The following is a 144,179-nucleotide window of genomic DNA, read 5'->3' as shown; positions in this document are numbered from 1 at the left end:
TACTGGCCAGTGAATGGTGCTTGAAGAGAATTTAACTGTGAGGATATAGAAACATAAACTTGTCTTTCTTTGTTCAATAAAGCACCCATCTCATACAAATTAGATTTTTCGTAGAAAAGTTACTTTTGTTCTCATAATTAATTCAAGATGGACCTTTGTATGTAGAATTGTTGTTTTAGTTTTTGTTTACCTTATGTAAGTGCACCAATAACTTGAATAAATGTTGGATTGAAGAGCAGTACCTTTGCACGGTGCCTTTTCATCTAGGAGACATTTAGATCTGGCTAAGACTATTGGGGAGTGTTCACACTTCTGCAGTAAAAATTCTGCGTGAAAGAGCTCCAGTTCCTAATTGGCACAGGCCCACAGCATGAAACTGGCAGTGTTTAGCAGTTTAATTCACAGAGCTTTTGTGCAAAAGAATTCTAGATGTTGGGAGTTGTTTTTCTGAGATTGATAGTGAAACATGCCATCAGTCCCACTCCTCTGGTGCCATTTTGGGGTAGGATGGTAGCGGTGTAGGATACTGGAGTCCGATCCGACTAGGATTAGCTGTTACTGCTATCTCAAAACAGTCGTCACAATACTTCAAAACAAGCAAAGCTCAATCTTTCACATACAGCTCACTTGGAAACTACCTTTGGGTGTCTTATAACATAGAATGGTATAGCATCGTGTTATTATGCACAGACATTTTAAAATAAAGCTAGATTTAGAATTTATGATTGAAATTATTGTTAACAAGTACTGTATACACCATGTGACTTTACCTTGGTTACTGAAGTGGTGAAATGATTCAGCATAATGGCTGACTACATCATGTCATAGGAGGTGGTTTGATGTTACTAGAATCTGTTTTGCTTCATGCATGTATTTAAAGTTCGACTCAATAAGATGTTCATGAGAAAGGATTCTATAATAATACTAACAATTCTTGCATTTGATATAGTGCCTTTATAGTGATATAGATATCGTTGAGACGTCTCAAAGCGCTTCACAGAATATACTGTAAAGTGAATTGACTGCATATTTTGTGGGCAAAACGTGGCAGCCAATTGCACACAGCAGTGTCCCACAAAGTGTCTTAGATTGACTGATTTTAAAAAAAATTCTGATTCTGATGATTCCCTTTGTTTCTTCCAGGCAGGCAAAGTGAGAAAGCATGTGTCTGAACAGGAAAAGACCGAAGAAGGATTGGGCCCAAATATCAAGAGTATTGTTACCATGCTGATGCTAATGTTACTGATGATGTTTGCTGTTCACTGCACCTGGGTGACGAGCAATGCCTACTCCAGCCCTAGCGTGGTCCTAGCTTCTTACAATCATGATGGGTAGGGAATTGCGTTGTACTTATTCTCTGCTTTCTCTCTTCAGATTTTTGTTGCCTGTAATGTTTCAGTTGTCATTTTGGTGGGGGGAGAGGGAGTAGAAAGTAGGAAAGATATGATTGAATCAATTACAGCTTTGCTCACTTTCACAGGCAGTGCTTTTTATTTTGTATGATTTTGAAATGGGAAAATTTCCTATTTGATTCATGAAGTTCCTTTTTAAATTCAGATTGTTACAAATAATTTTTATTGGGAAGGTTTGTGCGCAAGTTTATTTCTAGGACTACTCTAGGAAAAGCTTACGTCATTTGCTCAGCATTGATACGTAATGAACGGAGGTAGAATTGTGTTTCAGACATTTGGGTATTGTTAGAATCATAGAATGTTACAGCACAGACGGAGGCCATTCAGCCCATTGAGCCTGTGCCGGCTCTTTGAAAGAGCTGTCCAACTAGTCCCACTCCCCCGTTCTTACCCCATAACTCTGCAAACCTTTTCCTTTTGAATATAATAATAATAATAATCCTTGCATTTGCTATAGCACCTTATCGCATCTTCGAGATGTCTCAAAGCGCTTCACAGAGTATACTATAAAGTGAATTGACTGTATATTTTGTGGGCAAATTTGTTCAATTCCCTTTTGAAAGCTACTATCGATTCTGCTTCCACCACCCTTTCAGGCAGTGAGTTCCATATTAAAAAAANTATTGGTTAGCCACATGTCTGACACATGAGGAAGCTCATCACTTTAAGAGTACCCAAACCAGACAAGTTTCACATCTATGCCACTTATACATGAAAATACTCCTGTATCTGGAATGAAATGTTCCCTCTCTCTGAGGGGATGCGTTGTGTGCGTTGGGGTACTGCTGGAATGTAACCAGCTAAAACTCCCATCGCTGGCTACCGGGAGCACTGCCTGGCAAGCTTTCCTGCTGCTTGTCCAGCTCGAGCCGCTGCCCATTGGGGCTTTTGGCTTGTCGGCTGGAAGAGTCCCTATCCCCCAATTGGTCTGTCAAAACCAAGTCCTGCTGATGAGTCAGCCTGGCTGCTCTGGCTCAGGAAGCAGATCAGTGAGGGTTGTTTCAATTCTGATATTCTGTGACCATGTCACTTTTGGAGCCAGTTCCGATCCAAGAAGACTCTAATCCCCCCCACCCTCTCGAGGATAATTTTATTGATCAATAGCATTTGAATTAAATCTGCTAACTTGGTCTGCCAGTCTTAAGTAGCAGTAAATTGCTTATTATTCTGTGATTGTCGTGTTATTATACACAGACCATTATTTTTCTGCTTAGTGCGTCATTTCAGGAGTCCTGTAGCTCAGTGGTTAGAGCACTCGCTTTGCAAGCGAGACACCTGGGTTCAATTCCAGGCAGAGGGCGAAACCTTGGGCAAGTTTCCTTACTCCACACAGAGCCTAATAATAATCCCTCCAAAACCAAACAATAATAGATTGGTCATTTTCAATCCACGACTGTTTGTGGGACATTGCTGTGCACAATTGGCTGCCGCGTTCGCCCACAAATATACAGTCAATTCACTTTACAGTATATTCTGTGAAGCGCTGTGAGACGTCTAAAAAACGTGAAAAGCGCTATATCAGATGCAAGGATTATTATTATATATTATTATTTCAGAAAACGCTTAGAAATGTAGGATTTTGTATAAACTGCTGCTATTTCGTTGTACCAAATATAGACTTCAGAATCCATTTTGCTATTTGTAGTTTATATAAAATTTGTTTTACAGCACACGTAATATCCTGGATGACTTCCGTGAAGCCTATTACTGGCTGCGACAGAACACTGATCAACATGCTCGAGTGATGTCTTGGTGGGATTATGGATATCAAATTGCTGGAATGGCCAATAGGACCACTTTGGTAGACAACAATACGTGGAATAATAGCCACATTGCACTGGTAAGAACACTAAATGAGAACAAAGTTTTATTTATGTTTTTAAAAAACTAGTCTTGCAGATGACGGTTTATTCAATTCCGACATTCTGTTGCCAAGCACGTCAGCTTGGAGACCTGTAGCTCAGTGGTTAGAGCACTCGCCTTGCAAGCGAGAGATGTGGGTTCAATTCCCGGCAAGTCAAAACCTTGGGCAAGTTTTGTTACTCCACATGCCTGATAATAATCCCTCAAGAAAAAAAAATAAAGTAATAATTTGGTCACTCAATCCACGGCTGTTTGTAGGACACTGCTGTGCGTAATTGGCTATTGCGTTTCGCCCACAAATATACAGTCAATTCACTTTACAGTATATTCTGTGAATTATATTCAGTATATTGAGACGTCTCGAAGACGTGAAAAGTGCTTTATCAAATGCAAGGATTATTATTATTTATTATCTTGGAGCCAGGTCAGCTGGTAACCACGCTTTCAGAAGGAGATAAAGCAATCTTATGGCCCAGCCTGATTTGCCTCATGTTGATTTCACAAGTGGGTGAAAGTAATTAGATATCACTTGCTAACAGAATCTTTGCTACTCCCAAGTGCAAGCACCTAACAGTATGCATTTGTTTTCAAGTCGATATATTTTAGAGTGTAACATTCTCAGGTATAGCTACGAAAAGCACAGTGCACTTTAATTTTGACAGTGGTATGATTGACAATAGAATTGCTCGTGCTCCATTATGCTTCTACACGAAGCAGCCGCAAGATGGTTTCGGTTTGTCACGATGTTAGCACAGGATCTTAAATTAATGGCAGAGCAGATTAACTGCAAAGTGTTATTTCTGACCTTCAATCGGCAATCAAAATTTGTCTAATATGTTTCTTTTGTTCAAAAAGATATTTGACGTTTCTAATATGTTTCTTTTATTCAAATCTTTCATACTGTGATGTAGGCAATCCATTAATTTATACATCTGTTCTCTTAGGTCGAGATCTGTGTCTGAGTCGGCCAGTTAATTGAATAGCTGTGCTTATTGATACCTCTGTCTGTCTCTGAAGCATTTACTTAAATTAAGTTATGCTATTAAAATTGGCAACTTGACACCACAGTTATGTCCCAAGTGCTTTCCTGAAGTGGTATATTGTCATCCCAAGCTTCTTTCTCACAATATGCGATGTTAGCCTAACTTATGTGGTAACACTGTCGCCTCTGGGTCAGTGATTTGTGGGTTCAAGTCCTGCATTGGTGACTTGAAACTCAGGGTGTACCTTTATGAGTGGCCAACAAAATAAATTTGCTTGATTGAATATTTCTTGATTTATGCCACAGGTTGGCCATCACTGCATTAAACCAATGACCTGTCTGTCTGCCTGTTCATGGTGGATGTTAAAGAGTCCATGATACTATTTGAAAGGAGGAGTTTCTTGTGGTGTCCTTGCTAACGATCTTCCAGTTAAATTGGTCATTCACCTCCTGGCTAGTTGTGGGACGTTGCTATGCATAAATTGGCTGCCGTGTTCACCACTTTAAGACCTTTTGACATGATAAATCACTATATCAAGGCTGGACTATGGGACTCTCTCCTCGCCGGCCTTCCCGGCACCTCCCTCCACAAGCTGCAGGTCATTCAGAACTCTGCAGCTCGTGTGCTGTCCCGCACCAGACTTCGGGACCACATCACTCCCACCCTCGCTCGCCTCCACTGGCTCCCCATCCCCCAGAGGATCGAATTCAAGATCCTCATCCTCACCTACAAGGCCATTCACGGCCTTGCTCCCTCCGACCTCTCCGATCTACTATCCCCCTACTTACCTGCCCGTACCCTCCATTCCTCTGGCTCCGGTCTGCTCCACATCCCCCGCCCCAACCGCCCTACCATCGGTGGCCGGGCCTTCAGCCTCTCAGCCCCGAGGCTCTGGAACTCCATCCCCCAGTGCCTTCGCCGCTTCCTCCCTTTCCTCCTTCAAGGCCGCTCTCAAGACCTTTCTCTTTGACCGTGCCTTCAGCTCCCCTCTCGACTCTCTACCCCCTCCTCGCTCCCTCCCTTCCCTCCCCTCACTCTGACCATTTCCCCCCTGCTCCGGTCCTGACCCAACTGTACAGTGCCTTGGGACGTCCTCTCCGACGTGAAAGGCGCTCAATAAATGGAATCTTGTTGTTGTTGTATATCTGGTTATTGCCTCATGGTAACCAATTGTGCATCAGCTCTGATTGAGAGGCAAACCTCTCACTAGTGATAGTGTTTGCATCGAGATAAACCTTGTAATATGTGTTCCTGTATTTTTCTTTACTGTTCAGAATCCTACAACTGAGCTGTTTAAAACTGAGTGTATTCATCTTTCAGGTTGGAAAGGCAATGTCATCTAATGAGAGTGCAGCCTATCAGATAATGCAGAGTCTGGATGTGGACTATGTGCTCATTATCTTTGGGGGAGTGATTGGCTATTCTGGCGATGACATTAACAAGTTTCTCTGGATGGTCCGCATAGCCGAAGGAGAGCATCCAAAGGATATCCGGGTAAGGTGACCCTTTAACAAGATAAAGTCTCCCCTCACAGCTTTGTTGGAAACTTGCTAGTGTAATTGAAATCAAAATAGGCAGCTGAGATTTTAAATCAAATTTTATAACTTTCAGGAAAGTGACTACTTCACACCACAAGGAGAGTTCCGTGTGGACAAGGCTGGCTCTCCAACCTTACTGAATTGTCTTATGTACAAGATGTCCTACTACAGATTTGGAGAGATGCAGGTAACAACAATAACTTGCAAACGTTTTGAAGCACGATACAGTGGCGGAGTTGAGCACTGAACAATGGGGGAGAAGGGAGGTGACTGTAGACCCAGGCGAGTAGGTAAGTCTTTAAGGTGGGAATTAAGGAAGGGTGAGATGGAGAGTTCCAATTTGCCCCACAAACAGCCATAAAATAAAGTAAATGATCATTTTTTATGTGGAGGATTGTTGGCCAAGCCACTGAGAGAAACTTTTCTTTTCGAATAGTAGTACGGGATATTTAATGTCCACCTGAATAGGTAGATGGAACAATGGTATGACATCTGATCTGAAGGATAGCATGACTGACAATGCAGCACTCCCCAGCATTAACTAAATGGAATATTAATGTAGACCTTGAGCCCAAAGTACCTGAGGTGGAGCTTGAACCCAGAATCTTTTGGTTTAGAGGCGAGAGTACAACTGAGCCAGGCAAATAGTGTCAGCAATGTCCCATAAATAATAGTGAAATGAATGACAACTTTATTCTTTCGTCGTAAATTGGATGAAGAAGGAATATTGACTAAGACATTGGAAGAGTTCCCTCGCTTTGCCAAATATATTGAGGCTAACCATTTTCTCCAGGAAAGGTAATATTGATCACAAAGCTAGCTGTTTTCAGAAAGTTGCAGTCATCAAAATTTTTTTTATGAAAAACATAAAGATGGTAACTTCTGTCAGCTGAGCTCTGCTCTCGAGCTGCCGTGCGGTAAGTACTGATGAAAGATGTTCTGTTTTACAGCTGGATTTCAGAACACCCCCGGGATTTGATCGTACCAGAAATGCTGAAATCGGTAACAAGGACATCAAGTTCAAACACCTGGAGGAAGCCTTCACTTCTGAGCACTGGCTTGTTAGGATTTACAAAGTCAAGAGACCGGACAACCGAATGAAACTTACCCATAAACCAAGAGTAACTAACATTGTGCCCAAACAGAAGTATTTATCAAAAAAGGTGGGGAAGCCTTTGGAGAACCGAACTTTATATTTATTTAACTGATATTTTGCAAAAATTAAAATGTGTTGTGGAATGTTATTGAGCAACATGAATCAACTTAAATTTGAAGGGATTGAGCCCTCGAAGTTCCCTGAGGTCATATTCCCAATGATGCTCAAGAGAGTGGTCTGATAACCAGCTCCGGGACCAGCCGCAAGCGCATGATGTAATCCACAGATGATGTTTCGTCCAGTTACTGTTGTATCCCTGCATTCTTTATTGCTGCAACTTCACTGTAGCTTCAGTGTAATTTAATTTGTACTCTTGTTGCTTACAGAAATATTGAGCGTGAAACTAGCTGTTTTGAGAAAGTAGAAAAAAANGATGGTGTCATTTTAAAAATGACATTTAAATGTCAAATTTAAAATTCAATTTAATTCAATAATTAAAGTGGACGCATCAGTACACCATTGTGCTTAGAATCCATTTCTCATGCTGTTCCACCTGTTGCGGTAGTAGTAACAAGCACTAACTTAACAATTAACTGACCCCCGTGGTAATGTTTGGAATAATATAATGTGAATTAGGTAGATGTATTGCACTGCTGTTGTGCAAAGCACTATACATTTTACCAGAATGTCTCCCAAGTTTATAGTAGCTCAGAGGATCAAACTATTTGACATGTTTCAAAACATTTCTCAGCAATAGATTTTTGCTCCTTTGACACGACTCCACTTGGAAAAAAATATTTCTCTCTCAAACATCTTTGTGTGGATTCCTGAAAAGATCAACTTTCTGCAAATATTGTCATTCTGTGTGTTGAACTGTAACATCTGCAGATCATTAATGATGTTCCATCGTTGTACCCTAGACCTCTAAACGAAAGCGTGGGTACGTGAAGAACAAACTGGCACTGAAGAAAGGCAAGAGAACCAACAGGAAGACAAACTAAAAACATCTACGATCCCTGACAACAGGCAGTTGTCCTTATGACAAACAGCCTTTGCCTTTAGCTACGAACGGTATCTACTGCAACATAAGGTTGCACGCCATTGCTCCAGAGATTGACTGTAAAACTATTGGTTTTAAAGTAACACCTGTTTTATAGAGCCATACATAATTGTGTTGGCTAGGCAGAGAGCTGCTGTCCAGAGGTAGCAGCAACATTGTTATTGGTACATATTATCCTTAAAAAAATAAAAATGTTTTAAAATGAAATTGGACTAATTGCACCAAAGAACCCTCTTCTTTATGATCACTGGCACATGTATGCTTGGCAACCTTCTGGAGGGCCAGTCAGAACGGTTTCATGATTTATTTTTTCCTTGGGTGGGGGAATGTTAGATGATGGGCACTGATAAGGGTAAATATATAGCACAGAGAACACCGCAGATTTCTGATTGTTCTGTTATGTCGGAATAATGAAATGTGTCTCAATAGTTTTACTATCTGAAAGGATGATTACTTGGTTGGCAGTTCCATTATGCTTTATGTTTCCCCTTCTGAATATTAGTACTGGTAGACAAGGGGAAATATTCTGTTTCATTTTGGTGTGGGGTGGAATTGGGCAAGAAGAAGATATTAGCTAGTTTAGCGCAATGACAGGTTAGCAATTATACATGTGCTCTTTGCTGTCTATTAGAGAAAGACAGAGAGGGTTTCCTCCCTTGCCTCAGAAGTGACTATTTTGTTTTCAGCATCATACTTTTTTTTAAAAAGTTGATGGATCTTTCTTTTTTTCCATAATCCTGCCTTTTCTCTTTGTTTAAAGAAATGCAAAATTTGCAAACATTTCTTTCAGAGGCTTCTGTCAGCTTTGAGTTATTGCTTTTTAAAAGAAAAAATGTAATATATTAATTTGTGAACAGTTCTACAGAAGTTCAATGCACTATTGGTAACCTAAGGCAAAAAATTCTCCTTTTCATTGATTTTCATTTTCTGTAGTACAATTCATGTCTTAATATAAATTTTGAAATGTTCCTTTATGCACTGGGCATAATGAAGGCTGTTGAACTATACAGATCTTACAAATTTAGTTAATGTCCCCTTGTCACAAGATGTAAAATTGTAATTTTCTATGTAAGCAGCTGTTTAATACAAAAATATATAAACGTAATTTTAGCTGCAGAAACTATTGGTGTAAAAATTAAAGAATAGTATGTACCGTATTTTCAAAAACATTTGTAAATTAAACAGTGCAGTACATGCCTTATTGCTGCTTCCAGATTGTAACATTTTTTAAAAAAAAGTTTGATTGAAAAATTGTGCATCTCCCACCCCAGGATTTACTTTTCTTTCAGACTTGTAGTTTGTATGACTCCTGGATTGTGTGATCCAAAGTGAATTATGGCTGAATTTAATTCTTATGGGAGAGGAGTGGGGGGGGGGAAGTGGAAGTCATTTTTACATTATCGCTTATGGATTTCAGTTTAGACATGTTGTTCAACTGTAGCCAAAATAAACGTTAAATTGAAATTTGTGTTAAAAAAAAATACACTTTGCCTTTTTTTAAGAACAAGACCGTAGGACCCAAAGTAAACCATTCAGAGCATGACCTGGGCCAATAGAGTGCGGAAATATTTCCCCAAAATTGCAATGAAATTTAGCAAAGTTTGCAGAAAATTGTGGGGGGGGGCAGGGGAAGTTGATTGATGCTATTGAGGTACATTTACATTTACTGCCAACCTACATTTTTTCACTATTGATAAAACAATTAATCGTAAGGAAATAACATTAGATTGTTGCAAAGAAAAATTATTAGGATAACAAAAACTGGATGTCCCCAGTTTCCAGTGTCCTGGTTGCAGGGCTGCAGGAGCTCATCACCCCCTGACTCCCAGGGCCCAGCACACGGACACACTCACACAGAGACATTCATTAAACATAGGAAATAAAAGACAGCGGGGCCTCCGAGTAGAGTGAAGCCCATTTCCTGCTTGTGCCGCACTGCTCTGTCCACAACAACATCAGATAAACAGCCCGAGAGGCCCAGGCCCCAGAAACTTAATTTTTTAGCCGTTTTATAGCGGAGGGTGTTTATAGCAGATCCCGTAGAAAAATTGCAGCCACACTTTTCCATTGGCCCAGGTCATGACTGATCTCCAATACATTTTCATGCCAGTTCAGCATTTCCATTGACACCTGCTTGTTAAATTATCATCTACCTCCCTCTTAAATAGTTCATTGTCAGCCTGGCTCAGTTGACAGCAACCTCACCTCTGAGTCAGGGGGTTCAAGCCCTACGTTGGGAAAATGTCATTAACATTACCCCAAAGTAGGGAATCTCCAGGTATATAACACTTCCTTAGTGCTACATTGAAATGTCATCCTAGACGACAAGGTGAAAACTCCCACGTGGATGCAAGAGTGATACTAACTGAGCCAGGCTGATGCACAGTTTGCCAAGATTCATGACAGCATTTGTAAATCTCAAATCCTGCTGCACAAACCTCAGATATTACTTACATCTCTGCCAGGTCGCTGGCCAAAGGAAACAATCCATAGCTAAGTGGCTTTTCCAGCAGCCCGGAGAGACTCGCATGCAATCATCAACAAGTTCAGCGTTGAATATAACTCATGAATTACCACAAATAGTGGGTTGGCCTGGCTCAGTTGTAGGGTGAAATGTTGGGCAAGTTTCCTTACTCCACATGCCTCTGTTTACCAAAGGGGACAATAATTATAATAATTTGGTCACTTCAATCCACGACTGTTTGTGGGATCCTGCTGTGCGCAATTGGCTGCTGCATTTTGCCCACAAAATATACAGTCAATTCACTTTACAGTATATTGTAAGTGCTTTTGAGACATCTAGAAGACATGATGACACTATATCAAATGCAAGGATTATTATTATTATATTATTTGCAACTCCCTGTAACAAACATCAGAGGAAGGCACAGGAAGATGTATAGAAAATAAACTTTTTTAAAAATGTGTTGGATCAATTAATTTTAGATTAGCAATACAATTCTGGTTATTTATGAGCTTGAGAACAAAGTTGAAACTAACCCAAACTCTTCCCACCAGCCCCAAGAGAGAGATGTTTATCCCATTAAGTGAGAGCTGGATTCAATTCCAACTCTAATTGTTTCTAATTTACCATTTGCAATCAGATCCTGGGTATTAACAGCACACAAATAGCTATAACACTCTTGGTCTGAGAGCCTGTAATAATGAGAACTGATGCAAAACTCACACGTTGAGAGGAATCATTTCAATGAAAGAATCAATCTGTAGCTGAAGTAAGAAAATGTACTGAAGAGGCAGATTATTAATGTATAAAGTGATTTTTTTGAAAAAAAGATATTTGTGAACGGCAACTTACTCCCAGTTTCAGGAAGGAGTCGGATGGAGTTCTTTTTTTCTTTGTACCAGAGATCTTGTTTATCTCTCTTCCCCCATCATTCCCACACAGAGGTAAACTCGTTAAACGGTTCTCAGGAAACATTGAGTTACCTTTCAGTAGCTGACCACGGTCCTGTCCATTTCTATTATTTTATATGGATTTCCAGCAATAACATTTCATTTTATTCCCCGCATAAACACAGAGTTTGACAGCTAATGGTTTGATGTTTTACTGAAGAGGGAAATCCTTGGTTCAGAAAACAATGCTGAGAATGACCTGTAAACATCCCAAGACTTGTACTATGTGCCAGTGGATTGTCAGTGGTAGAGTAATGGTGCCAACTACAGGACATAAGGGAAAGCACATACTACTGTTTTGATGGCGTTGAACCATTAGGTGGATGGTGAATACTTTTCAGTAACATTCCATCTAACTTAGTTACAGAGGAAGAACAGTGCAACTGCACAAACCAACTCAGATGAACAACTTTAGGAATGTGACGGCCGAGCCTTGTGACATAAGGGTGAAAAATGCAATATGTGACACATTATGTGGCATGTGTGTTGTCCCAGTCGATTGACTGCAGGTGAACAAGACCTTTTATCATGAATATAACTTTTCTTCCCAAACCGTCGCACCAAACATTGTTAACATGATACAACATGTAGGAGCAGGAGTAGGCCATTCGGCCCTTCGAGCCTGCCCCGCCATTCAATCATGGCTGATCTTCTACTCTAACTCCAGCTAATAAACTGACCCTGTCTTATCCCCATATCCCTTTTGCAATAAGAAATCTATCTCTCAGTCTTGAATATGTTCAAGGACTGAGCGTCAACAGCCCTATGGGGTAGTGAGTTCCATACATTCACCACCCTTTGAGTGAAGAAGTTCTTCCTCAACTCAGTGCAAATTGTTCACTGAATTCAGCTGAAGCTGCCGCTGAGCAGATCCCAGTATATGAGTGCCAGTCATGGAGTAACTTACAGAACTCAACTTTCCATTTCAACAACAACTTGCACTTATGTAGCGGCCTCCGTGCAGGGTAGCATCTCAGAGCGCTTAACAGTAGCGGAGCCTGACTCCGAGCCGGGGGGGTGGGTGGCTGTAAGCACGGTCGAAGAGGAAGGTTTTCAGGCAGGACTTGAAAAAGGGGAGAGGGGGGCAAGGTGGAGGATTGAAGGAGAGTGTTCCAGAGTACAGGACCTGTATCTCTAGCAGTGGGGAGGTTGCCAGGCAGTGCTCTCAGTGGCAAGCTATGCTGTTTTAACTAGTTGAACTCCAGCAGGAGCTCAATGGACACTCAGGGGTTCCAAGCCTTGGCTCTTGCCAATCCTCACTTAATGTGTCAGCTTGGCTCAGCGGTAGCATTGAGACTCTCGTCTCTGAGTCAGAAAGTTGTGGGTTCCAAGTCCCACATTGGGATTTGGAATCATACACTCTTAAGATGACACCAATGCAATGCTGCGGGTGTGCAGCATTGTCGGAGGTGGCGTCCTTCAGATGAGAGGTTAAACCGAGTTCCCGTTTGCTTGTTCAGGTGGATGTTAAAGATCCCATGGCATTATTCGAAAAGAGAAGAGAGTTTCTCAAATAAAATCGGTCACTCACTGCATGGCTGTTTATGGCCATTGCCATGTACAAATGGCTGATGCATTTCAAATGCCAGTACTGTATTATTATATTCTGGAGTGGTTAAGCAGATTCCGGCATTTCAAGGTAGACTGGGAATCATTTTTAAAGTAAGCTTGGACTAATCTGTTTATCGAGACCAATATCTCAACCTGGCAAATGCTGCCCTTATATTATAAGTGAGCCAACAATTTGTTGACTAGTTTCCAAACAAGATACCCTGGGTATTAGAATTAAATGGCACAGATACGAACAGAAATAAATCTTTCATGCCTCTAAGCTTCTGTTGAGAGGCCTGTATGACTGAGATGACAGTAGGATTCTCAAGCCTTTCATGCTTGAATAATTCAGACATTTTTACTGGGAATTGGCTTCAGTCGGATTGACACGCACATTCCTCAAGGATTTCAAATGTAAATAAACATGAATGAACACTACATTTACCCGAGTGATCAGTGATGCCGACTGAGCAGGTGTTGAACCTATCTGCTGGAGTCTGTCCACTAGATGGAGCAGAAACCCACTACATCGCCAACAGAAGATAAGGCAATACCTTCCTCAATTTCCAGAGAAATTCAGTAAAACAATATGGAAGTGCTATAATTGCAGCTCCAAGCCTCAAGGCAGGATTTGGAGCTTATAGTCTCGGCTGACACTCCAAACACAGTGGTGGAGGAGCTCGAAATTGTAAGACGTTAAACTGAGGCCTCACCTGCTTGTTCAGGTGCACGTTAAAGATCCCATGGCACTATTCGAAGAGAAAGGAACTTCTCCAGTGCCTTGGCCAATGATTAAAACAAAATTATAATATAATAATCCTTCCATTTGATATAGCACCTTATCATGTCTTTGAGGCATCTCAAAGCACTTCACAGAATATACTGTAAAGTGAATTGACTGTATATTTTGTGGGCGAAACAGGGCAGCCAATTGCACACAGCAGTGTCCACAAGCAGTTGTGTATTGAAGTGACCAATTTATTTAATTTTTTTCAAGGAATTATTTCCCCTGGAAAAACGATCTGCCAATCGACTAAAAACCAGTTTTCTGCTGGGTAAACAAAGGTGTTTGGAGTAAAGAAACCTGCTCAACATTTCACCTGCCGATAAATCAAACCCAGGTCTCTCGTTTGCGAGACGAGTGCTCTAACCACTGAGCTACAGGACTCCATTAGGCCACTTATATTATTATAAGTGGCCTATTTCACATCTATTGATAAGAGATTTTCCCCGAGGTGAGCAGAGCCATCTATTCATTCAAATGCACATGCACAGAATTGTGCTTTCTCGAACCCATTCAAGATCCTGAGGCATTTAATGTTATCTCAAAATTAAAAGCTTTCTGAAAAAGGCAAATTGGAAGAAGCATGTTAAGGGGCAGTAATGGTTGGGAGGGAGAGAGGGGTTCAAATTCTTTTACACACAAGCTTTTATTCAGCTGTCTGCTTCAATATATCATTGATACTAACCATCTGTTACAAGCTATTTTCCAATGATCACTAAATTTACTGGTGGCATGTCCTTGTAATCTCACATTGGGGTCATGGTTTGTAATCTGAAGTACATCACGATTTGCAATCAGAAATACGTCACGGTGTGTAATCCGGAGTACGTACATACTTTTAATCACAAGTACGTCACAGCTAATTTGTAGGAACCCCTCGATCTACTGCCAGTGCTTCGCAGTGGGGATCCTGTGAGCTGGTTGGGTACTGGCAGTTACCAGCAGACAACAAAGCAGTAGAATAAGAGAACATAGGTTTAGAGTTGAAAAGGGCAATTTCAAGACATACACCAGGATGATCTTCTTTAAGCAGAAGGTAATTAATGACTGGAACAGTTTGCCAGGATGGAGTGGATGGGGCCGGGACGCTAGGTTCATTTAAAAAGCAGCTTGATGTGTGGGGCGCGGAGGGATAGGATACATCACATAGAGTGGGTGTTCTGGAGGAATACGATCAGATGGATCAAAGTTCCAGACCAATCTTGTGATTCTCCATTAACCCCCGAATCAAATCGCCATTAGGGAATTGTCTTTGCAAAGTGCCACTTTTTAGACCGATATCAAAGTCACTACATTTAACAGGTTCCAGTTGGAATCTCTCTTTGGAAGAGAAAGCAACTGCATCCTCAATTCAGCCCACGTTCCAGTGGTACGCTTCCTGCCGTTAATCGTGAGCACTTTGCTTTCTGAAGCAGAAGAGGTCTTCTAAACTCAGAGATAATGAGAGACTCTACAATCTGATCATCACGCTGCACACGACCTCTAAATACCACTAAAGAAATTTGATTTGCATCACTTTAACCAGGTTTGACCGTATGATTATTTCTAGAGTTTAAGAGTTTCCAAATGAAGCAGCCTGCAATTAATATTGATTAAAGCAGATGGCAAGACCCAGCTGCCCTAATGCAACATAGCCTACAAAGATAGCTTAAACATTTCTGACAGATTCATACATTGTTTTATAACTCGGAACCTAATTCCTCTGGTAGATTGAGAAATACAGTATATTCTGCTGTATACCCTGTGGTTTTGATTTAATAAATGTCCTGTCACACCTTTAATCCAGTATTGGAAATGAGGAAAAAAGCTATTTTTAAATATTAAAAATTATTCCTTCAATCGGGAGGAGTTTATTCCCAACAGGGGCAGACACGATTTATTGTTTTACCTGGTAGAAACTTTGTCCAGAAATCTTCAGAATAACTCAGTTCCATATCCATAATTGTTTGGGTTTTCCTCTTGAACAGTGTTGATAACAGAGCTTTTTGCTTTCAGGCTGCATCTCAACTGAGAAAAGTCTTGAAATCTCTGACAAGAGTCAGAAAGCAAAACAGCTTTAGGATTGGGATTTCTTCACATTTCATAGGAAAGCAATTGACACTTAGATGTCATGAGAAATACCCCTGAGCCCACAGAAGGGGTGATTTTGGAATGAACAAAGAGTTCAGCAGTTGTACATCACAGCAAAATACTAATATGGCGCAAACTGACTGACTCTTCTCATTTTAAACTTTCGAACAAACGACTTGCAAAAAACATCAGAGAAATACAATCATAGAATGATAAAGCACTGAAACTAATGCACCCCAGTGTTTATACTCCTCGTGAATTCCCACCACTCCGCTATACCTCTCTATTCCCTTCGCTCGCTCATATCAAACCAATACAAAAAAGGACCACTGGTGTGAAATATAGGGAGAAAAATCCCCAAACAGCAAAGGCAGATAATCTCACACTCAACAACAACTACTTTCATTTATATAGCGTCCTCCACACAGGGTAGTGTCTCAAGAGTGCATAACAGTTGTGGAGCCTGACTCCGAGCCCAGGTGGGTGGCAGTGGGGGGCGGGGAGGAGGTGGCCGTAAGCACGGTCGAAGAGGAAGGTTTTCAGGCGGGATTTGAAAAACGGGAGGGGGCAAGGCGGAGGGATTGAGGGAGAGTGTTCCAGAGTTTCAGGGTGTAGTGGCTGAAAGCGCGACCTCCGATGGTGGGGTGGAGGGTGCGAGGGATGAGCAGGAGGCTGGTGCCAGTCGAGCGGAGGCACCGGTTGGTGCTTTGGGGAGTGAGGAGGTCGGAGAGGTAGGGAGGTGCCAGGCAGTGAAGGGATTTGAACACGAGTGTGAGGATCTTGAAGTCAACACTCATTCAGTCAACAGCAACAACTACTTGCATTTATATAGCACCCCACATGCAGGGTTGGTCCCAGGGCAGAGTCATTCACAATTCATAAAGGTTTCATACTTCGCAAGCCAGGTTGGTTGAATGCCGCATAGACCTCCAGTCTCTAGAATTGTAGAATGCGATGAAAAATAAAGCCCCACTTACACTGGCTCTTAAATGTTCTATGATTTAATGTGGGGAGGGATGGAGAAAACTACCACATGAAAAACAGCACCGCGATTTACGGCTACAATAAGTGATCTAGGAACCTGCTGTGCTGGAGTCAAACAACCCCAGTACATTGATGCTTAAGTACACTGACTAGATATCTGTATGATTTTGCTTTGGGACCCTATGGACATCATGATTTGCTCTTGTATCCAAACGTTGTAGACATTTTTTTAAAAAAATCACTTTTTACTCTGAAATTCTGCAATGAACAATGAACAAAATGGAGAAAGTTTAAATTTGGAGATCTTTGAGGTCTTTCATCACTTTGATTAGACAGACAAGTAACTGCTAAATTGCACAATAAATATGATCCTTACCTGGTCCTTAGATTTTACAGCATCCAAGACTGTATGACACAGTGTCCTAACCTTATTGTATTCTCAGTGGCCGAATGCCCTCCTATGTAGAAAATGTCATTTCTTAAGCTATCATTTCAACTCTCTTAGCTCTGGCTTTATTACTATCCATTTGGAGGAGGAAAGGAGAGTTGGCGAAGTTGGGAGCAAGGCATTTCAATTATTTCATTGATTATTCATTTATTGATAACTACGGAAGTAAAGCACAAGACAGAATATCCGCCGTGGCATATTTATTACTTAACCAAAAACAGAATTATAAATCTTCACATCGCTGTGAATTATTTTGTGTGATATAACAGAGTGTTGCATAGATTCTAAGCATGTGGAATAAATACAGTTTGGTTTAAAGCTACTGAGAGACTACAAAGCTGTACAACTTGATCAGAATATATACCCACATTTGAAAGGAAATACCAGCTCAGTTCAAGCTAATTCATTGTCAAAGTGAAATCAATGATTTAACCTGTGTGGGACTAGTCAAGGGTCTACAGATACTAAAGTATTGAGACAAAGCATAATGTACTGCACTAAAATAAATTCTGGAAAAAAAATCATATTTGAACAGTTTAATCATAGAAAATGTTGTGTGGTTACTCAATAGCACCCAAAAATGTCACATTCCACAACACACCATCATGAATGATTGTTAAGATGGGGGTTAAGAAGTGGCGATACATTAATAGAATAAGCATACATGTAGTCAAAAATATAGTGTTACACAATAGCTTTATGTATTGCAATTTCCATTAGTTTAGTGGTTTCCACACAAATAAATTACAATATGCATTTTCAACTGAAAGAGTCAAGTAGTTCATCCTCAGTACTCCATCCTTTATGAGAAAGCAGTGTTTTCTGTGCAGAGCTTCCGTGTAGCAAGACTGAATCTCTCAACCAGCCATTCGATCTCCAGGCATTCCAGTTAATCATTGCAGATATCTAGACCTCACTCCCAGCTTAATATGGGGTCTATACCTTTTAAGAAGCAACAGAGTCGTGTGGAGTCCTGTAACTCAGTGCTTGGGAGCGTAAATATGCAGTCAATTCACTTTACAGTCTATTCTGTGAAGTGCTTTGAGACTTCTAGAAGACGTGAAAAGCGCTATATCAAATGCAAGGATTATTAATATTATTACAGCCAACAACTGTAATTTATTTTCCCTTTCAAAACACTTTAGAATTTCCCCAGCAATCAAAGGCACACTCTGTGCGCACATACAAACATATTTGAATCATAGAACTGTACTCACTGATGAATGCAGCATTTTAGCATAAGAGACAAGAGTGTTAAATTATAGATCATAAAACTGGTGACATGTTTGTTCTCTCTATGTGAATTTACATTAATTAAACAGTTCTCATAAGTCTCGCTACAGAAAGGGATTTTGTGAGAAATTAATCTCATGGATATCAAAAGTTAATTCTGTTGCCAACCTTTAGCTATGTAAGAATTACATTTCCTGCGTAAATGGCGGTTGTATCGAACACCATTATAGAACATGATGCTTTTCTACTTTGCATCTAATAACTAGTACAAGGTTAAGAAATTAAGTCAGAAGCAATGGTAGGCAGGGATTCTCCAATGCCTCGATTACACGCTCATTTACAATCTCATCACATTAACATGAAGTGGGTGTTCAGAAATAAAAAGTACCATTGGATGCTGAACACACAACTACTCAGCCATCAGCTAAAATCAGCAAGAAATTCCCCATCATTGGCAAAAAATGGATCTAATAAACAATGATTTACAATGGGATTCCTTATTAAGGAAACTGGAAGTATAACCTGCTTACACACGTTCTCTATCTCGGGAAAAATCCACTCCAAAACTATCTACTTTCAGAGCAGTTCCCACTGGTCAATGTGATGTATTTCTGGTTACCCTCTCTTTGGGACGTCCTCCCGACGTGAAAGGTGCTACATAAATGTGATCTTTTGTTGTTATAACCTTCTCGATTTGTTTCAGGAATCTCATTAGAAATCTCTGCGTATTAGTGTTTAATATCAAAATCTCTACACTTAGTGGAAAGATGTCCCCGAGATGTCCAGAATAAAATGACTAGACAAAGCTTCCAAACCAAAGGCTTAAACATCTATTAAAATTCTTCACTCTATGGCTGTGCAAGCACAGAAACATCTTTCACTGAACGTTTTTTTTTAAAGCTAATAGAAGAATCTGTGTCTGAAATTTACTTACACAAAGTGATGACAAAAGCATTCTCGCAACACTCGTCAGCGTATACAATTTCAACAGTTAACTCAAAACAAATTTATTTTGTTCTGAGCATTGCTTTTCAAAATTAATTTAAAAATAAATGACTAAATACTTGCTCCGGTTTTCAATTGAGATGATAACTCACAAGTGTGAATATTTAGTTTCATTCTCAACTGGCGTGTGATTGTCTGGAATTGAAGTGGACCAAATAGGCTCCAGATTCCCGTTTCACTTATTTTTTAGAATAGGTCACTGAAGCAATCTCTTTGCAAACATCAGTGCACAAGATCTCCATCATTAAGCCTTTGCCTTTGCTAACCTTTGTCAGCAGACTGAGAAGTAGGTTCATTATCTTACGATTGCTCCCACCCTGAATGTACATTGCCAAACCTTTACAATAGTCCTGATGGTTTGAATGTTAACAAGGAGATGCATTCAGCTTTCAGGGTTCAAAGCAGGATTCCGGAGTGGGAAGAGAGGGTCAGACTCAGAATTTGTATTTGCATTCCGGCCAAATGGAATACCATTCCCAAGGGCAAATTCTCTCAGCTTTGCAAATTTATCAAAAAGCTACAAATGAAGCAGAATTAGCAGTTCTGAAGCTTCCCATAAATTTCATAACAGTAGCAAAATCCTACAATAGCATGTCAGTAAATGATCTCATTTACCACTTTCCTAATTAATTATTGCACATTTTGTTTCTGTTCGATATCATTCATTTTACATCAATGTCATGCAGCAAATAACCACCAATTTGACCATTTGGTACTGACAAAAAATAACAATGTGCCCTGCACATTTATCCAATTTGGTGCAGTATAGAACTAACTTTCCTATCGCAGCTACAAACACAGTTTGGCACAGATCTCTTTGCTCTAGGGTGACATTACTGTAGCTGTACAGTGTGGATATGGGCTATAAGAAGGGAGTATATTTTGGCAGTCTAGAAAGTGAGTTAAAATTATACTGACGATCCATCACATTATTTAGACTCATTATTCATTCCTAGATACTAAAAATGGTTCATACAGGTCACCATTCACTAAGCTCAATCTGTTCTGCACATATTCACCCAGATACTGCTCACAAAATTATTTAGCATTAGCGAGATCATAGATTATTTTAAGGCCTCTTGCACCGAAACAACTGACCCAATGTTAGGATTACGCACAAGAAAAGCATGGAGTCCTCTGCAACTGTCGACTTCATTGCCACTCTATAGATCATCAAATGGCAATTCTGCTGGGGATGAATGAGGTTAAAAATGTCTAGCTATCCAGTTCTTTCCTGGGACTTGGGACTCCTACATGGGAGCAGGGTGAACTCAATGTATTGCGGTATGAGGATTGGCAATAACTCAAAACAATGAACCTTGGAGTCCTAACATTTCAGAGGTTAAGCAGCTCTGTACGATCTAATAATAGGTTCATATTCATAAAGAGCTAAAATTACATTGTTTTTCTAAGCTTACTATTTCACTATCAAATAGATGGGAGTTACAAAATAATGTATGTTTGCTGAAAAAGTTCATCGCATTTGCTCAATTTCATCATCACTTACGTGATAACCACTCAAAAAGTGGCCATTAAATATTAATTATTTATAATGCCAGTAATTGGATCAGCATTTAGAATAAAGATTTATATAATTCTTGCCACATCATTGTCCCCAAATCATACCATCGTCTTATGTTGGGAGCAAAGAACAGCCCAACCCACAGATACTGCCACTGTCGCTCCTTTGGTTACTCACTTCAGTGATACAAGAATAAATTTCCCTCCTTTCTCCCTCCCACACCCGACTGAGACAGGAAGATTCACCATCTGGGAAAGGAAAGCCAAGGCTGTTTGGAACTTAAGACTTTATTCCTAGGTTCCTATGGTCACAAATCCTTAGGTCAATGGCAACAAAACTGCCCTATTAATTAGTACTTCAAGACACTACCCATGTGCAAGTTATTGTTGTTATTCAATTAAAAGCTTTTAATTCCCTTGAAACCTAGTTAAGCGATTTCTGAAATCAAGTTTGATTTTGCTGCTCATATTTGCATACACTCTGAATTACTTTGGGATATTAAGACAGTCCTGAACAACATTATTAATGGATGTTGCTAGTGTTTCATTGAAGTTTATAAGTTTAAGATGCAAATTGCACATGTATTAACTGCAGGTACCATCTGTGTGATCTAGATTTGTTCATGGTGCAGCTTTGAAGCCTTTGATGTAAATGAACATTTTCTTTTTATGCTCTGAAGGCAGATCACTGTAACAGGAATACAGACTTCATCCGTGGAAAGGATATTTTATCCCTTCAGCACTTTCAGGCACAGGAGAGGAATATGGTGGCAATAAATCTTTTCAGACATCATTAAAGAGTATGAATTACATTAGATGTGTTGCAGTTAATGACACTTGAATTTGATTTGGTGCCTTACCACTTCGTTAAAACATCCCAAATCGCTTCACAGGATTTATTGTAAGGTGCAGTGACTGTGTATTTGTAGGCAGTTAACATTCTTACTTGTAAAAATGGGCCAATCCAAATGATTTCAAATTAACCCTTCAAAGACTGAAGGACTTTTATTTAAATGTAATTAAAATTATTTTGTACAAAAGCATAATATGCACAGCGAGATATAGAGCATTGGTTTTCCATCAAACAAATGTGAGTGCATCAAACATCTCAACGTGCCAGTTCACCGTGGAGCATTTAGTTACGTAAGACACCACCTACAAGGTTTGTATGGGAACTACGTCTGGTTACCTGGTTTCTTCAGTTGAATAGTATCAATATTTCTAGACTGTAATGCATGTCACATGCAAACTAATGGATACAAGGAACGAATATAGGTGATATCTAATCTAAGAATTTAGATGATTTTGTAAAGAATAATAGATATGTGGAAACGATTATAATGCATGAATGCAATCAAGAAATCGGGATAGTATCTTTAGAGAATGATGATTGCTTTGGAGCAATAACTGTGAAGTATTTGTTGCATTTCAATGACTAAGAAATATTTTCCAATCTAGAGGTTTTACAAATAAAACAATCGATTCCTGAGATTAATGACAAGCAATCTAGGGGTTCAGATAACAGTAAACTGCACAAGGGCAACTCAAACAGTTTAACACCAAGTGCAGCCTCAACTAGCTCCCAAGGGTACCAGCTTTGTTACAATGAGAGAAATGCAGACTGCAAGTTTTGGGGTGGTTTGATTAGTTTGAATGTCAATGCTGGATCGCTCTGACATTGCTGTTCTGGAAGTCTTGTGAAGTCATTATTGCAAGTTTCACTTACTAAAAAATACGTTGTAGTCTGTGTCGGAAATCCTTTAGCCCGTACAATTCCAGTTGAAATTATTGTGAAAACAGCCAGCTGTCCATAACACAATAACCAATCCTAAACTTCAAGATGCCACTGCTTATAATCTGTAGCCCAATGTGTTGATAAGTGAACAGAATATTCAAACATAGTTCTACCATATCTCAACCCAAATGTGCTTAAGATGTTCCTCTCCCACCCACCACCCTCCCACCCACACCACCACAAACCTGAAAATGGTGGCTCACATTGGAGTTTGGTTCCATAGATAATAATAGGTGCTCAGTATTGCTCAAATGGCCATTTGTGCAGAAAAGCTATGTCGATAAGGGAATCACTGCTAAGCCTGATTCTACTCTCCACACCAGACATCTAAACATGGGAACTTTACACAACAAACAGCGGCAGAATTTGCCCTCACTGACCTTGGGACCCTGAACCCAATTGTTGTACTCCCATATTTGTTACCTTGGCTGAAATCCAAACAATTTAATACAACATTGCTGTGGCTTTTCACTCTTGACAATCACTGTGGCATAGAAACCAACCTTCCCTTCCTCCTACAAGTTCAGTAGAAAGCAATTCCATTTAGCATTACGAAAGGTCACCTCTATAATTGTTTTTCAAAAGAGACTATAATTATTTTAGCTTTGAGAAAAATCAGATTTAGAATATTACTCATGCTGCCTCTTCCATTCCATCTGCCTCTAATCTCCACTGTAGCACTTTGAGGGATTGGAATGATGATACACTTAGATTTAAGTAATTATTTTCTCATATTATTCTGCGATTTTCAACATGACTTCTCGACTACTGCAATACTCTCTATGAAAAAATCAACTGAAGGCAATTTCTACTTCTGTGGTTTTCTCCAAGTTTGAAAACTGAATTGAATCATTGGAAACAATACATAAGCACAATTACATTTTCCAGGCGCTGCCATGGGGAAATATTTCAAATGGTGATCCAATTCAATCCAAAGTGTACACTTTTAACCCCAAACTTAAAGGAAACCTGCCTTAGAATAAGAACATCTGCTCTACACCTTATCTTGGTTATGGCTTGGATATTTTCGCGTGATTCCACTGTTAATATTCACAGTGCATGTTGTGAATCAAACATTAATGTTGGCAAAAAGACAAAGTACACAGAAGAATACATGTTCTACTCAAAGTGCATACAGTGATCAGGCAATAGGTTGGCACTGGTTACCACTAAAATCATTACTGTGCTTGTTGCGTGGGTGGGAGCACGTGGAGTTCAATCTGTGCATATACTGGTGAGGTGAGGAGTGCGCAGAACCCAAGTGGGTAGAATGCCTACTTTTGGAAACAGAAAGAAGAATCTTTCATTGTACAGGTGTCATCTGTTAAAAGTGTTTATGAATACCAAACTATAAACAATACTTAATCCACAAAAGCCAAATAAGCCATGTTAACATTTGACTGTTTTAATTTCAGATAATTTTTTTTTCATTTTTTCAAAAAATCAAAAACATCCCCTTTAATTCTCCTTTTCCCTCCTCCTCTCCTCTCAATATCTCAGGGTGAGCCTTGCCAGTTATTGTTGGCAGGCTATTCATCACAGTTAACCTAATCCTGTCCTTTACCCAACAATCATATTTTATAGCAGCACTATTTGGATAGCGATCAAGAATGAGAAACCTGCCTGATATTCCACCTCCTTAGCCCAGGGTTTGAGGTGAATTTGTAGTGTTCTAACTACTACCCAGACTGAGATCAGCGACTAATCTTCATGGTCTAGTACTACACTGAACAATGCCTTTATACAGCACAACAATGGAGGAGCTTTTAAAATGTTAAAATACAAAGTTAAACAGTCCAGTTATGTATAGTAGTGTTTTTCTCAGGTTGAAAGAATTTAATGATAAAGATTTGAGGAAATAAATCAATGCCAAAATTTTATAAAGTTTGTTTTCTATTGTTCATATCTTAGTGAATCTATGTGATGCTGATTATACACATCGGTTACACAAAACCTTTTCACTTAGCTAATGTGTACTGTTTTCATGTAATATCGTTATGAACACTTGGTATAAATGTATTTGTTTCTCAGAAGATACACAGTAGAGTTTTGAAACCACTATTATTTAAAATAGTTCATGAAACAAACGACATCTAACAACATTAAGTGTGCAAATGAAGAAGGTCACTTCAGTAAATGGTCCACACATTCTGTAAAGGGGTGGGGGGCAAGAAAATTGTCTGTAGTGTTGCCATTGCAGGAAATATTTTTAGCTCAACTGTTTTGCAAAATGTGTTGCCCACCACCCTTCGTTAAAACACTTTGACAATGCCTTACAATGCCTGACAATGCCTTGTGTGCCATGCACACAAATCCTACAATGTATAGAAGACCACACTGACATTTGCCAGCGGCCACATTTCTTTATCTAGGTGCAAAAAGAGTCCTCACCAGTGAAAAATATAAAATCTTAAAACATTAAAATAACATTTTTTTCATCCATCATTAACATTTCAATGCAGGGTTCACATATATACAGGCAGACAGATTCCTGAATAAACTTTGCAATCAAATTTCTTTTTGTGAACCCGCAACTATTTTATGTCCCTTTAACAATATAGTTTCTTATTCTGTACAACCTCTTGTTTATTTTATACAAGAGAAGTCACTTTCCAGATTCAGTATTTGTTGTTTCAACATCACCTCAGAATTATTTGCAGATGACACTTGTAAAACGGATGAAATCTGAGGTAGGTGGCAAAAGGTAAACTCAGCTTGCCATCACTGTATCTTCCAGAGAGGATTATAGTATATCCAACCATCTCCCTATTACAGAAATTGAAAAGAAATTATATCAGCAACACAACTGGGTGCAGTAGGAACAACAATAGAGACTTTACAGCATTCAATAAAACATTCTCACAAGTGAAGATCAAATAAATGACATCGCAATTGAAAATTTATTTTACCATTTTTTTAAGGCCGCAGAATCACATGCAGTAAAAAGTTTCAGTTTCCCACAAAAAGGCTTTATGATATTTTCTGTGACAAAGTATGAAATACCCCAACCTTTCCTATTCTGTGTCCAATGTTAGCTTTACAGTTGAGTTAGAGGAAAGATTTCATGAACACAACCCACGTTAGCAAAACAGAACCTCTGTGCCGGGAAAGGAGATGTTGACAGTATTCATTAATAATGGTTACTGGGAAAAAATGATGATCATTTCTTTAAAGATATTGTAGCATTGATGGAGAAGTTCATAGAAAAGTAATTGGTCCCTTGCAGAGAGTAAGTAGATTTTAATGACTAAAAAAATACAACAAAAACAACATTTTTGTTAAAGGATAAACTTTAAATTGTAACGAATCGATTCTGGAACCCAGAAGGGAGGATCTTAGGAATCCTCATAAAGTCCACTGCACCACATCCATGAACAATGTTTGGAAAACACTGCACTTTCCCCACCCAAATTCTGGATTTGATTTGTTGCATTTGCTCGTACTGTAAGTGTGGCTTATGCAGAATATACTATCAGAAATATTAAGTTAAAGGGACTTTTTTCTTTTACCTCTTTTAGAAAATACTTTGCTTTCCAAACAGTACTTGAAGCTGCTCGCTGCCTCTCCTCTGCCCTCTGTCGCTCCTCAAGAAGGTGCTTGTTCTCAGTTGCTGCATCGATATTGCCAGCTTTCAGTGCATTTGTCACATGCTGCCATAAGCGTCTGGAGAGGAAAATAATTATTCTGATCAGGAATTCAGTGACCAGTATTTCAGATCAAATAAAAAACAAATGTTAAGTTTGCCTTCCGCCACCCAAAAACATATTTCACTCCATTTTAAGTTTCACTTCAAATCAGTCTTCTGTGGAATAGCCCAGAGGCACAACATTATTGTCGTTCCAAAACATTTATAAGGGCAACAAGTCAAGATCTATGAAAAACTAGAAAAATACTGTGTTATGGGAAGAGAGGTGCTACGAGTGCAATATTAGTGAATGTCATAGCTGATGTCATACCTATACATGCATAGAAAACACTACATGTCGATTGCATAATGTTGATTGTATAATGTAATCCTTGGGTCAGAATTAAGAATTAAGAAGCAGTATTTCAAGAGCATCAATGAAAATAGGACAAATCCAGATAGTTTGATCTGGAGGGAAGTTTGGAATAGCTTAAGAACATGATATTCTCATAGTTGCGAATTTTAGTGAAAGATCGAGATGTGTGTAAATAGGGGTAGAATACTGAGAAGGTTTGCCAACAGGTAAATGCCTCCATTGCATTGCTCCACCCTCCATCTGCAATCTTCTCTCCTGGCCACTTCCTCTATTCTGCCAACACTGATTTGCTTCACACCCCCGCCTTCTCCAAATCATCACCTTACAGCTACTTTATCCCAACCCTCTGGAACTCCCCGACGAACAAGTTAATAACTTCTTTGATTGTGCATTCAGACTCTTCCCCTTACCTCCACCTCACTCTTAGCTCAGACTCCCACTCCATCTGTGTAAAACGCTTTGAGACGTTCTCCCTACTCGAAAGGTATTACATAAGTACAAATTATTGTTACCTGAAACGCCTGATGGAGCTCAGCAACACTGATGTGTTTATCAAAATAGAACGAGTGCCAGCACTCACCTAGACTCCAATGGCCCTTGTTTTTCAACGGGCCGTATTTTCTTTCTTATTATTGGCAGTTTGGTAGTCTCAATCACTTTGGTTTCCCCATTACTATATGTGAATTCAAGGGTTCCATTCCACTCACCCTGCGCCTTACATACAATAGTATTTGTGGGGTTATGCTTCACTTCGGCTGTAACTCTGCAAGTTAAGGACAAGTTAAGAAGGACAAGTTAAGAAGTACCGAGTAGTAACCAAAATTTTTCACTGGTGGAAACAGATTGAAAGAGGACATCATTCAGATCACGACAAAGATTGCTGTAGAGCATACATAATGTAGATAGACGCCAGCAGTTTATTTAACTTTCAACTCACGTCCTGGCACTTCCTGCACAGACTGTCTGGCTTCCCCCAATAAAAAATAGCCGACATCCAGTCATCAGACTGCCACCAAGGTCTCTTCCTCCAAAGCTGCACGTACAAGTGACATCAGTGACACAGCGAGTGTCTGTGGTGGCACTTCTATGCGCAAGTTACTGATATCACTTCATGAAAGATGTGACAACAACAACTTGCATTTATATAGCACCCTTTAGCAGGTTAGCAACACAGAACCCTTGACAGTGGCGGAAGCTGCGTGGTGAGGGGAGGTGACTGTAGGCACGGTCGAATAGGAAGGTCTTCAGGCGCAACCTGAAGACAGGGAAGGAAGGGACAAGGGGGAGGGATAGAGGAAGAGCGTTCCAGAGTTTCGGTACGTAGTGGTGGAACGGAGCTCACGAGGGACATGCAGAAGGCCGGAGCCAGCCCAGCGGAGGTTGTGGGTGACGTCAGCCGTGCTTTCTGCATGTACAGTATCCTGCACAAGAAGTAAAGGCAGCTGCAACCGAACAACCTGGAAATCAGGCTATTAATCAGGCTTTGTTTAAATACAGGGGTCTGAGTGAATGGTTTGCCCTTTTTCTGCTAGAGTTGGGTATGTCCTTAAAAATAAATTTTCCGTTAAAGGAAGCTTTCAAACATAGTTCCACCACTACGTACCGAAACTCCCAGCTCTCTTTTTCCATTTTACCCCAACCTAAATTTGAATCAATCTAAATATAAGCGGAATCCTTTTCCAAGATCTATAATGGACACTTTAGTTTACGGCACTACCTCTAATGGTTGCAATATGAACAAGATGGTGTTACTGCACACCATGTTGGCTGTGCTTTGCTATCCTGCTTGACCAGACTTCCTCCAAAGCCCAGGCAAGGTCTGCTAGAAAACAGGTTACAAGTTATAACAAACTGCTCAGGTGTGGGTTCATGCATAGGCAAGTGGTTCCCTGTTGCTGCCAGTGCCCAGGACTCAATGTTAGAAAGTAAACAGGGATGTCTAACTAAGAACAGGTCCTTAACTATTTAAGCTAAGTTCAGCAAAAAATAAGTGTTGAACAGATATGTCAATGTAATGTTAGAAACTGGCACAAAATAATACAATCTTACATTTGCATAACATCTATCATATCAGGAGGAAGTCACAAGGCTCTTAAAAATACTGGTTTACCACATGAGCTGGGAGTGGGAGCCGAGGGGTTGTGGAGAGGAAAGATGACTGAAAGAGCGGACAAAGAGGAAGAAGTTGAGACTGTCCTTGAATCCTATCCCAGAACAAACTCAATGGGAAATAGCATTAATACGTACAATGCAATACCATTTTATTCCCCGGTGCCATTTCTCCTTTCACTATCACAATCCTATCGTGAATCACAAGATGCTCGTTGAAAATCACACCTACTTTTATGGTCATCGGCAGCAAACGGATAAAGCAAACACCAAGCAAACTCCAATTTCCTTAGATGTATAAATGGTAGCCCTGCTTTACTTCCACTGACTCGAGTTACTCTAACGGAATCTTTTTCATGAATCATATTTTGAATTAGTCAACATTTTCCTCCCGACATGAAAGGCACTCTATAAATGTAATTTTGTTGTTGTTGTTTTCTTCAGTTTCCCCTCCCCTTGCTGTAAACAAAAAAAATGCCCCTTTTTTGATCTTTCTAAGTCTAAGCTGGAAGGAGAGCAGATCTATTAGCCACCAGATGATTTCAGAGCAAAGAGCAGCACGTCTCTTTGGTGTAAGTACCTGGCTTCACCTTTATACCTCAACTGTATAGGATGATGAAGACTTATTGAACTCCCTATCTGAAACACAGGATTAGTTTTTTTTTAATAAAAGTAAACATTAATTCAGAGACCTCAGTGTTGATTCTCTAGTTACCACAAAGTATGTACAATTTGAACTACTTCATTAGTGGTGGAGTCCTGTAGCTCAGTGGTTAGAGCATTTGCCTCGCAAGCGAAAGGACCTGGGTTTGATTCCCAGCAGGGCGAAACATAGGGCAAGTTTCCTTACTCCACATGCCTCTGTTTACCTAGCAGTGAGTAGGAACCTGGTTGTGAGCAGATTGGCCGATCGCTTTTCCAAGGTTAATAATTCCTTTTTTTAAAAAAAAATTTGGTCACTTAATCCACGACTGTTTGTGGGACACTGCTGTGCACAATTGGCTGCTGCATTTCACCCACAAAACTAAGAGTCAATTCACTTCACAGTATATTCTGTGAAACGCTTTGAGACATCTAGAAGATGTGATAAGGCGCTCTATCAAATTCAAGGATTATTATTTTTGATCTCTGAATCTGGCACGTCTTTGTGAGTTTCTGATCTTTATAGCATTAAGGTTCAATTGTACAAGCATCTCATTGGAAAACATGTTTGCTGCGAGACACTGCTCTTTCGCCAGGAGAATGAGAGTGCCTGGCAATGTATCAGCTTGTCTCAGTGGGTAGCACTCCAGCATCCAAGTCAAAAGCTTGTGGAATCAAGCCCCATAATAGAACTTTGAATTCATATAGTCTAGGTCTCTAGACTGACACATCAAATGCAGTGCTGGGGTCCTGTAGCTCAGTGGTTAGAGCGCTCGCTTTGCAATTTAGAGACCTGGGTTCAATTACAGGCAGAGGGCGAAACCTTGGGCAAGTTTCCTTACTCCACACAGAGCCTAATAATAATCCCTCCAAAAAACAAAACAATAATAAATTGGTCATTTTCAATCCACGACTGTTTGTGGGACATTGCTGTGTGCAATTGGCTGCCGCGTTCGCCCACAAATATACAGTCAATTCACTTTACAGCATATTCTGTGAAGCGCTTTGAGACGTCTAGAAGATGTGAAAAGCGCTATATCAAATGCAAGGATTATTATTATTATTACTCCTGATGCAAAAGGTGCTATGTCAAATGTAAGTATTATTATGATCCAAAAAAGCATGCAAAACAGCATCATTATTTACACTAAACCTGAAAATTACGTGAAGTGCTGGATTAGTAAATTATATTCCCATAAAAATTGGCAACTACAATTCAATAAGCACCTCAAATATGCAAAGGTTAGCATTATTTACAACAAGGATCGTTTTTCCAACCCAAACAAAATGCATTTGCTTCAGTGGAGAGTAAACATTTTTTTTATTACCTGTGTACCTTCCCTCCATAGAATGGTTTGGTGTGGAATGTGACAGTAGCAGAATAGCCAGTCTTGACGCAGTTAATACTGACTTTACCCCCCAGTTCAACCCAGGGCACTGTTAAAATGGATCGTGCATAAGCACAAGGCAGTGTGAAAACATATTCTTCTTCGTGTTCACCAAGGAAAAGGACACCTGGATAAACCAAGAAAAGATTAATGAAAGTGGGTAGTGACAAGGTTTGGTGCAAAACGTATCATCGAGTCACGTGAAACAGAAATAGTAATAATAGTTATCCTTGCATTTGATATAGCATCTTATCACATCGTTGCGATCTCTCAAAGCGTTTCACAGAATATACTGTGAAGTGAATTGACTGTATATTTTTGTGGGTGAAAGGCGGCAGCCAATTGTGGACAGCAAACAGTCGTGGATTGAGTGCCCAAATTATTATTATTATTTTTGAAGGGATTATTTCCCCCAGAAAGCAATCTGCCAATCGACAAACAATTGGGTTCCTACTTACTGGTAGATAAGCAGAAGCATGTGGAGTAAGGAAACTTGCCTAAGGTTTTGCCCTCCCAGGGAATCGAACCCGGGTCCTTTCGTTTGCAACCTGAGTAGTCTGACCAATACGATACATAACTCTACTAGTACTTCTCTCGTTACCCCAAGAAATGAAAAGGACAAATTATCCAGTATATTTACACTGTACTTGTTTTTTTTTACACACACCTTTCTGTACACATCTTTCTTTTGTGTAAAAAAAAGCAAACCCAAGAAATATTAACTTTTTTTTGTTCAATTGTGTGCCAGCAATATATATATATACATTATGCTTCAAGATCTCTATCACAGAATCATGTGTGTCATCCTGGCTCAGTGGTAGCACTTTCACCTCGGAGTCAGAAGGCTGTGGGCTCAAATTCATTGTCGGGCTTGAACTCACGTAGTCTAAGGTGACACTCCAATGCAGTGCTGGGGATGGGGGTATTGCACTGTTGGAGGTGCCGCCCTTTAGATGAGATGTTAAACCGAGGTCCCTTCTGCCTGTTCAGGTGGATTCTAAAGATCCCATGGAAATACGCTAAAACCCCAGCTGGCCGGACCAATTGGGGGTGTGGTGGGGTGGATAATTGCATTATAATTGTTTGAATCCTGCGATCAGAAGGTATCAAATAAGATATCTTGAATCTGAGTCAAAGTTGATATCCCTGGCCAGCAAGAACAGTGAGGCAGGAGCACAGGCTAGGAGAAGTGGGCAGTTAGCGGGAGTCTATACGCGGGCAGGCCTGAGGTATTGTAAAAAAAAAACTGTTTCAGGCCCAGTCTGGGGTTGGGGATGGGGTCATTACTGTATTCAAAAAGAGAAGGGAGTTTCTCCTGGTGGGTGTCCTGGCTAACAAACCCCCAAATAAAACTGGTCATTCGTTTCATGGCTGTTTGTGGGACATTACTCTGCACATTTGTGCCACCCCGTTTGCCTACAGTGAAGCAGTCACTCCATTTCACTGTAATTCCTGTGAAGCATTTCGAGATGCCCTTCCAATGTGATAAGGAGCTATACCAAATGTAAGGATTATTATACAGTAAACATTAACATTTCTTCAGCGCATTTCCAATTAACATCATTAAGGGCTTCACAAAAGGGAAATAATTGAACAGATTGTTCTCTTCAGGGTGAACAGCTCTGGTAAATAATTGCGGTGCTGTCATAACTATATTTTGACATTAACAATATTTAACAACACTAAGTACCTTCAAGATTAATGAGGTTGTACACACTAGATGTCTTATACACTATTATCAAGGACCATTAATTTCAGTTTTTAAATTCACAAAATGCCTGAGTATGTTTTGTTTTCCAGGGTTTATTATTTCTACCATAAAACAGGAGAAAATAGGGGGAAAACCTTTACGCCAAAAAGCATAGGTAAATTTGTGAAAAACAGGATTGCATTTGAAACATGTTCACCCACAACACACACTTTACAATATATCCTGTGAAGCGCTTCCCTACGTGAAAGGTACTATACTAAATACAAGAAGTATTATTCTTATTACATCCTCTTAACATCTTTGACCGCACTTTTGGTCAACATCCCCTCCTGCTTGGCTTCCCCTCTTGGCTCCTACCCCCAGCTCGAGTGCCAAGCCAAGATTACCAAGCAGCTTTGGAAGTCCTTCCAACATGAAAGGCGCTATATGAATACAAATTTGTTGCTGTTGACTCTTCTATCAGCAAACCCACTTGGCTTCATTGCCAGTCCTGCGAATATGCAATTACAACACAATACTAGAACTGGCTTTTGAGCATATTTGTGGGACTGGCAGCTAAGCAGGTTTCTGGTTAGCCTCCTTGTGGGGGAGAGGTAAGCCGGGTCTCCTTGAAGCTGAACTTCCACTCAGCTCCTGTTAACCCTGCCAGCTAAAGTCCCAGCTGCACATAAATATCATGGACACTGAAAAAAAAATGGTAAATTTGGATTTTAAAACACACAAAGAAAGGCATCAACTTGCTTTAGGATATCTAAACCCACTTCAGAACTTAGCTGTGTTGCCCATTCTAAACCCCAAGTACAACTGTGTAATAACAACAAGAACAAATTACATTTGTATAGCGCCTTTCACGTCAGGAGGACATCCCAAGGCGCTGGACAGTCAGGGACTTGGACTCGAGCTGGGGGTAATAGTTATAACAATAATAATCCTTGGATTTGATATAGTGCTTTTCACGTTTTCTAGGCGTCTCAAAGCGCTTCACAAAATATACTGTAAAGTGAATTGACTATGTTTGTGGGCGAATATTTGTAGTTCTATAGTATGAGAATTTCCCCACTCAAACCTGTGTCACTACTGTACTTCTGATGGGATAAGATCAACAGAGGCCTTGTTTTAACAAACCTGCAGACAATTTCCAGATTCCACCAGCCGCTGAACAGCCTCAGCAGATGCTGAATGGAGTGCAAAACCTCCCAATCATCTCCAGCATTCCGGGGGGAATTGCTGGTGATAATTATATTTGGCGATCCATATAAAAGAGAGTCCATACCCACCTCCTCCTCCACTGATAGTTACATAAAAGGGAATCTTGACTTAAATAAGACTAACTTGCGTGTCAGCCTGGTTCAGTTGGTAGCCTCTGACAGCAGGTTGTAGGGTCAAGCTTCACATCGGCTCTTGGAACTCACAATCTAAGCTGACATTCCCAGATATTGCTTGGGGATTGCAGCATTGCTGGAGGTGCCGTACTTCAGGTGAGGTGTTAAACCAAGATCTCATCTGCCAGATCAGGTAGACTTTTAGTGTAGGCCTTCATCCCCACGGAAGCAGGGGAAACAGGTCCAAAATTCATCCAACTAAATGTGCGTGTTTGTGAGTCAATGGATTCACTGATAGACTGACTCTCTCTGGCCTTGCCAGCTAACCGTCTCTGCCCAGGTTGGGGCTGTACGTTTGTTAGGAAGGACTGCCGCAAGTAGTGTAGGGCTGCTCGTTCCGGGCCAAGTCATTTTAGTGAGCAGCAGCTTTACCTGCTTCACCGTAACTCCTAGTCCCCTCGTGATGTCGGCATTGACTCACTACATACTGGAGTTTCACAGTGGAAGTATACCTGCACCCTGCGTTAAAAATCTCATCACACTATTGGAAAATAGAAGGGAGTTTCTTCCGATGATGACGATTATTACTAAATGGTAAACAAGTAGACATTAGTTTAACCCATCGTAACTGTTTCATTATTTAGAATTTGTTTCAACGCAGCTTAGCTTGTCTGCTCATCAATCAGATGTAATTTGAGCTGCATTCTGAGAATAATGCTACAGTGTTCTAGCTTGAATTTAAAATCCACACTATTTACGCAAAAATAATGTGAATATCAAAAGATATATGGAGAGAAAATGAACATACGGATGATCTAATTAACATGCTTAAGAATCAGCCTTGATCATCAGTGGAGACCGATGCACATCACTTTGTCATATCATGCATTTCCCCCCAGACACAAATGCCTAGAAGGCACAACCTGTAATAATTTAAATTTATTTTCTCTTTTAAAAAGCCAACAATGTTTGGGAAATAAAATAACTAGTCAAAAACTATTCAATTGGCAGACACATGACCCTGGAGCAGGTTCAGCAACCAACCCCCCTCCACTTGAATCCGACCCCCACCCCCAACACCCCCACACCCCAGGAGGATAGTAAACTTTTATAATAATAAAGAATAATCCTTATGTAATGACAGCAGTCTTGGCATTTTAAGCAACGAAAACCTTCCATACAAGTTTAAAGAAATAATACAAGTTAAATTAACGTTGGAGAGATCGAGAAGTTGAAGTGTTTTTATGAATATTATCTCAAACCTCAGATGCGAGACTCCTCAGACTTAATTATTTTAGACAAGAGTGGTGAATCCGTGGACTAGATTATTCAATGAAAGCATACTGTGTAGGCAAATTGTGGCAAATTCAATAGGGAATTAGATAGCTATTTACAAATTCAACTGCTGAAAAGTCGTGTAAGAGTTTAAAAAGAAATAAACTTGTGACTGAGATCCAATTGTTCTTTTTCTATTCTGTGCATTTTCTATCCTATGTTCCCATCTTTATGATCTCACTGGATATAGTAGACGTTTATTCTACACAAAATATACAACACAATTTATATAGCTCTTTCACATCACAAGAACGTCTCAAAGAGCTTGACAATGCCAGCTGGGCACCAAAACTGAGTGTGAGAGGTGAACGGGCTGAGCAGGGGAAAGATGACCAAAAGCGCGGTCAGAGACAAAAGTGTGGTGGAAGAGGTACTTTTTAAGAAATGCTATGGAGAGGAGTGAGGGAACGAAACTTAGCATTACTGACCATTACGTTGTTTATGGTTTCCTACTTTTGATGGGTTAGACTTTAGTTAACCAACGACCTTGAAGTAGTATTGGAAGTTATCTCATTGTTATATAGATTATAATCTGCACAAATTATAAATTTATATATGCATGAATGTTTAACGTGTTTTGTACAATGTGTATATGAGCCACAATTGCTGGGATGGCAATAAACTGATAAAAGAGTTAACACAAATTCATTTCCCTCATTAGCTCACCGTTAATTTGTTATTAAAATCATATTCTGCTTTTCAGTTGCAGACACAGAAGCGGTTTTCCAACAGAGAACACAATTCACACCAACAGTGAGTGGGCAGAACCTTTGGCAAATTTATGTGAGTGAAGCAAAAAAGGGGTTCAATGCAAGCAGAAGCCAGATTTTATAGCAATGTGAAGAATGTTCTTCCTGAATTATCTCTGTCCAACATTGAGTATTTGTTAACTGTTTGAAAGTTACTGTGTTACATCCACTGCTTTAGAAACAAGGTTTGAGCAAAATAAAGCAATGATGCATAATCTACATATAAGAAAATCAATTTGTTTCAAATATTTATGGAAAATTTTACCACTGATTCAGCTTGCATTATGTTTTAAACTTGCACGGAAGGTATTCTTTGCTTAAAGTGTCAGGACTGCTGTTCTTACACAACTCAGATTTATTTTTAAGTCAGGAATCGGTACAAATGTCTCCTTCACAAATTATTCACTGCAGTGTGCAAATTTGCTGCTCAGTTCGCCCACAAAATAGAGTCATATCACTTTTCAGTACTGTGTATCCTGTGAAGTGCTTCGAGATGACTCAATGACGTGAGAGGGCATTATATCAAACGCAAGGATTTTATAAAGATTTTTACCTATTTAAATAATGAACTAAACCCAAACAAACATTACCTTGGATTTTGATATTAACTGTTCAAACGGAGGCTAAAATTGGCTTTAAAAGCCTCATATTAATCTCTAATAACACTACTATTATACTAATAATAAACAGTTGACTGTAGTGCACTTAAATACTGGTGAACCCTGTTATAGCAGCCTTCAGTATAGCACTGCCACTTCTATAGGGTGGGCAGGTGATGGACCCTGACATTTTGTGACATCAATGCATGAATGAATGTACCATTATCACAAGAATAGCGCAAGGAGGTTTGGTTGTTCATCACGATAACGGTCAGGTTTTCTGCACACGTTAGCAGTCCAACCCAGTTACATTGCCACAAACCAGGAGGTATTGATCAGTGGCAGCTATTTTGCATTATAACACAGGTTGACATATTTGGATCCCAACAATCGCTTAATAGCGGGGTTCCTTTGTGGCATAAATTGGTCTCTTCAATCCACGACTCTTTGTGGGACATTGCTGTGCGCAATTGGCTGCCGCGTTTCGTCTATAAATATCGTCAATTCACTTTACAGCAGATTCTGTGAAGCACTTTGAGACGTCTCAAAGATGTGATAATGCACTATATCAAATGCAAGGATTATTATCATTATTATAATAAACAATAAATGGATTGGGAATTGCTCATACCTTCTCCTGCCATGGTGACCCCTATGGACATTCCCATGAATTTGCTCTTGGTCCACACATGTGCATTCACAGAAATTTTCCGCTCTTTGCATTCGCAGTAAAAACCTGAAACAGGTGGATGGTGGGAAACCTGCTCGGCTACAAATCTCACTCTATAGCAATCTGTCTGGTCCTTGCTGGAGTCCAAGGCCTGGGGCTTGGGTTTGTCCTTGGCAATAGCTAAAGTGTTGCTAGCCTTGTTGGCTTTCACTTTTTCCTCAGGCACATCCCAAGAGCAATGAAACGTCTCTCCAATTATTGGATTGTAGGGTTTCTTTGCAACTGCTCCTTTTCGTCCCTCGTGGAAAGCAGTCAGGTAGTATTCCATAAAGCGGATAATTCGGTCTTCGGGTGTGGTACCTGATGTGATTGACACAAACATGTCTGCATGGGCCATGAAATTTGCATACATTTCCAGCAATGATCTCTTCTCCAGGATAAATGTTGGAAGCACCACCTGCGTTTGAAAACAGGAGAAATTATTCAGCCTCTTCTGAACGACTAGCAGAAATATTTTTGGATAACTTTACATAGAAGTCTTTAACCTTCATTTTAATAGTTGAATCTCTCAATGTACAATAATTAATATTGTGTTCATAGTTGCTTCCTTCCTTCTGGCAGGACACCAGAAAAAAAGGACCTTACAACATAAACTGCTTCTAGCGAGTAAACTTATGCTCATCATGGACGATAAGAGAGAAAATAAATCAAGCATATATAGTATATCTGTGTGTATAATATACTATATTGCTCATCTTAGTTTCCTTCACCCAATATTATGTTCTTAAACTGTGATTTTCATTTTTAAAATATAAAAAATCTTTAGGATCACATATTGGAGATTTCCGATAGTGATCTACAAAGGAGAAGATAGTGTCCAAAGTTTTCTGCAGAATCTTTATTAAAAAATATAAGAATTACACGACTCCAATGGCTCAGCTGCCACATTCACTGAAGTGTTGAACTATTCAGAATTGGAAGATCCCAGTTTTTAATCCAGATCTCGATTGTGTGCCAAGTTGGCTGATCTCAAGACAGGGCAATAATAGTGACATAGCAGGAAGGGGAGAAGAAAATATCTACCAGGTTTTCTACTCATGAACATTATCCAATAGAGTGCCGCTTAAAAATCTGGGTCCTCCAGATAAAGACAGAAGCAGGCTCTTCCCTGGTGTGATTTAATAAAATGATGGATCAGGCTCAATGGGGCAAAAAAGCCAGTTCCTGTTCTTACATACTTTACAATTAAATAACTTGTTGAAGTTCACTAACTGGATTTATACATTCATGTTGTGCATTTGGGTTAGCTATAGGTAAGATAGTGGTCCCAACACCTAATCAGAGTGAGAATTCAAAATGTGAATAAAATTGGGTTGGGGGGGAAGGAATATAATCCGGCACGGCAATTTAACAAATGCACAAAAACAACTTGCATTTATATAACACCCTTCATGTAGGGTAACGTCTCAAAGTGCTGAACAATGGTGTATTTTGATGCCAAGCCACGGAGAAAGGAGAGGGTGACTGTAGGAGAGGGTCAAAGAGGGAAGTCTTCAGGTGCCATCTGAAGATGTGCAAGGGAGGGGGATGGGTGCAGGGGGAAGGCAGAGGGGTTGCAGCAGGGAATTCCAGAGACTTGGGGGTTAATGGCAGAAGGCATTGTGTTGATGGTGGAGCAGAGAGGTCGGAGACGCGCATAAGGCCAAGTCGGGCAGAGGATTGGCATGTTAGCAAGCTGGAGAGACAGGGAGCTGCTAGGGCATGATGTGATTTTTGAGTGTGAGGACCTTGAAATCAATCCATTCTAGCAGGAAGCCAATAGAGGCCGGCAAGGTCTGGGGTGATGGGGGTGCCAAGTTTGGTGTGGATGAGGATACGGATGTAGAAACCGCAATTTGATGGCATTTGTGGAAGTGGCATTTTTTAACCTATTGAAACCTCTAATTACGTTACAACAATTTTCACATATCTAAATCCACGGAGAAGAGTGAAACAGAGCATATATATGGGAATAGCAAAAGAAAATACAGTAAACTCCTGAGAACGCTTCATTTCAAGGGAAAAGGGCTCAGTGATGAGTTATCCAGAGTGGCGAGTTAGGCATTTGTATAAATACATAAATAAATGTGGCCAGGATATTGACAGCATGATGATTTAAATAGTAGTGACAAGTTAAGCCAGGGATGAGTTATCAGGACTTTACTGTATGAAATATTTTCACAGATCATGTTGGTTTAATAACTCAAACCTAAAGCCAAACTTTGACCAGAATTCTGAATGCCATTCAATTTTAGTGATTGCATTGCAGTTTTTTAAAAAACAAAATCAAATATTCTACATTTTGAATCCGGGCTCTTATTGTCAAAGGGCCTGTGTTAAACCCATTTTTGTACTTGTGTGTGCTATCTACAATCCAGAATGCACTGCCTGAAAGGGTGGTGGAAGCAGATTCAATAATAACTTTCAAAAGGGAATTGAACATATACTTGAAAAGAAAAAATTTGCAAGGCTATGGGGAAATTGCGGGGGAGTTGGTTAACAGTGTGGTGGTAAGGTGGGAGGAGGGAAGGGGTTAACAGTGTTCTGTATGTGTGTGTGTGTTATAGAACAATGTGAAATGTATTTTTTGTTGATAACAGGGAGGAAAGAATAGTTTTTATTTGAGCTTGTACAAAGTAGTTAATTTCTTTCCTGGGGGAAGGCGACTGGATTTTAATGGGAGTTTTGGAGAAAGGGAGTAGGAATAAGCAGGGCCAACGAGGCATCACGAGAGAATGAGAGCTGTGTAATGACATTGCTCAAGAAATCCATTCTAGTGTACAATCAATGATCTATAATTAAATATGGCCACACTTATATAACAGAAAGTGTCTGGTGCAGAGAATTTCCTTGATTGACATTACGTGACAGATTTCACAGCAGTGACAACAGCACTTGTGCATGATCTTGTGTCTGTAGAATTCTCACAGGATAGGTCGCACTTCTGGGTACCAGTTGGTCATTATTTGTGAATCTCCTCATGTTAGAACCTTATATTGCCACCAAAGCTATGGTTTCTGGCACAGTACCCCTTGTAAGTGTGTCAAAAAAACATGTTTCCTTCTCTTAGGCTAACTTCCAATAGGCTTATCTCCATCATCACTCTCTAGGGCCATGAGATCTGCCTAATACAACCTAATACTGTATTGCATTCCAAATTCCTTATGTTCCCTTCAGTTCTAGTAGGAAAAATATCAGCCAAGACAATTAATCTGAAGCTATATCAGCAGAAAAGAAACAATAACAGCATAAATATTGACTTGCATCCCTTCACTTCCTCCTGAGAGAATAGTAACAACCAAGAACCTGGTCTGCAGGATTGTTCGGTAATGAGTTTGAGGATTGTTGCTGGTCTGAAAGAGGCTGAGAGGATCGTTCCCAAACAATCCTTTCATAGTTGGTTGACCAGTCTTCCCCACTGACAAGCTGGGTCTCCAGGAGCTTTGCACTAATCACAATGAAAGGAATACAATTATGCCAACATTTGGGAAAGTTTAATAATAGAGAGGACATTCTCAAATACTGGCAGGGTGCACTTACTTTCACACTGACGCAATATAAAAACTGCTGCTTTAACTGAAAACTGCAACCAGATGCGGCAACTGAAACCCTCGGTCTCACCCTTTGGGATAGGTATCAGGGTGTACCTGCATGGAGCTTCCTTAAGGTATTAGAAGTTATCAGAGTAAAATCTTTTCCAAAACAACTGAACTGTAACAATTTGCACATACTTCTAAATAGAGAAAGCGCCTCAAAGCACTGTACAAAGATGGAGTCGGCAAGGCTAAGAGAGAGCCAGGTTAGAATGGGGGTAATGGGATTGCAGAGACTAGTGCAGGAGATAACAGGGGCTGCAAAGATCCATCAAGCAGGAAAGATGATATGGGCAAGTGAATTACCTGCAACTTGAAGCGGGTGAGGAAGCAGAAGCAGCTGACTGGGTTTTGTTGATTTTTGACTCTATGACTGCCTTGAATTTGGGTTTGGAGGCGGGAAACAAGGGACTGGGGAGGTTGGGCGATAGAAAGCAGATCAGGATTTAATGGGGATGTGGGGGAATGTGGATGGATTCAAGGGTGTTATTGAGCAGCTCAATAGAAGCGTTGATGTCAAGATAAGCAGAGGCCAGAGAGGGAGAAGTTCGGAAAACTGGAGTGCATTTGTGAGGGCATAATGAAGTATATTTTTTCCAAGGATGGAAGAAAATGGTAGAGGGCTTGGCAGCAGGGAGGCAGTACGGAAGGTGAGAGAGGTAAAGGAATAGCCTGAGAAAACTAATTTGAAGGAGGAGAGGAGGGCACAAAGTAGGCAGACATGAGAGAGCGAGGGGTTAAAGTTGCCCAAGATGAGGAGGTGCACAGAACAGAAGATGAGAGCAGATGGAAGAAAGATTTCGGCAAGAAAGGTGCCAGGAGGTTTGATGCTCAAGCTGCTGTTTGACTGTGTAAAGGCGAGGTGTGAGGTCTAAATATTTCTTACATTACTTTTTACAACCACTTTGCTAACTGTGCAAGGGGAGTGGGCGAGCTTCAGTTACTCAGGCTCGCAGCAGTCTATTTCTTTGTTACTTCTATTACCGTCAATGTTAACATTTCCAGTGTTATTTTACAAAAGCAATTTTCAGGGGAGCAGAATTTAAATTTAAAGAAATACTTGGTGAAGCAGTTTTGCACAATTAAAGAGCTGTCGGGGGACCATCCTACTGAGCTTCAAATATAGTCAATTCACTTTACAGTCCATTCTGTGAAGCGCTTTAATAAGTCTAGAAGATGTGAAAAGCGCTATATCAAATGCAAGGATTATTATTATAAAAGAAACTTGATTCTCAAATATCTTCACTTTGTTATTCAAACTCTGGAAGGTGGCTTCTCATTGGGATCTATCCCTTTGGCATTAAGTGTGGACCACATGTTTACTCATATTGGAGTTAAAGTACATGCTTTATCCACTGGAGAAGGTTAGGTTTGAGTAACTATGGTGAGATGGACGATGGTGGGACAGTGGGTGCGGGATATAAATTAAGTCAAAGTAGGAGGAGTAGCACTAAAGGAATTCTTAGAGGTAGGGTGGGACTAGGCCATGGAGGCACTGAATGTAAGGATGAGGATCTTATAGTTGATCTCCTGGGGGTTTGGGAGCCAACAGAGTCTGGCAAGATGGGGGTGATCGCAGAGCCTTGGGTGGTGTGGGACAATGAGCAAAGTAGGAAGAGAAGGGAGAGGGAAGGTGACCAAAGGCAACGAAAATAGGCTTTTATGTAGTTGGAAGAAAGGGTCTCAAAGGAATTTTGTAAGGATGTTCCGGGGGGAGAGGAGATTCAGCCACCAACAGTGGGTCAGGGAAGATGAAGAATATGTAGCTGACCTGAATTTCCAGAACAAAGGGAGTCTGTGGAAGAAATGGACTGGAGGAGATTGCAGATGTGGGTTAAGAGAAATTTGAGCATCAGCAACAGGATCTTGAAGAGGAAGAAGGACAAGGAGCAGGAGCGCTTGATGAGGCTGGGGTGATGGTCAGGTGAAGGCTAGTGACAGAGAATGTGAGTTTTGGAGCTCTCAATGAGCTTTACTTCACTGAAGGAAGCTTATGCTACAAGCAACATATGGCCATTTTGCTGGAAGAACGGTAATCTAAAGCATGTACAGTAAATGGTGAGATTGTTGATTGGGGAGCAGTTCTGATAAGTGTTTTGGCTGGTAAAGTGGCAACTATAATAATATTCCTTGCATTTGATATCGCGCCTTTTCGCGTCTTCTAGGCATCTCAAATGCTTTACAGAATATACTTTAAAGTGAATTGACTGAATGGCTTGTGTGCAAACGCTATGAAATGTAATTTTTATGTTTTATTTCAACATATGCCAACTTATTTGTACAGTATTCTCTGATCGTTTCTTTCGGTCTGGTGAATGAATTTAGCTGTCACAATGCACTAAAGTCATGAAAGGATGCTGGTTTATTACTCAATGGTAGCCATTTGAACCTTGTATGTTATACCAGGGTTTAATTTACCAGGTTTATGTTTTCAAGGACAAAAATATATGGATGAAAAAGAACAATTCATAAAGAAAATTAATACAGTAGTAAGGTAGCAGTTCTGAATTTATAAACGGACATAATCCAGTTTGGCTAAGGCGAGCAAATTAAATAAATATGCAAGACTGACAAGGACCACTACAGTGAAACATGCATCACAGCTTTCTCAAAAATGTTAGTGAAATAAAAGGCAAAGAGCAGTAACTACTAACATCAACAAAACAATGTTTTGTAAACTAAAATGAACAAGATCAATACTGCTGCTATCTGAATGTTTGGTGTGAAATCTTTTTGCCACTAAATATTATTTTACTGTCAACTGAATCACAATAAAGAACTATGGTGGTGCCACAATGCATGTTTATTATTATTTGCATTTTTAATATGTTAGCTGTGATTTATCACTGCTAATAATGCTTTAATTATTCTGTTTAATTCTATGAATGATTTGCTGCGGTTAGACTTCAAAAAGGTGAAATTTAATCAAACTGATTTTTGTGTGCTGGGTCAATAACTCTTAAAAGGTTGATCTGTGTGTCATTTTTCATCTCCTGAATACACCAATAATACATTAATGGAACTTTCTAATATAGCTAGCTTCCATAAAGGTCATCATAAATGTTCATTTAAACATCCGTCGGATACACTTTAATGAAATTTTGAATAAACTTTTGAAAAATGAATTCTGTAAGCAATGCCCAAAAGCACTGCATTCTGCACACAAAAGGTCACACGAGTAACAACTGGGTGTGTAATATCATCATGTGGTTCAACTCAAGAACGTATCCGATTGTAATTGCCAGTCTACAATGATCCTTCTTGAAAATGTAATTTAGGTTTCAGAAGGCTATTCATAAATATATGAAATGTAATACACATTCTATTTAAATACATTAGCTGAAAGTTACTCTTTTTTTATTAAAAAGGTACATAACAGAATACCTCACTGGTAATAGCGACCTCCAACTGTGCCCCGCTTACTAAAAACCAAAATACAACTATCACATCTAAACTGCTGCTTTTTTAAACAAAATAAATAATTCTACAATTCAAATCTGCTAACAGTTTATATGAATTCACAGAGCAATCGGTTCACAAAACACTTATTTGGTTTTGCATTTTTCATTCTTCTTCTCAGAATCCATAAAAGGTCTTAAAGGATAATTTGAGAGAATCTATAAGACCTTGTATGTAAAACGAAAAGCAGACACTTACAATTTGCTCACCTTTAGGCATAGTTTTCCTCAGTCTTCTGAAGTTACCATCCTCTGCATGTCATTTAGACAGTCATCAGCACACCAACAAGTACTAGGGATGACTGTCCCTTAACGACTTTCTCAAGACAGAACCATGTAACCTTTCCCTTCCTGTGCCATTATATAGTGCTCCCAAATACTCATCTTCATTTCTTTCAGACCATAGGTAGCAAACCAGTCATAAATTCAGTCAATTCACTTTACAGTGTACTCTGTGAAGCGCTTTGAGATGTCTCGAAGATGTGATAAAGCGCTATATCAAATGCAAGGATTATTATTATAAATGAGGAAACCTCTGTTCCCCTTTGTTTCTTCCTAAGAAGAAACTTTTGCAAAGTAAGTTTCATCACTACCACCTCTTTTACATGGCTGTCTTATTAACATTATTTGATATTCCTAATCAAAGAACACCTCCAATGACAAGGTTAACACTTCAAGGACAAAGTACCTTCAAACCATTAAAATATATAAAAGCAATGACTTTCGAGTCAAAAAAACGTTAGTAAATACTCATTTTCTATTTAAAAAAGTTAATCTATCACAAACGCAGGTTATATATGGATCATTATTTGATTTTTCCAGGTTACTCCAATATTTCAACAGAATCCATGACGCACCTTGGGTTGTTGATTATTTCTACAATATTGATTCTATGCCTTTCCAAAAAGATATTGGCATCAAACGATTCTTTTTAACAACTTGATGTATTGGATTTTCCCAACACATGACATTCTAATAACTTTATTGACTACTAAATCATTTGTTCTGTGATTAATGAGTTTGTTTCCTCAGGTTTATCTGCTTCTACTTTGTCCACCGCTGATTGATCGCTAGCTCCGAGAATACCCCGCATGAAGGGGAGGATATATAAATGCAAGCTGGTGTTTTTGTAGCTCGGCAATCTTTTGCTTCCAGGTCTTTGCTGAGCATCTCATTTTCACAATTTCTGGCGGGTGTGAATTCACCAATTGCTCTTCTCCCTCTATTTTTCATTATCAGTCTCACTTAGCTTGCAATTTACCATTATGTTGAATTACCTATTGCTTTCATTACTCAATTTCTCATCACTGTTCTTACACATGATCCTTAATCTCACACTAATGTTAATTCACTTATTGTTCTGGTCCCTCAAACTGAGGTTAGTCGGTTGGCATTAATGAGAAACTGTAAGACAAGAGCAATAGAATAGATGGCAAGAGTGTGTGTGTAAAAAAATGCTGATTAGAGCAATCCAAATGAAATCTTGAGCAAGAAAACTAACACAAACAGGATAAGCAACTAAAACTGCAAAGCTTGTTATTCGGAGTACTGCTTGACAAGCTTCCAGCTATTTGTCCAGGTAGGATTACTCTACTTGTTAAAGGTTGGGCTTGCAGGGTTAACAGGAACCAAGTGGGAGGAATCACTGCCCCCAGTCTGACTTCTACCAACGAGCCACTGCTGATTATAGACCACTGCTGGTCGGGAAGTAGCAGTGACTTGAAAGCGCTGCACACTTACCTGGCTCAGAAATTGGACAACCGAGACCACCACTGAGGGTTGGCTTGATTCCAACATTCCATTACCAAGAACATTTCATTCACCTTGAAGTCAGCTCAGCTTGAAGTAGACCTTGCTTAACCCCCCTCCCGCTCAACACCACCTCACCAAACTGAGCTTTGATTCCACCAGTTGGAGATAGAGCTTGCTTATCTCTCTGCACAAGAATCAAGGAAAGGTGTTAAACATATAATCCTGTAGTTTAGTGGTTAGAGCACTCGCCTCGCAAACGAGAGGACCTGGGTTTGATTCCCAGCAGGGCGAAATGTTGGGCAAGTTTCCTTATTCTGCATGTCTCTATTTACCTAGCAGTAAGTAGGAACCCAATTGTTAGTCGATTGGCGGATCGCTTATCCGGGGTAATAATCCCTTCAAAAAAAAATCAGAAAAAATGTAGTCACTGCTGTGTGCAATTGGCTGCTGTGTTTCACCCACAAAATATACAGTCAATTCACTTAGCAATATATTCTATAAAGCACTATATCAAATGCAAGGATTATTATTATTATATCAAATGCAAGGATAAGGTAGATACCAAGTCCTGGATATATGAGCATATGTTCACGCCTCCAGTTAATACCTTCCAGCAGCTGTTGTTACAAGCCTCAGAGATCCTCATTAGCTATTCGACAGACATCTGTCTTCAGATGGAGGATGTGTACAGGACAGAGCTAATATTTGATTATCTTGATGTTCAAGTCTAATGCCGCAACCAGGTTTACTCAACACCTACTGCTTAATCCCTTGGTTCCTTTTTATGTGTAGGGTTTGGGCAAATTGACACGCAAATTGGTAGAATATTCTGTAACAGATCAGTGTAGGCTGGAGCTCACCCTCTCTGTAACCACTGTCCCTTTTTAACCACAAATCCAGATGAATCAGAGCACACTCTCATAAGCCACTTAAAGAGCAAGAATTTATGTGAAAGTCATGTGCTGAACATCACCTAGAACTGAGTCACTGGAAGCATTCAGCATATGGCTTGTTGATGTCACCTCCAATTTCAGCAACAGCTGAGGTTTTCATGAAGAGGAGGTGAGTATTTTAAGTTTTTTGAGCACATCGAGGCAAGAAGTGCCAATTATACAAAATCTTATAATAATCCACTTTTACACCAGCACCGCGGTTTTCCACTCACCTTTTTGATAAACTTGTGATGAAGTCTATTTTGTTTTAATAGAAGTTCTTTAATAGTAAAATTTGGTTGAAAAGTACTGGAAAAGATGCATATACTGTATATGCAAACGCTCAAAGGATTTAAGATAAAATATGTAACTAGATATGTTGTAAGAATCAGAGAGATACGAATGAACTAGAGTTCTCCAAAATTAGTGTCCCACGTGCATTGCAGCAAAGGAAATTGAAGTGGTGCAATGAGTAAATGCTATATTATATTCCTGTCCACAAGTGACATTTTTGATGCCAATTCCTATGTCAGTGAGTTTGGAACAGTATGATTCACCTAGGTCAGAAGATTATTGGTTCAAGCCCCATGTTGGGAATTGTGTTCTTAGTCTAGCGGGGAGTCCTGCATTACCTTTCGAATGAGTTGTTAAACCAAGGTCCTGTCTGTTGTTCAAGCAGATGTTAAAATCCCATGACAGGACTTGAAAAGACAAGTTTCACTCACGTCCTCCTCTCTAGCAGCCGCTCCACACCTGACTATTCAACCCCATATCCAAATCTCTATCTCCTATCTAGAGGTAGTTGTTCTATACATGTATAAAACAATCCATCAGATAGATTAATTGGCACTTCATTTCTTGGCTGTTTGTTTGTAGGACCATGCACAAATGGCTGTCACATTTGCGTACAAAAAGACACTATGCTTGACAGTAATTACTTGTGAAATGATTTGTGATGTGATGAGCCACTTTAAAAATACAACTTTTTTTCTAGTCAGAATTATCTTATGACAATAATAGGTCTTTGCTTTCTCTTTGATATCTTAATAACTCTTATAAAGATAACTCTTATAATTAATATCAGTGATTTTCTGAAGAGTTGCATCGTTCAAGCTCAAATATAATGGGAAGTTTAAATTTCTGAATGTACTTGTTTTGTAATTCGGGCATCTTTTCAATATCATGAATGAAACTTTGTTAGTCCAGTCCAGGTCTACGGGCTTTGTGTGATTGTCAGTTTTTGACAAGTTGAACTAAGATCATAGAGCACCAAAACAATCCTTCATTATCAGCTGTATCAGAATTTTAGTGAAATCACTATTTTCATGGAGTATAACTTCGCAGGAAATACATTTGATGGTATAGTAGAACCTTAATTCAGAAAGATGATGGGAGTCAGTTTGGCTCATTTGATAGCACTTTTAACTCCGGGAGACAAGGTGGCAAGTTCAAGCTGGGAAATCGGGAAGCAAATTAGTTCATAGTCTCGGCTGAAACTCCAGCGCAGAGATGAGAATACTGCATTGTCTTCTGTTTTTNGGATGAAATGATCAACCAAGATCCTATCTACCTTTCAGGTGGATGTAAATATCCCACTATTTGAAAAGGGAGATTTCTCCTAATGTTCTGACCAAGAATCCTCCAGATTAATTCGTGGTTCACCTCATGACTATTTGTGGAAATGGTTATGGGTTTTGTCTATACAAACAAGTTACTATACTTGACAGTAAATAACTGTGAAACACTGTTTTGATGTGAAAAGTTATAATAAAAATGTGAGTTCTTTCTTTCTAATATCTTAAATAAGAAGCAATGACACCGAATTGAAACAGTTCACAGTGATCAACATATTAGCAATAGTACCCATTTTCTAATGTAAGAGAAACTCTTTAATGATTAATCACTTTTCAAATTCAACCATTCTAGTCTGATGTTGACTTTCAAAGTCAAGTGGGCCAGTTTCTATTACAGTTGGTTAATAACTATGTGTATTACTTTCAATTTATATACAAACTCAACTTAACAAGGATCACCTCAAACCAATTTCTTTAAACATATATTGGTAGAATTACATATGTTAGAAGTGGGTGTAGTGGCAACCAATACGACTCCAGAACAATAAAATAATCCTTGAATCTCTCTAAAAAAAATGGAGGCTCAACAATGGAACATTCCTAGAATAGGCAGAGAATTATAAAAAAGAGTCTGACACTACAATATTCAAATGAGAATTTAATAAACATTTGCAGAGGAAAAATATAAAAGGGTATGGGGTAAGACCTGGGAAATAGGATTTAAGTAGATTGGTCCATTGGATTAGCTATACCATTTTATGGTTTATGGGTCAAGTTGCCTCCTCCTATGTTGCAATTACTATGATACATATGCATATCTCTGCATATATTCACTGATGTCTAGTTATCTCACCTGGGACTACATACATTTAATGGCACAACTAGTTTGTTTTCTTAAGGCTGACGCAGAATGAACAGTCCATTCACTAAAGGCTAACAACTGCCTAAAGTAGTGGCAAGGTACAGCAAAGCCTTCAATTTCTATATAGTGAATATTCTAGATTCTAGACAGTGAATTACCAACACATTTCTGTTAAGCAGAATATTTTCTCATCTCAGAAGACAAATAACTATTAAACATTCTCAGGTTCTATACCAAATGCAAGGATTATTATTTATTTTAAAAGTAATTTTAGATGATAATTTTGAAAATGGCTGGTATGAACTGATAATTTGCATTTATAGAACTCTTTACGTAGGCCAGCATCCCGCAGACATCTTTTCCACTGTCCAGCTGTTTTTCCATGCTGCTGTGCTTGCCTTCAAACACAGTCACTGCCCTCGACAATAATTACATACAATATGCTTCAAGGCATTCAATGTGATGAGGTTCTATTAAAATGCATTCTTTTTTCTTTTACTTAACATTTAATCAGTTTATCTTCAGCTCTCCAAAAAATGTCTGCAGCTCAATTGATCGACTACAAATGGTCAAATCTGCACAAAAATAAAAACACCCACTCTGAGAGCAATTCTCCCGGCAACACGATTAGCAAACCTATACCAGAAATTAAAGGTCAATTTGATAATCGTTTGGTCATGATTTGGAGTACAGACGTCAGTCACTAAGCTACTGGATGAGCTTTTTTTTTTATAAACGGCTTTTGTCGTATGTATGCAATCTTAAAATGTTTCAGCAAAATATTTCTGCACTCCAGATTTCTCACGTTACAAGAAACAAAGCCAGTTACAGGATTGTAGTGATGGTTGTAGTAGTGTTTATTGTGAAACTAGACAAGATTAGTGGGGGGGAAAAAAGTGGATATGTACACAATCTAAAGTGAAGTAGACAGACAACAGCACAAAACACATATATATCATAAAAGTACTAACATATTCTGGACATATCATTTAAACGCAATCAACTGCAGATTATGTACTCTAAACCAGTAATAGTGACATACCCAAGACATCAATAATCTCTAGTGAGCTTTATATTGCATTCCTCTCAACTGTCAAGTTTACCACAAAACAAAAACAAATCAACACAAAAGAATTACAAAAAAAATTGGCTACAAATATGAACTAAATACTGCACAATGTTCTTAATCTCAAAATGCTAACAACAACTATAAATAAAATGTCCAGCATATATGATTCATAATATACAGGACTTATTTCAAGGCTGTATTCCAATCAAGGGATTCTGAGGGCATTTATACAGAAAGCCTCACTCCCAAATGAGGACATGAATCCTTATTAGATTACATCCTTGCAATTATTCCTTGTTTTCCGATATTCCAGATGTAAATACTAAATGGACAATTAATGAATAAAGGTACACCTTAACGTGGCTGCCTCCCAGAGGATGTTTTCTGGCTTAGCCACATGAACAAGGTGAAGATAGTTGTGTGTAATGTGCTTTCTGCATCATTAAGAACAGAAAATGTTTTTTTTTCCAAAGGAGGCACAGTAAATGTCTAATTCAGACAAGAATTTTAACATGTAAAATTCAAGTAGGATAAAGTGGTACTTTTTTTTTAAAAAAAAGTTCAATACCAAATATTTTAAAGATGCCATAATTTTTAAAAATAAATCCAAGTTACTTTGGCTATAAATTATATTTAGCTCCTTTTCTGTCAATACGTTTGCCTGACCAACATTTCTGTTTTTCAATTCAGGAAAAAGTTCAGAGCTTTCTGAGGGTCTCTTTGATAGTGGAAAGTTATAAAATAAACCAATGTGGATAATTTCGGAGATTAGTAGAAGTTTTAGACTACTAAGTGAAACAAAAAGGTCATATTTCATTATCGGAAGTGTGGTGGCCAAATATTGGTAAATGCAGCAGGCAATTCTATGGAAGAAAAGATCTAACAAGTTGTCCATACTATACAGATTTTCATCAAGTTATTCTTGTGCTGAGATTCTAATAAAACACGAGTGGTATAAATGTTTTAAAATAACTTGTTATGTTAAACATTTTCTCATTTAGTGATATTAAACAAGGACAAATATAATGCCGGCCTATCAGAAAAAAGGATCAAAAATCAGGAGGGAAAAAAAAATTAGAAAATAAATGCAGGAATATCCAACATTGAGTTGCACCTTCTGACAATAAAAAAATCAAGACTAAAAACAGAGAGTAAAGTAAAACCTCAGGATCAAAATACTGTTTCTTTAAATGATGTGAAAATATATATTTTTTGTGAACTCAAAGTCTTCTGGAGAAAATATTCACTATTTTATAAATTTACTATTTACAATTACATACAGTAAAACTCACATAAGTCCTATCAGTCAGGACCATAAAATTTAATAAGACTTACACAAAATCCGAGTTGCAGGCAAACTGTATAAGTAGTGGAAAATCAATTTAATCAATAAGTCTACAGTGCGCATGCAATAGTTAATGCAGCGAGTCAGTGCACATGCAATAGTTTATCCCCGCAACTGGTAAGTGTGCATGCGATGACGGTCAACACTGCATTTCCCGCGATTCAACGCAGCTTGACCCATCACCGCATGCACACTTATCAGCAAGCATTGGAATCGCATTGAGTCACAGAAAATGAAGTTCTTCTGCGCATGCCTCAACTGATCAAGACAACGATTCCCACAATTCAACACAGTAAATCCCCATGCGTCAACCGATCAGGATGTCATTTCCCGCGATTCAAGGCAGCAGATAAGTGCAGGAATAATGGAGGATCGGGGAGCAGTCTTACGAATTAGAAGGTGATTAATACAAGTCGTGCAAGGAAATCTAAGTGGTTTTGATAGGAAACTGAATGGGACTTGGGTGAATGTACGTCTTAGGCGATTTTATGATTTATAAAGGATAGACTTATGCGAGTTATACTGCATTTCTAGTTGCTTTTTTTAAAAAAAATCACTTTTAGAACAAAAGGTGTTTTACTATTGGTATTGTTATGGCAACAGAAATTCAGAAGCAATTTTGACAAGAAAAGGGCATAAAGTGAAGGCTATGAACTGTAGCTTAAAAAGCATCAATGATCTAGTGATAAAAAGAATAATCCACAGTCTATGATTGAAATGAAATATAAATGCACATTAATGGCAGTTTGTAAGAATCCTGTGTAAGCAGCTTTGCAAACATGAAGTCCAATGTGTCACGTCAGAATGTTTAATGATCCACTGACCCAACATAGCTTGCCCATTCAAATTCCATTTGGCTTTAATCTATCAGATGAATATTACACTTAAGACATCCTAGAGCATGGCACCTTTGCCAAGTGCACTTATACAGGATCTCTCAATATCATAAGCATATTGTTTTATGTAGTTATGTCAAAGTGATAAATTGAAACGGTTATAACTGTTAAAGAATAAGGTCTGAATATTTTTTTGTTAGGGAACAATTAACATCACATGTTTAGACAGCACTACTGAAGCTTAATGTGCGACAGTGATGTTGAAAAATTGTTCCTCAGGAAAGCAGGAGTGTGTTGACACTTTATTACCAGAAAGAATGCCTCATGACATAAACAGCGCTTTCTGCACATGGGTCAGAGTTGGGTGTCTTGGGAATCTGCGTGTCATACACGGATTCTTCTGCAGAAAATGCAGTTTAAGTAATAAATATTCATTGCACATACTGAAACGTCTCAAAGCACTTCACATGGACAATAAATGTTGTCAAGTACAGTTATTGTATTTGTAGGCAAACACGCAACCATTTTGTGCAGAGCAAGGTCCCAACAACAGCCATGAAGTGACCGATTAATCGAGAGGATTGTTAGCCAGGATATCAGGAAACATTCTCTACTCTATTTTGTTTTTAACGTTTCAACTGAAAGACATAAACCACCGGAATTTCAAGTCCCAATATGGGCTGGCACTCACAACCTACTGACCCAGAGGCAGGAGGGCTATGATCTGAGCAATGCTGAACAAAGCTGACACCATTTATGTTGCGAGGAGCTTTTTCCTCTCTTGAGGAAAAAAGTAACGCTTTCCTGAGAAACAATTTTTCAACTCCATTAATCAGATTAAGCACAATGACAAAATTAATTTTCAGAACTATTGTTTCAGATATTTCAAATGAAATATCCCAGGTAGTGTGCAACACAATCATCTCTTTAATCCTACAAAAACTATTTACAGAATAACGTTAGATTACCTACCATAGATATGTTCTCCCTCATTCATTGAAAGCATTTCAACCTCCACATACAAATGAATACTCTTGTCATCCATATGGGGGGAAATCTAGGGGCACTCTCCCTTTAAGAACTTTGTGTCATCTGTAGCCATCTTGGTGAGACGCTCTTCCCCACATCCATTGCATACAAGGTATCATCTTGACCCACGCCTTAGCTCTTAGACCAGAAGAGGTAGAAAGACTAAGTAAGAACAATGACAGAATGCAACACACAAGTCAAAATAATCAGAAAGTTCCAAGTTGCCCCAAATCATAAAGAGAACTAAGGAGTACAAATGGATGAGTTTTTGTATGTAGACAGTAAACTATAGTGAAACAATGAGGAAGACAAAACCATATCTATGATTGATAATCTAACATACTTCCTTATTTATTCAGCCTCCACATAAATTACTAAACCAACGGAAGAATTGGAAGTGAGAATTTGGTGTCCGAAAATGTTATAGCCAACTACACAGAAGCACTAATTGTCCTGAACGATCAGTTGAAGGCAATAATACTAAAAAAAATGTATGCGTGTTACTCCAAGTTGTTAACATCTTTGGTGCCTACAACATTAGTTGGCCTACAAGGCAGCTGCTGTAAGGGTGCCAACATTCTTCAATGACCATTAAGGAGATAAATGAAGATGCAATCAGCAACCTGATTTTATCACTGATTTCTAATAGATTTACATAACGTTTTGTTCCCATAGAAAACAAATAAGCTGCCTAGACATGCATACTCAACAAACAGAAGGGAATTTCTCCCGACATCCTGGCCAACAATCCTCCAACTCCCAATACAATTGTTCAAATTGTGGCTGTTTGCGGGAAATTACCATGCACGAATTGACTGCCGTATTCTCCGACATATTAGTCACTACACTTTAAAGTAAATCTTGTGAAGCTTTGAGTTATCTTTCTGATATGAAAGATGCTATGCCAAATAAAATGGTAACTTCTTGTTCTAAGTCTATTTATATAGAAAAAACAAAACTCTTGGTATATCAATAAAAGATGTACTATTATCAAATGGTAAAATAATAAGTATGATGTGTAAACTTTGATACTGTCAATTAGCGAAATTGGATTTTAGGGTAAAAATAAAGTGGTCTTATAATTGCCTCCAAGCATCACCCAAAATCAGCGGATTAACTGTGCTGACCTGAAATGATATATCCTGGTTGCATTTATTTCAGTACACTGGGCATTCTTAGAGCAATAAGGAGAGCACTCAGTTGTTTGTAAGAGCGGTTAGCTGTGCAGGTGCAAGAACAATTCTGAGGCAAAAGAGAAGAATTCAGGATTCTACAGCTACTACTTTCTTGTTCTCATAAGGATGGAAGATTTGTGGGTTATCCCGACTACATACATCTCAAATGCTTCCTCCCAAGAAAGAGGTAGGTTTGAGGATCAGTGCTTTTGTGGATCTTGGGGATAAAATCTCATCATACACCGGCCCAGAGACAGATATAAGATATGCTATTTGACATCACAATCAACAAGGAGATGGTCAATATTCTGAATACTGTGTTCTGAAAAATCAAAGATAAGACACCAAAAGTTTGTAACTAAACCTATCATACCGACCTCTCACCCTGGTAACCATACTTAGTGATTTCTTGCTGGCTATGGAAAAACCTGGTTCTAAATGTTTTTTTCTGGGCATCACTCAAAGATCGAAGACAGGAGCAGAGAGACAGATATGCCAGAGCACCCCTCATCACCCCCATTGAAGGTCTAACTCTTACATAAGCAAATGACCAATGTATTCAAATGTGGTCTCTTTGTTTCAATGGGAAAGATACTCTTAGTTGTAAAACCTCCCTCTTGTGCATGAGGAATTCAATGCAGCCAGCAAGTGTTCATTCTACATGCTTCCTACTGGCGATGTCACCCGCAGACATCGGGTCAGCTTCCACATGTATGCAGATGACACCCAAATCTACTCTCCTCCTCTGGCTGCGACTCCCAGTCCGCTGATGTCCTGTCCTCGTTTGGCGGACACGAAGGCTTGGATGAGCGCAAATTTCCTGCAGCTGAATGTCAGCAAGACGGAAGCCATACTCTTTGGCTCCCGTCAACGTCTTCTCTCCTGCGGGTCTGAACTCGTCAACCTCCCCAGGCTCTCCAAACCTGTGCGCACCTTAGGCATCAGGTTCGATCTCCAGCTTTCCTTTCTACCACACATTCGTTCGCTGACCAGGATTGCTTTTTTCTACCTCCAACGCATTGGCCACCTCCATCCGTACCTCACAACCAATGCAGCCAAAACCCTCGTTGACACCTATCGTCACTTCCCAGCTGGACTATTCTAATGCCCTCCTCACTGGCATCTCCAGCTTCACCATATGCAAAATCCAATTAATTCAAAACTCCGCCACCTGCATACTCATCCGGATAAAACTCCATATCCCCATTACACCAGTCCTTGCCAGGCTCCACTGGCTTCCAATTACCAAACGGATCAAGTTCAAGATTCTCTCACTCGTTTCCAAATTCCTTCATGCCCTCGCTAGGCCCTACCTATCTGACCTGCTAACCTCCCCACTCGCAGTCTTCCCTTGGCCGGCTCCAGCCTCGTATTTGTCCTTCATCCCCTTTGCTTCACCATCGGTGGCCGTGCCTTCAGCCCCTGCATTCAGAAACTCTGAAACTCTCTCCCTCAATCACTCCGACTTGCTCCCTCCCTCCCTCCCCACCTTCAAATCCCGTGTAAAGACCTTCCTTTTTAATCGTGGTTACGGTCACCTCCCCCTCCATCACACGTGCCAGGACAGCACTATATAAATGCAAGTTGTAGTTGTTCTTCACTGCAACCAGTAAGTGTGCATGCAATGACAGATCAAGACTATGTTTCCTGCAATTCAATGTATCTTGACCCGTTGGTGCATGCACACTTATTGGCAAGCCTATGAATGAAGCCTATCTATATCTTTACACTTCAGTGTGGCTGAGACAAACTACTTTAATGCTGCTTGTATGCATGTGTGGTGCATGTGTATGGAGGGTGGGGGGGGGGAAGTAAGGGGGTGAAGGAATTTGAATGCTTGAAAAACACAAAGGATGAGATGAAACTATTATCCAGGATGAAGTACATTATTTTGAAAAAAAGTATGAACTCATCATGGTGAAGATTGGGAATGAGAAGAGCAATTAGAATTGGAAAGTGTTTTTGATACTGAACGTCTGTCTACTTCAAAGTGCTCAGATGGCTAAGCGAGACAGAGGCTTGCAATCCCTTTTCAAAGATTTACACCAGCTACTTTCTTTAATAGGCAAAGAGTGACTGAAAGCTTGAGACTGAGCAGTGTTGTGATTGAAGTTGGTGGAGCCATGACAACAGTTTCCCTCTGAGCAGATACAGAATGTTCATCAAGCTTTTTAGACCATTCCTGGAAATGGGAACTGAAAGCCTCAATGTCTAAATTTCAGGCACATCTCCCACTCTCTATTACACTTATTGTATAGCAAAAATCATCAAAAAAAATTCTAATAGTTTGCACACAGGAATGTCTTGACATCACCGCCATGTCTATAGCCTGTGTCTGTACACATGTCTATTTCATGTCTATACACATGAAAATGTCCCACATCTGTAATGTTGTGATCTTCCTCCTCAGAAGGATGCTTATCTAATTTCATAAAGCATTACATGCAGGTTGGAAAAAGTCAAGGTTTGGGGATCCCAAAGTGTGCATTGGGAGTGCTGCTTGAGTTTAACCAGCTAAAATCACAAAGCTTGCCATTTCAAACACAGGTGAACATAAGTGCATTTCAATCATTTTTGCAGCACTGAACACTTAAGAGTTGTATCTTAGGTCATTCGGCTCAACTAGTCTGTGCATATGTTTACACTCCACACAATCCTTCCTATACTGCTCTATTCTTCCTATGTACTCATCAAGTTTTCTCCCGAGTACATTGAAGTTATATGCATGAACCACAGCATCTGGCAGTGACCTTTCCCATTCTCAACAGCCTATCATCATCCATCCTCTCAAATCTTTTCATAATCTTGAACAACTCTATCAGGACCTTTTAATCAATTTTGGAAAATTGAAAGTCACCTGAAAAAAAAAAGTACCTTCTAACGAATATCTGCTTTACAGATGCATTTAAAAATACCAGTGAAGTGGACGTATTTTAGGGTGCGCAGGTATCAAACCAGTTGTCAACGATGAGAGAAAAATAATTAATTAGAGTATTGATCAGAACGAGCTTATATAAGAATCCAGAAACCCATTTGGCCAAGATTGCAATATATCCTAGGAAGTTTGTAAACAGCAAGTGTTAGTCAGCCTGCATATTTTTTNCCAGTAGATAATACAGCTACGTGGAGCTTAAACAAATAAGGAAGAATTTGCCTTTTACTCGTTTTTGTTTAAAAAGTAGGGATTTTTCTTTGATTTTGAAACAATCCATCAATTTTCTGCACTTGAAAGGAAATAGAGATATAGCTGAAACATTGTATGTTTAAAATGCTGTTGACAGATTTGAATTAAAATGAAGGTAGACCTTTAAAAAAATCCTCAATCCATATAAAAAGGATACTGTCAATACTTATTGGATCACTTTTTTAAATAGATTAAACAACCATACAGTGAAGACCATTATGCAGCAGTGTATTATGCACAATGGGTAGAAGCAAGTATACAGAGAAAATTATAAGTGCTCTTAATTATTTGATTAGTATCCAGAGTATTTACTGGGTAATTTTTGACCCATCCTTTCAATGGTTATTTACATAATCACAAGCACCTGTAATTCCTTTAATACACATGGTGCACAATGGACCACAATGTTTTACTGCAATTTAGGTACAGTACCTTCAAAACATTAGCCCCATTTCTTAGCTCCACTGTAACTGGATTAGCTGAAGCTGCTTTTTAGAAAATTTCAATATAAATATGAAAAATGTGAGGCAACAACAACACAACATTTGTATCGTGCCTTTCACGTTGGGAGGATGTCCCCAAGCGCTGGGAAAAATGCAGTTTGAGGGCTATTAGTGATGGCAAAATATAGTTTGAGGACTATAAATGAAGCCCTACGTGAAAACAATAACAAATAACAGCTATGACAGAATTATACAAGTACTTTAGGTGAATTATATTCCACTGCAATACCTGAAATAAATTACTTAATGAACCACAGAAAGTGATCTACCTACACCTGTCTGTACCAAGCACAGTTATTCTGCTTCATGGACCCTCGCTTGTTATTTATTGTTATTGTACCATTATGTTGAGGTCATCGCAGTACTGCTTCCAGTTGTCATTAAACATTCTCTTGATTTGGCCTCAACAGCACCACAGTGAAAAACTATATTTGCTCCTAGATGCTGTACATAATGTCAGAAATACTAAATTCTGTAGAAAACGTGATAGCATCTCAAGAGTTAAGCCATCGTGTGAACCCCTGGACTAAATTCCGCAACAAATTTCCCCGAATAAACTTGCACCAGGCTTGGTTGGAATGGTCTTGGCCAGAATGAAAGAAAGAGAGGGACAGTGCCTGGGAGGTGGGGGTCATCAATATAGATATGACCATACTATAATCAGTATATAAATATAATTAGTACATAATAATAATCCATGCATTTGATATAGCGCCTTATCACGTCTTTGTGACCTCTCAAAGCGCTTCACAGAATATACTGCAGAGTGAATTGATTGTATATTTTGTTGGCAAAACGTGGCAGTCAATTGCACACAGCAGTGTCCCACAACAGTCGTGGATTGAGTGACCAATTTATTTTAAAATTTATTTTGAAGGAATTATTACCCCCAGAAAAGCGTTCGACTAACAACTGGGTTCCTACTTACTGCTAGGTAAACAGAGTCATGTGGAGTAAGGAAACTTGACCAATGTTTCATCCTGCTGGGAATCAAACACAGGTCGTCTCTCTTGCGAGGCGAGTGCTCTAACCACTCACTAAGCTACAGGACTCCACGTTTAAATGAATAGCACACTAGAGGCAGGTCATCTGAATACCTAAAGGGTTTCAGACCACAGAACCTTAGAAATTTGGTTCTGCCTCTACCACAGGCCGTGGAGGCAGATGAGAGACATGAAATGTGATGTAATTGCAAGAGAAAGTATCTAGGGAGCAGCAATCTATGGAAAGGAGCTAGAGAGAGACTGATCCAACCAGAAAATTAAGAATGGAGTAAAAATGCATCTGATCCTCAAACATGGGTGGCAGAAAGGAAGACAATCTGGTGGCTGTAGTGGATGGTGGGAAAGAAGGCCCAGACAAAGAGGAATTTGTCACTATTTTGAGATGAGGGAGAAAGAGTGAAATGGGGCAAGACTTATATCAACTAAGCATGAAGGAAACAACAACAACAAAATTACATTTGTATAGCACCTTTCACGTCAGGAGGACGTCCCAAGGCCCTGGACAATCAATGTTTCGGACCCAAGCTGGGGGTTAGGATCGGGGAGTGGGTGGGGGGGGGGGGGGGTGACTGAAGGCATGGTCGAAGAAGTGGGTCTTGAGAAGGTCTTGAAGGAGGCAAGGGAGGGGGTGAGGCGGAGCAAGGCCATGGAGGGCTTTGAAGGTGAGGACCAGGATCCTCTCTGTGATGGAAACCTCAGGTGGAGGAAAAGGAAGCCACTTCAGGTCCTCCAAATGTAAAGAAATTAATCACCAGAGATTGAAATAGGGTTCTAGAAATCATGCGACACCAGCAGCCAATGCAAACAAGTGATTTAGATAAAAATAGAGAAAACGTCAGTAGTCTTTTGTGGCAGCCAAACATTCATAGCAACGTCGCCTGTTGATCCTGAGATATGAGCTCCTCCTCACTGAGCAGCAGAATTCACCAAGTGTTGGATTGTTCACTGACTAATAGGGAACGTGAGCTCGCTTTCATAGCCCTCCACAGCCTTGCTCCTCCCTACCTCTGTGATCTGCTAACCGGCCTGTCTGCTCCCTCCACTTGGCAGACTTTGGCCTGTTCCACGTCTCCTGCCGGCCTGGCCCACCATCGGCGGTCAGATCTTCAGCCTTTCTGTCCCCACCCTTTGGAACTCCAACCCACAGTCCCTTTGCCTCGCCCCCCGTCCCTTGCCTCCTTTAAGACCTGTCTCAAAACCTTCCCCTGCTGATCCCAACGCCCAGCTCGGGTCCATAGCTTGACTGTCGAGCGATTTGGGACATCCTCCCGATGTGAAAGGCACAATACAAATGTAATTTGTGGTTGTTGGGTTTAGACCGTCGTGAGACAGTAGCAGTAGTTTTATGCTACTAATAATGTTTGTTGCAATATTAATTCTGCTCCCACAGAAGAGTGGGAAGAAATGATAATATTATGTAGTTGTAGGAGTCCATCTCTGACTGTTCCCTTCTATCTAGCGCAATTAGGTTTCCACCAACATCTATTATAGGCACAGATTCTGACAGCCATGGTTCTCCCCCATCCTTATTCTTTTATCAGACACTCATTGTATTGCTGTGAATTTCCGGCTATCCATTCCTCTGATTCTACTGTATACCGAGAAAGTTTAAAGTAAAGATTATTGATGGTACTAGTATTCAGACTTAATTTTGCAGATAGACCATTTTCAGAGATACATTTGATTCATCACCCAGACATTAAATTCAGAGCTTTCCACAAACATCAGACAACTTCACATTTTATATGGAGCTAAAAGAAATCAACTATGTAAGCCATAGTTTAACTGAAATTGCATCAAACTTTATACATACTGCAACAGGGGTTTTTATTACTAATGCTGCTTTTATATTAGGCCACTAGTTGCAGTACAAATAACACTCATGTAGCAGTGCTAAAAATGTTGGGAGTATTCCATTTTTCATTCTGCATTCCCACAGGCCAGGCTGAAATCCTGAGACTATGCTCCTGATATTTTCTTTGGGTCTGAACCTCCGTTATTTAGGTAATCGAGATAAAAGAATCCCAAAAATTCTGTGTATGCAGTCAGCTACCAGGAGTAGCAGAACTGCCAAAAGAGGATCCAGCAGCCAAAATGATTCAATCGCAGTCATTTAAAGGTAGGCCGCTTTTTTTGTTGTTCATTGTACATTATGTCAGGCTGCTGTCACCACCAGAATTATACTATAAAAGGGTATTCATTTTTTATTTTGCACCAGGTGCAAACTCAACTTGATTTTCTACTGCCCACTTGACGAATTAAATCATCAAAGCATAGCTTGATTAAAATTCCATGCTGTTTGGTAATCTCAAGATAAACATAGCCAACCACCCAATGAAAGCATTACGTGATTAAACTACATTTGGTCAATAAAGGCACCTTTCTGTGATAGAATAGAACCCTGTTATATTGAGGGTTCGATTATAGTGTGCAATTGGGGTGTGAACCCTAACATTTACTTAGCAAAAAATCCAAAATGCAAGTAGAGATCCAGTCAGCTCAGTTCAAATAATATTATCTCACTTCAAAACGCCAACTAGTTATTCGTGTGCTAAGAAACGGCCAACCTTCAGGTCATCGGGTTGCCAATAGTTGCTCATTGCACATGTGAAATGACATCAGCAGCAACCCAATGTTCCGAAGTCTGCCATTTTGTTTTAATCACAGAAAACCGTCTGGCTTTCTGCATACATGTGCAAAAGCACTGACTTAAGTTATTCAGTTATAATACACTTAGCGATTTTATGGAACTGAACTAATGCATTATAAAGGAGTTGTATTGTACCATGCAGTTTAGCCACTTCCTGCTTCTCCAAGTGCTTTATTAGCAGAACATCAATATGCTACCCAAAAATAATTATCCTCACACTTCATATAGCATCTTTTACATCAGGAGGATATCTCAAAGTGCTTCAAAGGATTTTCTGTATATCTGTATTTGTACTGCGTATTTGTAGGAAAAAGCATCAGCGAATTTGCACACAACAATGTCCTACAAACAGCTTTGATGTGAACGAACAATTTTATCTGGAGGAACTGTCGGCCAAGACACCAGGAGAAACTCCCTTCACTTTTCAAATAAGTACATTGAAATCTTTAATGTCCACCAGAATAAGTGTATGGGACATCTGTTTGACATCTTATCTGACAGCAGTTCCAACACCCCCCCCACCCCCAGCAACGTACTTGAGTGTCAGCCTATACTATGATTTCAAAGTCCCAACATGAGGCTTGAGTCCACAACCTTCTGACTCAGAGGCGAGAGCACAACCGACTGTCAGACTAACAGTACTCGACATTCCTTTGAGGCGTTTTGAGACATTTTCCCTCCTACTCAAATGCGCAATACAAGTGCAAACTGTTGTTGTTCCTTCAGGCTGGAGTGTACTGCACACAGAGAATCATTGGGCAGTGTGGAAAAGCACATGAACAATGCTTAATTGCTGTACATCAGACATAAAACAACATGAACTGCCTGAAATGCAGCATAGCATCTCCATCCTGGAGCTTTTCAAAGCACTACAAGATGCTCCACAAAGATTTTGTGCTTATCATTGTTTCTGCTTCTTGTAGATTTTCAGTATCGAATTGTGTTTGAATATGCTTAATTTTGTTTACTACATGGTATGCTAATAGTGCAACACCCAACGGGGTAAAATTAGCTTAAAAAAATAATCAGCAACTGTTAACAATAAAACCTCACACTAAATGGCTTATAACTACATTTAACCAGCTTAGTACACAACAGAATCCTGCTTAAAAGGTTTTGAAATGGCTGATATTAAAGATGCATACGAGTGCTGCATGCAGTAGGTAATGGTAGAGAACAAGTGCTCACAAAATGCTGTTGTATAACTGGCTGATTACTGTTCATTTAGAGCAGTGGTTTTCCAGTTACTGTCATTCAGTTTTTCTTATTACTTTCAGGGAATGTAGAATACAACTATGATGTTAGATTGGAGATGTACGATCTCGATTTAAATGTAGCAAATTTAAATTGCTTGTGCACCTGGTCCTGCGTGGCAAAGTTAAACTGACTGAACATTTTTTGATTTCTGTCCAAAACAATTTATATGAAATAATGTACAAAAAAAGATGCATCAGTCAATGTCGATCACTTTTAAATTCACCAGCTTTATCCTCGATTTGATTACATACCCTGGTAAGATCCATGCCGAGTTTCAGTTGAGAAAGGAGGTGAAGGATTACACTACGTTGATCTTCCATAACTCCTAAGTCTTCTTCTACATTGTCTTCAGTGTCTGTCACTTCATCTTCAGGATTTATCACCTCGGGAGCTTGATGCTAGAAAAATGACATTGAATTATTAAAACTTAAGTGGAGTGGGGAAGAAAAACCCTTCAGTCAGTCAACATAGTACTGCTACTTTTGAAGGAACAATCATTTGCTTTATTCCTTCTATTGTGCTGTATTTCTCGTTGAACATACTAAAGAATAGTATTCAAGGAATATTCTTTTAAGTAAGTCTCTACACTCCATTATTCTGTTAACTACATCAACCACTGTACTGCAAATGAAAGGTGGAGAGCTCACCCTGCACGGCTGCAAAACCCTTTTGTTTTTCATCCAGCTCGACCTCATTGTAATTGCAGGTACTGTCAATGAGTTTACTAACGGCAGACACATAAGCTGGCGGCAGTCCCACTCTGAGCTGACTACTGGCTTTTTCCTTTATTTTCCCCTTCACTGGATTGTGAAGTCAATCAAATGTGAAGCCATCCTTTTCATTCATAGTCACATGACCTCGGGATTCACAGCCTTAATTACAAACAGCAATCGCAGGAGGCTCTCAAGCACGTCCATGTGGGTAAGTCTGAAACAATTTCTTCTAAAAGCAAGTTTGAGAACATCTGTTGGCACACGTGGGCATCAGATTTGCAAAAATCCCAGTAATTCTTTTTTCCCCCGCTAAGCACTTCAACATGTTTCGAAAAGCTGACCGTCGCACCGATTTTTTTTCATTAAGAAAAGGCGTGTAACTGTAACCCTAAATTGGCTGCCCAGGCATGAAAGGGCTTTTAATGGAATGAACAGTTAAATGGATGCTGCTGTCATTCAGCAGTGATCAATACAATAGTGTCAATAAAGCGTACACAACCTTCAGGAGATTTTTTTGAACCGCTATTCATTTCCACTGACATTTATTCACACCGCCCACTCAAAATATCAAAAATTAAACAGGGAGCAAAACTGCAGAAAATTATATAACACTTCCAAGTTTAATCACTCTCTGCCAAAAAAAAACGCAATAGCATATCAGAGGCTTAGAAAACATGCAGGCAAACTGGATTTATAATTAGAGCATCAGTCATATTTTTCAAATTATTTTAAGGTCTGTTTGGGGGACACAGAATCTCTCTCTATTCTATTTGGACTCCCCTCATCTCTGACCACCATGACCTGATGATGGTCAAAAGGTCAGGTCGGTGGACCTGCTCTCTGACCTCGGTCATTGCCGTTTTCTTCTAAAAGTAAAGGATGGCCAATTGGCTCATGCAAAGAAAACTACCAATGCCAACTTAGTGCACTGAACAGTTCATTACTGTGCTGTAGCATTCTCTCATTTTAATGTGATCATTAAATTATGAGGGAGAAATGGACGGAGATGCCCAGGGTTGAGTCAGTCTCTATTTCAAACTCTCACATGGAAAAAACGCCCAACAAAAAAGCTCTGAAAACATTCGGAAACACATTCAATGCCACATCACATTGCCCAGAAATCCAGGAGTGTTATACGACATATTCTCAACCATTGTTTATTCTCTCAACCAAGTAGCTTATTTCTTCTCCCCACCCTTCCCTAATGTTTTAAACTCTTTTTAAAGCATTAGGCACACAATAGGACTTCACTCAGCACACTCGTGCATAATGCAAAGCAGCTGAACATTACGGTTTGAGAGTGTTTTGAAAACCTAAAGTTCAGTGTTCAACTGAGAGGAGTGATGCAAATTTGAAGCATATGTACGAGTTCCCAACCTCGACCACTAGAAACAAGGAAATTTACAACAACAACAACTTGTACTTATATAGCATCTTTCCCGCAGGGCAGCGATTCGGAGCACTTAACAATGACAGGGTTTGACACCGAACTGGGGAGAAAGGGGAGGTAACCGAGGTAGTCAAAGAGGAAGAAGGACATTCAGCCCATCGTGTCTGTGCTGGCTCTATAAAGAGCAATCCTTTCAGTCTCATTTACATGCCCTTTCCCATTACCTGTGTAGTGTGTTCCTTTTTAGATATGTAACTTGTTCCCTTTTGAAAGCTAATATGGATTGTGCCTCAACCATCGCTCCCGGCCGAGCATTCCATATCCTAACCAAAAAAATTCTCCGAACTTCCCCATTTGTTAGCTATCTTACATTGATGTCCTCAAGTCACGGATTTATTGACCAGTGATAACTTCACCCCATTGACTTTAACCCCTCATAATTTTAAAGACCTCTTTTGTTAGAACGAAAGGTCATAGACCTGAAATGCTAACTCATTTTCCTCTGTCCATGGATGCTGCCTGACCTGCTGGGTGTTCCCAGTGACTTCTGTGTATATAACTCCATCTGCAATAAGACCCTGGCCGTCAATGATCTCATCCTCGATGAGAATGTTGATAATATGGCCCTCACGGAAACCTGGATCACCCCAGGTGGCACCTTCCCCCTCACTGAGGCCACACCATCCAGCTATATCTACCACCATGCCCCACGCACCAACCATCGTGGCGGTGGGGTGGCCCTCACCTCCAGGGTGTCACTTGCCCTATCCCCCAACTCCGCCGGTTTATTTCCCTCTTTTGAACACCTTGCCCTCTACCATCCCTCCCATCTCTCACTAAAAATTCTCCTAATTTACCACCTCCCAAAATCCTCCCCCACCTTCATCTCTGACATCTGATGAAGCTCCTACCGCTTCATCATCCTAGGCGACTTCAACCTCCACTTCACCCCCTCCTGCTCCATCGCCTCAGATTTCTCCGCTCTCCTCTCCTCTCTCAACCTCTCCCTCCACATCCACTCTGCTACCCACGTTCACGGCCACCCGCTCGACCTGGTGATCTCTCAGCGTCTCGGATGTCACCATCACCGACAAGGCCATTTCTGATCACCATTTCATCTCCCTCAACTCCTATATCCCTCTCCCCACTGCCTCCAAACCTACCACCATCTCCTACCGCCTGTGGAAGAAGATCTCCCCACAATCCTTCTCCATTGCCCTGGAGTCTTCTGAACTCCTCCCCCTCTGGACCACCTCCCCCACCAACCCATCCTCTGCGTTAACTCTCCTTCACAACATCCTCTCCACAACACTCAATGCCCTTGCCCCCATCACCCCCCGAACTGCCTCCTATTCCCGATCCTCACCCTAATTCACCAGCCACCTCCGCTCGCTCAAGTGCCAGGTGTGGGCTGCCGAATGCACTTGGCTCAAATCTGGCCTAACGGTCCACCAGCACATCTGGCTGGAACACATCAAAACTTACCGCCCTACTCTTGCCTCGGCCAAATCGTCCTTCTACTCCAGATTAATTCTGCCAGGCTCCTGTTCTCCACCACCAACCTGCTCCTCTGCCCTCCCCGCCACACTTCTCAGATTCTTTCCTCCGACTACCAGAAAATGCTGGACTTCCTCGAGTCCAAAATCGAGGGAATCCGCTCAGCTGCCACTGCCCTCCCAACTTCCACCCCTTCCCTACCCACCCCCACACACTCCGACCACTACCCATCCCTCCTTCCACACCTTTGAACCTGTCACCCCCTCCTCTGTCATCACCACCATATCCTCCATGAAGCTCACCACCTGCTCCCTGGATCCCATCCCCTCTCCTTAAATCCCAGCTCCACCTCCTTGCCCCACTAATCGCCGACATCATCAACCTCTTCCTGTCATCTGGCACTGTTCCTACCCCCCTCAAAACAGCCACTATCACCCACTTGAAGAAACCTACCCTTGACCCATCACAGCTATCCAGCTGCCTGCCCATATCCCACCTCCCTTTCCTGTCTAAGGTCCTTGAGAGAGCCATTGCCTCCCAGCTTCGCTCTTTCCTCTCATCCGACTCCCTCCATGAGCCCCTCCAATCGGATTTCCATGCTGCCAACAGCACGGAAACTGTTCTGGTCAAGGTTACAAATGACATCCTGGCCATGTGCGACTAGGGCTCCCTCTGCCTTCTCGACCTCTCTGTCGCCTTTGACACCGTGGACCACTCAATCCTCCTCCACTGCCTCTCCTTCCACCTCAGCCTTCAAGGTTCTGTCCTTGACTGGTTCAGGTCCTACCTTTCACACTGCCTCCACTTCATCTCAGCAAACAGCTTCTCCTCCAGCCCCCGCACCGTCTCGTGCAGTGTTCTTCAGGGCTTGGTCTCCTCCTCTTCACCCTCTACACGCTCCCCCTTGTTGACATCGTCCGCAAACATGGGGTAAATTTCCATATGTATGTAGATGACACCCAACTCTATCTCTCTGCCTCCATCCTCAACTCCAGGACTACTGGCGTCCTGACCGACTGCCTGTCCGACATCAGTCCTGGACGAAGGACAACTTTCTCCAACTGAACGTCAGCTTCCTCCCTTGCCTCCTTCAAGGCCAGTCTCAGGACCCTCCTTTTCGATCGTGCCTTCGGTCGCCCTCCCACGATTCAGACAGATGTCCTTCATTTTTACAATATTACAAATAGTGCAATTGACATGTCCTTGAAATCAGCAGCAACTATCATTCCAGCATATGAAATTGAGGGACATGGAAGGTGAAAGGGCTATGCAAATGCAATCTTGACATCCAGCAAAAGTATGAATTCAAGATCCTCATCCTCACCTACAAGGCCATTCACGGCCTTGCTCCCTCCTACCTCTCTGACTTACTATCCCCCTACTTACCTGCCCATACCCTCCGTTCCTCTGGCTCCGGTCTGCTCCACATCCCCCGCCCCAACCACCCTACCATCGGTGGTCGGGCCTTCAGCCTCTCAGCCCCTAGGCTCTGGAACTCTATCCCCCAGTGCCTTCGCCGCCTCCTCCCTTTCCTCCTTCAAGGCCGGTCTCAAGACCTTTCTCTTTGACCGTGCCTTCAGCTCCCCTCTCGACTCTCTACCCCCTCCTCGCTCCCTCCCTTCCCTCCCCTCACCCTGACCATTTCCCCCCTGCTCGGGTCCTGACTCAACTGTACAGCGCCTTGGGACGTCCTCCCGACGTGAAAGGCGCTCTATAAATGAAATGTTGTTGTTGCTGTTGATGAGGGCAGCAGCCAACTGGATATCCCAGATATCAGAGATAGCCTGTTGCCAACCTCCAAAACCTTGAGACATCTTTTCTTTGCAGCATGTAGCTGGAGTATGATATTCTTGTGCTGCCATATTACATTTCCGATGAAAATTCTTTCCTGCAGCGGTATGATGGAAGTGTTAATGCCCATCCAGACATCTTATTCAGCTGTAATTTTCATTGTGTTCAATGCTACAATAAGGAATATTCAAGTCTCATGGGGTTTTATTATTTTACATTCCTGCTTTTCTTTTATATATACCATAAAATATAGAGTTAACTGTCCAATTGTAACTAGTAGTCGTAGTATTTAGCAAGGCAGCAAAGAGAGAGATTAGGAGAGATTTGTTACATCGGGTGAGGTGATCATGGCAGGATCCATATTAGTTTTCAAGAGGGAACTAGACAGATTTCTAAAAAGGAATAACTGCAAGAGTATGGTGAAAATGCAAGCAATTGAGACTAAATGGATTGCTCTTTCAAAGAGTCAGCACAGACAACTGTGCTGTCATTTTCAACGGTTCTGTGATAGTGAAGTGTCCTGCAATTAAAATCCTGCTAAAATTGAACAGTGGATAACCTCAATGCAACAGACGTTTACCTAAAAATCATTAATGATTTATAAAAAGCATTTATTTAGGGATGAAGGTATATCCCAAAATATTTTATGCCCACCAATATTACATTTTATGCTGGGATATTTTTAGAAATGATCAAGTGCATGTAATCCTAAACATCACTTTACATTATGAACTTCTCACTACATCAGATGTTGGATCATTCATGTTATGCATGTTTTGCTGATGCAGCAAGCCGTTTGATCTTTCCGAAATGATGCAGATTCCTGCAATCCCTTTGTCTAAACTGAAATACAATTTGTTGCTGGGTTATATCCCAAAATGTGTAGCAACATCCGTAACAGGCCACACCTTCCGAATGAAACACTCTAAACTTGTTGAGACCATTGCTGTTGCATTCCTATAGGTTGCCATACTTTGTTAAAGATAATGAGAACCTTCTCCTTGCATCTCCACAAACCAACATAACACATCTTATGTCACATACCCTACAACAATTGCACATATATCCCTCATTAACTCATGACTTCCAGTGCTTCAGTGAGATATGCCAAGTGTTGGGATGGTTTTGAATCCATAATATTATCCGATAAGCAAGTTCCTGATCTTGACAGGAACGCCTAACAAACACAAAAAGGGGATTGTAAATTTTCCTTTCCCGCTGGGGAAAAAAAATCAAAGTTAAATCTTTGGATTAGGTTTAGTGCAGTAAAACGCTTCCTCAGTGAGAAAACATTATGGGGCAAGCCATCCATGCTTCTCTCATTCATCATGTCAAGGTCAGAAAAGCAACTTTTGAGGGTTAGGGACGTACAGTAAACTCCTGATTACTTGACCCCGTTCTTAACTTGTCTCTACCACTTAAATCAGCATGCTGTCAATATTCCGACCACATTTATTTATGTATTTATACACAAACCTAACTCGCCACTCAAGATAATTCATCACTGAGCCCTATACCCTTGGAGTGATGAGTTATCAGTTTACTCTAATATCTTCCAGCCCCACTAGTCAGCATCGGTGGAAAAAGACCTGCGGCATTAAAAAAAAACTCCACAATGTGCCGAGTTGCATATTTATCCAGCTTCTGAAGTTGTTCCTCATACTTGGGCTAATATGATATTCATTAATGTAGCAATATTCAACATGCTCCCCCTTAAGTACATTTTTGAAATGTTGCTTTCCACAGGGCAAAATTATGGAATAACCAAAGATTTTAGTACTGGAGCTGAAATGTACAGCACTTTGAAAAACGGATGAAGGCAGCACTCTTATGTAACTACCGATATAATTCATTGGCAGCAATGTGCTAAGATTCAATAGTCCAGAAGCTGCCACAGAAAGGAATCTAGTGACACATAAACCATTGTTTAAACCACTTGTATCACAAACAACTTCACCTGATATACCTCCACAGAAAATTCACACTTAACAAATAAAGACAAGTATCCTCTCACGAAAATCCAGGCATCCACTTAGGCGTTGAAAACATTAAGCACATCATTCAGGCTCGCAGTATCAACAAATAATCAGCCGATGAAAAGTAAAATCAATACAGGTCGCAGCTAAAATGTTTTTTAAAAAAAACTTAAGGCAGGTCTAAATTAACTTATCCCAACATTGTTGTTAATCAATTGCAAAATGACATCGGTTTTTAAGCTTTAAAGCAAAATAAGGAGGAACAATACCCCAAAAAAATCCTCTGCTGAATAAACCACCTTCAGTTCCCCCCACCCCCCCCCGCCACCCCCCACCTCTGTACTTACCACTGAGGACAGCATAAATCGTCTTTTGCATCAACATAAAAGAAGAAGACAAGCACAGTGGAATTCTGAGATGCTCACAGAAACTGGGCTGAATACCAAACGCCGTCTATGTTAAGTCATGTGATAACTGTATGCGATACTTGAGTGAGTCCTCATTGTTGTGAAATACCGAGGTTATCATGCTTTTCCAAAGGTATAATAAAACCATAAACTAGGGAGTTTAAAGTACTGCAAGCCTAACTGCAGTCATATTTTATTATGCAGGACTGCCACAACAACCCACAAGTCTCCCCCTCCCCTATTTATACAAACTTGTGTTAGGTCTGCAGTGGTAAGAATTAATAATACGAAATTTCATATGCATCAGGTATCTTGTCTTACAACTAAAGAATTATGCTATCAATTCTGTATAACATTTTGCATATCATTAAATTATGTTATTATGTTCACAATATTCAACGTTAATGTTTGGAGCTTGTGCTTTTCAGGTAGCTGCTTGAGAAGTATTATTTGCCTAAAATGGGTGTAGACCACTGTCTATTTTGATTATTCCCCCTCAGTTAAACTCCTAGGTTCCAATGGAGTCATCTGTTTCAGTACCATCTGAGGTTAACTATCAGCACAACAGTGGTAAGAGAAAAATCAAATGAAACTTTCTGGCCAACAATCCCTCAAATCAAGTTGATCACACAGTTGATGGCTATTTGCAAGACTTTGCTGTGCGTAAATTGGCTGCCACATCTGTCTATACATATTATCATTACACTTCACAGTAAAATCCTGTGAAGCACTTGGAAATGCAATAATAATAATCGTTGCATTTGATAGAGCGCCTTATCACATCTTCTAGACATCTCAAAGCGCTTCACAGAATATACTGTAAAGTGAATTGACTGTGTATTTTGTGGGATAACACGGCAGCCGATTACCCACAGCAGTGTCCCACAAACAGCCATGGATTGAGGGACCAAGGAAACATGTCCAACCTTTCTTGTTGCCGGGAATCGTTCCCACTTGCAAGGCGCTAACCACTGAGCTACAGGACTCCACATTGTGATGACGCAATAAGGCTCTATATCAAATGCAAGGATCATTATTATTAAATATTACTACTCACCATGTCAAAATAGCGCAAGTCAATAAACAACCGTAACAGAACGTTGATTAATCAGTTCAGAGCACTAAAAAGCATGCTCAGGCTGTACAGTGGCCACCCACTGGATGTATCTAGGTGGAGAGACATCTCAAAGACGTGATAAAGCTATATCAAGTGTATAGACTATTAGTACTACAGTGTACCAAGGCCAAACCAAGGGAGTGGCTCAAACCCTAGACATATTGCAGAGAAACGCAGTATGGATAATAATCCCTAGTGTAATATTCATTACATTTGGTAAAGTGCTTCTGACTCAGAAGAGACTTCATACCAAAAAATACTAAATAGAATAAAAGCAAACTCAAAACATTGCTTAAGATACGCCAAGCTAGCAGGACAGGAGGATACAGGTTCAGGGTTAGGAATGCAATTTCAGGGCAAACACCAAGAAGCATTTCTTTCCACAGAGGAATATTATCAGCTGGAATTCACTTACCAGTAAGGGAAAGGATGGAGGGCAGAATGCTAGACTCACTTAAGAAATAACTCGATGCTGAAATGGGATGAGTGAGTAGTGTGGAAAGGTGAGATCATGGCTGAATGGCCTTCTAGATTCATACCCCCTCTTGTATTTTCTGACAACAATAATAAATGCACAGCGCAAAATGGTTAGACTGAGACGCTACCACAGCATCTGCGTGGCCAAGTAGCCGTCAGCCCACATGCTGGCACTGATAAAAACTCAACAACAAATTATCCAATTTAAGGCTATATCTACGCACCGTTAATTTTGAATACAATTTATATGGAAACAATAGGCCACGTACACGTACCAACACTGTGCAGCAGGCAAAATAACTGGAAGTGTGTCAATCAGCTGCAACCACTTACCGAACTTTGCTATATTAGTGCTGACATAAGGGTGATTCACAAACATCAAAACTTTGAGCATTTCACAGCAATCTGTTACATTAATTATAATAATAATACTTGCATTTGAAATAGCTTTATCATGTCTCAAAGCGCTTCACAGAATATACCGTAAAGTGAATTGACTGTGTATTTTGTGGGCAAAACACACAGATCGAACATCCAGTAAACCAGTTAAGATCACAGAAGGGGACAAGCATAGATTTTAGCAATAACACTCAAGGCTATATTCAGAAAGAGCAAGGTTGGAATAGCGGTCAAAACATCAGCTGGAAACCAAATAATTTGTTCCAGTTTAATCCATTTAGTGCACACTGCAGCTGCTTATTACACTACGAGTGGGAGAAGAATAAGGTCCAACCCTCTAAAGTTTACCAAAGGGCAAATATTTAAAAATGTCGGAAGATGTCCAAAACCTCAGAGGCAATACTGCAATGAAGCTCAATAAAAGGCAGTTTTTCCAATTTTAATACTTCCCATGCCTTGGACAAGTTTATTTGGCCAGAACACCGTTGGACCTCCAGCAGTACCAACAAATACATACATTTATGAGCAATCTTCCTTCTTTGACGCATAAAAAAACCAACAACCTGTATGGCAATTATCAACTATGCTAAAAATATCGTTAGAAAAGCAAACTTGAAAGTTTCTCCTTCCACAAAATGGAAAGTAGAAAGAAAAGATTTCAAATGGGGATGAATCATGCTGGAGCTCTGATCCAGACAGCACTCAAGGAGGTAATTTCAGGAACATGGTTCATACTCACTAAGTGCAAATATAGAGGGTATGAATCATATTGAGCTTGTTTTTTGCTGCATTAAAAGTGCTTTGGATGACGCAGGAAGTTTATACTTTTCTTGATGAATTGCTTCCAATATCATGGCAATTATCTATCAATTGCACAGTTAAAAACACATGCAAGTCATACAAACAGGGACCGCATTAAAAAAGTACACTAAAGCAATTCAGTAGGTTTAACTTTGTGGGTGAGTTGGTGATAGATACATTATTTAATACAAATGAAAATGGACTTCCCTAATTTCTAAGTGATAATGTATACTAATATTTGTTGCAATTTGATAGCAGTGATAGATAGGGGAAAAAAGCTATATTTAAAATAAGCAAAATTGCACTAAAGTTTCTGTAAAACTGACATTTTATGACTTCTAAAACATGCTTATTTTTAAATAATTTGTTGTGTGTAGTGCCATCTGATGGTTAAATGTAATACAACATTTCATAGAGTATGATGATGGGGCTTGATTCCTTTTTGGTCAGCCGGGTGTCTGACACATAAGGAAACCCTTCAACAACAACAAAATTACATGTATAGAGCGCCTTTCACATCGGGAGGATGTCCCATAGCACTGAACAGTCAGATGTCGGGGCCCGAGCATGGGGTGGTGTTGGTGTGAGGGAAGGCAGAGGGGTGAGGGAAGGCAGAGAGGTGGGAGGGAGACCAAAGACACGGTCGAAGAGAAGGGTCTTGAGACCAGCCTTGAAGGATGCAAGGGAGTAAGCGAGGCAAAGGGTCCGTGGGATGGAGTACCAGAGTGTGGGGGCAGAGAGGCTGAAAGCTCGGCCACCGATGGTAGGGCAGGAGACATGGAGCAGGCCCGACCGAGCCTGATGAGCGGAGGGAGCGGGCAGGTTGGTAGGGAGGCAGCAGGTCAGAGAGGTAGGAGCGGGCAAGGCCATGGATGGCCTTAAAGGTGAGGACGAGGATCTTGAACTCGATGCTCTTGGATGGGGAGCCAGTAGATTCGGGTGAGGGTGGGACTGATGGGGTCACGGAGCCTGGTGCGCCAGAGTACACAAGCTGCAGAGTTTTGGATGATCTGCAGCTTGTGAAGGGAAGAGTTGGGAAGGCCGATGAGGAGGAAGTTCCTGTAATCGAGCCTTGAGGTGATGAATGCGTGGGTGAGGGTTTTGGCAGCCTGAGGGGTGAGGCAGTGGCGGAGTCTGCCAAGGTTGCGGAGGTGGTGATAGGCAGTGCCGGTCATGGCGCGGATGTGGGGGAGAAGGACAGTTCAGGGTCAAACAAGATACCCAGGTTCCTGACTGGCTTAGTGAGGTTGAGTGTGCAGCCGTGGAGGCTGATGCTGCCAGCGCCTGTGGTGCGAAGGCGCTGGCGCGAGCCAATCAGGAGAACCTCGGTCTTGCTGACGTTGAGTTAGGGAAAGTTGTCCCTCGTCCAGGACGTGATGTCGGACAGGCAGTCAGTCAGTCAGGACGCCAGTCGTCCTGGACTTCAGGGTGGAGGGAGAGAGGTAGAGTTGGGTGTCATCTGCATACATGTGGAAATTTACCCCATGTCTGCGGATGACGTCACATGTAGAAGGTGAAGAGGAGGGGACCGATGACAGAGCCCTGAGGAACGCCGCACGAGACAGTGCTTCACCATGCTTAAGAGTATCCAAATCAAACACACAAGAGTTCCAGGCATCCCACCTATACATGGAAATTCAGATAGACCGTTGGAATGGAATGCACATTCTCTCCCTGGAGGGACGTCTCCTGTTTACCTAATTCCAGAAAGTATTAGGCGCAGGTTGGAAAGAGCCAAGGCTTAGGGACCAGAGAGTGTGTGTTGGGGTACTGCTGAGGTCTATAGTATAATGGTTGATTTTTGGTTATAAATATATATGTATATTTTTCACCTAATGATTGTGAACTCCTTGAAGAGATTAGTAATAATTTCTTATAATTTGCATTTATATACCATATTTATACACTATGATATGGAATATAACAACAACTTGCACTTATATAGCGCCCTCCAACGGAGTGAAATCCATTCACTCCCTGACACCTCCCTACCTCTCCGACTTCCTCATTCCACCACCCGGCGCTCAACTGCTCATCCCCCGCACCCTCCACCCCACCATCGGAGGTCATGTTTTCAGCCACTACGCCCCAAAATTCTGAAACACTTTCCCTCAATCCCTCCGCCTTGCCCCCCCTCTCCCCTCTTTCAAGTCCCACCTGAAAACTTTCCTCTTTGACCGTGCTTATGGCCACCTCCCCACTTCCCCTGGCTCGGAGTCAAGCTCCCCCACTGTTAAGAGCTCTGAGAAGTGCAAATTGTTATATTTCCATATGATAGTTTCAAAGCCTTTTACAAATAAAATGGGTTTGGAATGAAAGTAAATGTTGTCACGTAGGCATACACAGCAGCTAATCTGCACCTGCAAAGTTCCATAAACAATTTTCACAGCATTTTTTTCAGGTTTACCATCTGTGCACTACTTCTAATCATTGGTTCTCGCAATTATAAATCCATTATTGCCTTGGGAAAACCCAATTTCAGGCACAAAAATAATCACAATCATTAATAATCCTTGCATTCTATAGCACCTTATGTTATCAAAGCGTCTCAAAGCACTTTCCAGGAGTAATAATAATAATAATAATAATAATCCTTGCATTTGATATAGCGCTTCACATCGGGAGGACGTCCCAAAGCGCTTCACAGAACACACTGTAAAGTGAATTGACTGTATATTTGTGGGCGAACGCGGCAGCCAATTGCGCACAGCAATGTCCCACAAACAGTCGTAGATTGAAAATGACCAATTTATTATTGTTTTTGGTTTTGGAGGGATTATTATTAGGCTCTGTGTGGAGTAAGGAAACTTGCCCAAGGTTTCGCCCTCTGCCTGGAATTGAACTCAGGTCTCTCACTTGCAAAGCGAGTGCTCTAACCACTGAGCTACAGGACTATTTCTAGGCATACATGGTGGCCCAATTTGTGCACAGTAATTACCATGAAACAATTGGCCAGGACACCAGCAGAAACTCCGTTCTGTTTTCAAGATCTTTAATATCCACCTGTACAAGTGGATGGGACCCCGGTTTAATGTCTTATCTGAGGGACAGCACTTCCGACAATGCAACACGCCTCTAGCACTGCTTTGGGATGTCAGTTTATATTTCCCTCAACATCCCAAATTCAAATTAATAGGCCCCTCATATCTTTGTTGTTTATGTTGCTGGTACAGGTAAGCTGCCTATAGTCTACACAACAAGATTAATTTCATTTCTTAGCAATTATATTTTGCAAGTGCTTTTAAGGCTTATCCTTATGTGAAAGGTGCTATAATACAAGTAGCTGCTATTTTGTAGAACATAATAATAAATATTTTTATTTATTATTATAACATGAATAAATATCCTCAAATCTTTCATATCCAACAACATTAAGTGAGAGTTATATGTTATATTAAACTCCACTTTTAAAAACAATCCCTTTGAAACTGGAGATCATCCTCATGCCTCTCCTCCTTACTGTTCATGGACTATTCTTATGTGAGTGCAACCAAAACTGTAGACACAACTCTACCTGTGGCCAAACATGACATCTGGAAATCAGAACCTAATTGGTTAAGCAAAGCTTCTGTTTGTTTTGGTTATTGTTACTCACACTGTTTAGACATGACGAAACCCTGATCACTTTCAACTCACCCCTCAGCATGTTTTAGCCCAGCTATAAAGTACATATTCCTGCTATTTTTAGTTCCTATTTGAAATACCTTGCATTTATCTGTATTAAATTACATTTTCCAATGATCAGGCCAGGTACATATTAGATCTCTTTTTGCAAGACCTTGGCTGCTTCCTCAGATTCCACAGTCTGTCCGTCCCCAGCTTGGTTAACATCTGCAAATATAACTACCTTGCACTGAATTTAGGAATCAAGGTAATTTACGTATATTAGGAACATGAACAGTTCATCACAGCTCATACTGACGGTAGCCAAGCTAAAATCCAAATACCATCTTTGAGAAAGTAACATTCTGGCACTGAAATTTACTAGAAGTTTAACTGCATTTATCTGAGTGCCTGGTTAACATTCCTTTCAACATCACTTTGTACCAAGCCAAACAACACAACCAATACTGTTTTTAACATTTTAATGTTAGAAAGCCAACAGTACACTGAGCCTTTTAATATCTTCAAAAAGATTTCCAGACCAATGTTTGCACCCCAAATGGCTTGAGGGCTTTGAACACACCATTAGCAAGGAGACCATCATGATTGACACCTATGATAATTTCGGGAGTCGGTCTCCATTAACATTTGTGCTGCCTGGCTTGGAGTTTAAGAGCTTTGTGATGCTTCCACATGAAGCACGCTATAAAAATGCAAATTGTTGTTGGATAAGAAGACTTATTGGCTTATCTGATCTCATTCTTCCACAATATCCATCCTATCAACCCCCATCACAGCATCAAACTGCTTTTCAAATGAGTTGAATGTTCTGGCCTCAAACACTCTAACTGATAACCTGATCTAGTCATTAATTATGCCCACAAAAAACAGATTCAATCTACTTTACAGTATATCCTGTGAAGAGAGATGTCTGATGTCTGATGTCTTTGAGATGTCTGATGACATGAAAAGGTGCAAATTACTGCTAGAATTATCCACTGAATGAAGAAAAGCTTCCTAGCATCTGCCCTGAAAATAACATTTACGCCTTTGAACTCATGTCCTTTTATTCTACTGTCTTGGTGGATCCCAAAGTATTGATCTGGGTTTACACCTCTGTGAGTCGTTCCCTCTCAAGACTGAAGAGTCCTGGCCTGTCTAGTTGTTTCTCATAGCCTGGGCCAACAGAAAAGTGCGGTCACACCTTTCCCGTATTTTCTGCCACAATGGACCTCGTCGTCCACTACAAACCCTGCCACAAATGCAGTTTCTGGCCCGTGGGCCGCTCGCGCTGTTTACCCGATGTCACTGTGGGCGAAGCGGCTCCGGATGCGCATGCACAGTGCGGTGCAAAGGGTATATGGTCTACACTCAGAGGCCCCGCTGTTGTGATTATCGGTGACTGTGAGTGCGCATGTCTCGCTCTGTCTCTCTCTCTGCGCGTGTCTCTCTCTCTGCGCGTGTCTCTCTCTCTGCGCGTGTCTCTCTCTCTGCGCGTGTCTCTCTCTCTGCGCGTGTCTCTCTCTCTGCGCGTGTCTCTCTCTCTGCGCGTGTCTCTCTCTCTGCGCGTGTCTCTCTCTCTGCGCGTGAGTGTGTGTGAGAGAGATCCAGGAGGTGGTAGCCTCACTAGTGCCCCCCTCTGCCCACACCCATACAAAATGGCCACTCAGTCTTTGTTAAAGAAACAATTAATAAAATGTGTTATTTCCTTATGTTTAGTCTTTTATCAATAAGGAGAAAAAATGTAGAAGTAAAATGTACCCAATAGCACCAATCAGCCCCAACAATTTCCCCGAAAAGTTTAAGAAAGGCCTCCACAATCCCCCACAAGATTCACTGCAATTTTGTTTGCAAAAATGTCCACATTTTTCTATTGGCCCAGGTCATAGCTCATTCCTCTAACACTGGGGATCATCCTCTTTCTCTCCACTGCACTGTCTCTAGGGCCTAGGCTGCCCAGAACTGTATGTAGTACTCAAGGTCTGGTCTGTCCAGAGCACTGTATAGCCCGAGTATGCCATCTGAGGATCTGTACTGAAATAATTAAGTAATATAGCCCCAAATCCTTGTTTGTTGCTGCCTCAAACCGCATTGACCATAGTGAACATTGGGAGCGATGAGTCAACTGACATCCCTAGATCTCTTTCAATTTCCCCATTGGCATGATTATCCCATCTATGGAGTACTTGTGTTTCCTATGCTTGGATCCTATATGTAGTACCTTGCATTTATCTATCAAACTCTGTTTTGTAAATACCCATTAATTAATGCCCATTGATGAGTCTTGAATTAGTGCACACACTTGATCAGGCAAAAATTATGGATAAAAATAGTAAAAGGTATTGCTAGTTTATAGAAAGAACATTTAGACTCTGGATTGGTTTAAAGGTTTGGTTACTTGCCCATGCCTCACTTTCAGTGAGCTGCTATAAATTAGCAAGAGCCACCATTTCATTTGTAAGATCCTATGTCCAGATGTTTTGCAACATCTTATTACACCAGGTAGTTTTGCAATTCCCTCCCACCCCCCCATCTGTCCCAACACACCTATGAAAATCCACTTATAACAACAACAACAACAACAAAATTACATTTGTAAAGCACCTTTCACGTCGGGAGGGTATCCCAAGGCGCTGAAACAGTCAGGGATCAGGACCCGAGCCTGGAGGACAGGGTTGGGATAAGGAAGGGTAGAGGGGGTAGGAGGTCGGCTGAAGGCACGGTCAAAAAGGAGGGTCTTGAGTCGTGCCTTGAAGGAGGCAAGAGAGGGAGCAAGGTGAAGGGATTGTGGGATGGAATTCCAAAGAGTGGGGGCAGAGAGGCTGAAAGCCCGGCCACCGACAGAGCCTGCTGAGCGGAGGGAGTGGACGGAGTCCTGTAGCTCAGTGGTTAGAGCACTCGCTTTGCAAGCGAGAGACCCGAGTTCAATTCCAGGCAGAGGGCGAAACCTTGGGCAAGTTTCCTTACTCCACACAGAGCCTAATAATAATCCCTCCAAAACAAAAAACAATAATATTTTCATTTCATTTTCAATCTGCGACTATTTGTGGGACATTGCTGTGCGCAATTGGCTGCCGCGTTCGCCCACAAATATACAGTCAATTCACTTTACAGTGTGTTCTGTGAGCGCTTTGGTACGTCCTCCTGACGTGAAAAGCGCTATATCAAATGCAAGGATTATTATTATTATTATAGGTTGATAGGGGATCAGCAGGGCAGAGATGTAGGAGGGGGCAAGGCCATAAAGGGCCTTGAAAGTGAGGACGAGGATTTTGAATTCTATCCCCTGAGGGATGGGAAACCATTGGAGCCGGGCGAGGGTGATGGGGTCAGAGCCTGGTGCGGGAGAGAACATGAGCTGCAGAATTCTGGATGATCTGCAGCTTGTGGAGGGAAGAGCTGCAGAGGCCGACAAGGAGAGCGTTTCTGTAGTCGAGCCTTGAGGTGACAAATGCATGTATGAGGGTTTTGGCGCCCTGAGGGTGAGCTAGTGGCAGAGTCGGGCAATGTTGCGGAGGTGGGGGAAGGCAGAACAGATCATGGTATGGATATGGAGGAGAGAGGTCAGTTGAGGGTCGAACAAGACGAAAACAGATAAGGTATTTACACTTATGGGACACAAAACTGGCACTTCCTTATAGCATTCCAGTTGATCTGCAAACCAGTTGCTGGAAAAGTCAAATAATCGTAAACTTGTTAGCAAGACCCCAAACTTGTTCCTCAAATAATCAATATTGATTCCGTCACTTCATAGTCTTCTTTCACAAATGTGTTTTCTCATTCAACTACCTGCCATCCATGCCATTTCCCCACGGGACAGCAGCCTACTCCTTCAAATATTAATCTTGGGATGGGAAACCATTGGAGCCCGGCGAGGGTGGGGGTGATGGGGTCACGGAGGCCGGATTAAAAACTGCATCAAGGTTCACTGCCAAATCTATCTGCCTTATTCCCCCAGAAAAGATCACCTCACTCTTTCTGACACGAAACCTCATCCTGGAGACCAAAAACATCGCCAAGCTATTCTCTTCCACCATTGGTCATCTCCTCTCACGCTCCCCTTAAAGCTCCTTCAACTCTAAATGTGAAGAGGTCATCGGCCAAAAATCAATGAAATTCACCCAGCTGCAACTCCTAGAGCAGAGAGTTTCTCCTGATGTCCTGGCCAACAATCCCATAGATAAAAATTGATCATTCTCTTCAGGGCGTTTGTGGGACATTGTTGTCCGCAAATCAACTGCCACCTTCACCTTCAAAATCGTCACTACACTCTACAGTATATCCTGTGAAGTGCTTTTGAGACATCTCAACAACATAAGGTGCTATGTTAAATCCAACAATTATTTTACTATCTTCCTCCTCCCCCAGCGCCCTACCTCTTCAACTGACCATGCTTTCCACAATTTTGTCCCATTTCTCCATCATCCCTTTCCACCTTCATCTCCAATATGAAACCCACCAACTCCTATTGACTCAACTTCTCACCTAGCTTCTGCCCCCACCCAACCCCTTTGCTTGTGAATGCTGTCAAACTTTCTCTACAATCCAGCAATGTTCCTCTCCCTTTCAAATTCATCATCGTCCTCTCTTCAAAAATCCTCTGATGCTCTACCTGAAGTGTGTTAGTTAAATGCAAGTAGCTGTTGTTGCTGCTTAAATCACAATTCAACTATATTCTTAATTTCTCCAATTTTAATTTAAGGGTACAAGGAAATCATGATTAAAATCAAAATAACAGCAAACAAAATTCTTTATTTACATGCTCACAGTGTAACAGCTTATTCATCTTACCTCTGGGGGCTGATGTAGACCTAGGGTGACTTGATCAGGTATTGTAGACCATACAATGTTTACATTGCTAGAAGGCATCAAAGGTGAAGAGCACACATTTCCATTCTTCAGCTGTTCAGCTGAACGAGACCTTGGTCCTTGCCATCCTAAACCAGTATCTACCAAAAAAAGGCGAAATAGCTTTAATCAAGGTGGTCCAACCATTGGCCCGCAGGCAGCATCCAGCCCGGAGATGATTTCATCCAGCCCACTCGTTCATTCCCTCCCTCGCCAACCTTCCTCTCATGGCAGCATCAGGAGCCAGTACTTGGGAGGATGCAGTTGGTTAGGAGTCCTGCTTCCCTTCCCCTCAGCTCGAGAGGGACTCTCTGACAGACTTAAGCAATGGGCGACATTATTTCCCCGCCCCGCAGCACAATGCGTTGCAGTCTGTTAGGGAATCCCTCTGGTGCTGAGGGGAAGGCACGCAGGTCTCCTCACCCACTGTGTCCTTCCAACCGCCAGCTCATGCTGCTGCCAGATAGTTATAATAATAATCCTTGCATTTGATACAACACCTTATCACATCTTCAAGATGTCTCTAAGCGCTTCACAGAATATACTGTAAAGTGAATTGTACATTTTTTCGGCAAAATGTGGCAGCCAATTGCGCACATCAGTGTCTCACAAACAGTCGTGGATTCAGTGACCAAATTTTTTTTGATTTATTTTGAAGGGATGTGTGTGTGTTTGTGTGGGGTGAGAGATCAGAGAGTGTGTGAGAGGGGGAAGAGAGCGTGAGGGGAGAGAGTGACTGATTGACAGAGAAAGGGGGAGAGAGTGAATGAGAGAGCATGATGGAGAATGGGAGTGAGAGAATCAGAAAGAGGGAGGGAGAGAGCAGAGAAAGAGAAAGACAGGCGGAAAATGAGGGCAGCGTCTTGTGGTTCACTATCAGGACAGATGATCAAAGCTTCCCTCGGCTGCCCCGGTGAAAAACTGAGGGCAGCCATCGAGTGACGTGGCATTTCCTCACAGCAAGCTCCCTCTTTCCCAAGTAAGAAACTCCTCTATGGCCTTCATCCCTCTTCCCCACCCTAGCTTTGGTCACTTTTAAATTTGGTCACTCAATCCCCAACTCTTTGTGGCACTCTGCAATTAGCTTCTGTGTTTCGCTCATAAACTACACAGCTTTACAAAATATTCCTTGAAGCGCTTTGAGACGTCTCAAAGATTTTATAAATGTTATATTAAACGCAAGGATTATTATTACCTCTGATCTCCCAACCCTGCCATTCTCTAAATTGAGTGCTACAGTACATTGTTATGTCCAAATTTTAAATACAATCACTTTCATCAATCTCAATTTCTCAGAGAGACAGGTACATCGTGTCACTTTCAAGTCTTTCCAAGATCTTATGTTTGATGGCTCCATTGTATACATCATACACCTCTCTAATCTTCTAATCGCAAATAAAGTTTCCATCACTCAACAATTGCTAAACCTGCCTTCAAGTTTAGTGCCCTTTCATGTAAAATATTTCCATCCCACTCGACTCATAACTTCATCCAAAACCCAAGATTTGAATACAAATCCATATTCAGGTAAACTCTTCTAGGATCTCTCTCCCACTCGTGTACAAAACAAAGTTAAAGACTTGTTGCCTGATAAACTGCCCACAAAATACATAGCCACACCACTCTACAGTATATCCGTGAAACATTTTGGCGACATGAGAATGCATTATATCAAACCCAAAAAATCTTAGTTCATGTCTGTCTTCCACCCTCTTTCCAATGCAATGTTTCTAGTTTATTTTATTTATGGTCATTGTTTTTCCCAAGCTGCAAGTGAATCAATCACACACCGTTACTCTACCCTACATAATCATTTTGCTGTAATTGAAATTTATGTCACTATTTGAAGCCGGGGATGAATGTGGTTTAAAGCACAATCACAATTTGTGGAGTCCTGTAGCTCAGTGGGTAGAGCACTCGCTTTGCAAGTGAGAGACCTGAGTTCAATTCCAGGCAGGTCAGGGCGAAACCTTGGGCAAGTTTCCTTACTCCACACGCCTAATAATAATAAATAATCCCTCCAAAAATCAAAAACAATAATTAAATTGGTCATTTTCAATCTACGACTGTTTGTGGGACATTGCTGTGCGCAATTGGCTGCCGCTTTCTCCCACAAATGTACAGTCAATTCACTTTACAGTGTGTTCTGTGAAGCGCTTTGGGATGTCCTCCCGACATGAAAAGCGCTATATCAAATGCAAGGATTATTATCAGAGTCAGGTCTTCAGGTTCAATTGAAAAGGTGAGAGGGAGTAATATTGAAAGAAAGTTCCAAAGGGATTGGGATAAAGTTGCTGAAGGCTCGTTTGTCAAGAGCGTGCAGGTAGAGCAGAGGATGTGGTTAGGGGAGAAGGGTCACAAGAGATAGGGTCGTGCAATCTGTGAAGGCATTTGTAGACGAGCATGTTGATCTTAAAAGTTAATCCGCTGGGGGACAGGGATCCAATGGAGCTGAGTGAGGGTGGGAGCGATGGGCTCACAAAGGATGGTGAGGATTAACAGAAGATGAGCTGCAGAGTACTCTATCATCTGGAGTGTTGGGGTGAGGTAGTGTCGGAGACGGTCAATGGAAGAAAAATGGAGAAAAGCAGACTTGGTCAGATTCTTAAACTATAAAGCTAAAAAAATCATTATAAGTAGATTCTGTATGACACTGACATTCTGTATAACATAGATTCTACTTCACCGATGAACCGTGAAGGCCTGTGACCACAATGATGGGTTGACCTACTGTAGATTGTTCATTCCCCATCCAAGACACAATGACTCATTTTTGATAAATTGCAGGGTAATAAATATTCAGATAAAAGTCTTAAAACCGTCAAAAATGACAGAAAGAATGAATGAGAAGCAAGTTATGTAATAGGAACCCACTTCTCACAGACACTTACAAAACATTTAAAAAAGAAACAATTTTGCTTAGTGAATGGAACGGAGAATGGTAAGAAACACAATTATCTACACTGATGCGTGATCTGTGGAGCTATATTTGCACTGTATAACAATCAGCTACACAAAAGAAATGGCAATCAAGCACTATTTTGTCACTCAATGACAGTTATTGGACAGCAAATCAAGCAACAGCTGCTTGACTATACATTCAACATGACGTGTTAAGGTACTAATACATTCAACATGACGTGTTAAGGTGCTGAAGGTAGCAGCAAGTCCTGAACTCTCATCTGCAGATCAACCAATTTAAATTTTCTAGATTTTGGACAAGTGTTTCGGATTGATCAATTCTTTATTCCAGGCCTACATTTCTCTATTTAAAGTGTGTTAAATCTCTGCTTCAGAACTTGAAAAGTATTTCAGCTAATTAAATTTAATACATATATAAGCTACAATAATATTGTTCCTTCACCAGACTGACAACCAAATGAAATGTGGTAGTTTTTGATATGCCAGTGGATCTGATCAATATCCCTAAGATGTGACAATGAATTTTGTTGCTGACTTTGTTGTTCAGGCTCTTAGTCATTTAATGTGTCTTGCCTATTTTAAAGAAAACAACTGTTTGGTTAAGATTACGCTCTAATGGAATGTTTAAATGTTTAGTGCTGATTTTCTAGTATTTTAGGAAATCAGTGTGGCTCAGTAGGAATTGCTCCTCCCTGACTTCTGGGTTAGAAGGTTGTGAGCTCAAAGCCCAATATTAGGTCTTGAGATTAATAGTCTAGACTGACAGTCCAGTGAAATGTCTAGTGAGTGCTGAATTATCAGAGGTGCGTCCATCGACTTTTGGGATAGAGAAAAGATCTCTTTTTTGTGCCTATTTTAGACTTCCTTAGAATATTTGTGGAGTCCTGTAGCTCAGTGGTTAGAGCACTCGCCTCTCGAGTGAGAGACCTGGGTTTGATTCCCAGCAGGGTGAAACCTTCGGCAAATTTCCTTACTCCACACACCTAATAATAATCCCTCAAGAAAAAAAAATTGGTCACTTCAATCCACGAGTGTTGGTGGGACACTGCTGTGCGCAATTCGCTGCTGCGTTTCACCCACAAATATACAGTCAATTCACTTTACAGTATATTCTGTGAAGCGCTTTGGGACGTCCTCCCGACGTGAAAAGCGCTATATCAAATGCAAGGATTATTATTATTATTAGTATTATTATTATATCAAATGCCAGGATTATTATAGATGTTCAACTTTGAACAGCAAAACTAACTCTTAAAAGCACAATGTGTGCCTTGCCATATTACAGAAGAGTGCAAATTTGTGTGTGGCCATCTGTGTGCGCACCCAAACAAATCTATATATATATATAATATAATACACACATGTAATCCCGCTTCATAATTGAAATTGTGAATATGTTAACCCATGTAGTCGAAATAATTATTTTAATCAATGGTTAAGAAATGCTTATGACGATTAGACACCATTTTGATTAATGGTTAAAAATGGTGATGTAACGAGAAAAATGTCAAGATGACTTGTCATTGTAGCTAAAGATTGTTGAAGATCTTTGTCCATAACAAATTCAAGTTTTAATCAATATTATGTTAAAGTCTTCTATAACAAATCTGCAGATTGTATTTTATTATTCTTTTTATGTGAGATAATTACTTCATGGATGTAAGAAAGGAAAGGTTGTTTATTCTTATCCTGCCAGTTGAAAATCAATTATAAAAGAAATATGGCTGAACTATACTTTGTTCTGCCTAGGACATAGCATTTCAGGTGCTGTCCACGCAAAAGCTATCTTTCATGCAACGATATGAACTGATGAAGCAAATGTGTTGACTTCGGGGTTAAAATCCATTAGATTAAAGACTATTCCATCAACTTTCATTAACTCCAGCAATTTCAGGAAGAACTGCAGAAATCCCAGAACATCTGAAACCGTTTTATTGGTAACAGGAGAAGAATAACAATGTATAACAACTGCCAAAGAATTACAACATATAACAACTGTCGCAGCAGTGCCTGAATCTGTGAAGCTTTTAAATAGACGCAAACTTTTATTTGATCTACTCGATAGAAGACTACAACGGTTAGAGGTCAAAAAGTCGGGGTGGGTGTGGGTGAAGGCAGTGAACTTATCAGAGCAGCATTGCTAGCAGTTATGAGAAAATGTAAAACTAAAAGGGTGAGATATATAAGAACATAAGAAATGCTAGACAAAAAAAAGACCAAGGTCCATCTAGTTTGCCCTCCACCTTCCTGGCGGTTGCATGCACATATGTCCCAAACTATCTATGTACTGTATCCCATAATGTTATTTCCTAAAAGAAAACTATCTAAATACACTACGCCCTGCTAGTCTGACACCATCACACTAACCTGATGGAGTTCTTCTGTTGTTTTGGACTGCTGGCTGTACACTCTGCTGGAGAATATTCAGGCATTCACCAAGACAGCTCATAGTAGCAGCTGAGGTCGCTTTCAAAAGCAGCAAATCTTGATCCAATGCAGACATTGGGCCAGAAGTTGGGAGGGATTCTATCGACTGCACAAGACTTCTCTGTTGTCCCTCGGCTTGGCTCATTATCTAACAAAAAAATGTAGCAGTTTAAAACTCTGTGGGCTTTGCTGCTTTATATTGTACATAAGCAGGTAACAATGTGCAAAATAGACCAATGTTTAAAAACAACCAAACAGCACCTCCTCTACCCTATGGCTCAGTGCACTTCAAGCACCACCAGATTATCTACATATTAATAGTTTTCCTACATTGGCAAGAAAGTCATAAAATAAAAATTGAGAATTAGCAAGGATGCCATGACAATGGCACCAAACAAAAGCTTAACAATTTGCATCAAACTGTTGGCCAATTAAAGATTTCTGTTCAAATAAATGTCTCGGGAAAGATTGTTTTGAATTCCTGGTACATTTAAAACCATTCTCCTAATGGTTTTAACAGTTAAGAACTGCTTCATTCTCTGCATGAAGTGATATAGTTAAGAGTTTTAAGTGCATATAGTGTGGCCAGCCTCAATCCACTTTATTATGGACATATACACTGTGCTATTTATAGCATAACAAACAACCAGTTCAAAAAATCTCATTCAAGGAGCTTAAGAGTGTCATGCAAAGAGACAATGGGAAGTAAGACATTAAATCAAATCCCATTCAGATGAATGTTAAACATCCTATGGCAATATTTGAAAATGGTACTGGTCAAAAATTACCCAGATAAAATTGGTCATTTCAGTTCATGGCTGACTGTTTGATGTGCTGTGCGAATTTGCTGTGCGAAATTTGGTCACCACGTTCACCTACATAAATACACAGTCACTACAGCCTACAGTAAATCTTGTGAGGCGCTTTGAGATGTTTCACTGGCATGATAAGGCATTAGATCAAGTACAAGGTTTCTAATATAATAATAATTATCCTTGCATTTGATATAGTGCTTTTCACATCTTCTCGATGTCTCAAAGCGCTTCACAGAAAATACTGTAAAGTGAATTGACTGTATATTTGTGGGCGAATAGCGGTGAGTGTGCGCAGCAGCCAAGATTGTGTCCGGGTGAAAACGACATTCAACGATTGCGAGAGGAGAGAATACTCCCACAAAAATAAATAAATAATAAATCAGTCATTCCAATCCGCGACTGTTTGTGGGGACGTCGCTGGTCACAACTGGCTGCCGCGTTTCGCCCACAAAATACACAGTCACTTCGCTTTGCAGTTCAGCGTATAATAAACTGCAATTGCACAGCCTACATTTTGTACCCCAACAAGTTATTTGAAAAAGCTATTTTGATGCAAACATCTGGACAGGGAACATAATTATAACTGCACTGAATCCAAAACGTGGTGTAATCTGGTTTGCAAATACCCGATTCTGATACGGGGCGCAAACTAACACAAATGAACAGTTCATGAACAAATACCTAACTTTCAAGTCGCCAGATCATGTAATTAACACCTCTCTACATGCAGTACTCTTACAAAATTCAAGTTCAAATTTGCAATCTCCCTCTCTCACTGCATCTATGCTTTCCTCCTATTGTAATTTTAACCATATATTTTATGCTAAGTAACTGAAATAACAAAAGACGACAGGACATTATTTGTTGAGTTTGGTGACACTGCCAACAAAATATGGCACCGCATAATGTTTTACAGAGGTGAACTTTGTCCATACACACTGTCACTACACAGAAAACTCTGAAGCACTTCTGGACGTTTCAATGTGATAAAGCATTTGTTCACCTATGAATACATCTTTTTTTGGTCTAACACATGCCATGGTTGAAAGTAACCCTTCGCCATGCTTGAACGTATAAAAGTTTTCCACCACTAGAACCCCTATACCACAGGTAGGGCTTTGGCTTACAGGGTTAACAGGAACTCAATGGGAAGAATACCTGCTCCTGGTGACTAGTCCGCCTTTCCAAGTCCTATTGATGAGCCAGGCTGGCTGGGCGAGAGTACTGCAGGCCTGCCAGGCTCAGAAACAGAACCATAGAGACCGCCACATTGGATCAACCCAATTCCGACACTCCATGCCAAGCACGTAGCCTTACAACAGCCTGCTTCAAGGAGATCCCACTTATATCCCCCCTTGGAATGTGTAGTGCAGCAATAGAAGGGAATCATCGTGACAACACAAATGTGAGCCACAAAGGACTGACTCAATTCCAACATTTCATTACCAAGCACGGCACCTTGGAGCCAATTCAGCACCAGGGAGATGCACTTAACACCTCCAAGGAGTATACAATTACACAGTCACTACACATCAACTGTAAGTCCCACGAAGCACTTGGAAATATCCACATGACATGAAAGGCACTATATCAAATGCAACAACTTGCATTTATATAGAGGCTTTCACATGAGGTAGCATCTTGGATAGTTTAAAGGATAATCCAAGATTTATTATCCAAGTCTCATTCCAAGATGTGTCCCTTCTTGAAAAGAATTCAATATCTGAAAGTAGATGATCTGTTTATATGTAGAATGTAATTTTACATTATTGATACAACGACAGATTAATTGGGCTCCCAGTCAGCTGTCATTTTCCTTTCTCTCCCCACCCTCCATGAAGGCAGTTGTGGGAGCGATATGAGACATCCACCCAACATAAAATGTAAGCATGTAAATTGTAATGAAAATTTCTGAATTTAAATAATTTATAATAACAAACTTTGCAATTTTTTGGAAAAAAGATCATACAGGCAAAATATTGAATTAGATTAAATAGGACAAAAAAATCTTGCATTCTCAAATGTAGCCCACTATAAATTGCTGGAAGGCAATTATACCAGAGCGAGGATAGATAAATTATTATTTTTAAAAGTTATGTTTTACTTCTAATTGAATTGTTTGATTTTATCTGTTTTATAGTGGGTTAGGATTCTTTATTATTCTATGATAATTTTCGACTGAGGAGCTTTACTGCTGCAAGTTTTTTTTCCCACATTCACTGGAAGAGCTGAATCAGTGCCATGAGTGTACAAATTACATGAGCACATCATCAACCAATGGAAAGAAGAGACCAAAATCAGAAAGGTTGTTTAAACAGTAACAGTTCGTCAGATAAGATGCAGTCAATTGTTTCTGATCTTATGTGGAATGCTGTCAAATATTTTCTAGGACAAATGCCAGCAAGCAACAGGAAAAACATCCAAGTTTCCACGAAAAACTCCCATCTGCAACCACAACAAGTGTATGTAACATGCTCTTAATTTAACCAAGGTCGGCTTCAGGTCAAAATAATTATTTTAAAAATAGCACACTGCCTCTACCAAATGCACAAGTCACATTAATCTATTAAACTAAGGAGTTATAGCAGCACATTTTTTTTTGTGTTTTATGCCTAAAAAGCAAATCCACTTCTAAACAGCTCCAGTCTTGGAGAGCCTAATCCTTCAGCAAAACATTTACTTTTTTTAAAAAAAAACTTCAGTTTTCTCCTATGGCCAATCTCATGAAGCCATCAGACTACTTCATCCTTCTACTGGGGTACAATTCTACATGCAATATTCACCCACGTGGTCATTATTCATGTAAGCTTTGACTGAGTGTTGGGAGGCTGCCCAAGTGCGTCACAGAAGAAGCTCAACCATGTCCTCACCCGACATCCACGCACACATACACACGCATTTAATCTGATATAGATTTCTGCACGAGGGCCAGGATTTACGGTTGATTTTCCTCTCCGTAACTCAGGGATGCTGGGTTCAATTGTATTGCCAACTAGTACTTTTGCCATGATCAGCTAGATCGATTATTATTATCATCACCAACAAACACCTGGATTTGAATCTATAACTCTCTAATCTGTCTAGCCTAGTCTTCATTGGCTGGTGCTTTTACACGTCATTGGAAGAGTTATATCTTTCAAATTTTAAATCCCTTCATCATTATTGCTTCTGGATTTTTTGAATCTTCATAGAATGCAGCAATTTATTGCTCTGGGGTTAATCATCCGCGCAGATTTTGAAATACTGTGTTCTGTATAAAAAACGAATTCACAGCCAGTACTGTCCAGAATTCAGTAGAGTTGACAAAAATATTCTCAGGGTTAATCGGGTTCAAGAACAGATTGCAAACATCATTACAATTGTTGTGGCAGGATTCTTGCCAATTGGCACCTTCACAAATTCAAGGCTGTTTTTGCCACACAGACTCATCTACACTGGAATCATGCCAACTTAAGATACAGATATAGAACCACTGTGAGCGTTATCCAAAGTTACTACTTTCCAGCTTTGAGACTTTGAGTCATGTACTATACTGCGGTTTGAGATTAAAATTATACTAATCTGTTTAATTTTGCTGACCATATTTACCTGCACACCACTTTCTATGACTTTGCAAAAAAAATGCTCCTTTTATTTATTATATAAATCACTTCATGCGTTAGCAGCTTTCTCCCTCTCTCCTGCTACATGCTCCTGTCCCTCTATGCGCCAACAATGGCTAAGCCTTCAAACATAATGCCCCCAATCCTGGAACTTCCTGCACTATCCTCCAACTCATCCTGTCTCTATCCGTCTTGAAATCCCACCTCTTCGACCTCACCTATGGTCACCCACAGCTCCACTCCACTTTCACGGACTGCACTCCCAAATCCCTTTGCTCCTCAGCTCCTTGGAAGACACTGAACCGGTGTGTAACCTAGGCGTCAGGTTAGACCCAGTTGTCCTTCCTTCCCCACATCCGGTCCCTTACCAGGACCGCCTTCCTCCACCTCCGCTACATTGCCTGCCTCCGACCGTACCTTTCCCCAGACACAACCGAAACACTCGTCCATGCGTTCATCATTTCCCGACTCGACTTCTCAAATGCCCTCTTTACCAGTCTCCCCAACACCACCATACACAGGATCCAGCTGATCCAAAACTCCGCCACCTGCATACGCATCCGTACTAAACTCTGTACCCCCATCACACCAGTTCTGGCCAGGCTCCACTGGTTCCTTATCGCTGAATGGATCAACTTTAAGATCCCTTCATGTCCTGGCTCCTCCCCACCTGTATGACCTGCTTACTCGTCAACCCACTACCTGCTGTCTCCGCTCGACTGGCTCCGGCCTCCTAATATACCTAATTTAAGTGTGACAGGTATATTACATGTCTACCAAGCCTTTGGCATGTCCCTCATGCCCTCTTCCACCATTGTTGACCATGCTTTCAGCCACTAGTCCCCCAAAACTTTGGAGCCCACTTCCTCTATACCTCCACCATGCATGCCCCTTCCCCCATCTTCAGATCGCGCCTGAAGACCTTCCTCTTCAACCATGCCTACGATCATCTCCCACCTCCCTACAGCTAAGCGTCGTGCTCCGCCACTGTCAAGCACTCTTGGACGGTATCCTTCGTGAGAGATGCTATACAAGTGCAAGTTGTTGTCAGTTGTTGAAAGATTTAATAATAATAATAATCCTTGCATTTGATATACCGCTTTTCACGTCTTCTGGACGTCCCAAAGCGCTTCACAGAATATGCTGCAAAGTAAATTGACTGTATATTTATAGGCAAAACGTGGCAGCCAATTGCACACAGCAATGTCCCACAAACAGTCGTGGACTGAAAATGACCAATTTATTATTGTTTTGTTTTTTGGAGGGATTATTATTAGGCGTGTGGAGTAAGGAAAACTTGTCCAAGGTTTTGCCCTGCCTGGAACTGAACCCAAGGCAAGTGCTCTAACCACTGAGCTACAGGACTCCATGAACAAGTGGGAGAAAGGATACAATGGTTAGGAAGGTGTGAATCACTGATGAAACAAGTTTTGCAAACAAAGACTGTTGGAGCTGTAAAGACTTTGCATAATTTATGACTATAAAACAGCTGTCCCAGGATCATAAAACAAATCTCTCATTAGAGAGTACATGTTATGTTGCCAAGAGTAAATCTGTCACTAAGAGTAGAAGGCCATCACTTAACAGTCTGCTACCCTTAACAAGTTGAAACATCTGGGGAAAGGTCCTAAGAGGAAAATGCTCGATTAACAATATTTAACCAGCACTCAAAGGTCCAAATCCATTGCAGAATACAGGCTTGCTCAGGTATCTGGACTTTCCATCAACAAGTGGGCGAAAGGATGCAATGGTTAGGAAGGTGTGAATCACTGATGAAACAAGTTTTGCAACAAAGACCGTTGGAGCTGTAAAGACTTTGCATAATTTATGACTATAAAACAGCTGTCCCAGGATCATAAAACAAATCTTTAATAATAATCCTTGCATTTGATATAGCACTTTTCACGTCGGGAGGACGTACCAAAGCGCTTCACAGAACACACTGTAAAGTGAATTGACTGTATATTTGTGGGCGAACGCGGCAGCCAATGGCGCACAGCAATGTCCCACAAACAGTCGTGGATTGAAAATGACCAATTTATTATTGTTTTTGGTTTTTGGAGGGATTATTATTCGGCGTGTGGAGTAAGGAAACTTGCCCAAGGTTTCGCCCTGCCAGGAATTGAACTCAGGTCTCTCACTTGCAAAGCGAGTGCTCTAACCACTGAGCTACAGGACTCCACTAGAGAGTACATGTTATGTTACCAAGAGTAAATCTGTCACTAAGAGTAGAAGGCCATCACTTAACAGTCTTCTACCCTTAACAAGTTGAAACATCTGGGGAAAGGTCCTAAGAGGAAAATCCTCGATTAACAATATTTAACCAGCACTCAAAGATAGTGAATCTAGGATAGTTAAATTGCCAACTGAACACAGCACCATTTTCCACACAAAAACAAGCAGTCATCAAAATCAGTGAGGTGATTAAAGGTTAAAATAAGCAATTCCGTTCAGTTTTGTTTTTTACTGATAATAAATACCAGTGTGTGAACATTCCCACATTCACAAATTTGCTTCATTTCCCCATATACTCCAATATTTTCCAGATCACTTTAATTTTGTTTTGATATTAAAACAATCTCTTTTGCCAATGTTTCTTCATCTTTCTTTCCACCACTCCCAAGGGGAACATAGAGGGTTTGAGCCAAGGTGGAACAAAGCCTACTTAGTAGACATGCAGTATACCCGTTACACACACGCAATTAGGTGTATTGTCTCTTATAGAGTATAAATTGTCAATCTAAGAGAGAATCTACATTCACTCAGGTTCCTTGCCTGACTGAGCTTATGCACACCTAGAATGTCCCTCAGTCTTCCTCTGCAGGGATGTCTGGGCATTTCCATTTGGGGAAAGCACCTCTCCCGGTTAATGGAAGGCATTATTGGGCACTAAACACACACTCCTGCCTCCTTCCTTGCTCCAAGATCCTTCCATGAGTTAGTCTAACTTTGGTGAGCATGTGCTATTGTGCAGCAAGGCACTCTGTATAGCAATCGTGAATAAGAAACCTGGTAATTTTTGCACTTGCTAACACCTTAGTGCTACGGTCAATTGGAGCAACCCACCTACTGCCTAATGAAATCAACTAAATTTAGTACAGACCAGATTTCAAGTCTGCAACATTTTTGTCTTTAAGATCTGGTGCTTCACTGAATACCAACATCCTCCACTTTGATTTTCAAATTTCTGACGTGTATGTTTAACAATAGTTCACTTTTCAATATCTCTTTATTTTTTAAGGTTAGCTTGACCTACACAAGTAACTCAATTCATAATAGTCAGCTTTAACATTAATCTATTTATTGTGCAATATGTACAGCAACAAAACATTCTTAAAACCTAGTCAGTTATCGTATAAGAACCATATTAACATTCACATCAAAAGGAAATTACACAACAGAACAATGCAATTATTCTATACATTCAATAAAAGAGATTAAGAGAATAATGGGCAGATTCTCATATTTAAGAGAGCAAATGTTTACCAGAAAATCCCTTCACCACATCCCAAAAATTCTCATCAGGTGACATCCCTTTTGACAATTTCAAGGGCACAACATTTTAGAAAAGTAAACAAAGTACTTGTATAATAAGATGGATTCAGTGTATAACTAATCAAGTTTTCACCAGGTCATTAAAAATAATCTACAAGAAGCCAGTTATTGCAGATGTGCATCTCTTATTCAAAACTTCTTACTGGGTGTCAAAGTAAACAAAATTCAGGGAAATCTTTCAGACATCAACAGACATCTTTCCCCTCACCACTACCTGTTTGGGCTCCTATCCTCAGCCATCGTGTTGAAACGTTTCCCAATGTGAAAGGGGCTATATAAATATATACTGTATTATACTGAAGTATATGTTGGACACAGCTTTAGTAATCACATACTAAACAGTTTCATATCTGGAAACTCTCACGCAGCAGATCTTACACTATACAAGTGTTAAGCGAAATATTCTTGTCACTTCAATAACAAAAAAACAGTTTACAAGTACATAGACACAGGGGAAATCAGTATTTATGAAAAATAAGATAGACTGGCATAAGTGGTTTGACTTTCCACAAAATATCAATCCTTGATGTGTATTGTGTGCATAGAACAAGAACATGATCACAATTTTAATGTTTAAAATATTGAAATATTACAATAATATTTGGCAGGAGAACAATTATTCTGTTCTGGTCACTAAATTTACTGACATTCAGAGAATATGTCTCTGCCAGTACAGGTGTAGACTGATGGTGAGCTCTGCAAGTCTGCTAAAGTTTCAGCATCTGCTAAATGGGTTGACGGATGGTGACATTTTGCAAGGAAAATTGGAAAGTCCAAACATATTTTCATCAAAAATATGCACCTCTTACATAAGTCAGTCCTATAATTCAGTGGTTAGAGCACTCGTCTTGCAAGCGAGAGACCTGGGTTCGATTCCCAGCAGGGTGAAACCTTGGGCAAGTTTCCTTACTCCACAAGTCTGATAATAATCCCTCAAGAAAAAAAAAACAATAATAATTTGGTCACTCAATCCACGACTGTTTGTGGGACACTGCTGTGTGCAATTTGCTGCCGCGTTTTGCCCACAAAATATACAGTCAATTCACTTTACAGTATATTCTGTGAAGTACTTTGAGACGTCTAGAAGTGAAAAGCCCTATATCAAATGCAAGGATTATTATTATTATTTATTAAGCACAAACAACAGGAACTTGATAGTATTTGTAGACTGTTGTGGCAAGATCTCGGTGAGTAGACATTTTAGACTTTGCCTTCCGTAGGGTTCTGCCTGATTGTTAGTCAGAGTGATTCAAGTTGTTAAAATGAATAGTTACTTTTACAGACACAGATGCCTATCATAAACTGACACATATACTGGTTACTTAACTTAAACGTGTTTTAACAGATAAATTGACAGTTGTGGCGGCTAGGGCCGCTGTATCACACCGACAGCTGCTCGCTCTGCGCAGGCGCAGTGCATTTTAGTGTCGGTCCTCCAGGACTGGTGTTCCTAGAGGTCTCATGTCGACATAGTCATCCCAGATATCGTCAATGAGCTCTTTTCCCTTGATTGACGATATACCAGGAGTTTACCGTAACCATCAAAAGAAAACTATCCTTTGTTAAGTTTCTGGAACGTACCTCTTTGACATCCAGAAGACGTTCTGGGCACTGGTTCTTGGCACGTCGGGCAGTTGCTGGAGATTTGTGATGGGTAATGGTGACAATACCTGGTCCACTGGATGACAGATGTTTTTGGCTACCAGGAGATGTTGAGTTTGATACCCCATGAGGCAGTAACGATAAACTTCTAGCCCGTACAGATGGAGTACTCTAAAACAAACAAAAAAAGGTATTAGCGTTGAACAGTTCCTCAATGTTCATCTGCCTCCATTTCAACAAACCTATTTTTAGCTAAGTTAATTCCACATTTGATGAAGCATAAGTTATGAGTTGACCATGTTTTCTCAAAATCATATATTCTGTGAAGTGCTTTGAGACATCTAGAAGACGTGAAAAGTGCTATATCAAATGCACGGATTATTATTATTATTACATGCTAATAACATTTGTAAAACAATAGTGCCTAACTTCCATCCAAAAATTGTCTTTTTAAATCTAGTCTTTCAAGCCTGCCAAGGAAAATATATTCTAAAGGTATTCGTATTTCAGTACTCATAAAAGCACCCTCCAAATGTAAATTATTCTTAACACTCTCTATATGCAAAATTTATAATCCAGTTGTAAAAATTAAAATTTGTTAAAAAAATGTTAAGTAACGATTTAGACACTTGGAAAAATAGTACTTAATTTAGTTGATTCTCTAGAATCAAATATCTGGTTACATTTTCTTGAGGATCCGAAAGTTATGCTCTTTGAGCTACGAATATAGAAAAAAACATCATGTTCGCTCTCGTAATTTTAAATGCCAACCCGCTGTGGCAATTGGCTGCCGCGTTTCACCCCCAAAAGATACAGTCAATTCATTTTACAGTATATTCTGTGAAGCGGTTTGAGACACCTAGATGACATGATAAGGCACTATATCAAATGCAAGTATTATTATTATTACTACTACTACAAATATGAGCTCTCCAATTTAAGTAGAGCAAACTAGATGGTTTAACAATTGCTTCCAGTTCTGCTCCCAGATTTATTTTAATTGCACTTTTTATAGTTGCTACATTACTGAGACCAGAATATTCCATATGTTACAACATGATTTTTCAATCTCCAAAAATCAAACACTTATGTCTTGACATCTACTGAAAGTAACCTGAAATATGAACTAATTTTTTCAATGTATTCCTACTTTTTAAGTAATGGAATGGCCTATCAAACACGGTATTTTAGAAAGGAATTGGACAAATATTTGACAAAGAAAAATATAAAAACTTAGCAATAGGCAAACTTGCACAACTTTTCTAACATGGTGAATTTTCTGGTATTTGTTCTCTCCCTTTAAAATTGAAAATAGGATCTCAACAAGTACTAAAATAGCTGACCTCTGCCAGAAAATGTAAAATGGTAATGGCAAAGCTCCTCTCAGAGCTTTTTTCATTTTTCTGGAATGTTTCAATCGACTTCACACAGCCTTCAATAAATTGCTATTTTAAAACAAGATCTACAGTTCAGCTCAATGCAGGATTATCAACAAATTTTATAAATATAATACGAGTCATATACTGCAGTAAATGTCCCCTCAGTCAGTTAATGGGAACTGAGTGGGAAAAGACCCTGCACCCAGTGACTGGTCTGCCCTTCCAAGTCCTGTAACCTTCCAACTTCCAAGAGCTAAGCTAACTGCGCTGTCACTAGCAGTCAGTGCCCTGGAGGATTGCAGACCAGTCTGGCTCAGAAACTGGATTGCCAAGACTGCCAGAGGGCTGGCTCGATTCCAACATTCCACTGCCCAACAAAACATGTTGCCTTGGAGCCAGTCCCCACCCTGTCACCCCCAAGGCGACGAAAGCGTGGACGAGAGTTTGGGCTGCATTGGATGTGAGGTACGGTCGGAAGCAGACAATGTGACGGAGGTGAAGGAAAGTGATCCTGGACGGGGATTGGATGTGGGGTAAGGACAGCGGAGGATAGAATCTGTCTCTTAAGTTACAAAGTTACACACAAGTACAGTAAGTCTGAGAGATAGGCCGGAGAGGGTGAGGAGGTCAGACCGCAGGACAAAAANCGTTGACAGGAGTCAGGGTTACAAGAAGTTTGCGCTCAGCCGTACCCTGATGTCTGCCAGACAAGCCAACAGAACATCTGCGGACCTGGAGTAGATTTGAGTGTCATATGGAAGTTGACCCAGTGTCTGCGGATGATATTGCGAGATGGAGCATGTAAATGAGGAAAAGAAGGGGGCCGAGGATAGAGCCTTGGAGTACACTGTAGGTGATCGTGCGAGTTCGGAAAGCCTTGTGCCACAAACAGCCATGAAGTGAATGACCAATTTTATTTATGGGATGTTGGTCAGGACACTTCCACATCATTTGAATTCATAGAACAGCAACAGCAATTAGATATCATTACTGCAACACATATAACTATAATTAAGTATAAATTAACAAAGAATGGAATGCATACTTTTATCTAACACTTGGCTTCATTGAGTGCAATAATAATCTCAGCTGTTTCTGAGACTCTTTCTGATTAGGTTCTTATTTTCTATGATCAGACCAAGGATTCTTGCGGCCAGTTTCGAGCATTGATGCATCAGGAAAATGCTCTGGAAAGTCATCCGGGGAGAACCTTTGCATGTTGAGCTCCCATGGAACACACAATGGCTCTATCATAAAATTTGTTAGTAGCCAACTACCTAACTATGCCCAATTTCTTCACTGACCCAGAAGACAAGTTATAAAATGAATAAAAATTAACCCTGCCACCCCTCTACATCAGAACGCAGTGCAAAAAAGTGACCATTTCCAGGCCATCAAGTCACTGCTGACGGCATTGCCTTCACAAAGTGATGTTGGTGCTGCTTCTTGCACATAGCGTGCATGGTCAGCATGGAGGAAGTGATGGCGGAGATGACCTGACAACCTAGAAATAAGTCATTTTTAGTGCAGGAAGCTGGCAAGTCAACAACGGAAGCTGGGCTTGCTGCAATTCCAGTACCAGCACAGGTCAACTGTGCTCTACGGGAATCTGTGCTTAACTAGGGCACATTCTAATAGAGCTGCCCTTTGTTAAAAAACAAAAACTGGGATATTCTCGCTTTAAATGTTACCAACGGGAATTTCAGTGAGGCAATCAATATCCAACTGAGACTCAGAAATTCAGTGCTTTACATCAACGACATTTTACCTTGACATTACTTTCAGTGTGGTATTTCGCAGAAGCCTGAAGCTGGTTCACCCAGTAGAGTCTTTCTTTGGCATCTCCAGCTGCAGTGCAGAAGCAGACATGTATTTTAACAAGAAGGAAAACAAATCATTCTTCTTTTTAACACTATTCAACAAATGCTTTACACAACTCATGCAATTTGCATGTTAGTAAAAGATTTATAAATATCAGTATAGACTCATATGTAAGGTTTTTGAATTTAAAAAATCCTTCCTTAGGAAGTCAAGGTTCAGCCGCCTAATACTCTTAAGAGGACTTTGTGATAAGCTTCTAAGAGAGCTTATCACAAAGCCTTCTTAGACAGCAACTATTTTGAACACAAACTTTTGTCAGAAAATAAATAAATGTGCCACCTAAAAGTATTACAATCGACTGACTTCCTTGTGAAGATTTGGTTTGGTCTCAATTACAATAATAGACTGACATGAGATAACTCACTGTATAAGGCTTTTTAAGTCGAACAATAAGTTTAACACTCAAGCTCACCAATTGGGAATGAAATATTCCATCAAAGGAGCTAAACATCAATTTATTGTTTTACACATATGCTGCTTTGATGTAATGTAAAATCAATTGTTCTAGTCAGTCTTCATAACTTGGATACATATAAATTATTTTAAAAAAGAATTGGCAAGAACATACCTACAGTTACTGTGCAGACATGTAGGAATTACTGTAAATGTTTATAAAATAATTCTGATGCTGCTATTGGGGAAGCTCACAGGGAGTTCCCGGTATCTGCTATTCACCTCGTGAGGGCTCAAACTGGTGCTTGCTTGTCGGATATCAAATTGCCAACTAGTGACTATCTTCCAGTGATGGGGGAGGGTAACGTCCCAATGGGTGGTGTAGTCCTAGCTGGACAAGCAACAGGAAGCTCACCAGACAGTGCTGTCAATGGCAAACTGTGGATTTAGCTGGATTAAACTCCAGCTGACTCCAACACACATCCTTGGCTGAGCTCTTACCTTAACTCTTGCAAACATATGCATAATACTCTCTGGAATTAAGATAGGAGGACACGTCCCTTCAGAGAGAGAGAGAGAGAGGAGAGAAAGAGAGCATTCCATTCAAGACACAGTACAAATTACATTAGTAGGTGACAGACAAACATGGAATTCAGTCTGGTTTGGATACTCTTATGCATGGTGATATGGTGATGTGTTTCTGCATGCATCAGACACCCGGCTGACAAAAGATAATTGACCTAAGGACCTGGAAGTCTGTCATTTCAACACAAGAGCCGGTTGCCAAGTGGAATTGAGTGCGCTGGCTGGGCTGACATGGTAGTAAATTGTGTCCTCACAGCACAATACAAATGACATGACAAATTAATATTTATACAGGGTTGTGGACAGGATGTCCCAAATCATTTAACAGTACTGCCTGGGCATTCAAGCTGCAGTGGGAGCCGAGGAAGGTTAGAAAGGGGAAAAGATGACCAAAAGCACGGTGAAAACTGCATTACACCAAACCCAAATCAGTATAAAGAAACATTATAACAGGGCTGCATTATATTGCACGCTGTAACATTTCAATTTGATAAGGTGCTATAAACAATGCCAATGTTTTCTTTGATAATTTGTAGCCGATTCCATACTCAAAATGAGTATATTGCATACTTTTCTTTTAAATTTGTAATATAGTATTTACAAATTAATCAATATGCTGCAAAAATTAGATATTGATTTACAAGTCACTTTTAAAAAAAAATTCTGGTGGATTTTGCTCCTATTAAGGTTAAAACACCAGATTTTGGGGAGGAAAATAAGGCATGATGTTGATACGAAAAGCACTAACTTCCAATTGGTCACTCAATCCACAACTGTTTGTGGGACACTGCCGTGCGCAATTGGCTGCCGTGTGTCACCCACAAAATATACAGTTAATTCACTTTACAGTATATTCTGTGAAGTGCTTTAAGACGTCTCGAAGACATGATAAGGCACTATATCAATTGCAAGGATTATTATCATCAAAAACATTAACCATTCAAGGCTCGCTCCAGAAATAATGCTGTTGGTTTAATAGTTAATTGTAACCTTTTTAGGTGTAATGCCACCCAATCCCTATCTACCAGTTATAAGACGATTCAATGCATGTATTTCCCTCTCGGTTTATACATATTACAAGATTTGAATTTATAAATCAGCAACAAAATCACAGCGGCCAATTGAGCACATTTCTTAATTTCAAAATAAAAACCCAAATGCAGCTTCACTGTGGGGTAACTAGGAATGCAAGACAGAAGATTCACATCAAACTCACATAACATGTTGATCAAATTTTCCTGTTGAGTTCAATGAAAATTTAAATTGGACAATGAGGAGGGAGTATGTAACACTTTACTCTGCAATATCTCTCTCCTCAGGCTCTGTTCCACTCCCCCTGAAAACCGCTGTCATCACATTCCACCTCAAAAAAACCACCATCGATCCCTCTAATCTCTCCACTACCATCCCATCTCCAACCTATCCTCCTTGCAAAATCCTGGAACACGTTGTTGCAGGTCAACTTCGGACACACCTTTCCCTCCACGAGCCCCTGCAGTCTGGTTTTCGCCCTGCCCACAGCACAGAGACAGCGCTTGTCAAAGTCACAAACAACGTCCTCTCTATCTGTGAACAGGGCTTCCTCTGTCTCCTCTTCCTCCTGGATTTTCTCTGCCGAGTTCGACACAGTCGACTACGCCATCTTCCTCCATTGGCTCTCCTCCTTCATCTACCTTAGTGGGACCCCACTCGCATGGTTCGAGTCCTACTTAACTTCCTGCAGCTGAATATGGACAAGACGGAAACCATATTCCTTGGCTTCGGTCAACGTCTTCACTCCTGTGGATCTGAACCCCTTAACCTCCCTGGGCTCTCCCTCACACTCTCCCAACCAGTGTGCAACCTAGGCGTCCGGTTTGACCCCCAGCTGTCCTTCCTCCCCCACATCCGGTCCCTGACCAGGACCACCTTCATCCACCTCCGGCACATTGTCCACCTCCAACCGTACCTTACTCCAAATGCAGCCAAAACCCCGTGCATGCATTTCTCACCTCCACGCTGGATTACTTAAACGCACTCCGCAACGGTCTCCCCAGCTCCCACATTCATAAGATCCAGTTTATTCAAAACTCTGCTGCCCGCACACTAACTCAGACCAAATTCCATGCCCACATCTCTCCAGTTCTGGCCAGTTTCCACTGGTTCCCCATCACTGAACGGAACGGCTTCAAGATCCTCATTCTCGTGTTGAAATCCATTCACTCCCTAGCACCTCCCTACCTCTCCGACCTCCTCATTTCCCAATCTACCATCTGGCACTTCCGCTCGACCCTCCACCCTACCATCGGAGGTCGTGCTTTCGGCCACTACACCCCAAAACTCTGGAACACTCTCCCTCAATCCCTCCACCTTGCCCCCTCTCTCCTCCCTTTCAAGTCCCGCCTGAAAACTTTCCTCTTCAACCGTGCTTACGGCCACCAACCCTCTGGCTCAGAGTCAGGCTCCGCCACTGTTAAGCGCTCTAAGACGCTACCCTGCATGGAAGGCGCTATATAAGTGCAAGTTGCTGTTGGTGGTGTTTTGGTTTTGAGGTGGAATGTGTATAAGTGTACACCATTAGGGCCAGAGCCATTCATCGAATGATCCAAACTGAACATGATATCCAATGGGTAAAGTATAAAATAAGATGAAGACTTGCAACATGCAAGGACACAGTGCACACACTCTTGGAACAAAATATAAATGTTGTTTTATATATAAAAATACACTATTAATATTAAACGTTTTAAAACTTACATTAAAAATGTACCCAACCCCTGGCAAACCCATTTAAAAGGGAGATCTGGTCTGCCTAGCCAGACCAGATCTCCCTTTTAAGTGTTAATGCATTTAAAATAAATACTGTGTAATAAAATACACCTTGTAAATCTACTTAAAATAAATCCTCCTTAATATTTAAATTCGACTCCACCACTGTAAAGCGCTCCGGGACGCTACCCGCGTGAAGGGCGCTATATAAATGCAAGTCACAGTTATAAATTGAAAAAAAATCAATTTTACACGCAGGTGGGCTTTTGGCTCGAAGATTTTTTTNAATAAGTCTGAATTCTGGATACTTGAAATCTGGTTAGCTGAGTGTTGAGTTGATTTTTTACACATCGTGAATACAGTATAGACTTACACAGTATATTCCTGTAATGCTAAGATAGAAGGAGCTTACTGATTTTGTAACACAGCAGCAATTAATTCTGAGTTTATGCAGTGCTGTTTTTCACCAATTCAAACCAACTTTTTTTTCATTCCTCATTTATAAACGAGAAACAAACCTATTTTTAAGCAAGTGGATGATAGATTCGACTGATCATAGAAGAGCTTCTTCCAGTGTCCTGGCCAATGATCCAGCTAAATTTAAAAATGGTCACTCATTTCATGGTTGTTTGTGAAACGTTACTGTTTGTAAATTAACTGCCATGTTTGTCTACAAATACAAAGTTACCACATTTCACAGTAAAATCCTGTGTTGTACTTTGAGCCAACTTGACAACGTGATATATCAAAAAAGGCACATATAATAAAGAGCATCTGGTCACCAAATGACATCTGAAATTTATCCCCATCTTTTCATAGTGGTTGCATATTTCCTGTGTTTTTTTAATATTGTTCATTTTTGAGCAGAAGCCATATCTATTCTAAAATGAGAATTTTAGCAACATTTGAAATATTCATTTTTCCCCTAATTTGGACATTTTGGTTCCTGCCACGTGGAGATATCTTATTTGCAGCACTTCCAGAAAGAGTAGGCAGTAAGCGAGCTGTTCTGAAAAAAAATCATACTCTGTAAACCGCTAACATCGGCTGGATCACAATAGTGACTAAGCATTACATGCACCAGCCAAGATTGAAACCCTCACTGTTAGCAACTGAAGGAACAGAGCAACATGCAACCACTCTATATTAAAAAAAGCACATTAATACATTGCAGTAACAACTGGAATGAGTTAGTCAGTAAAACCCCCTCCTACCCCCAACAGGAATCTCAATATGACCACTAATATGTTTACCTCATTATCATTTGCCTTCATCTCGTTCCTTTTAAACATGACTGAGATACTTGTACTGAAACGTTTTATAACAGCCAATGAGATGATCTATTTAGTAACTTACATCTGCAGAAATACATCCTGTTATTGTTCTAAATGTGCAATTACCAACTAACAGTGAAGGCAATAAGTTATCTAACAACTTCCTTTCTCAGGCTATTTTTATGTATAGGTCAGAAATTGCCTTTTTTTTAAAAATGCAACGGTATTGTAACAATTTGTGTTACACACACTATTTTAATGATTGAACATCTCAACAATATTGTGGCACATAGCAGAATTGCTATTTTATTATGGGAGTGCCTTAAATTTTTAATATTCATTATACTTTTTTTCGGTCAGCCAGGTTTCTGACACATGCAGATATGCACACGTAAGAATATCCAAACTAAACAGAGTTCCATACATCCCACCTACACATTGAAATTCCCAAGATATTTATTAGAATGTAATGCGTACTCTTTCCCTGCTTACCTAATTCCAGAGAGCGTTAGACGCAAGTTGACAAGTGTCAAAGCTTGGGGAGCCCAGAGAGTGTTTTTGGTACTCCAGATCAGGTAATCAGAACAAATTATAATATGCAATTAATTTCTGGTACTTCAGCAGTAAAATACATTCCTGGATAAAAGAGCACATTTTATATTAAAAGTGCAAGTCACTATTAAACGTGAATGTAATTAATAGCATAATTTGCTATTTCAAGGCCAATATCTTCATAACTACCTATGTTACTCCATGATCAAACACCATAAGGCGACAACCAAACTTATCTTTTCTTTCCCTTCCTGATTATAGGAGTGAGTGCATTCAGGTGGCAGGAAAGCATGGATTTCACGTTAGGTCAACTCTCTGACCTACTGATATAGACATATACATTGTACACGTCTCATTCAACAACAAAGTTACATACGTTTTGGCCCAAACCGGAGAGATGCCAAGTCAGGTCTGTATTAAATCAACCATGTGGGAAGCTGCTCATATTTTCTAAATGTATCTCTAATTACTAATAGAGCAAAACATATTCATTATTTCAGTCATGAAAATGCAGGACATGTTTGCAATACCTCGGAGTTTATACAGTTCACCATTGGCAGCTTGGACTACAAACATGTGGGAAACTTCATCACTGGGTGAGATCAAGGCGCCAGACAAATGCAGGACTCCTCTTGGCTTCTGACCTTTGCATTGTTCGTTTACAAAGTACTGCAGCACACCCAACTCCGAGTTCAGAACAAAATACCTGTACCACAAAAATATTTCATGTTAATCATTTGCTTGACTAGTTATACTGTAATATACATTAAATAACCAATTTGCTAGTTTCAGTAATAAACACAGTTAGATCTTGCATATCAAACCATAACAAATAGATGACAAAGAACTTAATTCTACAAATAAAATAAATTTAGCAATCGATGGCATCTATCACACATTATTCGCTAACAGCGATTCGTTCGTTTGGTGTTTATAACAAGAAATGGTGATCATTATGGAGTCCTGTAGCTCAGTGGTTAGAGCACTCGCCTCACAAGTGGGAGACCTGGGTTCAAAACCCGGCAGGGTGAAACGTTGGGCAAGTTTCCTTACTCCATATGCCTCTGTTTACCTATCAGTAAGTAGGAACCCAGTTGTTAGTCGATTGTCGGATCGCTTTTTCAGGGGTAATAATGCCTTCAAGAGTTAATAATACCCACAACTGTTTGTAGGACACTGCTGTGCGCAACTGGCTGCCTTGTTCACCCACAAAATATGCAGTCAATTCACTTTACACTTTACACTATAATCCTGTGAAGCACTTTGAGACGTCTTGAAGACGTGAAATAGTGCTATATGAAATGCAAGGATTATTATTATTATCATCATCATCATTATGCCATACACCAACATTTCATGACAGTACTCTGAGCACAGCTTGAAAAAAATCACAGGCAGAGTTTTCTCTGCAGGTACATTAATCCTTAATGTCTGAGAAGAATGGTGCAGGGCCATGCTTTTCTGTTTGGCCATCACCAGGTGATCTAATTTTGTCCTGAAAGTTTGAACTCTTTACAAATTCGATCAAAATTAGTACCCATGGTGTAGACCTGCTGCCTTTCTTTGAACTGAAAGTCGCAGAGGCAGAAGTGATAATCTTACACACGATTAGTCACATAGTATCTTAAATTCTGTTGCGAAACAGGTTGATTGGAATTCAGGAATGATGAGCTCTACGAACTCTCACGATGACACATGAATATGATGTGAATAGCTTGGAAAACAGACTGCAGTGGGAAGTGTGCAATGGATTAAACTCAATCATAAATTGTAATCATTCTGTTTGTATATAATTTTTAGTTTTGAAAACCGATGCAAGTGGCACTCTCATAGCTGAGTGGTTAAAAGTACCACCCGGTGAGCTCTATACCATCAAGAACGGAAGGCGCCAGGTTTCAAATCCAGTTTGTGGCATTAATGGATCTCAGATGGTGCAGCAGGAGAGCCTTTACAATTGGTCTCAGCACTTTGGGTTGAGGAGGGGAAAATCAGCCAGGGTTGCTGCTGCTCGCGAGTCGAGAGAACACCACTGGAAGTTGTGCACGTTTCAACAATAGTTGAGTGAATGCTATCGGCTGTGATGGTTGAATAGGTAGCCATCCCTTACGGGTAAGGCTCAAATATGAAAAATGACCATTTCAGCAAGGTACAGTGGGCACCAAAGGAACCGGATTCGAGCATAAGGAAAACAGACCATAGCAGCAGCAGTGAAACAAAATCAAAATATTATCCTGTTAGCTTACATATGCAATAACACAGATTTCTTGCATAATAATAATAATCCTTGCATTTGATATAGTGCCTTGTCACGTCTTTTGAGACTTCTCAAAGCGCTTCACAGAATATACTGTAAAGTAAATTGACTGTATATTTTCTGGGCGAAACGTGGCAACCAATTGCGCACAGCAGTGTCCCACAAACAGTCGTGGATTGAGTGATCAAATTATTATTATTTATTTTGACGGGATAATTACGTATAGTGCAATAATGCATGTGGCCCTTCAGTTGAGATATTAACCCGAGTTTCCATCCGCCAGTCAAGCTGGATGTTAAAGATCCCATGGCACCATTGAAAAAGAGAAGGGAGTTTCTCCCAGGTTCCTGGTAAAACAATCCCCCAAATAAAATGAGTCATTCACTTTGTGGCTGTATGTGGGACACTGCTGTGTGTAAATTAGCTGCTACATTCTCCTATAAAGTACAGTCACAACACATTGCAGTATATATGGGAAGCACTTTGATACATCTTCCCAACATCAAAAGCTCTATCAAATGCAAGTTATTATAATATAAATCAACTAAATTGTTTTCTTTCTAATCTCTGTGTGTGTGTTTATATAATTGCAGGACTGTGAACAGTAAACACAAAACATGAGCTGGAATTATTCATCTGCAACTTGAGTTGCTCTGGGACGCTACCCTGCATGAGGGGCGCTATATAAATGCAAGTTGTTGTTGAGTACGATGCACAATTGCAACCGTAGTTCAACATGACAAGATGCTATCAATGAGTTTGTAAGGAGGTAATTTTAATTAAATGCTTTAAAAATCTGATTATATAACTTTAAATTTATTACTACAAAGTTTATACTATGTAGTATTCTCTATGATATGTGAGTGTTTATTTCCAGATCTTTTGATGTAGGTGATGTTTTAAAAATAAGTATTTTTTCTGGTTAATGTTCCTCAGCTTCCAATTTTACTATTTAACTTAAATTAAGTGGCTGTTCCACCTCATTGTTTGTGGGACTTTGCTTGTGCATGTTGGCGGTTAGATTTGCCTATATAACATTCACTTTAATTTCAAAATATTTATATTTTGTAAAATGCTTTGAGAAATTTATAAATTGCAGATTATTCTTTCTGACAGTAGATTTTTGGTATTTTAGGCAAAATGCAACATTCTTGACCTAGAACCAAGTACCAATGTTAGTTGTATTACAAGTCTCCCTTTAACAAACTACAAGAAACATGTTGTACCCTATATTGTCACGATTTACACTATATGCTATAGTGTATTTGTATTGATACTACTATTTGCAGAACAGATTGATTTCAAGATCTTTACACTTACTTATAAATCAATTCACGTCCTAGCACTGTGCTACCTCTTCGACCTGTTTACACTCCACTCCATTTTGCTCAGCTGGCTCCGTCCTTCTATACGCTCCACCTTTGGTGCCTGTGCCTTCAGCCACTATGCCCTGAACTCTGGAACTCCCTGCCTCACTCCCCCCACCTTGCCTGTCTTCAGATCGCATCTGAAGCCCTTCCTCTTTGACTGTGCCACCGTTCTCACAGCTCAGCGTCTCCGAGACACTGTCAAAATGAAGGGTGCTATATAAATGCAAGTCGTTGCTGTTGTACTATGGCTTCTGCAAAAAGAAGTAAATCAAAAAAGAATTTTTTTTGGGGAACTCCCAGGTCCTTAGATAAGATGGATGAAATTTAATGAGCATCATCTCTTTTATAATCTATATAATCTGTGGCATAGAAACTCTGGCAATTTCTCAGGTGCGGTAACAGTCAGAACAATTAACCTTGTTGCAGGACAGATTATTTCAGGATATCTAGGAATTAATTTGGCTTAGCAAAAATGAACCAAAGCAATCAGTTTATTGAACATGAAAAAGAGATAAACAAATGTAACAAAATGACATTGAAATAAAAATAGAACGATTTTAGAAGTAAAAACCTGTGTGAACACCACACACACATCTGTTAAATTATTTAGAAAAGAAAAAAATGTAGTCGAGTAAATAAAAAAAAACAGCATTTCTTAACACAAAGGGCCATAAATGCTCTGCCAAAATTAATGGGATGTTTAAAATTGAAATAGATACTTGGGTGGTAGAGATATTGAGGGATGTGGTGAATGGAGCATTAGAACTAAGAGGTGTATCAAACTGGTAGAATACACAGGATAGGCTCAATGGTTACCTCCTATTCCTGTTTTCTTACGATCCCTGATCCACAAAGACTTTCTGAAGTACTGTAAATTACACACGTTTGAAATGTATGAGGTGGATAATAGAGTGAGCGATGTTAAGTGTTTTCAGTTCTTCAATATCTATTGTAACCATCAGCATAGCTACAATTCCGTCAACTCTGCAACAACAATGTGACAGCTCCAACTTGAGGGGAGATATCCTGATTGTAGCAGAATGACTTTTCCATTTCCCACGCATATCCTTGCGGTCTATTTGCACGAGACTGCCAGCATGCACATAATTGAATTACTACACCTGTTCCTACTACAAACCAGATTGAAACTGTTCAAATTCAACACAATCAGAACCTTACAGCAAGCGTAACAGAAGACATTCATCCCCACAGTATGGACCGGATTCATGTCTCCAAAGTGAAACAGCAATAACAAATTGCATTTGTAAAGCGCCTTTCACGTCGGGAGGATGTCCCAAGAGGCTGGACAGTCAAGGATTTGGACCTGAGATGGGGGGTTGGGATTTGGAGGGTAACCGAAGGAGTTCCAAACGGTGGAGGCAGAAATGCTGATGGCCCGGCCCGACTGCCGATGGTGGGGCGGGCGGGCGGGCGGGGGACATGAAGCAGGACAAAAGTACAGTTTGCTAACCAGTGTGCCACCTAATCTCAAAAATCTATGTTTTTTGTATTCCTTACTCAATTAGCTGTAGGTCCACTAAATTATGCACTAAATGTACGCACTTGATATCCATATTTAAGGAGAGGGGAAAAAACATCATTTTTGACCAATGTTATAACCAATCAATGTGATCTTAATAGTCCAAAGATAATCACATAAAATAAATCATATTTTCACACTTTTAACTGGTTTATGAAATGACAGTTGAATGGCATTTAGGAAGTTCTTAGGCCAATCAGGATACATTAGTAAAATATGAAAAATGGAGTATCTGCTTTAAGAAGTCGTGTAGCTTAGTGCTTCGAGCACTCGCCTTGGGTTTGATAACCGGGCAGAACAAAATGTTAGGCAAGTTTCCTTACTCCACACATCTCTGTTTACCTCGCAGTAAATAGGAACCCGGTTGTTAGTCAATTAGTGGATCGCTCTTCCGGGAGCAATAATTCTTTAAAAAAAANTTAAATCATTGGGTCACCCAATCCACAATTGTTTGTGGGACACTGCCTTGCGAATTTGGCTGCTGTTTCTTGCAAAAAATATACAGTCACTTCACTTTGCAGTATATTCTGTGAAGTGTTTCGAGTCTTCTCGGAGACGTGGTAAGGCACTATATCAAATGCAGGGATTGTTATTAATATTTCCCCTGTAGACAGAATCTACACATTGGGGCCACAAGCAAAATATTTGCTAACTGAAAATGATTGCATTTATAGTGACTTCCACTTGAGACACTTTGTGGCGTTCGATTCAAGATTTACCATGTGCAAGTGTCACAATCAACAACAACTTGCATTTATGTAGCGCCCTTCACGCCGGGTGGTATCCTGGAGCGCTTAACAGTGGCGGAGTCTGACCATTTATAAGCCTAAGGCATTATCCTGCTGCCTGCAGTAAGATATTCCCAACTTTTATTTCTGGTACCTTCTTCAATAATACAGCAGGGTAAAGACCTTCCAAAGACCCAATCTTTAACCAGAATTCATCATAATATCAGTATTGTAGCACAAAGACACCGATATAGTTTAACCAGATTATTTAAGAAAGCGCTGTAGTTAAATGATTTGGGTAAATCATTGTGAGGCACTGCATTTAAACATACACATATATATATAAAAATATATAACGTATGCAATTAAAGATTTTCTCTGCCATTTGAGCCAGGAGGTTTCAGCTCCACTGCATATAAAAGCCACACTCCAATTTGCAGAGCACCAAGTATTATCTAGTTACCACTCCCAGTGTTACAGAACATAATGTGAAATGGAAAAATAAATTTAGCCTACTCCTTGTGGACCATTCAAAACCCTATCGTGAATTTTCAACCATGCGCACAGTGATTTCCACAAGGTTAGAATGGAGTCAAATGCCCTTTTTGTTGACAGCGTTTCACATTGACTGGAACCCTTCAGTATATGATCAATAATTACATCCAATTCCTTTCGATTCTTTTCCCCTGCTAATGGGAACTATTTATTGTGTACATGTTTGTTTTCTGGTTCAATATTACATTATCTGTGTAAAAATCCATCTTCTACTCCTTGACCTACATAAATAATACTAATGTTTGCATTTCATATAGTGCCTTACCACGACATCGAGAAGCCTCAAAAGTGCTTCACAAGATTTACTGCAAAGTGATGTGACAATGTGCATTTCAGGGTGAATGTGATAGTTAATTTGTACATTTCCCATAAACAGCTATGGAGTGAATAACCAATTTTATTCAAGGGATTGTCAGGGCAACCGGGAGAAACTCCCTTCTATTTTCGAATAATGTCATGGGATCTTTAACGTCAGCCGGACATGTAGGCGGGACCTCAGTTTAACGCCTTACCCAAAAATCTTCTGAATGCTTTTTATCCTTCTTATACCATTCACTTTCCCACAATCTTTGGTATAATCAGCAACTTTTATGTTATAATAAGTACATTCCAGCAGTAACAACAACAAGAAAATAATCTCTGCTCTCTCAATCCCCACATCTCATCTGATCCACCTGAGGCAAAATGAGGAGGCAAGGAAAAGAAAATTACAGTATTTTAAGAAAGGACAGGCACATCCACCCAAAGCAACTCTAAGCACAAGCATGACGGGCCAAATGAGCCATAGCACACATAGTTTGATGCCACAAGATTGCTTCAAATTCCACCAACTTTCCCAATCTTACCTGTCTGAAATTCAGCCTCAAAACTAAATATGAACAAAGTTTTGAAAATAGACATCCCAATTATTCCTTCATGCAATAAAAGTATCACATGATTGGCTCTATATAGCCAAGTAACCATGTGGCAACAACATGAGTGTTTTGCATGAACCTTAACTTAGTGATCATACATGCAAAACAAAGTAGACACCATGCTTCTTGCTTGAAGATCTAACGTCTACGGAAACAAAGTCACTCATTCATTTATCTGAAATATGGCCTTCAACTATTGAAGGTCGCAAATCAGCATTTGATGGTTCATTAACATATGCAGCTACATTTTTCAATCCATTTGACATTTAAATGAACACCGTCTAATGAGAAACAATGGGGACAATTTAGCAGTACATTCAAAACATAGGCTTCTCCTCCCTTGAATCTGATCTCAATGGCAAAATCCAACCAGTCATTAATTCACAACTTGCAGCTTGAAATCTTGGACCACACACAAATCTGGGTATATTTAATGGACCAAATTTTAATGTACTATTACATTTTAATATAATAATCCTTGCATTTGATTTAGCGCTTATCTCAACTTCAAGACGTCGCAAAGTGTTTCACAGCACTTGTCAGGATTGTCAGGACAACCGGGAGGAACTCCCTTCTATTTCCGAATTATGCCATGGGATCTTTAAAGTCAGCTGTATAAAGTGAATTGACTGTATATTTTGTGGGCGAAACGCGGCAGCAACTGCATGGCAGTGTCCCACAACAGCCATGGATTGAGTGAGCCAATTTTTTATTTAATTGATCCCAATATTATGTTTAGTAGAAGTGTGATAAAATGTGCAAATTCAACAAAGGTCACTTAGCATTCTAGACATTTAAATAGTTCCACAACAAAATCTTGTGATGTTATGGATTCAGAATTGAAGGCAATATGGAACTAGAAGGAACAAAGTCAGTTCTGTTCAACTGGATAAAAACCTCACATTGTTTGCATATGCAAATTGTACTTCAAGAGTAAAATTTAAGTACAATTTGCATATCCAAGCCACTGCGGTAATTTACTTTAGATTACCACCCAACTGTGTCACTGAGAATTTTTATTCCCTACATCATCCTTAGGGTAAGACTATCAATTATTGTTGAACCATAAGTAGTTCTCTGCAGCAAATACAATGCACAATCCCATTTGATCTCACAAGTAATTTTTTTTTGCCTTCCTTATTTTTCAGGGTTCCACATGCCACACCCCAGTAAGAATGAAGGGAAGTGGGGAAGGGAGGTAAGCTGCTCCTTTCAGGTCTGTAACTGACTACAGTGTGAGAAGGTATACAATTATAGCTGAGCGTGACTCACCCCGACATTTTTCATGAAAAACATTTGAGGCCTGAAAACTATCGAGGTATTCAAGCAGATTCGCTCAGCTGCCTTTGCCACCTCCTCTGCCACTCGCCACCCTGGCCTCCACTGAGCTTTTCTTCAACTCTCACATGAAACCAACCACCTGCTCCCTTGAACCCCATCCACACACCATTCCTAGCCGCCCAGTTTCCCCTCCTCACTCTCCTGCTGGCTGACATCACTCTCTCCCTATTCATTGGCACAGTGCCTCCCATCATCACGCACCTTGTCAAGAATTCCTCACCCAACCCTTCCACGCTTTCCAGCTATTGACCCAACTCCAATCTGCCTTCCTTCTCCAAGGGGCTGGAATGAGTCATCGGATGCCAGTTTCACGCATTCCTGGTGTCAGACTGGCTCAGCTAGTAGTACTTGCACCTCAGACTCAGAAGAGTGTGCTCAAGCCCCACATTGGGTCTTTCATCTCGGTCTAGGCTGGACCTGCACTGTCAGAGTTACTGTCCTTCATTTTCAGGGTTCCAAGTGCCACACACCAGAAAGAATGAAAGGAAGTGGGAAAGTGTTAAAGCGTTAAAGTGTTAAGGTATCTGTTCCTTTCAGGTCTGTAACTACTAGGCAGGGCGTTAAATCAAGGTCTCATCTGCCTGTTCAGGTGGATGATAAAGATTCCATGAGACTATTTAAAAAGAGGACAATCCCCAAGATATAAATTGGTCATTTTTCTTTAGGGCCAAAACATAATGCCAGTCCCTGAAGCGCACCGAGGTGCTGCCCCGCGTGAAGAGCATTAAATAAATGCAAGTTGTTGTTGAGTGTGTTGAGCTGCACAATACCTCCATATTACACCCACTTGGAAGTCACTCTTCTTCCCAAATATTAAACCGAACACATACTTGAAAATATGGATAAATGAATGCCGATGATTTTTTTTTGGTACTTTGCATCTCATCTGAAAACCATTTTGGGGAAGAACCCCCAATGTTTATTTTATATAGTCTATTAAGAGTTTTTAAAAAAACCTGTATAACTGTGGGTCAGTGCCAAGTTCTCAATCATACACTGGTATATGGAAGAAACATCATTCAAAGGACTCTCAAGTGTTTAGTAATGGCTGACTTAGCAGAAGCCTGGGAACAGCATGTCAGTCTTTCCTCTTAGATGCTTTTAGTGCAAGGCCCAAGGAGCCCAATGATACTTATTCAAAAGCTTGAGGATTTCATAACTAAATTCCCCTTCCACACAATGAATAAAGCAGACAACTCACTGTCTATCACATACATCCCTATATCTTGAAAGCATAAAATGTAAAAGGCTCATTTCACATAAAAATCAACTGAGTAAGTGCTTTACAGCCTCATAGATTTAATTTCATAATCTCTACAGTAATGCCACCTATAGAATAAAATACTATATATTGTAGCAAATGAAAGATGAAGGAGCTAGCTTCAAGACAGAAAGCCATGATCATGAAGGACAATCAACAGTCATTATATTGTGCATGTACCTACCGGTACTGCCATCCGCTCACAAGGTTGGTATATTTCATAAGATAACCCTGTATATGTTCAAAATGACTATGTCACAGGGCCAATATCCATAAATAAAAACAGGAGAGAAAAGATTAAAAACAATTATTGTTAATTAGAAAAGCACATTTATAAATTACAATCAGTCGCAATCAGATATTTCACAGCAAACCCAGAATCTAGCTTAAGTACATTTGTACAATTGCATCCATAGCAGCATGCAACAGAAATCCATCTTTGGTATATTAGCACAGTAACCTACCGGTATTCAAAACCCCGATTCCCTGATCTTTCCCTTTACCCTTTGATACCCTTCTTCTGTATGCATTTGGCTACTTATTACTAGGAAGCCGAGTATTGAGTCATTTTTAAAAAAAATACTAGGTGTTTTTCAGAGAAAGGATCGTGATCAAAGAAAGTGATTGGCCATTTCACCTCATATAGCTTAGTCAGTCAAACTTTGTGCCCTACGATGAAGTATTGCAATCTTGTCCCTACAAACTACAGTAGAAGTAGGTGGGAGATGCTGAGTGAGAACAATGGAGAATGAAAGTAGGAGGAAGACTGAAAAAGAGATGATAAAATTCATGGCCTATCATAGAACCATTTAAAAGTACAGCACAACAGGAGGCCATCTGACCCATGTTTTCCATGTTTGCTCCTTCTAAACCCCAATTCCCTGCTCTTTCCCTTTAGGCTTGGATATGTTTCTTCTGTATGCACTTGTCTAATATACACAAAATGATACCACACAGAAATAGGCCATTTGGCCCAACTAGTCTGTGCCAGAAATTATACTCCACATTTCTAATTGTCTCTCTTATACCTGTCTATTCCCTCTCCTTCATGTATGCATGAAGTTTCCCTTTAAATACATTGAGGCATTTTGCTTGAATCACAGTTCCTGGCAGGGAGTTCCACATTCTCACATCCCCTGCATAAAGCGGTTCTTCCTAAACTTCCTTTCAGATCTGCATCAAGCTATCATATACAAGTTTATGTCCTTTCTTTGGACATACCAACAAGTGGAAAGAGCATATGAAGCCACTGATTTTGTACACCAACTATGCCAAGTAGACAACTACAAATTGTATTTATATAGCATCTTCCACATCGGGAAGACATCCCAAGGCACTGGACACTCAAGGGTTTTGCACCCAAGCTGGATGTTGAAGTCAACGGGAGTGTGGGAGGGATATAGAAGATAGAAGGAATAGACAGGTATAAGAGACTTCATGCAGACATGAAGGAGAGGGAATAGACAGGTATAAGAGAGCCTTGAAAATATCTGAGAGGGGTCTTTATAGGGTATATTTAAGATTGTAAACTGAAGATTGAAAATGTAAATTGAAAATAATATTCAGATATGCCATGGCAGAAAGGGAGGACAAAGGTTCAGGGTAGCAAAAGGCAATTACAGGACAGAGACCATGAAATTATTTACTTACCCACAGTACTGTTAATAATAATTATTATTGTTAAGAAACAGCTTGATGTTGTGATGGGAAAATTGTAGGGTGTGTATTCTGGAAGGATGAGCTCAAATGGATCGAAAGGCCTTCTTCATCTGAACCAAACTTGTGAACTAAAAATTATAGTCAAACCAGTTCAACTCGATTGAACCGGTTTGACTGCATAATTTTTAGTTAACAACCACCCTGGAACAGTCCCTTTATTATGCGGTCACACACCAACAAGCCTTTACTCGGAGACCAAACTTATATAAAGGCCACTTTGGCCCAGTCCCCTGAGAGGCTGTTGGAAGACAGGTTTCATTGTAATTATAATGATGTGTAATTGACCCAAAGTCTAGAAGTGGGAGCAGTTAATTTTCTCTTTCCTCTAAAATAATCTGTTTTTCACATTATCCTCACAGGCCATTCAGATCACACATGCAAACTCCTAACTCCCTCACTCTGTATGATGATCTCCAATCTTGATTCCACCAGCACACAATATTGAGATGGACTCAGTCGAAATTACCAATGACATCCTCAGTCTGCAACCAGAGGTTACTCTCTGTACCTTTGACAGTCTTCCACTACATCCTTCTCCATCATCTTCCTCCACTGGACCATTTACCTGCCCCAATGTCTTCACTATGTCTCTGCATGGTCACACTCAGGGCTCTGTCCTTAGCCCTGTCATTTTCCTTGTCGACATATTCTCCTTGGTGACATGCTCAAACAGGGTTCACTTTCAAATGTATACAGAAGATATGCAACTCAACTGTTCCATCTAATTTGGAATCTAGGACCCTGATAAACATCAAGACCCGGATGAACCTCACCTTCATTCAACTGAAATGTCAAGAAGTCAACCTGCATGGCTCCAATCAGTGCCACAACGCATCTGACCGACCGTATCAACCTCCCCAACTACTCATTCTTGCACAATCCTGGAATTTTCAACCCTCAGATCTTCTGTAAGACATTCATATGGTCCTTGGCCAAGTCCAGTTTCATTCCTAACATTCCCCCAAAGTAGAACAAAACCCTCATAAACACCCTTGTCATCTTACAATGCCTGTCTTGTCAGCATTCACAGTGCAACCATCCACAAGGCCCACGGCTCCACAGCCTTTTACATAATACTTATATTTAATACAGGGCCTATAAAATCAAGGACATCTCAAAGCTCTTCCTTCACAAGATATTATGTAATACTGCAGTGACACTATTTTTGTAACCATACCAGGCTTTGCAAGCCTATCCTCACCAGGACATTACAAATTATAAATGAAAGGCTCTATGTAAGTGCAAGTTGTGCTTTTTTCTAAGCATCTCCTTGTATTTTGTGTCCTGAAGTTTGGCTTTTTTTTAAAAAATTTAATTTTCACTCTAATTTTTTGCTTTACACTATTTAGATTTTTAAATACGTTTGGCAAAATGGACCATCATTCAGAAGCTGTAATTATAATAGAGCAAGATTTCTTTGAAAAAGAGAGGACTAAGGACCTGCCTAAATATTCTTTGAAAAATGAAACCTCAAATATGATTTAACAATTAATTTAAAATACTGCATACAACAAACATTTGCCTTATTATCACCCAGAGCATCCTCACTGTCTGTACAGCTATAAAAGCTCAAGTGCAGCACAGCATCTCATAATAATCTACTTACTATTTTCTACTGTAACACTACACATCACAAAACTTATAATCAGCTACAAAAGTATAGTTAAATAATCAAGAATGTTCACCCATTTTTTTTGCCAGATCTGCTGTTTTAATTTGGGTCTCAAGAAGGGCTCAGGGTTTTGCAGATACTGTACAAGGCTATATCCCCCCACACAAGCATCCTGTTCCCAATACTGTTTAAATTAATGTTCTGGAACGTAAAGGGCTACACTGCCTGAAAGTAAATGCAATATACTTGTTATCTGCCAATAAAAATATATGTATAAATTCCAGGAGGACTGAGGGCTAGCTTAAATATTCAATTGAACAGAATCTAATTATTCTGCTGCAGAGAGAGGTTTTCCCCAAATGAGTCCTGCCCTACAAAAATAAAAAAAATCTACTATTCTTACAAATTTCAGCTTAATGAAACATTTTTAGCTCCTCTGTATTAGATACAGTTAGTCAGTGTCACGTCAAGATGTCAGAAGTGTATATATTCCAGAAGGATTAAGGACGAGCCTAAATATTCAATTGAATAGAAGCTGATACTTCTGTTGCAGAGAGGTTTGTCCCCAAACTTTGCCTGAACAGAGTTCAATCTTTACATTCAATATATCATCAAAAAAACTTTTGTGACACTATTCTTTAAACATTTAACATCAGATATAATAATAGCATTTGATATAGCACTTTTCACGTTTTCTAGATGTCTCAAAGCGCTTCACAGAATATACTGTAAAGTGAATTGACGATACTTGTGGGCGAAACGCGGCAGCCAATTGCGCACAGCAGTGTCCCACAAACAGTCGTGGATTGAAAATGACCAATTTTATTATTATAATAATAATCCTTGCATTTGATATAGCACTTTTCACGTCTTCTAGACGTCCCAAAGTGCTTCACAGAATATACTGTAAAGTGAATTGACTGTATATTTGTGGGCGAACGCGGAAGCCAATTGCGCACAGCAATGTCCCACAAAGTCATGGATTGAAAATGACCAATTTATTATTGTTTTTGGTTTCGGAGGGATTATTATTAGGCGTGTGGAGTAAGGAAACTTGCCCAAGGTTTCGCCCTGCCTGGAATTGAACTCAGGTCTCTCACTTCCAAGGCAAATACTCTAACCACTGAGCTATAGGACTGCACATAGTTTAATGCTGCAATGGGAAGACTCCACGGTTGGTAATCTGGGAGAATGAGATCAAATAAGACAAAACCCCTTGTTAGGGTCGTCGTCCCAGTTATCTTAATACAAGGCCTTGTTAAGCCACAAGACACAGCAAGTAGGAACTGGAGAGCATAAACATATGCAAAACAAATTTTAACAGAATAACTAACATGAGTAGGCAAGAAAGCGTCAGCAGGAAGACTGGGAGTGAACTCTGTATGTGGAGACCAAATTATTTTCAAAGAACAAGTAAAATAATCCTAACCCAGGAATATACTTCTCATTTGCTAAATCTCCATGTATGACAACAACAAATTACATTTGTATAGCGCCTTTCACGTCAGGAGGACGTCCCAAGGCGCTGGAAGTCAGGGATCTGCACCCGAGCTGGTGGTTGGGATCAGGAGGGGTGGAGGGCGTGGAGGGTAGAGGTGGGTGGGTGATTAAAGAGGAGGGTCTTGAGATGGGTCTTGAAGGAAGCAAGGGAGGGGGTGAGGTGGAGGGACTGTGGGATGGAGTTCCAGAGGTTGGGCCAGAGAGTCTGAAGGTCCGCCCGCTAATGGTGGGGCGGGCAAGGCGGGGACCTGAAGCAGGCCAGAGGCGGACAGGTTGGTAGGGGGTTAGGAGGTCACAGTATTAGAGAGGAGCGAGGCTGTGGAGGGCTTTGAGGTGAGGACCAGGATCTTTAACACCTCTTTAATCCATCATCCCCTCTCCTCTACTCCATTTCCTCCTTTGCCTTCCTTGCCCTGTTTCCCCCATCTCTGTAAGCCCTTAAAAGCCCCTCCCTCCCAACATGCCCCAGTTCTGACAAAGTGTCGTGGACCCGAAATGTTGACTCACTTTCCTTTCTCCATAGATGCTGCCTGACCTGCTGAGTGTTCCCAGTGACTTTTGTTTTTGTTTCAGATTTCCAGCACCTGCAGTATTTTGCCTTTTGTTTAGGATACTGGATGTCATTTTGGGCCTGCTACCTTCAAAGGGACGTTGAAGCATCCATTAGTCTTCAAAGAGGAAAAGGAATTACAGCTATTGTTTGTCTTAAGAGTACAAATGCAGAACTAAATCCTCGCCATAAAATTCTTGCTTATTTTACATCAGCTAAGATCACAGAACGATGAAAGCAAGTTACGTTCCCACATTAAGTGGAGAGAGAAAAAAAATATCAAAAAATTTAACCTAAAATGGGAAAAATTCTGCATGGTGCAGGATTTGGCTGGGCTACTAGGAGCATGGAAAGCTTCAGTTCGGCCACAGTTTCATTATTCAATCAAATAATGAAGGGCTAGAGATGGACATTCTTCACTTAATTCCCTTTTTTACCCTCAAGATATTAGAGTTGTCAGATTAAGCCCCTGGTAAAGCAAATTAATCCTATTCTGTGGAAGAAATTGGCTTGATTGGCCTTTCTTGTCTTCTATGCTAAATCACCCAGAGCCTTTTATGCATCACCTGTATTGAGTTCCAAAGCAATATCAGAGATAAGTGACAGTTCAGTTTCCAGCAAAGAAATATTTGAAATGAATAATTATAATAACGGGATGGACTCGATCAGGCCACCTTCTACGAAATCAAGGACATTACAAGACATGCGCTCTGTGAGCCGCTGTGGACTCAATGAGCCAAATCCTTCTATGCTGTAGATTTACTTTTTTCTATGTTTCTACGAGTTAAAGCTAAAGAATAACCAACAGAGAACCTGCTTATACAGACTGTGCACACTTGGAAGCTATTCTATGGGGGCTGATCTCTTCCAGGGCAGTACTAAGGCAGCACTGCAATTGGGAAGGGAAACACTGTCAAACAACAACAACAACTTACATTTGTATAGGGTCTTTCACATCAGGAGGACGTCCCAAGGCGCTGGACAGTCAGGGATCCACACCTGAGCTGTCCTACTTCCACGACTGGTTCACAATCAATTACCCACTAACAAGCTTCACACACCAAAAATATCTAATGTTGACAAAAAACTGTATCCCAGCACCTTAAAGAGCTGAGAAATAAAAACAGGAAGAAACAAACTGGAATATCCAGGCTCACTTTCAGATTTCAACTACCGTCAATGCAAAGGAGTTTGGAAAGTTCCACGCATCACAAAACGTGCTCTGTAAAGTGCAACATATCAATCAGCAGCATAAGAAACAACTTCAGCTACACCAGTTTGTGCATTTGATATTCTGAAAGAAAGCATTCAGGTGATAGTAACTTGATTCTTTATATGCATCAGGTCGTCTCAGTCGGTGACACTCACCTACGAGTCAGAAGTTTGTGCGTTCCAGCCCCACGTTAAGCCTTTAAACTCATATCTTCTAAGGTGACACTCCATTGCAGTGCTGGGGGTGTGCTGCTTGGTTGGAGGTGCCATCCTTCAGACAAAATTTTAAACTAGTTACCTTTAATAAATTAAAGATCCCAGGGCACTATTTGAAAAGAGAAGGGTCCTCTCCAACAACTCCCCAAATAAAATTGATCACTCACTTCATGGTTACTTACCTGCCATACCCTCCGTTCCTCTGGCTACGATCTGCTCCACATCCCCCACCCCAACTGCCCTACCATCGGTGGCCGGGCCTTCAGCCTCTCAGCCCCGAGGCTCTGGAACTCCATCCCTCAGTGCCTTCGCCGCCTCCTCCCTTTCCTCCTTCAAGGCCGGTCTCAAGACCTTTCTCTTTGACCGAGCCTTCAGCTCCCCTCTCGACTCTCTACCCCCTCCTCGCTCCCTCCCTTCCCTCGCCTCACCTTGACCATTTCCCCCCAACTTGCTCCCTTCCCTCCCCTCACCCTGACCATTTCCCCCCTGCTCGGGTCCTGACCCAACTGTACAGCGCCTTGGGACGTCCTCCCGACATGAAAGGCGCTCAATAAATGGAATCTTGTTGTTGTGGGACATTGCTGTGCACAAATTGACTGCAAATTCACTGACAAAACAGTCACTGCACTACATAGTACATCCTGTACATCTTGTCAAATCTTTTGGGATGTCCTCCTGACTTAAAATGCACTATACTAAATGTAAGGATTATTATTAATATATTCACTGCAGACAGAATCTACACTGGGGCTGAAAGCGAAATATTTGCTAACTGGAAATGGCTGCATTTACAGTGACTTCCACTTGAGATATCTTGTGGCGTTTGATTCAAGATGTACCATTTTGCAAATGTCACAATCCAACGTTTGCAAACCAGAATTTGCAATGCAACTAATCCAGTTTGTAACAAATGCATTTTACACCCCCCACTGTGCACCCTAAAATATTCTGTGATAAACAAAAATCTACGGGAGAGGGAGAAACTGCCGACACTTCGAGGTTTCCAGTCAGTCTATTGTGTTGTACATTCAGGTCATTTCTTCAGCTTTACTAAACAGTCCAATCAACACCTCTTTGGCAGTCTAATCCATTTCTTGCCAATAGCAAACATGATTTATTGTTAAGCTGAACAGACTCAACTGCAGTAGCCAGTCCATGTGTGCCACTGTGCAGTACACGAGTGTACTTGCTTAATGGAAATGGATAACATGACAGTTTAACTGGTGTAATAAAAGTGAATAATGTTCTAGTGCACAACCAAACAGAAGAAATTGGTTTACACTGACATAGTTTTTAAGGTTGTAAATATTGTAATTACCAGAAATGAATTCATATTAAGTTCTCAAGGTACCTTTGGGGTGGTTTTGGGCCAGTCTACCTTTCACTTTAACAGCCAATAATTCCCCGGAGGAAAACAAATTGTCATTCACTTCACTGTTAGCTTGGCTCAGTGATGGCACTCTTGCCTCTGAGACAAAAGGTGATAAGACACTATATCAAATGCAAGGATTATTATTATTATTATTGTGGGTTCCAGCTCTGGTCGGGATTTGGAATCACACAGTCTAAGCTGATACTCCAAAAGGTGCTGGGGCCGCGATGCATTCTTGGAGGTTCAGTCCTTCGGATGAGACGTTAAACCGAGGTCGTATCTGCCTGTGCGCATAGATATTAAGATGCCATGTCACTATTCAAAAAGAGGAGGGAGTTTCTCCCAGGGTCCTGGCCAACAAATACCCCAAATAAAATTCATCACTTACTTCATGGTTATTTGTGGGACAATGCTGTGCACAACTGGCTGCTGCGTTTCACCCACAAAATGCACATTCACACCACCTTATAGTACATCCTGTGAAGCACTTTAAGAAGGCGCTATATAAAATGCAAGGATTATTATTATATTATACATGGTTGTTTGTGGCACACTACTGTGCACAAAGTGGCCATTGCTTTCACGTGCAAAGTACAGTCACCACGATTTACAGTAAATTTTGGGAAAGCGCTTTCAGGGATCCTTCCGACATGAAAGGTGCCAAATAAGATCATTTCATCATCACTAGATGACAGTTGCTAGGAAATAACCAGTAAACCAATTCCAATATGGAGAAAAGGAAAGCAGATACCCATGTATTTCCCCAAGTTATATATTCAAAATATAAGCATTTTATATGGATTGAATGATAGACCACATCGAGACCATGCCTACACTGGCAATTAATTTTCATGCTACTAACTATCAAGCACCCTACTCGGGTGAATAGATATCGTGCAGATACTAGCCCAGTATCCTGCTTGTCTTGTTTTTTTGCTGCCTCCCACTGTTTTGATATGGTGAGTGTTGAGTCAACTAAGACCCCTAGATCTGTTCTAGCCTCTCCCTTGACAAGTTCTATTCCATCCATGAAGTACACGCATTTGCTATTCTTGCTTCTTATATGCAGCATCGGTTTATTGAACTTCATTTGTCAGCTACCAGTCCATCTGCATACCCTACCAAGCTCTCTTTCCAAGAAATTTGCCACCGCCCCTGATTCCACAATTCCCCCAACTCATTTGCAATTTTAAGTAGCCTACATTGTCTGCAAATCCAGGTCATTAATGCATAGAAGAAACAGGAAAGGCCCGAGTAAAAATTGAGAACATCCGCTCGGCTGCATCATCCTCCCCAACACCCCCTTCTTTCCCCACTGCTGGTCGACACGGTCAACCAGTCTCTCTCCTCAGGCCCTGTTCCACACCCCCTGAAAGCCACTATCATCACACCTCTACTCAAAAAAACCACCCTCGATCTCTCTAATCTCTCACACTACCGTCCCATCTCCAACATACCCTTCCTTGCCAAAGTCCTGGAACGCATTGCTGAAGGTCAACTTCGGTCACACCTCTTTCTCCTCGAGCCCCTGCAGTCTGATTTTCACCCTGCCCACAGCACAGAGACAGCAATTGTCAAAGTCACAAACTCCATTCTTTCTATCTCTGCCACCTCGTCCTCCTGGATCTCTGCCGTGTTCGACAAAGTCAAGTACGCCATTCTCCTCCATCAGCCCTCCTCCCTCATCTACCTTAGTGAGATTGCACTCGCATGATTCGAGACCTACTTAACCAACCGCCTGCATTTAATCTCAGCAAATGGTTTCTCCTCCCACCCCCGCCCGGTCATCTACAGGGTACCCCAGGGCTCCATCCTCTTCTTTTCCTCATCTATATGCTCCCCCTGCGTAAATGTCCACATGTTCTGGCCAGGCTCCACTGGCTCCCAATCACCGAATGGATCAACTTCAAGATTCTCACTCTCGTGTTCAAATTCATTCACTTCCTGGCATCTCCTTACCGCTCCGATCTCCTCACTCCCCAATCCACCACCCAGTGCCTCCGCTCAATTGGCACAAGCCTCCTGCTCGTCCCTCGTACCCTCCAGCGGAGGTGGTGCTTTCAGCCACTACATCCCCAAACTCTGGAACTCTCTCCCCGAATCCCTCCGTGTTGCCCCCTCTTTCAAGTTCTGCCTGAAAACTTTCCTCTTCGATCGTGCTTAGGATCCTCACAATAGTTGTCTCAAGTGTACTTTGGACCTGGTTTCATTTGAATTCTACTAAAAATCTTGTGCCATTGAAGATCTTACAAGTAAAATGTATGTACAATGATTTCCAAAACAATGTATTATTCAGCGAGATTGCCACTAAAAGACAATTTAAAAGGTCTTTCGCTATTGTATTGAAGATCTTTACAATCGTGCTTTTTCAGCCAATTTAGAATTTCCTTTGGTGGTAAATGGTTTTCAATGATCATTACCAGAACATATATATGGATTGGAAATATCTGCAGAACAGCATAGAGTCCTGTAGTGTATTGGTTAGAGCACTCGCCTCACCTCAAGAGAGGACTGGGGTTTGATTCCTGGCAGGGCGCAACCTTAGGCAAGTTTCCTTACTCCAACCCTCTGTTTACCTAGCCGTAAGTAAGAACCCAGTTGTTAGTCAATTGGTGGATCACTTTCTGGGGGTAATGATCCCTTCCCAAAAAAATAATAATAATTTGGTCACCCAATCCACGACTGTTTGTGGGAGGCTGCTGTCCCCAATTAGCTGCTGTGCGCGTTTCATCCACAAAATATATGGTCAATCCACTTTTCAATATATTCTGTGAAGTGCTTTGAGAAGTCTCAGCAACATGATAAGTAAGGAGCTATATCAAGTGCAAGGATGATTTATTATTATTAATTATTAATATAACACCAGTACTACCTGGCCGAAGGAAAAGTCGAAGAGGAAGGTCTTTAGACAAGGCTTGAAGGAAGCAGGAGAGGGGTGAGGCTGAGGGATTGGGGGATAGAGTTCCAGAATGTGGGGGCAGAGATGCTGAATGCCCGACCGCCAATGGTGGGGCAGGAAGTGCGGGGGACCTGAAGTAGGCTGGTGTCTGCCGAGCGGAGGGAGCGGACAGGCTGATATGGGGTTAGGAGGTCGTAAATGTAGGGGGGAGCAAGACCGTGGAGGGCGTTGAAGGTGAGAAGGAGTGTTTTGTACTCGATCCTCTGAGGGATGGGGAGCCAGTGAAGCCAGGCAAGAACGGGGGCAACAGGTTCGCAGAGCCTAGTGCAGGAGAGGACACGAGCTGCAAAGTTCTGAATAATCAGCAGCTTGTGGAGGGAAGAGTTGGGAAGTCCAGCGAGCAAACAGTCGGCGTAGTCAAGCCAGGACACGATGAAAGCGTGGATCAGGGTCTCGACAGCCTGCAGTGAGAGGCAGTGGCGAAGGCGAGCAATGTTGCAGAGGTGGGGAAAGGCGGAATGGGTAACTGGTGATAAGATGAAGAGGGCTTGCTTGTTGGGCAAAGAGTAGCTTGAGGAATTCATCAAGTATTTGCTTTGGATCCCCAGCTGTTTACATACATCATAAAAAATGGCAAGAAGTATTTAATTTTTTTAATAAAAGTTGACGTCTCCAGCTTACATGATCAGACTATTTGCTTATGGGTAAATGATAGCATTCAAAGAGATATTAAGCAGATAACATGGCCAACTGCAAGATAGTACATACAAGAAACAAGCGTAAAACAGATGGATGTCAACAGCAAAGACTGATTGGGATGCATTGTTAACCAGTCACTGACAGAATGAAGTCCACGTGAAGCAATCATCAGCAAAGCTAATCATGCACTGCAATGCCCCTCGGGGGCATTGGGTCAGGTCAAAATGGATCATGTAACCTGAAAAATGAACTGGTAAGTCCACATTTAAATTTAGCTCTGTGATACTGAAATGCCATTATCTTTGCAGCTGAGCATTCTCCTTCTGTGACAGTCTTCAGTTGTCCAATAAAAACAGAAGTCGCTGGGAAAACTCAGCGGCTCAGGCAGCACCTGTGGAGAAAGGAAAGTGAGTCAACCTTTTGGGTCCGCGACCCTTCATCAGAACTGAAGTTCGGTTCTGACGAAGGGTTGTGGACCCGAAACGCTTACTTGCTTTCCTTTCTCCATAGCTGTTGCCTGACCTGCTGAGCATTCCCAGCGACTTCGGTTTTTGTTTCAGATTTCCAGCATCTGCAGTATTTTGCGTTCAGTTGTTCAGTCAGGCTTGTACACAATACTCAAAGGCACGACTGATATTAGACCAGCCACCGGGTTTGTTAGTAACACTTGGAGAGGCAAACCAGCCCCCAGGGAATGGGATTCTTCCCACTCAGCTCCTGTTAACACTGTAAGTCAAAACCCTTAATGAGTAAGGTGGTTATAGCTGGACAGCAGCAGGAAGCATACCAGGATTCACAATGGTAAACTGCAGTTTTAGGTGTACAATCTGGCATCCCCAAACTATACTTCTTGCCAACCTGCATCTAAACTTTCCAAGATTAGGTAAGCAGGAGCATTCCTCTGGGAAAAGAGCGTGCACTCCATATCAGACAAATGATTACCATACTTACATATGGAAATTTGCTTGGTTTGCAGATTCATAATCAAGATTAATTTCCAAGTGTGTCAAATACCCAGCTGACGAAAAAAAGGTAAACCTATAGAAATTATAGACATGGTCCTTAAAACTAGGCTCTAAAAATCACCCCTGCCCCCTCCCAGATCCATTGCCTCCCCGTCCCCCAGAGGATGAAGCGCAAGATCCTCATCCACACTTTTACATCCCTTTGGCCACACGCTTCCTCTGCACCATTCTTAAAATTTATCAACCCACACGCGCCCTCACTCAGCGGGCACTAGCCTGCGTCACAACCCCTGCCCACCCTCGCTGTCGGCTTTTCAGCCTATCAGCCTCCACTCTCCGGAACTCCATCTCTAAGTAGTTTTGCCTGACCCCTTTCTTCACCTCCTTCAAGGTCTGTCTCAAGACAGTTATTATCGTTGGTCTTGTCACAAATAAACTGAACTATCTTTTTGTAATTTAGGCTGCAGGGTGCCACAGCAACGTTGGGCTACTGATATGCTGAGCCATAGAGGATGTGAGTTTGTATCCACAATTCCCCAAAAGACACGCACGCAACCTCATTTGCTCCTTCCCACTCCTATTGTGACCTCTCTGTCCATGGCCTCCTACGCTGTTCAAACGAAGCTCAACGCAAGCTCGAAGAACAGCAGTTCATCCACCTCTTGGGCACCTTACAGCCCTCTGGCCTCAACGTTGATTTCAATCACTTCGGACCCTAACCACAGCTCCCACCTTCTCTCAGCCTTGCCTCCCCGCATCCTCTTCTATAACCAATTAACACATTCTCTGGTTCTTAGATGTGCATTCGTTCTATAATTCCGCTATTGCCTCTTGTCTTGCACCATCAACACCTCTAATTTCATCATGACTCGTGGGAGTCCTGTAGCTCAGTGGTTAGAACACTTGCCTCGCAAGCGAGAGACCTGGGTTTGATTCCCAGCAGGGCGAAACGTTACACAAGTTTCCTTATTCCACACGCCTCTGTTTACCTAGTAGTAAGTAGGAACCCAGTTGTTAGTCGATTGACAGATCGCTTTTCCAGTTTTTCCAATTGCTATGCGCAACTGGCTGCTGCGTTTCACCTGCAAAATATGCAGTCAATTCACTTTACGGTATATTCTGTGAAGCGCTTTGAAACGTCTTGAAGACATGATAAGGCGCTCTACATAAGGCAAGGATTATGATTATCATCATCTTCTGTCCTCCATCTAAAAATGTTTACTTTTGTCTTTCTTTCCCCGCCCCCTTCTCTGCTTGTCCTTATAATCTACTCCCAACATCCCCTAGTTCTGACGAAAGGTCATAGACCTGAAATCTTAACTCATTTTCCTCTCTCCATGGATTTTGCCTTTCCTGTTGCATGTTTCCAGCGACTTCTGTGTTTATGACAGATTTCCAGCATCTGCAGTACCTTGCCTTTTGTTTAACCTCATTCGCTTAGTCAGTATGCTAAGTGGGAGCAATGATTAACAGCTTAGGCATTTTACCACAGGGAGGAAAAGAAATACGAAGGCTACACAACTCAGCAAATTGCTCAACACTCCTGTGAACAAGTCAACTTAAACCAAGGGTGTGGGCTGGGAGTGTTAATTGAGTTGACACAGCACACCTCTTGTTATATATCAGCCATTATTCTGGAAAATCAAAATGTACACAAGTTAGCAATGAAGACATAGCAGACAATAGTTCTGTCCGGTTTGCCCAGTGATCAGCTTTATTGCTGATCTTTTATTTGCTGGTAAACTCTTAGATAGTCAAGACTTGACATGGTTAATTTTACCATTTTGTCTGCTCTTGTTGATGTAGAAGCAATAATAAGGCATTGAAACTTTTTCAAAGTTTCCCCACAGATTTGTAACTACATTTAGCAGATGAAGAAGATTGATTCAAATTACTTAAACTTTGAAAAGGAAGTGTTAAACCTCATGGAATTGATGCAAATTAGCCAACTGATTGGAATCTCACTTGGTAATAGGAAACAGAGAATAATAAATGGAAAAGGCTGCGACTGAGATAGTAACAGAGGGTTATTCTGGAATCCCTACTGTTCACACTGTTCATAAACAATATTGAACACAAAGTTGTGCAGCCAACGTCCAAATCAACTGGGTAATAAGCAAGGAATGCAAGACTGACTTTTACGTACATAAATGTAACTAAATATTGGAACAAAAAAAGCACAAGTCTCATATCCATTTAATAAAAAATGGATCTGGATAGATTGACCTTTCGCTAAATGTTACCAGTTGATGTGAAGCAAAATAAATGACAGAATTAATCTGAAAGACTAAAGTTATTCTGAAGTTGTTCAGATCACTTGTGAAGCTACATTTAAATAGTGTAGTTTGTGGCATCTCATCGCTTAAAAGGTCATCAATGCATTCGAGATGCAGAACGTGGAACAAATACAAAACTTATTTTTGTATTTGCGCTCTGAAACGCTACCCTGTATGCAGGGCACTATTTAAATGCAAGTTGTTATTGTTAAGCGGATCGCTTTTCCAGTCATAATAATCCCCGCAAAAAAATAAATTTTAAAATATTCTGGTCACTCAGTCCACGACAGTTTGTGGGACACTGCTGTGTGTAATTGGCTGCCGCGTTTTGCCCACAAAATATACATTTAATTAATTTGACAGTGTATTCTGTGAAGCGCTTTGAGATGTCTCGAAGACATGATAAGGCGCTATATCAAATGCAAGGATTATTATTCTTCGTTTATATACTTTCTTTATTTCCCTTTCACTGGGAATAACTTTAATTTTCTTTTGTTTCTTTAGTAAATATTAGCAATATACAAATGTCCTTTCATATTTTTGTTGTTATTTTCCTTGGAACAAATAGGTGTTCAAAAGCCAAAATGCATTTTTGTGGATGTAAACAGTTTTTTTTAAATTGTGGAATGCGAATCTAGAACTAAAAGATCGAAGTACAAAGTTGCCAAGTACTAAAGATAAGAAATCCCCCTTCCCCCAACAGGACGGTAGATATGTGAATCAATTTCCCAGTAAAAGTAACAAATGCAGAATAAATTACCTCTTGTGCAAATACTATAACTGATCTCACAAACTGTTAGGAATGGGATCAAAGGTTAGAGAGATGTACAGAGTTTACTGAATATTCAGTGGAGCACAAAGGTTTTAGTGATGCTGGAAATAGGGAAGTAAGCATCTGTGTGGATTCCCTCCCTATAGATGAACAGTGCAGACATAGGGACGAAAGATATTTTGAAATTTGTTTGATTGCCTTGGGGTGGTCAGAGCGATGCAAAATTTCAACAGGGATAACAATCCTTGAATTTAATATGGCCAAATAGAGCAGCCAATTTGCACACAGCTATGATACAAATCAACTCGAGGATTAATGGCTTCCTTCTCTTTTCAAATAGTGCCAATGGATATTGACCTCCACCTGAACATGCAGATGGTTTCTTCGTTTATCTGAAGGATTGAACCTCCAAAAATGCCGCATTCCCAGCACAGCATTGGAGTGTCAACTCAGATTGAGTTAAAAATCCTGAGAGGCAGCTTGAACCCACAACGTTCTGACTCAGAAGCAAGAGTGATAAGCTACCAACTGAGTCAGCCTGACAACATGAGCTGCCAAGACGAAATATCCACTTTGCCAAAGTAAATTACCAACCTTTAATTCTAGATTAAATTAATTAGATGAGAAATTTAAGAAAGGTGCTAAATTTCCTCCCCGAGTAGGAACGATTTGCTTCATTTTCGAAGTGGAACAAAAAGAGACCAAATTTAGCATTAGCAAACGGATACTTATTTTAGCTAAATCACACTAAAATATTTCTGTTGAACCACAAAGCAAAGTTATTATAGTAACTGATTTTGACGTAGGTTGAAAACTAGGTCCCAAAGAATAAGTGGTAATTCTAATAATGGGTGATAAGAGTATTATTAACACTTCACCTTAAGGACTTTTTAAAAATTGTTTTTGAATAGACACAATGATAATAGATGCTGAATGAAATGTTCCACCTCTGCAACAAAAGCTAACAGATTCCTCTTTTGAAAACAGAAGTGATCCCAAGCAATGGGAACTTTGACCAAAAGGGCTGTGGGCGTCCCTCGGGGCTCCGTCCTCGCTCTCCCTCCTCTGCAATCCATACATACTTCCGCTCGGTGATGTCAACCGCAGGCATGGGTTCAATTTCCACATGTATGCGGATGACACCCAACTCTAACTCACCGTCTCCACCTTCGACTCCAGGACCATTGATGTCCTGGCTAATTGACTGTCTGACATCAAGCCCTGGGCGAGAGCCAACTTCCTCCAGCTCAATGTTGGCAAGACAGTGGCCCTCCTGCTTGGCTCCTGGCAACGCCTCTTCACGTCAGCCGCTGACATTATCACTATTCATAGCTGCACTCCTCACCAATACAAAGCCTCGGTGTCCTTTTTGACCCTCAGCTATCCTTCAAGCCCCACATTCGCGCGGTGACCCGTTCCACCTTTCCCCACCTCTGCAACATTCCTCGTCTCCGCCCCTGCCTCCTACCGCAGGCCGCCAAGACCGAGACCCCGTGTCCACGCTTTCATCGCGTCCTTGACTACGCCAACTGCCTGCTCGCTGGACTTCCCAACTCTTCCCTCCACAAGCTACAGATTATTCAGAACTCTGCAGCTCATGTCCTCTCCTGCACCAGGTTCTGCGAACCGATCACCCCTGTTCTTGCCCGGCTTCGCTGGCTCCCCATCCCTCAGAGAATCGAGTACAAAACACTCGTTCTCACCTTCAAAGCCCTCCAAAGCTCTCCCCCCGCAAGTCCCGTCTAAAGACCTCCCGCTTCGACGGTGCCTTCAGCCACCCTCCCACCCCCACCTCCCCTCCACCCTTCCTGACCCCAACTCGGGTCCAAAAATCCCCGACTGTCCAGCGCCCTGGGACGTCTTTCCAACATGAAGAGCGCGATACAAATTTTCTTTTTAAAAAAAAGGACATTTCTACATTGCTGATACTTACTAAAGAAACTCAAGCAAATGAAAGTTATTCCAAGTGAAAGGGAAATATATGAAGTATATAAAGCAAGTATATAAACAACAAATAATAATACTAAACTTTGCTTTTGATATTGCACCTTATCAATTAATTGAGATATCTCAAAGATCTTCACAAAATATACTGTAAAGTGAATTAACTGTATTTTGTGGGCGAAATGCGGCAACCAATTGCGTACAGCAGTGTCCCACAAGCAATTGTGAGAAATAAACATAAAAGTAAACATGGCAACAGTACAAAAAAATTATATAAATAAAAATAAACATAAAAGTAAACATGGCAACAGTACAAAAAAGACATGATATAAAAATAAATATAAAGGTAAACATGGCAACAGTATAAATATATATTGACCACCTCCAGTACTGTTCAGTTCTATTCCTATGTTTTTTTTAAGTCGCGATCACAAAAACGTGAAAACAACTATCTTACTTATTTTTACCAAAGCAGTCTTCCCAATATTTGAGGAGGTGCTATATTATAATGGGGGTCACAGCATACGAATTCCTGTACAATCACATGCATGCAAGCTTTTACAACAACTTGCATTTATACAGAACCCTTCATGTGGGGTCTCTGAGCGCCGAGCCGAGGGGAGGGAGGAGACAACCATAAGCACAATTGAAGAGGAAGGTCTCCAGCCGTGCTCTCAAAAAGGGGAAGCAGGGGACAAGGCAGAGAGACTGAAGGAGAGTGTTCCAAACTTTCGGGGACATCGTGACTGAAAGGATGGTCGCCAATGGTGGAGCGGAGGGGACAAAGGACAAGCAGTCAGCCGAGGAGAGGTGACGGGTGGTGGAGTGAGGAGGAGGAGCAAGCCGAAAAGATAGGGAGATACAAGGATATGAGGAGATTTGTAGACAAGTATGAGGATCTTTGAAGTCAATTTGTTCCGTGATAGGGAGTCAATGGCACCTGGCGTGGGTGAGTATATGGGCAGCAGAGTTCTGAATGAATTGGATTTTGTGCACAGGAGAGCCGTGAAGACCAGCGAGGAGCGCATTGGATTAATCGAGGCGGGAGGTGAAGAAAGCGTGGACGAGGGTCTTGGCTACATTGGGTACAAGGTACAGTCGGAGGTGGGCAATATGATATGGGTGGAGGAAACCATTCCTGGTTAGGAATGGGATGTGGGGTAGGAAGGACAGTCGGGGATCAAATCTGACGCCTAGGTTATGTACAGGCTCGGTAGCTCGAGAGGTTGAATAAGTCAGAAACCTAGTGCTCATCTCAGCCTTGATGTCCAGCAAACAAGCTCTCAGAAGATCAACGGACCTGGAGTCGCGGCCGGAGAAGCAGATTTGGGTGTCCCACATGCATGTGGAAGTTTACACCGTGTCTGCGGATGACATCACCAAAGAGAGCATGTAAATAAGGAAAAGGAAGGGCCAAGGGTGAAGACTTGGGATACACCACAGGTAATCGAAAGGGGGCGGGAGGAAAAAATGTCTGTGGAGACGAAGTGATGGTGATTGGTTAAATAGGACTCGAATCAGGCAAGTGCAGTCCCACTGAGGTGTATGAGGGAGAGGCAGTGAAGGAGAATGGCATGATCTACTGTCGAACGCTGCAGAGAGGACAAGGAGGCAGAGGGAGCTCTGGACACACAAAAGGGAGGACGTCATTTGTGACTTTGACAAGCGCTGTCTCAGTGCTGTGGGCAGTGCAGAATCCAGTCTGCGTTTACCATTTGTGGAGTCCTGTTGCTTAGTGTTTAGAGCACTTACCTCGCAAGCGAGAGAAGCTGGGATTGATTCCCGGCAGGGCGAAATGCTATTCAGGTTTCCTTACTCCACCTAAGTCTGTTTACTTAGCAGTAAGTAGGATCCCAGTTGTTAGTCGATTCGCAGTCACTGCTGGGGGGAATGGGGAGTGCCTGCAGCTGAGCAAGGAGGGGTTGATTGGTTCGCAGAAGCCAGTGTGGTACACGACACAAGTCCTAGAGTTCTGGATATTCTGCAGCTTGTGTGGGCAAGAGATGGACAGTCTGGCACGCAGGACATTGGAACAGTCAAGTCTGGATGCGATGAAAGAGCAAACGAGGATCTCAGCAGCCCAGGAAGACAGAAGGAAGAAAGCAATGTTGTAGAGGTGAGGGAAAACTGAGCGAGTGAAATTCTCATAAGGCTAGAATGACAGTTGAGGGTCAAAAAAGATACTGAGGTTCCAGACCAGCGCTATGCGGTGGAGTGAGCATCTATCCAAGTCGATGCAGTCAGTACCAAAGCCAATAATTATCCACCACCCATATACACGCCATTCACTTATATGGTACGAGGCGGCAAAAAGAGGAGGTAGGTAGAATTCTGTCCAGAGGCGAACAGTGGAGGAATTTTCCCACGCAACTTACGATAAGCCAATGATCCAATGGCTAAAGAGACCCAACTTGGGCAAGAAATCAAAAGCTGTCTTATAGGATCTAAAACCTTCACGGTTTTAGATCCTTCATCCAGCAGTACCCCAATACACATGTTTGGCTCCCTAATGCCTTGGCTTCTACCATCCCGCACTTATGTCCTCTAGATGTAAGCAAGTCCCGTATGCCCCATCTGAGGGGCAGTCTGTTCACTCCAGAAACTAGAAACACTGCTCCTGTTAAGTTTTCTGGGAAGTATTGCAAAGGGCTTCTGCACGCTCGAGATTGCCAGCTGACCCAAACTACAATCACAAATGCATTTGAAACGACTATTTCACCAAAGCTGGAATGGGCAGCGAGTGGCACGTTTCTACGTTTGACTATTGAAGTCGTGCTAAATTTGAAGCACACTGCAAAATGATCGGTGCCGAGCAGTCCGTTTAAGTCACGCTCGCCGCGCTGAGCGATTAACAAAACACTGTGCATCGTGCAAAAAGGCAGCATCGCCACCAAAACAACAGCGACAGCATTCCTGATCTGCAATGTCAAGTGGTAACATTTTGGGTGCTGCTGTCACAAAATAAGCAGTTCGGGTGGGGGTGGGGTGGGGTGGTTGTGTTTGCTGGGATTTGTGACATTATGCAATGGCACCTTTTAATAGTATAAGTAAGTATTTCTCTCTCTCTATAAATAATATATATATATATATATATATAATGTATCCAGTGCAAAAAGGAGTAACCTTTCAGCCTGGAGAAGAGGTGGTTGGGAGTGCACACACTTCCTTCCTTCCCTCCCTCCCTCCCTCTCTCTCCCCCTCCCTCTGCCTCCTCTCCCTCCCTCTCCCTCCCTCTGCACCTCCTCCCCTTCTCCCTCCCTCTCTCCCACCCTCCCTCTCCCTCCCTCTGCACCACCTCCCCCTCTCCCTCCCTCTCCCTCCCTCTGCACCACCTCCCCCTCTCCCTTCCCTCTCCCCCTCCCGCAGGGGAAGTTCCCGATTAAAACCGAAGCAACTTCTCTCCCCCCCCCACACCCCCCTCACCCCTCCCCACCCCCCTCACCCCCTCCCTCACCCCCTCCCCACACCCCTCACCCCCTCACCTGTTCTGCCAGCCCTGGATCAGGTTGGTGTATTTGCTGAGTAAACCCTCCACCACTCTGCCAGCCTCCGGGTGCTGCTGCTGCTGCTGCTCTCCCGGTGTCCTCGCCGCCTCCACCATGTTCCCGGGGGCTGAGCCGGAGCCGGAGCCTGAGCCTGAGCCGGAGCCGGGGCTGGGGCTGCCGCTGCTGCGGTTGCTGCCCGCTTTGCCGGCCCCGGGTACCGGTACCGGTGCCGGTGCCGCCCGCTCCCCCGGGGAGGCGGAGTGCCTTCTCACGCTCGCCTTGCCGTGCCCGTTACCGGCAGGAGACAGGGTGGTGGTGGTGGTGGCGGCGGTGGGGGGGGCCCCGCCGCCCGGACCAGCCTTCTCAGCGCCCAACATGGTCTGTGACTGGTGACGGTTATTAAGGGGGGGCCCGGGGGGGGGGGGGGGAGGCCCGGGGGGAGGGGGGGAGGCCCGGGGGGGGGGGAGGCCCGGGGGAGGGGGAGGCCCGGGGTGGGTGGGTGGGAGGGAGGGGGCGGTGTTTGTTGTTGTTGTTGTGGGGGGAGGGGAGGGGAGGAGGGAGTAACTGTACACACAGTCACACCGAGAGGAGAGAGAGAGAGAGAGAGAGGGAGACACGTCCCTGACTCCGCGCCGGACACTGAGCGCTGCGCTCACACGGCGGCCCCGGCCCGGGGGGGGGGGAGGGGGGCGGGGAGGGGAGGGGCAACCGGCGCGCCTGCGCACTAACCACCACTAACGTCGCCAGGTTTTCGGGGGGGCGGGGCGGGCGGGTTCACGCCCGATTGGGCGGTTTTTTTTTGTGTGGGCGGTTGGCTGCTGCCTGACGACAAACCGCCCGCCCGCCCGCGCGCGCGCGCGCCCCAAAAAAAAAGAGCCTTGGGCGGGTAATTGGGCGGGTTTTTTGTCCTCGCTGCGTGTGAATGGGATGGTTTTTGGGGCTCATTCCCCTCTCTCCCCCCCCCCTCCCCCCCACACAAAAAATAAATAAAATGTACACCTCTTTCTGTATGTGTGGGGGAGGGGGGGTGGGGGGAGCGTAAACTTTTCCTTACAAGGTTTCTTTTCGTTGACCTAAATTGGTGGCCGCGCTGCGACACGCGGAGCGCTCGGCCGCTCCGGGGCGAAGGGCGTGCGCTGCGCGTCTGGTGGGGGGGGATGTTTGGCCACGTTCTTCCAATGGCCGGCCCCGGGGGCTCGGGCCGAGCGAGCGGGCGAGCGAGCGAGCGGTTGGGAACGAGACAGGACCGACCCCCTCGCGCTCTCTTGCGCTCGCTCCTGTCCCTTCCCCCTCTCTCGCTCTCTCGCGCTCTCGCTCTCTCGCTCTCTCTCGCGCTCTCTCTCGCTCTCTCGCTCTCTCTCTCGCTCTCTCTCGCGCTCTCTCTCGCGCTCTCGCCCATCCCTTCCCCCTCTCTTCTCTCTCCACTCCATCGCTTTCTCTCTCTCTCTCTCTCTCTCTCTCCCCTCTCTCTCCTTCCCTCTCGTTCTCTCTCTCCCTTCTCCCTTCTCTCTCTCTCCCTTCTCCCTTCTCTCTCTCTCTCTCTTCTCTCTCTCTCTCTCTCTCTCTCCCTTCCGCCCTCTTTCTCCCTTCCATCGCTTTCTCTCCCTTCCATCGCTTTCTCTCCCCTCTCTCTCCCTTCCCCCCCCCCCCCCCACCTCTCTCCCTTTCCTCTCTCTCTCTCTCCCTTCCCTCGCTCTCCATCTCTCCCAAACCCCACTCACGCTCAGGGTCTGTGTAAGTAAGTAAACTCAAGACAAGACGGTCCAGTGGGTCCTAGCGTGCCCTTCCCCGGTCAGCCCCCAGTGAATCATAGAATCATAGAGTATTACAGCACAGAAGGAGGCCATTCGGCCCATCGTGCCTGTGCAGGCTCTTTGGGAAGAGCTGCCAACTAGTCCAACTTCCCATCTTGTCGGCTCCTCCCCAGTGGGCGTCTATCCCCGGGTGACTCGCGCACACACCCCACCTCCTGCTGCAGTGATTTTTTTTGTTTAGCCGGGTGTCTGACACATGCAATCACCATCACCGTGCTTCAGAGTATTCAAACCAAACTGAGAAATCCATGCGTCCAATTTGGGGTGAATCCGCCTAACCTGCCAGCATAGCAGTGCTGAAATACTGCGGACCTTCCTGCCTTAAGATCCAGATTACTGAGTACAAAAGTGTTAACTCCCAATAATCTTTTGTCAAGCATGTTACTTTAGAACTAGCTCAGCTTCCTCATTTCCCTCCAACAAGGATAGTCTTTTGTTAGTTGGTCATTTGGCATAATAATAATAATAATAATAATAATCCTTGTATTTGATAAAGCGCCTTATGTCTGGATAGAGGAGGGCTTTTTATATTATCTTGTATCTCTTTGCATACATTTACTGAATATTAACTGTTGATTATTCTGTGGATACAAAGCATAGTTCTTACTTAATTTCAATATTGAATATGTTTTAAATGGGTGATAATTGCATTCAAATCATTGATTTCAGATTCTGTTCAATTTACTATTAATTTTGCAACTTTTTTAAAAATAAGCAATAATATTGTATTATTGAAGATTCTGCATTAATTAAATGGTGGGATTAGGAATTCTAAATTTTCTGTAATTTTCTTATCAATCCATAACACTGACATTAACTTAGTTTCTCCTGTCCGAACCCTAAAAATAATCCAGAATATATCTCTAACCCTACCAGCTAATAGCTATGAAAAACTGATTGAACACTGCAAAAAAGAGTAGCTCTCTGGAAATGTAAATGTTCTGAAGTACTTATTATCAGTCTGATCATTCACAGATAACCTGTCCATCACGGTTTATTGTTCACCGCATTCAGCAGCCGTGTCCTACACTGGGGGAGTTTTCAGTTTTACTGTCTGTTAAGATCGGTTTATAAATCAGGGGCAAGCTAATTGGCAATCTTTAGGCAATTAAAAACAAGAAACCTGGGTAATTGACTCTATACAGTTGTGTAATCCAAATAACAAACCTAATAATCAGTACCATTTAGATGTAAGTTTCAATAATTATTCTGGTGTGATGAAAGGGTAAATATGAAGCATACTACTTGATGCCAATCCTATGTAATTGGGACCATGTTCATCGATATCAAATGTGAGAATTGCAGATGCGCTTTAAAATAATAATAATAATCCTTCCATTTGCTAAATCGCTTTATCACGTCTTTGAGACATCTATGAGCGCTTCACAGAAAATACTTGAAAGTGAATTGTATTTTGTGGGCGAAACGCGGCAGCCAAGTGTCCAACAAACAGTCGTGGATTGAAGTGACCGTTTTATTATTATTATTTTGGGTTTTTTTGAGGAAATTATTACCCCCAGAAAAGCAAACCGCCAACCGACTAACAACAACCTACTTGCTGCTAGGTAAACGGAGGCGTGTGGAGTAAGAAAACTTGCCCAACATTTCGTGCTGCCGGGAATCGAACCCAGGTCTCTCGCTTGCAACGCAAGAGCCCTAACCCCTGAGCTACAGGACTCCAAAGCTCTTCAATTACACAAGGTGTTCATTCCCACCTAATAATAATAATAATAATTGCGCCACATCACGTTGTTGAGACGTTTCAAAGAGCTTCAAGGATACTGTAAAGGGATTTTGATTGGTGTATTTTGTGGGTGAAACGTGTTGATTCAAGATGTCCAAACTTAAATTGCCAACATCTGTGCTGGATTTGAACTGCAGGCGTCCAGAAGCAAACTACTACTCAGGGATTTAGGCTTATTTTAGGTTCATGTAGTTCCCTCAACCTTTGTGAGGGGGCTGGAGATTTGCAGCAAAGAAGAAAAAAAATGACAGTTTCAATATTAATTACTCTTTCAGTGTGGTTTAAAGTCTCCCACAAGGTACATTAAAAAAGGACAAACAGTAAATACTATACTATACACGGGGAATTATAAATCTGAATCGAATGCTAAATTTACAGAATCATTCAATTATGGTACACTCTTCTCTTTACAATGGTACTGTATTTCAAAACATAGTCCAACATAACAAAGGAGTAATTGCGATGAGTAAAGTTTACTGAATACAGAGTGGCAGGGGACTGTGCAAGGAAAGTGCATTAGACTTGCAATAATCCTTTCTGTAGATGACAGCTATTTTACTAGAATCACAAGTACTGCTCAGCATTTTCACCTGGCCTTTTAGTAAGCAAAATCATTAGTTTGTAGCATGTGAATGCTATATTAAGTGCTTCATTGAATGTTTCCAGTGGAGACTACAACTCATTTATGTAGCTGCCTTGTTTTGAAAGTTGGGAGAAAACATGTTTACAGATGCTGCACAGAATGAATCCATACATTGTGCAATATTTATAGCTTGATGAGAAGCATATGTAAGATTTTTAAATTTCTCCTCGTACTTTTATATATTATACATGGCTTTTAGATTATTTATGTCTGCTTTCACTTTTATGTTTGTCGAAGGTATCTTTAGTGATCGTGCTTGCTGGGATTGTACTTTACGCCAATGTATTTTATTTATGTAGTGGCAATTTAAACAAAATTGAGTTTGTAAATGAAGTATGAAGAGACTGTTTTGCAACTCAATTCATTATCATACATGATGGATTCCTGTAGTTCAGTAGCTAGAACACTCACCTTGCAAGCAAGAGACCTGGGTTCAATTCTCGGCAGGGTGAAATGTTGGTCAAGTTTCCTTACTCCACACGCCTCTCCGTTTACCTAGCAGTAAGTAGGAACCCAGTTGTTAGTCATTTGGCGGATTGCTTTTCCAGAGGTAATAATTCCCTTAAAAAANTACTAAAAATAATAAATTGGTCACTTCAATCCACGATTGTTTGTGGGACACTGCTGTGTGCAAATAGCTGCTGTGTTTCGTCCACAAAATATACAGTGTATTCTTTACAGTATATTATAGTGAAGTGCTTTGAGACGTCTCGAAGACGTGATAAGGCGCTATATCAAATGCAAGGATTATTATTATTTATTATTATCTTATTGCAGAGTTTTGACAGCATTTTTCACTCAACTTATTTCTCACTCTGATCTCCATTCATCCTGCTCTTACACACTTTTTTAGTTTAATTGAGCATTTTATCAATTTCATTATCCATGTACAGATTGTTGCTTCCAACAAAGATTAGTTATACTTATGATAAACTGTGCAGTAATGCAGATATTGTGCAGATTACACCATCCATTGCAATTCAGTTATGAATAAAGCCTCCATGACTTTGCCTTGACTGGGGCAAGACTAAAGTTTGCGCATCTCACCTGTGCAAGAAATTCATTTCTCCTAATGTTGGTGAGAATCTTAAGTCACTTGCCCTTAATAACTTTTGACAATATCTTTCTGCCTTTTTTCATCTGCTGACTCAAACTTTTCAATATATAAAAATTTATTTAAAAGGCAAAATACTGCAGATGCTGGAATTCTGAAATAAAAACTGAAGTCGCTGGGAACCCTCAGCAGGTTAGGGAGCATCTATAAAGAAAGGAAAGTGAGTTAACTTTTCAGGTCGATGACCTTTTGTCAGAACTCAAAAATATATTTATCTTAAATATCAACCTATGACAAGAAGTTGCGTTAATGTTTCTCTTTAAATTAATAGTTCTGCATTATTTTTTATTGTCATATAAAAGTTGAATGCACTAACATTTGCAATAAGGTTTTCACAGATTAAACAATTTAATTTCATCAGCAATTCCAGAATTAATTTCAGAAGCCCTGTTATTGAGCAGAGTTTGAGATGAACCTAATTTTATCTGGAACTTTGTCTCAAGAATATAACTTTAACAGCTTTCTACACGTACACAACACATTTTCAAAATAACACATTGTTGCACAGTATTTCTAACTACAAGCACGAAGTCTGTATTTTAGGAACATAACAACATAACAAGGCCATTCTGCCCATCAAGCTTGTTGTGGCATTAAAACAAGAACCCGTCCGCTTATTTTTGAATTCCTCATTGAAGTCTCCATAAGCTAAAACATCTTAAGTGTCATGCAGTTAATTAAGGCATACTTAAATTGAGATTTTCTTATTTTATAGTATTATGCTTTAAATTCTGAGGAGTAGGATTGAACTGTTCATTCACTTCTGGGATTTGAATTGAGCCCAGACTGATTTTTTTTCTCTGTCTGATGGCTTTAAGTGAAGTGGTTGGGCTGTCAACTAACGGATTTAAATTGCTACACAAAATTAGCAATTCTATGAATTTAAATTAGATGTCATCTTATTTCAGTTGGTTGCACTAACCTAGGAGAACTTTGAGCTAATAGTCTAGCCTGATACTGAGGGACAGCACCTCTGACAATGCAGTAATCCCGCAGTGTTGTGGATATATTGCATTGTCAGAGATGCCGTCCCATAAAATGATATGTTAAAACCGAGGTCCTTTCTGCCAGTTCAAGTGGACATTAAAGATCCAAGGCACAATTCAAAGTGCCTTGGTTTGAATCGCACAGATGAAATTAATCATTCACCTGATGGCTGTTTGTGAGACGTTCTTTGATTGCTGCATTAATCTATATACTCGGTACAGTAACAGTAAAATCCTGTGAAGCATTTTGAGATGTTTTGACATGATACGGTACTATACCAAATGCAAGGATTATTAATTTGATTAATTAATTAAGAGCCCCTAAGAATGGCTGATGTAGGAAATGAAAATGGACGCAGGTACAGCAGCAGTACACTTTCTGAGGTGGGGTTTAG

General features: G+C 40.9%; 2 protein-coding genes across 2 annotated transcripts in view; one reads left to right on the top strand and one right to left on the bottom strand.

Annotated features, from left to right (window-relative positions):
- stt3b (STT3 oligosaccharyltransferase complex catalytic subunit B) overlaps window positions 1-9,433 on the top strand; it is a 44,906-nt gene extending 35,473 nt beyond the window's left edge. The window contains exons 11-16 of the mRNA XM_042331780.1: window positions 1,144-1,331; window positions 3,081-3,252; window positions 5,579-5,752; window positions 5,870-5,983; window positions 6,747-6,959; window positions 7,813-9,433. Coding sequence (XP_042187714.1) covers window positions 1,144-1,331; window positions 3,081-3,252; window positions 5,579-5,752; window positions 5,870-5,983; window positions 6,747-6,959; window positions 7,813-7,893 — 942 coding nt within the window. The 3' untranslated portion in view covers window positions 7,894-9,433. The remainder of the gene's footprint in view (window positions 1-1,143; window positions 1,332-3,080; window positions 3,253-5,578; window positions 5,753-5,869; window positions 5,984-6,746; window positions 6,960-7,812) is intronic.
- A 14,701-nt stretch (window positions 9,434-24,134) lies between these two features.
- LOC103176266 (oxysterol-binding protein-related protein 10) lies at window positions 24,135-137,860 on the bottom strand. Its single transcript, XM_007889701.2, has 13 exons — window positions 137,481-137,860; window positions 116,447-116,512; window positions 106,830-107,005; window positions 100,635-100,714; window positions 97,467-97,658; window positions 87,854-88,061; window positions 82,508-82,665; window positions 63,797-63,943; window positions 37,245-37,740; window positions 30,838-31,024; window positions 27,339-27,521; window positions 26,267-26,420; window positions 24,135-25,523 (listed from the first exon to the last, which is right to left on the bottom strand). Exons 1-13 carry the CDS (start codon window positions 137,858-137,860, stop codon window positions 25,479-25,481), a joined length of 2,472 nt encoding a protein of 823 aa, XP_007887892.2. The 3' UTR covers window positions 24,135-25,478.
- Window positions 137,861-144,179: the final 6,319 nt, after the last annotated feature.

This window comes from Callorhinchus milii, unplaced genomic scaffold, assembly GCF_018977255.1.
Source record: "Callorhinchus milii isolate IMCB2004 unplaced genomic scaffold, IMCB_Cmil_1.0 Scaffold2, whole genome shotgun sequence".
NCBI classification, from domain to species: Eukaryota; Metazoa; Chordata; class Chondrichthyes; order Chimaeriformes; family Callorhinchidae; genus Callorhinchus; species Callorhinchus milii.
Note: the sequence above shows the minus strand (reverse complement) of the source record. Positions and strands in the feature narration are given on the sequence as shown.

What these genes read in the sequence shown, in the direction of transcription:
- LOC103176266 (XM_007889701.2), bottom strand. Translation starts at nt 137,860, where the DNA reads ATGTTGGGCGCTGAGAAGGCTGGTCCGGGCGGCGGGGCCCCCCCCACC. An exon ending in CAACAGAAGAACTCCATCAG is followed by an intron (nt 82,666 to 87,853) that starts GTTAGTGTGATG and finishes TTTTTTTGGTAG; the next exon opens with ATACTGGTTTAGGATGGCAA. An exon ending in TATGGAGGGAAGGTACACAG is followed by an intron (nt 27,522 to 30,837) that starts GTAATAAAAAAA and finishes CTTAACTTGCAG; the next exon opens with AGTTACAGCCGAAGTGAAGC.